General features: G+C 42.8%; 1 long non-coding RNA gene across 1 annotated transcript; it reads right to left on the bottom strand.

Moving 5' to 3' along the window:
- Positions 1-71,787: 71,787 nt before the first annotated feature.
- On the bottom strand, positions 71,788-130,945 carry LOC128053476 (uncharacterized). The gene is made up of 3 exons (XR_008199922.1): positions 130,845-130,945; positions 105,760-105,858; positions 71,788-72,580 (listed from the first exon to the last, which is right to left on the bottom strand). It is a non-coding gene; the product is annotated as an uncharacterized LOC128053476 (long non-coding RNA).
- Positions 130,946-144,179: the final 13,234 nt, after the last annotated feature.

Genomic DNA, 144,179 nt, shown 5'->3' with positions numbered 1-144,179 from the left:
GGCTTCCTCTTCCGTTCAGCCCTGTGCTCCCATTCAGCTCCTGGCATCTGTTCCTTACTTCAGTCTGGGAACACAAAGATTGTCCTTTGCTCTCTGAGAATCCTTTCACATTTTCCGAAGTCAGTTGAAAACATCCAACATGTATACCACAGACAGACAGAGAGAGCTCACTGAAAAGGTACAGATTTCTATAAAAAAATAATGAGCATATTTCTAATAGCTTAACCTTCCTGCTTTACCAAACGCTCATTATATTTGCCAACTGATCATAAATGTCATATCTAATTAAACCTAAGTAACAGCCTACAGGCTGTAGAGTAAGAATCATGGCTTTAGGGCTTTTTTTTTTAAATAAATATAAATCAATTTATTAAAATATCACTTTAAAATCATCTAAGTTGATTCTAGAATTGTATATACTCTTAATGAGTACCATGTTCTAAACGTCATGATTTCTACACTTTCTCAGAAATTCCTGAGTGGTTGTTAGTCAAAAAAGGCAGATACAAGCAGCACCTTCACCAGCGTCATTAAGTTAAGATGAACATTCTGGAGGAAATTTTTAGCAGTCTGTAAAAAAACTTTTATGGCCCCTTAGAATGCCTCCGGCGATATATGGTTGGAAATCCCCTCAGGTCTTTGGATGTTACTGCCTTCGTTTCCCCTCCTGGTGAACACAGGGCCTGGCTGTCCTGTCTCTCATTTTCCTGATGTAATCCAGGTGGGACACATTTGCCGAAATGTAATCAGCGCACAGGCTCTTCTGGCCATCGCTACCCATCAGTCACCTTCCCTGGTGGCTCAGACAGTAAAGTGTCTGCCTACAATGCGGGAGACCCAGGTTCGATCCCTGGGTCGGGAAGATACCCTGGAGAAGGAAATGACAACCCACTCCAGTACTCTTGCCTGGAAAATCCCATGGACTGAAGAGCCTGGTAGGCTACAGTCCATGGGGTAGCAAAGAGTTGGACACGACTGAGTGACTTCACTTCACCCATCAGTTAGATGAATAAGAGCATCTCATTGTCTGAGATGATGAGAAGCGGATGCAGCCTGTGGACAAGTCATCCTCTGGGCCGTACCAGTCATTGTCCCAAAATAAATGTGCAGACAGACAAACAGATGCATCCCTCTGCCCCAATTCTTTTCTGTCAGTTAGGACCTTGTCACAGATTCTCAGGAGGTAAAAATAGCAACATTCCTCAAAACTGAGTTATTTCTACTTTCTTGGAATATTCGAAGTACCACCAACAGACTTCAAATCCAATTCCATTTCTTCTCCATTACAGAAAATTCCTCTCTCTTCATAAACTTGTATCTGTGCAATGAATGGATGGACCAAAAAAAAATCATTTTTTATTTGGAAAATTCAGAATAGCTCGATTGACCAGAAGAACAAACCCGTGCACATGTCTGATTCAAAACAAAAGCACTTCTGAAGGGCAGTGAGGTGGGGAAGGTTCTCTCCAGCAAACAGTGCTGGGTTCCCGGGCTACCTGCATGAGAGACAAAATGGGTTTGAACACCATCCACAAAACCCAGTTTCTGATAGATTTCACATCTCATTGGGAGAGATTAAAAATAAAGCTTCTAGGGAAAATAGAGGGAGGTTTTGGTGATGTTGAACTAGGAAAAAAAATTAAACAGTATATAAGTAATAACAATAGAAGAAAAATTGATAAGTGGCTTCATGTTAAAATTAAGAAGCTCTATTCTTCAAAAGACACCATTATGAGAGTGAAAAGGCAAGGCACATTCACAGTACAAATGTCTGACAAAGGATTTACACCTAAAATACATAATGAGCTCCTGCAAGTCGACTGAAAAAGCAAAAAATACAGGCAGCCCAAGAGAAAAAAGTGAGTTAAAAAACAGAACAAATTCTTCATAAAAGAGGACCTCCAAATGGCCAATAAGCAACTGAAAAGGTAGGCAATTTTATCGGTGTCAACAAAAAAGTAATCAATAGTCACTCAAAGAAAGAAATAGAAATTTTTATACCAGCCAAACTGAAGATTGTAACCTGAGAGACAGTCTCTCAGAGATCTCTGAGGACTGTTGCCAAGAGGTAAGGTGGACACCAGCATATATGTGATTTTGGTGAAGAGAGGAAGTGCAATCACGCATGCATCTCAGTAGAAGGTTGCTGCTAGTCACAGGAACAGACATTTTAGTAAATGGTTTTGTCGCTTTTGTAGGTATGGGAAGATGTAAGAACCCAGGTTCATAAAATTCTTCTCCTGAGAATATCTAACTGTTATCTGAGATCTGGTTCTGCCAGGTCCCCCAGAGCCCAGGGGGCCTCATCCTGGCCTTTGTCCTGGCTTCCTTTCAGGGTGCAGTGAAGATTGGCAACTCAATTCTTCTAGAATAGGATGGTGGGCAGCATTCTTTAGTCTGCAACCCATTCCCTTTTGATTTTGATCTCAGCTGAGGTTTGGGGGGCCTTTCAGGACTCATTTGCCCCAAGGCACTATGAATGCCCATCTCCAGGTCAGCTGAGGGTTTTGCTGAGAGGCTCGGCTGACAGCAGCCCAGAGCCTGTGGACCACCTGCCTTACTCATCTGCTGTGCTCCAGGAAATATGGTCTGGCAGCCTCTTGCTGCTCCTTCCTTTATCTAGAGTTACACTGTTACAATCACTGATCTTATCAGGCTGTGTATTTGATCAATCATTTCAAGTCACCGTAATCATCACTCATTTTACCTGAGGCTCGGTCACCTATTAGGTAATGCAAGAACCAGTAATCTTGTGGAGGAGGCAGGAAACAAGCAATATAGCTGGTAACACTAATAAGGTCCTAAGTAAGTATTTAAGCTAAAAACATCCATTAGGTGGGACCCCGTGTCTGCCCAGGTTGTCCGGCCCACGTGCTCGGCACCAGTCCCTGTTTTTAAAGGAAGTGAGGTATTGGCATTTGCTGCTAAAGTGCACCGAAAATGTCTGTAGGTACAAGGCTATCAGTGGGTGATCGTGACCCCTTATAGGATTGAGAAAGGAGTGTTGCCTTCTATGGAGCCATATAGTTGATGTCAGAAAGATAAAAATTGATCCTTATGTTTGAGCAGGTATTTCTGCAATAGGGAGGTCTGGTTTTTTCTTTCATCATCAGTCATCATGGAAGTGCAAATTAAGGCCAAAATGCTATAGGCTGCATAACTAACAGAATGGCTAAAATAAACAGATGTAAGTACCCATGTTGGCAAAGACATGGAGTAACCGGAACTCTTGTATACTCCTCCTGTGAGGGTCAAGTGACACAACAGTGTTGGAAAAACCTAGCAGTTTTAGGTAAACTAAGTTTACAGCTACACTCTAACCCAGCAACTGCACTCCTAGGTCTTTATATCCAATGGAAATTCCTGCATACACCCTCAGCAAAAGTCACAAATTAGAATTTTCACAACAAGATTTCTCATGATAGATCAACACTGGCAGCTATCCAGATAGTCATCAGTCAGAGACTAGGCAGAGAAATTGTGCTACACACACTTATTGGAACATTATGCAGGACTGGAAATAAACAAGATTCAACTACATGCAACTCTATGAATAAAACATCACATTGCAGAAAGAAGCCAGACACTGAAGAGCATACACACGGTGCAGCCACCTGTATAAAGCAGGAAGTCAAGCCCCTCAGGCTGTGCTGATAGGGGTCGCAAGGCCGGGAGAGCCGTCGGAGCCTGGAAGGGAGGACAGGGAGGTTTCTGGAATGAAGCTCATGGTTTCCTTATCTGGATGGTAGTTACCCAGGTGTGTTTAATTTACAGACATCCACTGATGTGTATACTTTTCTTTATATTCATGTATGATGCTTTTTAAAAGTAGAAGGTACCCAATTACAGTAAGTGCTCAGCCGTGGCTGACTCTTTGCAACCCCATGGACTGTAGCCCACCAGGCTCCTCTGTCCGTGGGATTGCCCAGGCAAGAGTACTGGAGTGGGTTGCCATGCCCTCCTCCAGGGGATCTTCCCGACCCAGGGATCAAACCCACCTCTCCTGCGTCTCCTGCATTGCAGGCCGATTCCTTACCACTGAGCCACCGGGGAAGCCCCATTTACAGTAGAGTATTCAATGAAACGAAACAAGTCAGTCACAACATCAGTGATGAACTGCGTATTTCCAGAGCTTATAACATAGCTATAACCGCATTTCATTGCACTTTTAAATTTCACAATAGATGAAATTGAAGGGAAGGCCTTTCCAGGGGAATCTGCTATGACCCAGCTGGAGAGGTTGTCTTCTTAAGACGGGGGCAACAGGTCATCTTCCCCGAGCCTCACCTTCTCGGTGCACACATCTCTCTGCCCCAGCCTCCGTCTGATCCTGAAGACACTGTGTCCACCCCTGGGACTGACCTAAGTTCCAGAGCACTAACCACTCTTGGGACCCATCCTCTAGAGGACTGACCCAGCTCCCTCGTCCCTCACTTGGCTTAGGGCTGGATGCCCACAAGACTGCTGCCTTCCTCACCTCACCTCCCCACACCCCTGGCAGGTAGCCATCACCTCCCCAAGCTACTTCCTGTACACCAGTCCTTGTCTGAAGATCTGCTTTTGGCAGCAACTCAAATGAGTACAATTGTGACTGAAAACGAAGACTTCATCTATTTACACTCAAGGACTAACCAGATGTAAAAACAGTAGGAAGTGATGTTCAAGATGAAGAGGAAAATGGGTACGATGAGAAACTGAAATGTGAATTATAGTCCAAATAAACAGCAGCTGGGAGCAAAACAGACTTTGGAGAATCCAGCTGAGGTTATGAGAAGATTTGTAAAGCTCTCTCACAGTTGAGGAAGAAAGAGAAGCGAGATTCCACTTAAGGATAAGAAGTGTTCCCGAGGAATTCAGGGCAATTTGGAAAAAGCAATAATCACATAAATTACTAAAGAAAATGCTTCAGAGATGCGAAAAGGCAAGAGGAATGGAGAGAAGTTTTGATCTTTATCTGAATTGAGAAGAAAGCTGTGTGTCTTCCTTTTCTGACACATTTTATGGTTTATAAGTATGAAGAAAAAAAGTGTTACAAACACCCAGGAAAAAACAAACAAGCTTCTCTCCAAACAGAAAAGGAAAAGGCATTTTTTACAAGATGAAATGCAAGAAGAGATCTTCAGACTTGCCAGACAGAGGTTTCTCAGAAAAAGTTCACGATGTAGGAATGTTTTCAATTCTGCTGTTACCCAAGTGAAAGGCAACAGAAAGCTTTACCCCAGAAATGCATGGGGTTAGAAATATTCAACAAATATGCCCTTCCAAGATAATCTATTGAAGATAAATTCCAAGAACCAGGCCAAAAAAATATGTATTTTTTAAATTGAAAACACAGAAACAGAGATGCCATTGAATAAAGTGGTGCTTGACTTACTTGTTGAAGGTTCATTGTTTAACGAACAAGCTTTCATAAATGGCCATAGTGGAATTCCCCACAATAAACCAGAAGATGCTGCAGGAAAGTGGAAGGCTTCCTATGGTCCTGGCATCCAGATAGACGTTGAGTGTAAATTCTTTCTGGGGAAAGGAGGCCTTCGGTTGTCTCTCAAAGCCACCCCCACAAGGACAGAGAAAGGAAATCAGTACGGCATATTCGTCTGCTAGGTCCAGGAAATGGTTCCCTCTTGTTGCTTTTTCCTGTAGCTAGAGTTACACTATTACAATCATTGACCTTATAGGACTATATATTTGATCAATCATTTCAACTTGCCTAATCGGCATTCATTTTGCTGGAGGATCAGTCACACATTTGGTAACGCAAGAACCATTAAACTGTAAAGCATGCAGAATTCAAGTAATACAGCTAGCATCACTAATTTGGTCATAAGTAAGCAGTTGAGCTAAGAAGTTCCAACAGGTGGGGCCCAGCCTCTCCCTGAGTTGTCTGACCCCTCTGCTCTGCACCAATCTCCATCTTTAAAGGAAGCGATGCTTTGGCACTGGACATGAACTTCACCAAAGACGCCTGCAGTTTCAAGGGCAGTGGTGGGCGACCCCTTACAGGGTTGAGAAAGAAATGTTACCATCTAAGGAGTTATATGGCTAACACAGAAGGAGAAAAATTGACCTCTGTGGCTGAGCCAGTATTTCTGGCACTGGGGAGGTCTGGTCAATGCAAAATGCAGACATGCAGTGCAAACTCGAGGGGAGGGTGGAGGCCCAAATGGGCAGAGAAGAATTGTATGCCTTGTTTTGCCTTAACATGTGAGTTTTATTTCATCAGCTTTCAAGTGATAACTCACGCAAGGAAGATCAAAATGTTACTATTTCCCACAGGATCTGTGAGGATATCACCTTACGCAAGGAAGATAAAAATGTTACTATTTCCCACAGGATCTTTGAGGATATCACCTTGGTGATATTTTGTAAAACTTAGAAGGAGTTGGATGAACTCTCCTTTTTTAGAAGCAGTTTCCAAACAGCAAATCATCTACATTAAAATACACTACTAAAAAACAAATTATGGAAAATAAAGTGATAAAATACACATCAGAAAAGGACGTTCCTATTTAAATAGAGTCGCATGAATCAGTTCCAAACAAGCAAATCTTAGATATTCAAAAAGCTTCCACAAGTCCACTATCCATGCTAGAATTCTCACCAATTAAGCATATTGTACTTTTGTACAACTTTGGCTGTGAAATCATATCAAATACACATAAACTGTTGTTAAATTATATCATGACATCTAATGTTAAGTTTTATATCCTATAACTTCATTTTTCCTCAATACATTAAGTTTTGAGTTCATACCCTATGCCCTTGAAACAAGTTACTTTTAAATGATTCTTTTTTTAATGTTTTTTGATCCTTTAGAAATATGAATCAACATTGAATATGATAAATTCAATGAAATTATTCATTTATGATTTTTAAGAGATATTACGTTGAAAAAAATCAGTTTAAGTAGGTTTGAGTTTTTATTCATATTGTCTTAAAATTATTCTTAGAATGTGGGTGCAGAACAGAAATGTTTCATTTTCATTTTCATGAGTGCTCGTTCTCTGAAGAACTTACCAGCTAAGAACAGCCGTGTAAAATCCCTGAATCTGAGGGTGCCATAGGTAGTACTGCATTCCTCAAGAGCACCGAGTTAAGAGATTTCCAAATGAAAGATGCTTTGTGAAATGCCCGTCAATTAGGGTTATTAGTGTAAAGATAACTAACTCTTTTGAGCACCTCTATTGACATTTCACCTTTGGAGATGAAGAAAAATTCACTTACCTTATTTTGTTTTCAGTTTTACTTATGTTTAATGTTACTATGTCGATAGATGTCTTTACAGAATATTGTGTTAAGAGGAGCAACAAAATGTGTTGGAAAATTTGGAGAGACTGAGAGATAAAAATGAGAAAATTTGGAGCTCACGGAAATAGGGTCTAAAGTTAACCTTGAAATGCTTCCAAGAGAAAATAAATTCTAGCTTCCCCCCACCCCCGGCCTTAATTAACTCATTTCTGCAACAAGAAAGAATCAAGACTTGGTTGAAAGCCCTTACATGAAGGGCAGGTCTAATGAGAGAAGAGGCGCTGCTTTCTCCCAGGCTCTCCACACAGGATCTCAAGGTCAGCTTGCTCTTCCCCTTCACTTCACCACCTAATCACCCTAGACAGTCCTTGGAAAACACTAAAGGAACCACTTTGTCTTCAGGGCACCCCTACTTTCCCTTCCATGGCCTCTTGTTGTATTGTTTTGAGCCAGAGTAGACTGATACAAATCACTCTCTTAGAGGATTAAAACAAAGTGGGCCAGGGACTGTGCAAAACACCTCAGGCATCACCTCATTCACTCTCACGTCACTGCGAGGCAGCGTCATTGCTGTTGGCGATGATATTCCCGACCATCTCCCATCAAACCAAGTTTGCTTGCTCCGCTTGCATCTGTGGATTTACATGCAGTGCCTGGGAGAAACACTGGGGTTATTATTTTTTCATTTTAGTGTCACGTGCCCACCAGATGACCACTGTTGATCCTTGGTGGCACAAACCAGTGCCAGCTATTCCCAGATTTTCACTTGAGTCTGTGACTCTAAAGAAAATTCATTCTTTGTCTTTTAAATTGGACTCATGACTAATTCTCAATCATTACTGAGACTTAAAATAAAATTCAGAGACATTTTGCAAAGTATCTTTAAATTCCAATCTCAAATAAGAGCAGTTGGTTTTCAAACACTTTAATACGCTTTCTGCTCTTCTGTCAAAGAATAGCTTTGCCTTAAAATAAAATTGCTTTTCTTATCTGAGGCCTTCTGTGATGCTTGAACATAGTATGTCAGTGTGTGCCTCTACCTGGAATGAAGACTTTTACAGTTTGCCTTCAAATCATCCTCCTGTCAGAATTATAGCTTTACTTGTCATGGAATTCTTCCGATAAAAGCTATCCAATCAAGCTACTTCTGTCTGTCACAATTATTGATACAAACTAGATCCCCTGCTTCTGATCTTTATCTAAACGGCTCACTTCTTGGCTGTGTGATTTACCATCTTCACATGCCATAATACTGTTTACCTTACCCAGCTCGGGGAAGAATTAAATAAATAACCATGTAAAACTCTTAACCTGCATATACCAAGCCCTTAATAACCTCACTGCTCTCACTAGCATTATTAAAGCCATCACTATTGTGCGTGTAATATAATCCCATGCCAAGAGATAGAAGGATTCTCTTTATTGATCTCATGATGACACAAAATGAAATGAAATTTGGGCTAAGATAAGATTTGCAATTTCACTCTAACACCAGAATAGTGACGTACAAATTTTTACATTGCTTCTAAACTTCTACAAAATCTTTACTTTCCATTTTTTTTTGAGACAAGAAAATACAAATGATAAAGCTTAAATAGTCTAATGAACCCTCATTTTAACATTTAATGGATAGTCAATGAACGGAAAATAATTGTTTCAGTTTTAAGAAACTTGAAGATGTTCCTTTGGCCTTCAAGCGCACACTAGCTCTGCCTACCCTGTGTTTCACTGACTCCCATTTTGTCTTCTTTTCGTGTGTTCTCTCTCTCACCCAGATTTCCCTTCCTCTTCTTTAGCACCCAGAAGAAACAAAATACAGCAGGAGTGAGTGAGTGAGCGAAGTCGCTCAGTCGTGCCCAACTCTTTGCGACCCCATGGACCGTAGCTGACCAGATTCCTCCATCCATGGGATTTTCCAGGCAAGAATACTGGACCATTCCTTCTCCAGGAGATCTTCCCAACACAGGGATTGAACCCAGGTCTCCCACATTGTAAGCAGAGGCTTTACCGTCTGAGCCACCAGGGAAGCTCAAATATAGCATAGATAATGTCAAATTCTTTCCAGATCCAATTTGAAATTTTCCAGAAGTTATTTCTTTTAAATCATTGTAATTATTAACCAAAACATTTTCGTAGCATTCATCAGTCTGAAAAGATGTACAAAGACAGAGTTTAGGGGTTAAGTTTTAACCCTGTGCACCCATTGTAACTTATCACAAGCCAGGCTCTGGCTGTATCAAGCTGAACACTCTTCTGGCAGAACAAGGTCTCGTTGCAAATGTCGTGATGCAAGTCCGTGCCTTTGTCTCTTTTGCTTAAGTCTGAATAATTTCATTCAACTTGGGTTGATTTTATGCTTGTCTATACTCCTTAACAAAGTAAAAGTTAAGATTCTGCTTCTGTTAAAGACACGGTTTTTATAATCATGAGATGTAAGAGGCTTTGAGTCTTCATTCAGCTTATGAGACCTGTAGCATCTAGCAAACTCCTTTAAGCCAATAGGCTAAAACAGAAATCTTTGACTATAGAAGTGAGTTTTGTTTTGCTTTGTTTTTGTTTAAAGGATGCTAAAAATTCCTATCAAGAAGGAGAAGAGGGCAGAGTGGTTAGGAATACAGAATGCAGCGCCGAGCTGCCCAGATAACCAGTGCACGCATCTGTCCCTGCCTCAGTTTCTCTCTATGAAGTGGTGAACAGTATTCCTCCGTTCCTCACGGGCTTGCAGGAGAGCTAAATGAGTTGACATGTTGAAGGTACTGAGAATAGTGCCTGATACATAGTTAATACTATAATAAGTGTTAGCCATTGTTATTACTTAAAAGAACATATACTGTGCCACAAACCAATGTTGACATTAAAAGGATCTTACCTTTGAGTGTCTCAAGGTGAGTGGTGATGATGGTTTAAGCCCTAGGTCGTGTCCGACTCTGTGACCCCATTGACTGTAGCCCACCATGCTCCTCTGTCCATGGGATTCTCCAGGCAAGAATACTGCAGTCGGCTGCCATTTTCTCCTCCAGGAGATCTTCCCGACCTGGGGATGGGACCCTCAGTTCCTGCATTGCAGGCATATACTTTACCACTGAGTCACCAGCCCTATTAAAGTGAGGGGGCGTGCATAAAAGCGCCCCAGTCGGGAGGCAAGGAGCCGGATTCGGAGAGCTGCAGCTGTGCCTCGGCTCCTTCTTGTGTGTCTCATGGCCCGGACTCCAGTACTTGTACAGACCTTTCAGCAGAGGCAAGTTGATTTTCTGGAGAGACTATTGAGCCTCCCTCAGTCCATAGGGTCGCTACAAGTCAGATGCGACTGAGCGACTTCACTTTCATGCATTGGAGAAGGAAATGGCAACCCACTCCAGTGTTCTTGCCTGGGGAATCCCAGGGATGGGGGAGCCTGGTGGGGTCGCACAGAGTCGGACACGACTGAAGCGACTTAGCAGCAGCAGCAGCAGCAGGTACCTATAGGTGAAGGTGGGATTGACTTCCATCTGAACAGCATGCTTTTTTAAGAGAAAGCTAGAATCTGTAGACCTACTTCTGGAATTGGCAATAATATTGGATCTTCGGACACATGAAGGAGTAACAGACTCCTTCATTTCTTAATTCTTTCTTAATTTCTCACAATCATTTTTAATTTTTACTATAGAGCTCTTGCATACCTTTCATTAGATCTAATCATAATTTGATTTTCTGAATGGCAATTTAAATAGTATCATTTAAAAACTGTCAGTGTTGCTGGTACATATACAACAATGAACGTTGTATAGTGACATCCTATCCAGCAAATTTACTGAGTTCATTTTTTATTTTAAATTTATTCATTTTTAATTGGTTGGTGAATGCTTTACAATGTTGTGTTTGTTTTTGCCATATATCAACATGTGAATTCATTTTTTTAAAGTTCTAATAATTTAGAATTATATCCTTGTTCCATTTTTATGAGTTTCTCTTTTCTTACCTATTCCAATGTCTACAATCTCCAGTGCAATTCTATTAATAAATACAACTAGGCTTGAAAATGTCTTTCTGGGAGATTTTAAATCACATGTTCAACTTCATTAGTAGAAATGGAATTACTGAAATTAAATTTTTATTTGTTTCTTTTTTAGCCTTAGTAATTTGTATCTCCCAGGAATTTATTCAGTTAAAGTTTACTGACAACAGCTCAGTCGCTCAGTCGTGTCCGACTCTCTGCGACCCCATGGACTGCAGCACGCCAGGCTTCCCTGTCCATCATCAACTCCCAGAGTTTACTCAAACTCATGGCCATCGAGTCGGTGATGCCATCTGACATAAACTTTATTACTGACATAAACTTTGTTTATTGCATCCTCTTAGCATTTTTTAAAATCTGAAGCATTTATAGTGTTACACCATGTTTTATTCCTGACACGGGTAAATCATAAATTTATTAGTTTCCTTGCAAATAAAGGCTAGTACGTTGTTTTGATCTTTTGCTTTGTTTATTTTCTCTATTATGATAATATTTTCATTTTGTTAATTATTGTTCTTAAATTATTATTTTCTTCCCTCTATCTTATTTAGGCGTAATTTGCTGTTTTTTCCCTAATTTTTGAATATGGATACTTATATTCAGATTTCCTTCTTATACATGTTTTAAGGATATAAAAATTTCTTTAAGTCTCACTTATCTGCATCCTACTAATTATTACATGTCTTATTTTCTTTAGCATTCCTCTCAAAAGACTTACAAATTTTCATTATTTTGCCTGTCACTTACTTCACAATTTATTATCTGATTTCAGGATTTTGAATTTCCTTATTTTATACTATTGCCTTATAGCTTAATTCCAATGTGGCTGGAGAGCATATTCTGAATGAATTCAATACTTTGAAGTGTTCGACCATGCTTTATCACCCAATTATAGGTCAGTTTTGATAAATCTCTTTTCTCAGAAATTGTTGACATTTGAAGATTTAGCATCACATATATGTTAATCTGTAGTTTGTTTACTATTTTGATCAGAACTTCTACATCTATACTGATCCTTTGTCAGGCATATAACCTGCTTTGAAAATAATATGATTTCTATTATGATTGTGGCAGTGTCTCTCTTGACTCAGTTCTATCAATTTTCGCCCTATGTATTTTGCAGCTATGTTTGGGAGCATAAAAATTTAAAATGCATGTTTCCTTGATGGAGTGATCCCACCACAACCTGAATTCACGGTTCTTGCCTCAGATTTTCCTCTCTGATGGGTCTTGATGGCTAATGTTTATCTTCTGGAAAGCACAAAACTATTCCAGGTTTTAGAGACACTGTCCTAAAATTCATAGCCCTGACTTGGTGTGGCTTTGTTCCAGGGGGGCACAGGTTAAGTGTCAGGCTCTCTGATCCTTTAGGCATCAGTTCAGTTCAGTCACTCAGTCATGTCTGACTCTTTGTGACCCCATGGACTGCAGCACACTGGGCCTCCCTGCCCATCACCAACTCCCAGAGCTCACCCAAACTCATGGCCATTGAGTCAGTGATGCCATCCAACCATCTCATCCTCTGGCATCCCCTTCGCCTCCTGCCTTTAACCTTTCCCTTCAGTCATAGTGGGATCCTGAAACCTTGCATTTTGATTAATTAGTTTTCTTTCAAACATCATAAAATTGTCAGTCTCTGGATTTCTTTGTTTCCTATTTACCACCTTCTGCTCCAGCACTTTGGGTTCTCAGAAATATCCCTGACACTACAGTTGGCAAATACTTCAAGGAAACCTCTGCTGTAAAATGCTGGCTTACTTCCTGGTAGTAACCTGTTAAGGCCTGGTTGATGCAGAAGTTCTAAAATACCTTCGGGGGTGGATTTTATGTTTTAATTGATTGTTTTTACTTGTCAGTGAAAATTGTGATCTACTACAAGTCTCCCATCTGAGTCAGAAGTGAAAGTCTTAAGACCCAAAAGTTTTTGAAAATCTGGAACTTCTGTGATGAACAAATGTGTTAGCTGCTCAGTCATGTCTGACCCCTTGAGGCCCTTTGGACTGTAGCCCACACGGCTCCTCTGTTCATGAAATTCTGTAGTCTGGAATACTGCAATGAGTAGCAATGCCCTTCTGCAGACAATCTTCCCAACCCAGGAATCAAACCTGGGTCTCCCGCATAGCAGGCAGGCAGATTCTTTACCGTCTGAGCCAGGAAAACCCCTTTGGGCCACAAAAAGAGAACAGTATCATTTATACATGAGGATACCAGCAATCGCACATTCATTATAGTAAAAAAAAAAAATGTTGTGTGTTTAGCTACTCTTTTATCTTTTTTAAAGTTTCTGTTCAATGCTAGAATACAACTAAAGGCATAGAAGGTACAAGTGCTGTTATAGGACTTGTCTCTTGTAGTTAATCTTTTCTCCACATAAATAGTATATGCAGTTTTGCATTTATTAGATCAGTTGAATTTTAATTTTTTAACTCATTTTACAAAGTGTATTGCTTTCAGGAAATGAACACACATAACACTGAACAAAACTCCCCGAAGGTTATTAAATGAGCATCAAACCTCAAAGAAAAGTCGCAAGAATCAATGGATGTTGAATGAGAGAACCGAATTGGACCTAGGCTACGCATTATTTACGATAGAGCTAATTTCAAAAATGTATATTTGAAACAGCACATCACCTAGTCAGAACTAAAGGCTGAATGGGTGTAACATTGAAGAAGGATGTTTATGCACAGAGTTTGGCTTTTTCTCCAAGATGCTACCCAGACTCGAAGAAATGGCGTTCAAGAGGATGTCTCTTGATGAGAACGCCTGTAGAGATGGCTATTTGCAAACCCAGTCCACAGCAGTACATGACTCGTTTCCAATGTGCTGTAATTAGAAACAATATTAGTGTCGTGCACATTCCATTAATCACCGGAAATCTCTCTTGTCCCTGTTCAGGCGCTCTCTTGTGACCAGAGGCCTGCGCACCAGTGCAAGGGACTTTTAATTAAAGCTACAGATTGCAATAATTGTGCAATGAAATATTAGTGGAGTGAAACCCCATGAATTCCCTGAGCATGCCCACTTTAACAAATGTAAACACAGTGATTTCACCCTGGCCACGCTGCCAATCACGTGCATGCATGCTCACTCACGTCAGTCATGTTTGACTCCTTGGGACCTCATGGACTATGGCCCACCAGGCTCCTTTGTCATGGGATTCTCCAGGCAAGAATACTAGAATGGGTTGCCATTCCCTACTCCAGGGGATCTTCCCAATCCAGGGATCAAACCTGTGTCTTCTGCATTGACAGGCAGGTTCTTTACCAGTAGCATCACCTGGGAAGCCACAGATGGGAGCCATTTACTTGGGATGGAGTGATGGCAGGAGAATGTCCAGTCTCAGGAACTCCAGCAGCATCACAAAATACCTGCATTTGTTGCACAGTGACAACCAGTTATCTGCACAGGAGACGTGCACGTGGATGAAGAGAAACCTTGCAGTCCACTGGGAGGAAGGCAGGCAGAAGAGAAGGAAGGCCTCAGGTTCCTAGGAAAGTCTTAAGAATCAGTGTCCAACTGAAATGTGGGCACAAAGGGAATTTTGAATTTTGATTAGCTGTATTAAGAAAGTAAAATATGGTAAAGTTAACTTCAGTAATGGCTCAATAAAAGACAGAAATGGTCTGGACCTAACAGAAGCAGAAGATATTAAGAAGAGGTGGCAAGAATACACAGAACTGTACAAAAAAAATCTTCACGACCCAGATAATAACGATGGTGTGATCACTCACACTCACCTAGAGCCAGACATCCTGGAATGTGAAGTCAAGTGGGCCTTAGGAAGCATCACTACAAACAAAGCTAGTGGAGGTGATGGAATTCCAGTTGAGCTATTTCAAATCCTAAAAGAAGATGCTGTGAAAATGCTGTACTCAATATGCCAGCAAATTTGGAAAACTCAGCAGTGGCCACAGGACTGCAAAAGGTCAGTTTTCATTCCAATCCCAAAGAAAGGCAATGCCAAACAATGCTCAAACTACTGCACAACTGGACTCGTCTCACACATTAGTAAAGTAATGCTCAAAATTCTCCAAGCCAGGCTTCAGCAATACGTGAACCATGAACTTTCTGATGGTCAAGCTGGTTCTAGAAAAGGCAGAGGAACCAGAGATCAAATTGCCAACATCCATTGGATCATGGAAAAAGCAAGAGAGTTCCAGAAAAACATCTATTTCTGCTTTATTGACTATGCCAAAGCTTTTGACTGTGTGGAACACAATAAACACAATAAATTCTGAAAGAGATGGGAATACCAGACCCCCTGACCTGCCCTTTGAGAAATCTGTATGCAGGTCAGGAAGCAACAGTTAGACCTGGACATGGAACTACAGACTGGTTCCAAATAGGAAAAGGAGTACGTCAAGGCTGTAGATTGTCAGCCTGCTTATTTAACTTCTATGCAGAGTACATCATGAGAAACACGGGGCTGGAAGAAGCACAAGCTGGAATCAAGATTGCCAGGAGAAATATCAATAACCTCAGATATGCAGATGATACCACCCTTATGGCAGAAAGTGAAGAAGAACTAAAGAGCTTCTTCATGAAGGTGAAAGAGAAGAGTGAAAAAGTTGGCTTCAAGCTAGTTTTCTTCAGAAAACTAAGATCATGGCATCTGGCCCCATCACTTCATGGCAAATAAATGGGGAACCAGTGGGAACAGTGGTTGACTTTATTTTTCTGGGCTCCAAAATCACTGCAAATGGTGACTGCAGCCATGAAATTAAAAGACATTTGCTCCTTGGAAGGAAAGTTATGACCAAGCTAGACAGCATATTAAAAAGCAGAGACATTACTTTGGCAACAAAGGTCCATCTAGTCAAGGCAATGGTTTTTCCAGTAGTCATGTATGGATGTGAAAGTTTGACTGAGAAGAAAGCTGAGTGCCAAAGAATTGATGCTTTTGAACTGTGGTGTTGGAGAAGACTCTTGAGAGTTCCTTGGACTGCAAGGAGATCCAACTAGTCCATCCTAAAGGAGATCAGTCCTGGGTATTCATTGGAAGGACTGATGTTGAAGCTGAAACTCCAATACTTTGGCCACCTGATGTGAACAGTTGACTCACTGGAAAAGACTTTGATGCTGGGAGGGATTGCGGGCAGGAGGAAAAGGGGACGACAGAGGATGAGATGGTTGGATGGCATCACCAATTCGATGCACATGAGTTTGGGTGAACTCCGGGAGTTGGTGATGGACAGGGAGGCCTGGCGTGCTGCGGTTCATGGAATCGCAATGAGTCAAACACGACTGAGTGACTGAACTGAACTGAATGTATTATTTTTAACCAAATATGTCAAAATGTTTTTATCTCATCATGTAATCAATAAACCTTACTGACATATTTTATGTAATTGCTTTATACTAAATTTTTACAATCTGGGGTCATTTACACTGGCAGCAGCTCTCATTTTGGAAGAGCCACTTTTCAGGAGCTAAACAGCCACATTTGGTTAACATCTCCCATCTGTGTGTGTGTGTGTGTGTGTGTGTGTGCGCGCGCGCACGCGTGTGTGTGTGTGTGTGTGTGTGCTCATTCACTCAGTCTTGTCTGACTCTTTGCAACCCCATGGACTCTACCCTTCCAGGCCCCTGTGTCCATGGGATTCTCCAGGCAAGAATACTGGAATGGAGTGCTGTTGAGGTCCTTAATGGACTGGAACCTGGTGGTCTGGAGTCAACGATAAGACGGTAAAGGAGAGAAAGAGGCTGATATTCCTTGGTTTATTCAGAAAGCCAATAAAGCCCCTGACGCGGGGCTTGCTCTGTTCATGGAGGCCTCAGGCGCCCTCTCGATGGGGTGAAGACGCAGAGTGCCTTCTTGAGAGGGTCTTAGAAGCCCGGGCAGGAAAGTGAACTCAGAGGGCCTCTGCGCTCCAAAGAAATAGCCTGAGAGAGAGAGAAAGAAAGAGAAAGACACGGGGACCAGAGCTCTGATGGAGCAAAGGTGTTTTCATCAACATGGTGTGGGCATGTATACTGTCTTACAAGGTAGTTATTCTCAGCAAAGATAAAGATTAAAATTCCAGACTTACAAAACATAGGTGATCTATATTAAAGAGAGAGAGTTGTAAATGATCACTTTTACCGTATGGTTCACAAGAAGGAAGAGGGTACTTACCACTGTATATGAAAACTAATGAAGGAAATGCCTGGATTCTTCAGCCCCCGGGAGAGGCTTGCCTCTCCTCTTAATTCCTGAGTATTCAGGAGCAGAGAATTCCTGACAGATCCAAAACAGCATACAGGAAGCCTCCTGTTAAATGCTTCCTGATAGAGTGCCATTTCCTTTTCCAGGGGATCGTTCTAACACAGGAATCAAGCCTGCATTTCCTGTGTCTGCTGCAGTGGCAGATGGATTCTTAACTCCTGAACTACCCAGGAAGCCCTAATATCCCCCATACTGAAAAGCATATATATAAACCCACACAATTTCTTTTAAAAATTATAGATGTCGGGATTTCCGTGGTGGTCCACAGGCTAAGAATCTGAGCTCCCAATGCAGGGGGCCTGGGTTCGATCCCTGGTCAGGAAACTACATCCCGCATGCCACAGCTAAGACACAGCGCAGTCAAATAAATAAACAAATAAATAAAATATTTTCTAAAGATTATATATGTCAATAGATTGAAGTCTTTGGAAAAATAGCTAATAACTATATCCAGGAAACACAACTGAGAAATCATAAATTATCCAACTTTTTATAATTTCAACAAGCATGTTAATTTTCTGATTGCTAATACCTTTAACACATAAAGCATAGTAAATACTTAAGTATGCACAATAACTCTATCTACTGTTGATAACTAAGTGAAGTGAAGTGAAGTCACTCAGTCGTGTCTGACTCTTTGCGACCCTATGGATTATAGCCCACCAGGCTCCTCCATCCATGGGATTTTCCAGGCAAGAGTACTGGAGCAGGTTGCCATTTCCTTCTCCAGGAGATTTTCCGACCCAGGGATTGAACCCGGGTCTCCCACATTGTAGGCAGATGCTTTACCATCTGAGCCACCAGGAAGTTGATAACTAAACATGTAGTCAATTAAAGCTTGAAAATATGAGCATGGGGAATATACAGAAATTTCAAGATAGAGTTGGTCCTAGAAAGAAAGGGAAACATGTATTATGTGAGTAGAAGGTGTAAAACTTTTAAAAGATCTTTTTTCAAAAGAAACCATGTTGTATTTCACATTGGTTAATGTCACACATCTTTCATTAGAGTTCAGACAGCAAAGTTCACTTCTTTTCCCCATGGAAATGTTTCTCTTCTTAAGGCATAAAGTAAAACACCAGAGAATTCACATTTATAAATTGCCTTACGGGTGGCTCAGATAGTAAAGAATCCATCTGCAATGCAGGAGACCCAGGTTCGATCCCTGGGTCAGAAAGATCCCTTGGAAAAGGGATAGGTAACCCACTGCAGTGTTCTTGCCTGGAGAATCCCACGGACAGAGGAGCCTGGTGGCTACAGTCCACGGGGTCACACAGAGTCAGACACGACAGAGTGACTAACACTTTCACTTCCTTAAAATATGAGAGTCAGAAGTTTCCAAAGAAAGACTTCACACATTCCATTAGGTGAATATATGGATTCTCGACAGAAACTGGAGACTTCAGATATGCTGAAGGCAAGAGAAGAGCAAACGTGCCTACAGCTTGCCCTAGCAACTGCAGTTACAGCGTCATGACACCGCCCTTCACAGAGACCTCGCTGCACTGGGCTACCTTGTCGCTCATCAGTGCAAATCCAGGATCATGTTCTTCCTCAGGACCCAGACACACTCTTGATGGCCCTGGCAGAGTTTCATAGTCTGAACTAACTTAACTTGTCATATTTCCAAGCGTGTTGACGTTCCCCTCATGTACAATTCACTCTCTGGGCAAAGGGTACTCTAAGAAGGCAGAGGCGTTTCTCAACACTAGCGCCTATTATCGGTTTGTTGTCAAGTGATCAAAAAGCCACAGATAATAAAGATGAAGAGAGGATGGCAGCGTTCCTCAAGGAGTGAGAATCCAGCTTTTAACATCCATCGCCTTTGCTCTCAGTCACACATGCAGAATTGCGTATATGTAAGTTGCCTTTGCAAACCGTTCTCTTGGTAAGCATCTTTTTGTTTGTTTTCGTTTTGGGGCCAGTGCAGTTTGTAGGATCTTAGATCCTGGACTAGGGTTCGAACCCAGGTCCCTGGCAGTGAAAGCATGAAGCCCTAACCACTGGCCCACTAGGGAATTCCTGCTAAGCGTCTTTTCAATACTATCAGGAATACCTCAGTGGATACTAGCCATGTTTCCTTCATAAAAAATCAATGCTGAATACTCAGACTCTCTTTTCTCTCACCTCATCTTCGACAGGGGGCATCTTCCACACTTTGGGTCCTGAAAAACTCTATAGTTTTCAAAGTCAAGAAGTAGATGGGAAGAAGGTGTTGTCATTAACTTTAAGAACTGAAACCCTTAGGAATGTGGGCATTTATTTACTTATATTCAGAGACACTGAATATTTATTCTGCTAAATGATTCAATAATAGTGATCAAGGTTTTCATAAATCAAGTAAATAATTTCAGGCATTTTAGGTCTTTTAGCATCATAACCAACCTTTCCAAATAACAATTTATGAGCTAAAGTATCCCTGTGTTATCTCTCCTTATTACGACTGTCCATCAGGGGAGACAGGCTGAGTGTCAGAAAAGAAAGGGGAATGGCAGACAGGACAAAAGGCACATCGCTCAGATGGAGGGTGGAAGACTGGTGCTGGTGAATTTCGGGATATCGACATGATTGCCTCCTCTCATCTTTTACCTGGGGAATTTATATTCTGTTCTGTGGAACAAAGTGAAACCATCAGATCCCTGTGTGCAATTTCTGCTCAAGGAAAAGAAAAGTCTCCTATTTTATCACTTCTCTATCATCCGAGTCCCCTTCAGGTGGCATGAATAAAAATATCTACATTAAGCACACACCCTTGCAAACTCAACAAAGCTATGAGCCGTGTCAGGCAGGGTCACCCAAGAGGGATGGGACCTAGTGAAGAGTTCGGGCCAAACGTGGTCCACTGGAGGAGGGAAGGATGGTCCACTCCAGTATTCCTGCCGCGAGAACTTCATGAGAGTATGAAAAGGCAGAGAGATCGTATTTCAAGAGATAGCGGAAGACGGAGGAGCCTGGCGAGCTGCAGCCCGTGAGTTCACAAAGAATAGAGCATGATTTAAGTGACTGAACAACAATGAAACCACACAAGCAGGGGGGTCTTGACTCTCAGAAGAAGCCCTGCTTGCCCAAAGAGATACTGACTCCAAACTCATTCCAGAGATGAAGAGAGAGAACAAAAGAAGGAAGGAAGAAAACCGCATCACCTGGAAGCAGCAGTTATCTCGGGAAATCCTGCAAACCTGAGAAGGGTAAACAAAACTAAGCACGCCTGGAGCAGACCGAGCGGGGCCGGACGGAACTCCAAACTGACAGGAGCCGCCAGGGACCCCGAAGGAAGAGCGTTTGAAATTACTATTGGAAATGTTTAACTGTCAGTGAGATAGAGTTCATGGGGAGCCGTTTTCCAGGAATGAATCAACCAGGATACGGTTCCCTTCATGGGTCTCAGACATAAGTTCGGTTCAGCTGCTCAGTTGTGTCCGGCTCTTCGCGACCCCATGGACTGCAGCATGCCAGGCTTCCCTGATGGACGGTCACAATAAGGAGGGATAACACAAGGACACTTTAGTTCATAAACTGTTACTGGGAAAGATTGGTTATGATACTGAAAGACCTAAAATGCAGGAAATTATTCACGTGACTTATGAAAACTATTATTGAATCATTGTTATTTCAAAACCAGACAGCATCAGTATCTCCAAAACCAGACAGCACTGGGGATAGATGAGGATGCATCCTTTTCCCCCTCTCGGCTTGCCCCCATGAATCTCCAGGTAGAATCCATAAAACCACCTTAGGGTATTTTATAACCAATAGCGAAACGGCTGCACTCTCTCTTGTTGATTTTCATATCAGTTTCTTCCTCTTTGTTTTCTCAGCACTTCCCATGAGAATGGCAGATACAGGAGTGACCTCCCATCAGGTGTTATCCATTTTATGTTCAGCTAAATGAATAGGAGGGAGTGTTTGTCTCATTTCTTTTCGTGCATTCAAAATGCACTTTTCAATTAAGGAGATGGAATGCGGAGGAAGGTTTCTTTTCAATTGGAGGTCAGTTAATGTTCCTATTTCAGAAGATTGTACAGTATTTTAGAAGAGAGCAAAGCCAGTAGGATCAGTAATAAGATAGAAAACAATTAACTGGTGCTCTGACAAACCCATAGTCAGTAAGCTGCTTTTGTAGAAAGCTCGTGGAAATAATTGATTTAAGGAATTGCAACTGTCAACAATTAAAACTGTGTGATTCTTTTGTCTGGACTTCCAGCTGAGGAACAATTTACATCAACAAACTAATTATTTTTTCTTGAGTTTTTAACAAGTTTATCTATTAATTTATGGGTGTACTAAAAACCACCAAATGGAAACTTGTATGAAGCAAAAATATTGATCTCTGTTTTGAAGGCAGCAAGTGCACTCTGGGGATTGAGAATGAAAACAGTTCAAAGCAATTGTCAGGAGCCTCCCAGGGTCAAGGCTCAGAGTGCAGTTCAGGGCCATTCTGGCTGTGAGAGATTTTCTACTTCGGTGCTATTAGGATTCCTGCATCTCTTAACATCAGAGGGTTGTAGAGAAATCCATCCCCCTCCCTAAAGATCAGACCTCTTGAAAGAAGACAGAAGAGTTCTGTTTGGTATGTGTCTGTCTGACACAAAGCATTGTTTATGCCTGAAGCATGGGGTGTGTGTGTGTGTGTGTGTGTGTGTCTGTTAAAGACTTCGGGACAACAATTATTTATATATGCAATGAGTAAAACAAAATAATTGGGTATAATCTCTGCCCCCCTCCCCACGTTTCAGAAAGGCAGTGATGAACCAGTTGTTCACTGGTCACTGTCTGCCATGTCCAGCTCTCTGCGACCCCATAGACTGCAGCATGCCTGACTTCCCTTTCCTTCACTGTCTCTAGGAGTTTGCTCAAACTCATGTCTACTGAGTTGGTGATGCCATCCAACCATCTTATCCTCTGTCACTGCCTTCTCCTCCTGCCCCCTCAATCTTTCCTATGTCAAGGTCTTTTTCAGTGAGTTGACGCTTCGCATCAGGTGGTTGGAACTTCAGCTTCAGCATCAGTCCTTCCAATGACTATTCAGGATTGATTTCCTTTAGGATTGACTGGTTTGATATCCTTGCAGTCCAAGGGACTTCAAGAGTTTTGAAGTAAAGTGTCTTCTCCAGCACTGCAATTTGAAAGCATCAATTCTTCAGCGCTCAGCCTTCTTTATGGTTCAACTCTCACATCCAGACATGACTACTGGAAAAAATCACAGCTTTGACTATATGGACCTTTGTCAGCAAAGCGCTGTCACTGCTTTTTAATAGACAGTCTAGGTTTGTCATAGCTTTTCTTCCAAGGAGAAAGTGTCTTTTAATTTCATGGCTTCAGTCACTGTCCATAGTGATTTTGGAGCCCAAGAAAATAAAATCTGCCACTGTTTTTGCTTTTTCCCCCATCTATTTGCCATGAAGTGATGGGACCAGATGCCATGATCTTAATATTTTGAATGCTGAATTTTAAACCAGCTTTTTCACTCTCTTCTTTCACCGTTATCAAGAGGCTCTTTAGTTCCTCTTCACCTTCTGCCATTAGGGTAGTATCATCTGCATATCTGAGATTGTTGATATTTCTCCCAAGAGAATGGAGACACTCCACATGGGAGGATCTTGGGAGCCATCTGGTTCTAGGTGTACATAAGGGAACTTTGGTGACAGCACCATTTGCATGATATATACACACATTTACCCAGATTGTCTGTTTCTTTGGGGTGGCTTGGGAGTGAAGAGGTGCTTTACCAATGTTTCATGTGTCAGCCACTCAGAGAAATCTAAACTTGGCTATTTTAGAATTGACAGTGATCTTCAAAATCTAATCTCAATTTATGGATGCCCAAGGTCCCAAGAATCAAACCAACTAGAAGCAGACTGGGTCTTAACTCCAGGCGTCCTGCCCAACCTTCAGTCCAGTTCAGTTCAGTCGCTCAGTCATGTCCAACTCTTTGCAACCCCATGAATTGCAGCACTCCAGGCCTCCCTATCCGTCACCAACTCCCGGAGTTCACTCAACTCACGTCCATCAAGTCGGTGATGCCATCCAGCCATCTCATCCTCTGTCGTCCCCTTCTCCTCCTGCTCCCAATCCCTCCCAGCATCAGAGTCTTTTCCAATGAGTCAACTCTTCATATGAGGTGGCCAAAGTACTGGAGTTTCAGCTTTAGCATCATTCCCTCCAAAGAAATCCGAGGGCTGAACTCCTTCAGAATGGACTGGTTGGATCTCCTTGCAGTCCAAGGGACTCTCAAGAGTCTTCTCCAACACCACAGTTCAAAAGCATCAATTCTTCAGCGTCAGCCTTCTTCACAGTCCACCTCTTGCATCCATACGTGACCACAGGAAAAACCATAGCCTTGACTAGACGGACGTTAGTTGGCAAAGTAATGTCTCTGCTTTTGAGTATGCTATCTTGGTTGGTCATACCTTAGGGTCCTCTTAACATTGAGGTGGGCTTTACCTCCACCCTTTGTCTAGTATCTGTCCTCTCTTGAGGTGTTTTAGACCAAAGTTGCAGCCTTGCAGTAACTGGGCCCTATCCTAATGCCCACGAGCTTATTGGGCCCATGCCAAATGGTTCTGGACAGGACCCAGATCAGGGACTTATGGACCACATGTCTGCTAGCCAGGTGACAAAGAGAGAGAGTGTGGATGGAAGATGTGTTCACCTTTGTATGAGTCATAATCTTGTTTTGCAGGGAACAGTGTCTCTCTAGGAGGGGTTACGTAATTGGTAGACTCAGTACAAAGTGGAAATGAGGAAGTCGTAGTTCAAAGGCTGGGAAAAAATCTGTGAAAATTCCTAGAACACAAACTTTTGTCTTTTCCTCAGTGACCTCTCTGGAATAGCGGTGATGTTCATTTTGCTTGTTTTTAATGACATTAAAAGTAAAATTACTAACACAGACTTTACCATTTACCTTTATATCACACAAAGTCTGTTTTAGTTGCAAGCCAAAACTTATTTAATTAGAATTATCAAAATTGCACGTTCTATGCATTTCACAGCATGTACCAACATGTGGGATGTACTTTGCTGTTACAGAACAGAGGAAATGCTTCAGGAAATGAACTCAACTGTATTTAATTCACTTCTTGCTATATGCACTTTCTACCATACTCTCTGAATTCAGTGAGTGCAGAGGAAAGGGGAAAGAATCATGGATTCCCTTTCCTTTTTCTCTTATGTCACTATTTGCAGTGTAAGTGGTTGGTTAACACCGGAAACCAATGCTAGTAGGAAGGAATATGTCACATTTCCTTGGCTGCTCTTTTTCATAAACTGTCATTGCCGCCTTTTTCTTGTAACTCGTCAGATTGTATACTTTTTAATTTATTTTTCATTTTTAAACTTTTCCAGCCACAGTGAGCGGCATGTGGGCTTAGTTCCCTGACCAGGGATTGAACCCACACTCTCTGTGTTGGGAGCGCAGAGTCTTAACCACTGGACCCTCCAGGGAAATCCTCACCTTTGCCTTCCTTTCGTTTTCAAACCAAGTTCTAGCTCAACAGAAAAGCGTGGTTTCTAGGAGCCGTCCGCGCTTCTTACACATTCGCAGACTTCACAGGCTGACCTGGTACTTACTCGGGTTCTCTCTGAACCCCCACCCATAGTGAAGCCACAGAAATTCTTACACCAGGATACAAATGTCGTATGCGAACAGAGGAGTGCATCAGGAAGGACACGCATGTATTGCGTGCGCTTCCTCTGTTCGTACACAAAACACAGGTTCAAAGACAAAACTGTTAAGACTTTCAGACAGCAACAGTGACACTCTTCTGAACATCTATGGGGGGCAGGGGTGGTGGGGTCTGGGCTTCTGCACATGTCACATACCCTCGAGGCCAGGTCTGACCTCCCTACAGCGTGTGCAGGTGGGTGGTGTCTAAAGCTCCAAACAGAACTTGGAAATCCACGTGTCTTCAGTGGTGACACAAACCCAGTTATAGAAACCAAGTAAGTAGCTGTGTCTTGGGGAAACAACATGTGAAGACCAGGTATGAGATCATTCTGCCCAGCCATTGCATAAATAGGCTCTAATCTGTCCTATCATGTCAAAGTGTTGAAATATAATTACTCTTAGAGTCACCTCTTTGGGGAAGAAACCCTAAAGATCAAAGCCCACTAGCTTTGGCAGATTAGGGAACTCAAGGTAATCAAAAGCTTCGCCCAAGGTCTCAGATCCATTAGTGATGGATGAGAGAAGCCCTCCTTCAGTGACCTGGTCCACCCCTCACTTTCTACTTTAGGGAATCCCTGTGTTCCTGAAATGAGAACAAAGGTTCTCAAGGAGGTGATAAATGTATGACAACAAAATGATCTTTGGCCTTTGGTTCTGTGAAAATGAAAGTTGAACAGTAAACTATGTAAGCCATCCTGGAGAAGGAAATGGCAACCCACTCCAGTACTCTTGCCTGGGAAATCCCATTGACAGAGGAGCCTGGGAGGCTACAGTCCATGGGGTCGCAAAGACTCAGACATGACTTGGCGAGTTAAACAACAACAAATGTAAACCATCCAATTTAGAAATGAAGCAGTTCTCTTAAAATTAGCTGAAATCTGCTCCTTTAGTGTTTTGGTTTCATTATATTCTTTTAATATCTCATTTTCCTATGATAATGTTTTGTATTTGCATTATTTTAGATTTTAAAAGAAAGTGCACAAGGCAGACACAGTGAGATTTTTCTAGGAGAAAGTTTGTCAATAACTCTAGAAAGGAAGGGGTTTTTGGTCTGTTTGTTGCTAATATAATCCTTTGTGTTGGGTCAGGAGAGTCATCCTAATAATTAAGAATTGTAAGCTGGTAGAACTAAACAAATACTCAGCTTAAAAAGAAAAAGCCCATATGTATCTAAATATTTACTGTCAGTTTGAAATCCATAGGGTACTGATTAAAATCTAAACACGAACAAGAAGACAGTTCAGAATCTCAATGCTCAAGATTGCAAAAAATAATAAACTTATGTAAAAGAATGTTAGAAAAAAAAATCCTCTTCTGTTCTTTTACAATGGATCAAGTATTTTGAAACAAAGCAACTGTTAACTTGAATGGGAATAGCCCAGCAGAGTAAAATGGAGAACCGATCAGACTTAAGATGGAAGCTGCATAGAATAAATCTAAAAGTTGATCCTGTAACACACTGTAAGGACACAAGGAAGTTTTGAAATAAGAAATTTGAGTGATTTTATTTTTTTCAGATAGAGATATGGATTTTCCAGCTGTCTACTCCCACTCAACTCTACTGCAAAACATTTCCCTTCCACCTTTTCAAGAGGGTCAAGAAATCTTCCTGTCAAGGGAACATATGTTTCCTGAGATACTGGGTCCCTGAGAACAGTGAGGAGAAGTGGGAAGCTCTTGTTCTCAGGCAACAGACAGAAATGTCTTCTGATGACCCATGTGGTCTGTGTGAGCAGTGGCTGGTGGAACACTCATCTGTGCATGTCTGCTAAGTCACTTCAGTCATGTCCAGCTCTTTGCAATCCTATGGATGGACTGTAGCCCCCCTGATTCCTCTGTCCATGGGGATTCCCCAAACAAGAATACTGGAGTGGGTTGCTGTGCCCTCCTCCAGAAGATCTTCAAGACTCAGGGATCAAAGCCATCTCTTACATCTCCTTCATTGGCATGTGGGCTCTTTACCAGTAGCTCCACCTGCAAAGCCCAATGGAGGACTCATACTCAGAGCAAATGGAAGACAAGCCAAAGCAGTTCCTCCAGACATGTGGTACTATCTGTGTATTTGAATGGCAAGTCACAGTCTACAGGTGTTGGCTTAATTCCATTGGTGCTTTTTGTCACAAGAGTTCTTTGCATGCTAGACAGCATATTAAAAAGGAGAGACATTACTTTGCCAACAAAGGTCCTTCTAGTCACAACTATAATTTTCCCAGTAGTCATGTATGGATGTGAAAGTTGGACTGCAAAGAAAGCTGAGCACTGAAGAACTGATGCTTTTCAACTGTGGGGTTGGAGAAGACTCTTGAGAGTCCCTTGGACTGCAAGGAGATCCAACCAGTCCATACTAAAGGAAATCATTGGAAGGACTGATGCTGAAGCTGAAACTCCAACACTTTGGCCATCTGATGTGAAGAACTGACTCCTTGGAAAAGACCCTGATGCTGGGAAAGATTGAAGGCAGGAGGAGAGGGGGACAACAGAGGATGAGATGGTTGGATGGCATCACTGACTTGATGGACATGAGTTTGAGCAACTCCAGGAGTTAGTGATGGACAGGGAGGCCTGATGTGCTGCAGTCCATGGGGTTGCCAAGAGTCAGACACGACTGAGTGACTGAACTGAACTGATATCCACCTGTGCCCTGGGGAAGGTGCCACACAGCTTCCTCAAGGTGGTACCCTAACCCAATCACCTTCCCAAGCCAAAGAAGAGAGTGCAAGAGGATGCATGTACCAAGAAGTGAAATAAAATCAGGCGAGTGAGTGCAGAGTTTCCCTGTTGTGGTAAGAACTCATGCAGGGGCCAGCCCTGAAATATGAGTGTGTGGTTTCTGTGGCCCCACAGGAAAGTTAAATGCTCTTCTGTGTAACATTATGATTGCACACTATAAAGATGAATGGTAAAATTCATGTTAATGCTTTAAAATATTTTTTCACTTAGAATGTCATCAGATAGCATATAAAAAAGCATCAAACATTTCAAGACTGCAGAGTGAAGGAAAAAGCATTGCATTTTAGGACCTGCCCTGGTACATTTTCCTGAGTCTTAAATGGGAGTCTCCGCAAATAATCTGAGTGGCCCTGGTCGGAGCCACCGATCGGATGCTGAGGCAGAAGAGGAGTTAGCCTCTTCTGTGGTAGGTGGTGTAAAGAATGTACTGAAGCCTTGATACGGCTGCTAGGAATAATACAGCAGCTATAGGGCAGCGCCATGGGGAGTGGGACCCCGAGCGGGTCAGGGGAGGACCAGAGGATGGGCTCTCTGCAGCTATGCTCAGCGCCCCACCCTGCTGGAGAGGGGAGATGAGGGGATGGAAGAGAGTGTAGAAAAGGAGGTGGGATCACCGAGAATGCCGCAATCACGTGACTCAGTGTTACAACTTCAGCGTAGCCTGTAGAGGGGTAGGTGTGCACGGTGAAGGGGGCCATGTCCTACAAGGAAATAGAGGAGGCAAGCGTGTGGATTCTTCCTTAGACTGCAAACGAGAGTGAGAAGGGGCTTTTTCCTGTGACCTCAGTCTCTTCTGAGGTCCACGGGGTAGAACCAGAGTGTTGAGTGCAGACAGCTGCTGAAGGAAGGAGACTGATCGCCTATCGGGGACTCTAAAGGGTGATCCCCTCCCCAGATGCAAACAAATCCCTAGACCTGACTCACTGTAAGCCTTGCTCTAGAAGTCAGAGGTCCTTACAGAAATACATCCTGTACCTTTCTAATTCCATGCCATCCCCTTATGCTACTTGTCCCCAGAATTTCTTTGCCGACTCAAATTCTACGTTTGTTTGGCATAGCTCACCATTCACAGCTTCCACAAACCCTTTCCATGGCTACTTCTTCTCGTTCCACATTCTTTCAACCTTTCCAGAGACATCTCTATCTCTTTTATTTGAAATTCTCTCCACACGTAAGTGTATGAAATGAATTCTGAGGACAGAATTATATCGTCTTTGAAGTGAAAATGCCCTTTAGTCTGCAGTCAAACTGTGGCCTGGTATATAACTCAATTTGCAAGATCCAAGTCACATTCATTCAGTTGGTCATTCACTCACTAATTCATTTGTTTAGATTCTGCTGGAATAATCTGGGAAGCCATTTACCCATTTTCAAATAAACTTCATTGAATGATTACTATGACCTAATGTGTGGAATATAAAAAACAAGACAAAACTACTATCCTCAGGAAACTTGTAGCCTAGTGACAGTAACACACAAGTCAACCATCTCAGTGCAACAGGCGGAGACACACATTATAAAGTTTGCATTATTGCCAATGTTGATATCAGCTTTTGACGACAGAGAGACACACTTATCAGTGACTCCATTTTGATGTAAACTCATCCAAATGTTGGTGTCTCTCTATGGCAGACACCCAACACAACTTTGCATCAATCAATAAAACCAACTTCCTGTTACCTTTTAGACAAAATAAGTAACACAAAGATAATATAAAATTCAACCATACAATATGAGAAAGATATTATCATATAATAATATATTGGGCAACATAGTTCAAGATTATTTTTAATTTCTCAAGAGGGGATTAAAATTAAATTTAGCACTTGAGCACTTCGCGGTAATTAAATTTCCTCAAGGAGGTCATGGTCTCATTACTACTGTATGAGACAGCCCATTCAGTCATGGCAGCTTTAATTGTGAGAACATCCTTCTTCCCTAGAATGAATCGAAGTCAGTTCTCTGTAACTTTCCCCACTGATACCAGTCCTGCCCTCTGATACTCTCAGAATGATTCTAATCCATCTTCTATGTGGCGGTTCTTCGAGTATCTCAGGGAAGCTGTCATCTCCTCACCTGGTCTCCTCGAAGTCTAGTTACCACAATTGGTCCTGTGCATCAACACATTTAATTCATTGATCAAACAGAAACTTGGTCCTGAATATCCTTAACCCAACAATGTCCTATGAAATGCTGCTCTTCCCTCCACATCTGTGAAGGCAAATGAACAGTATCACTCTTAGGTTAGGCAACCTCATATTTCCATCAAGGTGAGGTCAGGAAACACTTTAATGCTCTTTTACTCACCCTGCTCTTTGACCTCTGGGCTCCACAGCCACGAGAATAAATGTCTGTTGTTTCTGAACGATGCAATCTGTAGTGTTTTGTTATATGGGCCTAAAGGGCTGAACTTAGAACTCAGATTTGAAGCTCCATCTTTGACATCAAAAGCACAAACTAAGCAGAACAGTCAGTCAGTTCATTAACTTGAATTTTTTTAACGTTTCCCCCATTATTTAGTCTGACTGCTTCAACTCATGTCAACTTTGCTTAAGTCATAACCTATCCTGGCCATTTTGAATTAGTCATAGTACGAGGCCAGGTCTGCACACACAAAAATTTGGGAATTTTTGACAAAAAAAAAAAAAACCTTAAAGAATCAATCAAAAATGCATTACCGTCCACTTGGATGAGGGCTTTGGGACGACGATTCCTTCAGCTCAAACAAAATAAACATATCCATGATCAGTGAGCAACTGGCAGTTTCCAGAAAAAGAAGTGGGATTTCTGAGAAAAGTTATTCTATGGGGATGTATAAACGAATGATGTTGACAAATGGACTTGGGGCTTTTCTACACTTGAGATTTTCTCATAATGGGAGAAATGAGACAGAGTTGCCTGAGGTGAAAAAGAACTGAGAAGAAGGCCAATTCTCAACAGAGAAATGGAAAACCAAGAGAAAAGGAGAAAGGGCTTTAAAAAGAGACTGAATAGGAGGGAAAGAAAGAGCCCCATGGTCGCTGCATGGAGCAGGCGTTTCAGGTTCTGAGCCCAGACTATCGGAGCAGATGTGGTTAAGACGCCCCTGGGGCTCACTTCCCCAAGAGTGTCTTCCTTTGATATAGTAAATTGCGAGTAAGGGGAGAAAGAGACCTCAACCAAGAATTGTTTGAGGCAGAAAACCAAGACTATCTGACCATTTAGTTTGTTTTCTGGCCTGGGGGAGAACAAAATAACATTCTCACAAGTAAAAACGTAGGCAAATATCTCTCCAGACACCAATGCAAACAAGAAAATAACGGAAGAGCCCCAAGCTTAGGAACTAGACTTCATGGAAAGACTAAAGAATGCATAAATCAAATGTGATATTTTTTCACCCATCTCGCCTTAATTTTAAGAGACTCTATAGCATAATAGCTTTGCTTTGCAAGAACCAAAGACATGAAATAGGCTATTAATGAGTGCCGTGGTACTTTACATGAGTATAAATCCTCCTTTCAACTTCCAACACAACACAAAATAGCTTGTTACTGACTCTTCTTTTTCTAGATTATATCCGTCCCTACGATGTTAGGGCTTCCCTAGTATCTCAGACAACAAAGAATCTGCCTGCAGTGCAGGAGACCCAGGTTTGATCCCTGGGTTGGGAAGATCCCCTGGAGAAGAGAATGGCACTCTACTGCGGTATTCTCTCCTGGCGAATTTCATGGACAGGGGAACCTGGCAGGCCTCAGTCCATGCAGTCACAAAGAGTTGAACACGACTGAGTGACTAATACTACAATGTTATTTTTTCAACAAATTGTTTAACAATTCATCTCTTACTGACACACAAACCACTGTAAGGAAATTCAACAGTAATAAGGGCTTTAAATCATCAGGTAAGAAGATATTGCAACTATTCGAAAACATGCACCCCAATATTCACTGTTAAATAGCAGTGCTACTTACAATATCCAAGACACGGAAGCAACCTGTGTCCATCAACAGAGGAATGGGTAAATAAGATGCGTCAATATATACAATGGAATATTATTCAACCATAAAAAGGACTGAAGCAATGCCAAGTGAAGCAAGAGGCGGACACAGAGATCATTATACTAAGTGAAACAAATCAGAGACAAATATCATGGCATCACCTATAGGCTTATATACGCAGAGTCTAAAAAGGTGATAACAACGAACCTATTCACAGAACGGAAACAGACTTACAGACTTTGTAAACAAGCTTGTGGCACCAAAGGGGAAGGGATAAACTAAGAGTTTGGGGTTAACAGATACACACTACTATATAGAAAATAGATAATCATCAAGGACCTACTGTATAGCATAGGGGCTTCTATTCAATATTCTATAATGACATATATGGAAAAAGAAGCTGAAAAAGATTGGATATATGTATATATAACTGAATCACTTTGCTGTAACCTGAAATTAACACAACATTGTGAATCAACTGTACTCCAACATTAAATAAACACTGCTGTGTAATACTGTATTTGTTATACCTGTATTTAACCTCAGTGTTACCAATACTACAGGTATATAAAACCCATTTATATCCCAAGAAATCATCTATTTGGTTGGCCAAAAAGGTGGTTTTTTTTTTTTTTCAGGAACATTTTAGAGTACATCTTGAATAAATATAGCAAATATGGCCCTAAGTACCTAAACATTCACTTGGTGATCTCTGCAAAGATTCTTGGTTATGTTTGTTTTATCCTGGCTCAACTTTTTCTGAGTAACTGGAAGAACCGCTTAACTGTGATCTCCTTTATTCCTGTCTTGACCCCAGAGTGAACGTCTTGGAGCAAATCTCCAACCAGGGCATATCTTCTCTTAAAGTTTTTCATTGTTGTTGTAGTTGCTAAGTCATGTTGGACTCTCTGTGACCCTGTGAACTGCAGCATGCCAGGCTTCCCTGTACTTCACTATATCCCTGAGTTTGCTCAGATTTGGTCCATTGAGTTGGTGATGCCATCCAACCATCTCATCCTCTGTTGCCTCCTTTTCCCCCTGCCCTCAATCCTTCCCAGCATTCAGGTCTTTTCCAATGAGTCGGCTCTACGGATCAGGTGGCCAAAATATTGGGGCTTCAGCTTCAGCATCGATTCATCCAGTGAATATTCAGGGTTAGTTTCCTTTAGGCTTGACTGATTTGTCAATCTCCTGGCTGTCTAAGGGACTCTCAAGAATCTTGTCTAGCGCCACAATTCAAAAGCATCAGCTCTTTGGCCCTCAGCCTTCTTTATGGTCCAACTCTCACTTCTGTACATGACTACTAGAAAAACCATAGCCTTGACTCTATGGACCTTTATTGGCAAAATGATGTCTTTGCTTCTTAATATGCTGCCTAGGTTTGTCATAGCTTTTCTTCCAAGGAGTTTAACTGTCTTTTAATTTCAAGGCTGTAGTCTGTCATTGACAGAGACTAAAATCCACACTTGTGTGATCAGGAATGTGTGAAGATCATTAGCTGAGAAGTGGCCCCAATAGCCTACACCAGTTATGGACCGACATCTTCATCCAACCCTTCAATCTCACTTTGGGCAACTTTCCACTGGCTGCCTCTTCTTGTTGGGTCTTTGAAAAGCCAGGCTGTGAATCCCATCAGGACCGTAGCCAGAATGGTCTATCTCAGGTCTCACCAGAATCCAATCCAAATGTCACCTCCTCCAAGAAGTCTTCCCTGATCGTCCTACCCAAAGCAGTTCCCTGCTCATGGCCAGCATCACTGGTGTAGGACCAGCCCAGGTGAGGACAACCTGGGGCTCAGAAGTGCTCAGAGCACTCAGTTTTGTGCTCTGTCTGATCATCTTCAAATCTGTCACAACTTTCGCACTAAGGTGCTGCGTTGCTTTTTCTTTTAGTATTGACTCTGCAAGCTTTGCTGCCAGCTCTTCCCTCACTCCAGACTGCATTGTCCCATTCGGGTTTTCTCCATGGCACTTCCATTATTCAAAGTGATCTCTTTTGTTAATCTATTTACTGACCTTTCCCCTCCGACGATGTGAGCTCCAGCAGAGCAGGAACCTCGCCAGCCTGGCTCACCACCGCGTCTCCGGCCCCTGGAACAGGGCCAGGCAGAGGGTGAGTCTCAGAAGCACATGGTGAATTAATGACCAAGGCAGAGCACTAAAAATACAGCCGGGAGTGCAAAACACACAGAGAGGCGTTGATGGTAGCTGGGCTTTCTGCCATGGCTTCAGACTCATTTCCCCAACACCAGCTATCCCACCGAGGTGAGATACTGATTAATAAAAGATGCTCGTGTCATCCACGAGTAAATTCATCCCGACAGGTCAAGAACCAAGATGAAACTTAACCGCTGAGTTCTGGCACGTCCTGCCAGGAGGCGCATCCCGGCGCTGCACTCTCTCTCCTCTCTTCCTCTTGGAATGCGGGGGTGCTTGGGATGCTTCCGCCTGCCATCTATGTTCCTCCGGGAACTGACCTCAGCCCTGCTCCAGCGGTGGACCTAGCTGGCCTGGCTACCGCTGGGTTCACAGGTGGAATGTTGAGACAAAGGAGCCTTCACTGGGGATGCCAAGAATGTTCTTCCCGAGGCTCCAGAAGCGCTTCTGCAGGAACTCACTTTTCCGCTAATGATGGGCCTCAGGAATACTCAATCTTTGCTCACCATCCGCCCACAAATAAAACCCTCCATGGAAGGAGGGCAAGCCCAGAGCTGTGAGCTGTTGGAGCTGGAGTCTTAGACTGAGCAAATCTGAATCTTGCCAGCTACACGTGGCTGATGACCTTCCTGTTGAAGCCAGTCTGGTCCGGTTCTACACGGCTGAGCGACTGAACTGAACTGAACTGAACTCTGATACTTGGAGGCAGCAGCATCCTTGCTGATTTGCAATGATCACTTTCTGCAGAAAGAGAACATCAGTGGGATAGACCTTCATTAGCACTTGCCACACTTGTTTCTTCTCCTATGTTCCACAATAGGCAGTGTTTTAAAATGAACTTGACTTTTCAGCATATTTCACTATATTCATGGCTGAAAACAGAGTTGTTGTTGTTGTTTAGCCCCTAAGTTGTGTCTCTTTGTGACCCCATGGACTGTAGCCCACCAGGCTCCTCTGTCATGGAATTTCCCAGGCAAGAATACTGGAGACGGTTGCCATTTCCTTCTCTAGGGAATCTTCCCCACCCAGAGATTGAACCCACATCTCCTGCTTGGGAGGCAAGATTCTTTACCACTAGGCCAAAAGGGAAACATTGAAAACAGAGATTTGAGCCTTACATCACAGAGTCTTTGTCACGACAGCGGGACTGACTGGCTGTAGTGAGAAGCAATCCGGGTTTAGGATCACAGTCCTGGGTCCATCCCGACCTCTCCTGGGACCAAGACAAAGGCCCTGTGCTCTCCGAGTCTCCACGCCTCCTGCTGTGTGATAGCGTCCTCTGATCATTGTAAGGACATTGACTTCAGAAGGTCGTTATGAGGATGTGGTCCACTAATGCACACAGGAGCAGGGCCAGCCCCACAAGCAGTGAGAGGTCCACACGGATCCACGTGGACTACCACTGTCACTTTTGCGTTAGCCAAGGAGGAGCAAGGGTGCACAGCTGGTCCCTGCTCGTGAGAAACACTAATGTCCTTGGGGAGATGGACTGAAGTTGTTTGCAAAAAGATAACAAGGTGCTAACTAGGATGAATTGCAAGTGTCAATGGTTTGAAGAAGAGGAAGTGTCCACCAGGGCTAAGGCAGAAGGACCTTCTGGTGAAGATGGGCAGAGGTGGGCATGCAGAGAACCGGACCCAAGACCGGGTCTGACACCTCCCAGGGAAGCAGAATAGGAGGGAGGGAGGAGGGGAGAGTCCAGCTGGTGGCCGCAGAGGGCGGGCTTGGCTTCAACTTAGTGAAAGAAACTAAGAAACCCCCAGCAGAGGCAGAAATGGGTGTTTCATGAAGGGCTCTGCCTTCCAGCTACATCCAGACGGCGGTTGTCAATATTCTCTGAAACAAAGCAATAATAAAAAACACACAGAAAGCTTTAAAGACAATTCTGCTTAATTTTAAGACAGATAAATAAATAAGGATGGGAGGACAGAATCCTGAAGAGACCATTAAAGAGATATTTTACCAAGTCCAGGTTTGAGAGGATGTATGTGGCATGATCGGGGGTGGGGGTGGGGTGGGGGTAATACAAGGATGATGGTGGTGATGAAAGCACCTCCGCCATCTCTGTCTCTCTACCCAGTTCATCTTCAAACTAAATAGATAACATTTTTCCCCCTAAGGATTAGTGGGAAAGGCGAAAACAGAGAAAATATTGGTTTTTAAAAAATAAATTTATTTCTTTTAATTGGAGGTTAATTACTTTACAATATTGTATTGGTTTTGCCATACATCAACATGTATCCACCACAGGTATACACGTGTTCCCCATCCTGAACCCCCCTCCCTCCTACCTCCCGGTAACATCCCTCTGGGTCATCCCAGCGCACCAGCCCCAAGCATCCAGTATCATGCATTGAACCTGGGCTGGCGACTCATTTCATATATGATACTATACATGTTTCAATGCCATTCTCCCAAATCATCCCACCCTCTTCCTCTCCCACAGAGTCCAAAAGACTGTTCTATACATCTGTGTCTCTTAAAATGTTAATACTATAGTTCTTTAAAAAGCAAGGAGGAAAAGGAAACAGCCCTTCCGACCACAAGAGGGTGCTGCTGGCTCCAGGAGCAGAGCAGACACCCGGCCAGGGACCAGCGGGAGGGCTGCCCGGAGGCCGGTCTGAAAGGGGTCGCCTGGGCAGTGCAGAGTGGGGACTGCCCCCGGCCTTTACCCGTGGCCTGTGGCATCCGTGTCGTCCTGAGACCACAGAAGGCATGGAACCCTTATCGCCCAAGGCCTCTCAGACTCATGCTGGGCACGTCAGGACCGGGACTTGTTTTAAAGGGACCAGTCACTGCGCAGGCAAAGCAGGAAGGTCCTGCCCCCGCGAAACTGGGCCATACGATGTTCTCCGCCTGTGAGCTCCACGCAGAGAAGGATTTAGTCCCCCACGGCTCCCAGTGACACCGTCCGGCCGAACTCCATTTCCCGACCCTGCAGACCAACTAAGAGAACGCCCGGGCACCCAAGATTAAAAATAGGATGTTGCCACCGGGTGCCTGGCCGGCTGGCAGAGACACAGGACCTTGGGATAACCTGGAGCCCTGCCAGTCGGCTGTCCTCGCGCTTGGCCACCCCCCGGGAAAGGGAGGGGGTGGAGGTTTACAAGGAGTCCTGCCAGGAAAGGGCTGGGAGCAGGGGAAGGGTGGAGAAATGGTTTTCCTGTGAGTCAAGGGACAACAGCTGTCACCACGGAGGCAGAGGAGGTCGGAACACTGGGTCCAACCCCTCAGAGGAGCCGTGGCAGCTGAGTCAAAACAAGCAGTCAGAAACTTGAGGCCCTTAAAAATACAGTAATTCATGCGACATCAAAGCAGTGATTAGCACAGCTTCCTGGCTGTCTCCCTCCGTTTATTTATAGCACATTACACATTTTAATGCTATTTTCATAAGGTGCTTCAGCTGCTGTGGTGCCATATTTGGGAGGCCAAGTGCCTGAGAAGTGCTACAGTTAACAGCACCCCAGGCCCAGCCACGCAGGAGCCCAGTGTCAACCCCAATGACAACAGCCTCCCAAGAGGAGGCATGGGAGAGAAAGTGTCCCAAGGCTCCCAGTGCCCTGTGAAGCTGGCTGGGCGACAGGATTGTAGGGGGCGCAGAGGAGAGGGGAGGGAAGAAGAGTGCAACCGCCAAGTTCGTCTGGATGAGTCCTGTGCGGAGGATGGTCAGCCCTCAAGCCTTTATGCAGAACCTGCTTTTATTAGGGCACAGAACCTTGCCCTTTGAGGGTGGAGTTGTTCACTAAACCCTGGAGTCCACCCCCCTCGCCCCTCCCCAAACTAGCTCTATTTTAAACACATTTGAGTTTTTATCAAGGTCAAGGATGAGAGGAGGAAGGAAAAGAGAAAAGTCACAGGAAACATTCTCATTCCTCCCAGGAACTTTCTTTGACCAAAGGTGGATCACTAGGAAACAGAACCATCCCATCTCGTATCAAATAGACAAGATGCACTCTTCCTGCAGATAAATTTAGTATCAGAGTCTCCAAGTCTGACTGCGCTTTACGATTAGTCCCCTTGAAAAATGCAAGTGGGTGTATTTGTGCCATGGGAAAAATATGTCATCTCTGCATCCAGAGATAAAACAGGTGGGGGAAAATAATAGGGGGTCAGGAGAACTAAAAAGCCTCTTGATGAAAGTGAAAGAGGAGAGTTAAAAAGTTGGCTTAAAGCTCAACATTCAGAAAACTAAGATCATGGCATTTGGTCCCATCACTTCATGGCAAATAGATGGGGAAACAGTGGAAACAGTGTCAGACTATTTTGGGGGGCTCCAAAATCACTGCAGATGATGACTGCAGCCATGAAATTAAAAGACGCTTACTCCTTGGAAGGAATGTTATGACCAACCTAGATAGCATATTCAAAAGCAGAGACATTACTTTGCCAACAAAGTCCATCTAGTCAAGGCTATGGTTTTTCCAGTAGTCATGTATGGATGTGAGAGGTGGACTGTGAAGAAAGCTGAGCACCAAAGAATTGATGCTTTTGAACTGTGGTGTTGGAGAAGACTCTTGAGAGTCCCTTGGACTGCAAAGAGATTCAACCAGTCCATTCTAAAGGATATCAGTCCTGGGTGTTCTTTGGAAGGAATGATGCTAAAGCTGAAACTCTGGTACTTTGGCCACCTCATGCGAAGAGTTGACTCATTGGAAAAGACTCTGATGCTGGGAGGGATTAGGGACAAGAGGAGAAGGGGACGACAGAGGATAAGATGGCTGGATGGCATCACCAACTCAATGGACGTGAGTTTGAGTGAACTCCAGGAGTTGGTGATGGACAGGGAAACCTGGCATGCTGTGATTCATGGGGTTGCAAAGAGTCAGACATGACTGAGTGACTGAACTGAACTGAGGAGATTAAAGGGAAAAGACACAGCCCACAATGGCCCTGTGATGAACACGTGCCCCTGAACCATCAGGACCCAGCCACGTGGGAGCCTACGATTTGAGAGGCTGTTTTCAGATAGATGGATGTTCAACACCATATCATCACAGCACCAAATTCAGGGTCACAGTTTCTATTGGAAGCATTGATTCCCTTGTCAATGCATTTAATGTGTATGAAATGTCAGATATCGGCAAGCTTCCAAAATCATCAGTGTCTGTTTTTTTCCACCCAACCATTGGCAGCTGGCTTCCTCGCTTTTAAGTCTGAGACCACTGTCCATTGGCCCTTGTCTGGGTTGGGACATCTTTAGGACCCTTGGATCCATCTGAGAGCTGGTCTCCCACAAAAGTTTCCGAGACCACCGCCAACATTCTCGGATGCACACCTGTCCTCTAGGAACTGAGCTTGAGCCCGAAATGCAGCTTACACAGGCCACTTAAGGGCCGTCCCAAGATAACTCCGGTCGGAATTTATCCAGCCCCCTACAAATAAAGCACATCCCATGACTCCACTGCGGAGGCATCCGCTGTTCCAGAGCCTCTTATTGCTAACAGTTGCATCAGCCGTAAACACGCACCACAAGCTGGTGCTTGGTAAGTAAGATCTCAGCAGATAGCAATGTCTTTCTCTATAGTTCTAAAACTATATCAGTTTGACTTTGGCACACTCTGGAAGCATTCCCTTCCCAAGACAAAAGCTCAGGGAAGCGTACATTTACCGTGCTCTCCTAATCCTCCTAACAGCAGCTAATGTTTATGGAGTGTCAGGATGGACTGTTCTCGGCAGGGCCCCCGTCTTAGCTCAGTTCATCCTCAGAGATGCTCTCAGGTGGGTACCTCACACAGATGCAGTCCCCGAAGGACAGTGGTCCAGTAACTCGTTGAGCCCAGGCAGCACAAGAGCAGGCATTGCCCACCTGTGTCCAGCGCCCCCCACAAGCCCCTTAACCCAGTGGAGGGCCCAGAGGTCATGTCTTCGTGACTGAGGGCATGTCCCCGCTTCTTTGATAAGAGCAACTGCGTTCAAGAGAAAAAGTGAAAATAACTCATTCTGCTGCTGCTGCTACTGCTAAGTTGCTTCAGTTGTGTCTGACCCTGTGCAGCCCACCAGGCTCCCTCATCTCTGGGATTCTCCAGGCAAGAACACTGGAGTGGGTTGCCATTTCCTTCTCCAAGGCATGAAATTGAAAAGTGAAAGTGAAGTTGCTCAATCGTGTCTGACTCTTTGCGACCCCATGGACTGCAGCCCACCAGTCCATGGGATTTTCCAGGCAAGAGTACTGGAGTGGGTTGCCATTGCCTTCTCCAAAGTCATTTCTAATTCTCAGTAAAAGTAAGGCAGATCCAGAGCTATGGTATTCCTTGTTCAGTCTGGGGATTATTATGGTTGCTTCTGTCATCTTGGCCTGTTTCACTGGTAGTGCTGTTTCTTACAGTCATTGGAGAGCTACGAGGGTGAAAATCTGTTCCCCGAAATTAACGTAAGAGTCAAAACAAGATGTCAAAGACCAGAGCCGGGGAGGGTGTGGGCGCCCGTTCCAGTCCCGGAGTTAAGGCATCTGTTCCTCACCTTCTGTGTCCAGACACCTCATCAAGCCAAGAAACACCGACAGCAGTCTGGAAAACAAGAGACCAGGGTGAGCTCCCTGTCGGGAGGTCTGACTTACAGATGGAGCCGTAGAAGGCATTTTCTCCCAGACAGCGGAGCTCGCGGGCAGCCCGTGGTGCATCTGGCTGATGGGATAAAGCATGCCAGTGTGTGGGGGGGGCACCCCCAGGACCCCTGGACTGTGGGGTTCTAGAGAAACCAGGATGATTTGAGGTCTTAAACACTCTGCCTGGTACTAGGAAGCACCATTCTGGATGGGGCTCCACCTGCCACCAGGGGGAGCCTGGGTTCTGGGTGTGCCCGCGTTCTTAAGGTCCCAGGACCTGGACAGAGTGAACTGCCCCACAGCTGTTGTCACACCCTCACACCTTCACACACGGCCGAGCCAACTCCGGATCATCTTTATGTGACCTGGAGACAGATGCCCCCGGGAAGGATCCAGGCTCCATCTTGAATAACCCGCCCCCTGGTGCAGGGTGGCCAGAGCGGCCCCCGGAGACTTGTTAGCAGAAGCAGGGACCTCAGAAGTCAGGTGGCTCAGCCCCTCTGGCCCCTGGCCTCAGCTTACTGCCTTCTCTAAGGGAGCACTTCCTTTATTATTATGTATTATAATGCATTATACCCACCTCTTTAGTCAAAGAAAAGCATAAAGTAAACTCAAGACCCAGATTGACAGTATTGACCCATCAGGCCCCTAATGAGTCATGCTTCTGCCTGCCGATGTGGCAGGAGCCCCCCTCCCCCGCCCCCACCAAGAGAAAGACAAAAATTTCCACTGTCCTTGACAGACAGCATCAATTTCCGGAGCCGGCATATTCTTCCCTGGCAGATTTAGGACACCAAAGAAAACAAGGGCCCCTGATAGTACCTCGGGGGCATGGGGGCAAGGGGGGACAAAACCCCTGCCCTCCCCAGTGTTTTCATAATGATACCTCGGCGCTTATGCTACCCTGACCGCACAGGTCTACTGGGTCTGTGTGTATGGACGCATCAGCCCAAGCACACAACAGAAAAACAAGCCGGTTGTCCTCCCTTCCCCGCGCTCTGCAGGAATTTGGCTGGAGATGAAGGTTTGATCTTTTAGTAATAACATTCTCAGTGTCCAGCTGCGTGCAGCCAAGGGAAATAAACACATCAGCTTCTGAACCTGGTCATGCCGTGGATTGACATGGCCGCTGACAAAGGATTAACCTCTTGTTGCCTCGGGGCCCTGCCCCACAAAAGATGACCTATATTTTCAACCCAAACAGCTTCTCTGCGTTAATAGTTAATGGCCGCAGAACGCAGGGCAACCACGCGGGTGTTTTGCCAAGGTCACCCTCTTTCACAGTCAGTGCTCTTTTGGTTCTAAGTGTGCTTCCAGCCTGCACAGTTGCATGGAAATTAAATACCCCTTGAAGGGGAAGTAAAAGAATGGTGTCTACACAGAGGAAATCCAGTGTCCCAGACCAGGCCTTCAGGGGCCTTGGAGAGTCTGAGGAGGCAAATACTCTGAGCCATGGTTCGAATGTACCGGTTCCACCTTCCTGCTAATGTACCGAGTTCTAGCCCAACAGTGCAATTACTATGTAGTTCTGTTTAGGGTCACCTTTGGTCCTGTGGCCTCAGTCTTTCACCTAAATCATTTCAGAAATAATTTAGGATTGAGTGTCTCCAGCACAGCCCTCAAGCTATTGTTGTTGTTGAGTTGCTAAGTCATGTCTGACCCTTTGCGACCCCATGGACTGTAACCTGCCAGACACCTCCATCCATGGGATTTCCCAGGCAAGAATACTGGAGTGGGTTGCTATTTCCTCCTTCAGGATATCTTCCTGACCGAGAGATCGAACCTGCATCTCCTGAATTGGCAGGCAGATTCTTTACCTTTGAGCCACCAGGGAAACCCCCCTCCAAATGATATGCTACCCTAGGAAATGACCCAGAGGCAAGTAGAGAGGAACAGTTTACCTCCGGAGTCACATCTTTCCCCTGACGTCTTGGGAGAGTTTGACTAAAACTGCCTAGGACAGCAGCTCTCTAATAGGATTGGAATGAAACAGATTCATCACCACTGGTCTGAGGGGAAATTATTATCTGAAAAAAAGAAATTTCTAGAATTCCTGTGTAGTCTGTATGTTCCAGAAATAACCCATATTGACTTTGCATCAGCCAGGTCTTTATATCTGGAACAAGACTTAGTGGATACATTCCGTAGGGACAGACCAGCGGTTGTAAAAAAAAAAAAAAAAAATTCCCCCTAATTTTACTGGCTTAACACTGGCCTATGTATCAGTTCTTCCCAGGTGGTGCTAGTGGCAAAGGACCCACCTGTCAATGCAGGATATGACACAGCTTCAATCCCTGGGCTGGGAAGATCCCCTGGAGGAGGGCATGGCAACCCACTCCAGTCTCCTTGCCTGGAGAATCCCATGGACAGAGGAGCCTGGCGGGTTACAGTCCGTTGGGTCACAGAGTTGGACAAGACTAAGCACTCACGCACGAATCAGTTCAGCAGGTGGGTTCTTGGTCTGTGAGCAGATTTCAAGTCTCCTTCCCCTAACATTGAATGCTTCACTAGGGCCTTGCAGTCTTTAGCCTCCAGACCGCACATGGAGAAAGAAAGGGGTGAAGAAGACTTACTGGCTCCCTAACTGTTGTGGCGTGGAAATGACAAACATCACTCCTGCTCACATTCCAACGGTCAGTCAAAACTTGTCACAAGGCCCCAAATATATACAAAGGAGGCCGAGAGCTGCAGTCCCCAGCTGGAAAGCTGTTTCTTAGTGAGAAGCCTTTACCGCAGACAGGAGGGGCTACATGTTGGTGGTTGCGTAGCAGTCTCTGCCACGTGGCCATCCAGTGCTGGGATTGACTCCACGCCAGGACAGTTGCATGGTATACAAGACAAGGCCATCAGTCAGCGTCCTGGGAATTCTGCCAGAGACCAAGAGCTCCCTACTTGGCAAGGAAATCTATTAAACTTTTTGGACGGCACTAATCAATGATAGAGCTTCCCTGGTGGCTCAGTGATAAAGAATCCACCTTCCAATTAAGGAGGATCCATCCCTGGGTTGGGTTGGGTAACTGGAGGTTCCATCCCTGGATTGGGTAACTGGGGAAGAAAATGGCAACCCACTCCAGTTTTCTTATCTGGAGAATCCCACAGAGAGAGGAACCTGGTGGGCTATAGTCCACTGGGTCGAAAAAGTGTCAGACACGACTTAGAAACTAATCAACAGTCACAACCAATGATAAGAAAGTGCTGATACTGAGTTATGATATTTCATCACAGTTTCCATCTGCTGATCTTAGTTCTCTGCTTCTAGAATCTCACAGAAGTTCTACTTCTTCCACTTGACCGACCATCAGAGAGAAGATCCACCCTGTCTCCCTAAAGTGATCCATTATCTAAGCATGCCCAGCTTGCTGGTTTTCACTCCATTTAGGACACTGGCCATCTTTCTTGGAATATTCACACAACTCGTCTTGGCCACCTTGAAATGTTTATAGCTCAGAACTGAAAACAGGGCATCAGGTGAGCAGAAGGAGACAGGATGGGCTCCATGAGAAGGACCCAGTGTGTTTCATTCTGGCAAAACTTTCCGGGGCTGCTGTTTCTCCTCTCTCATCGGCTGGGTGGTGGACTAGGAGAGACAGTGACTCTGGCTCCTGGATATGAGTCTCAGAGGGACCGAAGCCCTGCTGTTCACAGACTTCCCGCTCCTGCTCTTACACAATGAGAGAGTTTCACTGCGAAGGGCTCGTTTCAGATCAATGCGTTTTAAAGCTTAAAAAGAAAAATATGGCTGAACTAAAATGATAATAAAGAAAGCTCAAGATAACGCAGTCTTTTATGCAAGCTTTATATCACATGAGCCATGCTTTAGAACAATCCTGGAGGTGAGCATAAATTAGACACAGGATCTTTTAGTTTTAAAAAAAATTAATAAAGTTTAGATTAAATATTAAAGAGAAAAGATGTAGTTCATTCTTCCTGGATGAAGCCTCAGAAAAATGAGCTTTGTTACTCTTCCTCCCTTTAGGCTGGAATGGCAACAGAGTCTCTATAGAAATATTTTTTAAAATTTTTAGAAAGTTTCTTAAATTAATTTTTACAGTTAAAAAGTATATTATGGGAGAGACTATTTTACCCGGATTGGGCCGTTTTGTAAAAAATTGATCCAGAAAAGCAATTTGTCTCAATTATATTTTATTTTGCTCTATTTTGATAGGAAAAAGGAAGGGTGGAATTGCAAGCAACCTTTTAATATAGCTTAGAGACTTAATGGGGAAAGGGCACTAATATTGTAATTACCAGTTTTCTTTTATCAGCTACAGTTCTCTTTGTTGCTCCTGCTATTTAAAGTTACTGTTCACACACTGTGGCTAATTCCCTTTGTTAAATTTCACAGTGAATGCAGCTTCCTGAATATTTGTTATTGCGGTCCTATGGATGCAGGCTTCTCAGATAAAGGAGCAACTGGGTGCATCCATCTGTAGGCAAATTAAAAATGAGTTTAACCCCATGGCTTCCGTGACCTGGTCCCCTTAGGCAGAATGTGCCCTATGCTTTGGACTAACAAGATGTAAAATTGAACTAACACATGCTTTATTTTTAACAGTATTTGATAGAACATCAGGATACATCTTTGATATGTCCCTATAGTCACACAAAGGGGATCTGGGGAGGGAATCCAAAAGGCAGGGCTGGGAAAGAGGGCTATGGGGTCTGGAGAACAAGAGAAAACAGTAAGATATTTTTTTGAAAGAAAAAAGTCTATTTTTGTTATTCAAGGTATTGTTGTTGTTGTTCAGCCCCTAAGTCGTGTCTGCCTCCTTGCAATCCCAGGGACTGCAGCACACTAGGCTCCTCTGTCCTCTACTATCTCCCAGAGTTTACTAAAACTCGTGTCCATTGACTTGGTGATGTCATCCAACTATCTCATCTTCTGCCGCCCTCTTCTCCTTTTGCCCTCAGTCTTTCCCAGCGTCAGGGTCTTTTGCAACAAGTCAGTACTTTGCATCAGGTGGCCAAAGTAGTGGCATGCTACTGCTGCTACTAAGTCGCTTCAGTCGTGTCCGACTCTGTGCGACCCCATAGTCGGCAGCCCACCAGGCTCCCCCGTCCCTGGGATTCTCCAGGCAAGAAGCCTGGAGTGGGTTGCCATTTCCTTCTCCAATGCATGAAAGTGAAAAGTGAAAGTGAAGTCGCTCAGTCGCATCTGACTCTTAGCGACCCCATGGACTGCAGCCCACCAGGCTCCTCCGTCCATGGATTTTCCAGGCAAGAGTACTGGAGTGGGGTGCCATTGCCTTACCCCCTAACAAATGAAGAGCTTATCTGCAACCGGATTGGAAGGTTTGAATCATGGTTAAATGAACTCCTGGAGGAGACTCAGGAAGGGAGGAAAGAGAGGGGGCGGCCGAGGCAGGTTGGTCAGAGGGTTGCAGACCACTTGGGGATATGGGGAGTCTCTTGCTAGTCTCTGGCCAGGACCCTGGGCTTTTGTAATCATTATTCTCCACTTCTTTCCTTTCCACAGGATTGCCACTCGTGGGCATCTGTCCTTAGGGGAGGAATGCATATTTGGTTTTCTGCCATCTATTCCTCCTCTTGTAATTTTCAATGAGAGAGAGAGAATAAGAAAGTAATTGACATTTCTTTCTGTCTTGATCAATCTAATATTGGAAAGAGAGAAGACGGAAAGGGTCTATAACACACAAGAATAGACTTTGCTTTGTCACTGGGGGTGATACCATTTATTTATTCACTCAGTGAGTATTTGTTGAATGCCCACCACGCATCAGGCTCCATTCTAGGCTTGAGTAGGAGGAATGAACCAGTCAGAGAGGGTCTCAGCTTTCACAGAGCTATATTCTGGTGAAGGGAGATTGTAATAAACCTGAAAACAAATAAAAACGCTGCAGGGGAAGGAGACGAAGCCGGCAGAGGCAAGACGCTGGAGGCGCACGTTTAGCTGGCGCTGGTGTCTGGTCGGGGAAGGACAGTGATATCTTATCAGAGCCCAGAGGGATGTGAAGGATCAGTCCCATGGAGAGCTGAAGAATCAGGTTCCAGGCTGAGAGGAAAGCAAGTTCAAAGGCCCTGAAAGAGGAAGGACCACCCTCTCTTCTGTTGGAGAGGATCAAAGAAGCCATGGTGGGCTGAGGGTCCCCGGGGAGCCTACAGATGAGGATGGAAGAGTCCACAGAGCAGGTCGAGCACCTGACTCGGACTTTTATCCCGAGTGCAGAAGTAAACAATGGAGGGCCTTACTCACCTATACTTTGTTTGAAGCACATGGATGATCTTAAACATACTCAAAAGTGTAGAACAGAGAGTCATGGGTCTCAGACAGGCATCATCAGCTTCAACAGTGAACAACCCACCCTGTTCTTATTCCCACCCTCCACCCAATCTTCCCATCTCCACCAGGTTTTACTGAAACTTCTAGATATCCATGCATTTCTTTCATAAGTACGAGAGCCTGTATCATGCCTGAATACTGAAGAATAATTCCTAAAGAGTGTCAAATAAATATTATCAGCTAACGTGCCCCTCTGTAAAATTTTAAGTGTGTAAACTTTTGTTTTAGTCTTTTTTGAATCAGGATCCAAATAAAGTTCATATATTGAAACTGGCTGGCTTGAATATGTCAGTCAAATCTCTTTCAAGTTACAGCTTTACTTTCAGGAGAGGATTTAAAGCCAGGGAATATCATGACTTGTCACTTGTTAAAAGACTTCTCTGGCTCCACATGGAGTCCAGGGAGTAGAAGGGCAAGATGGAAGGAGAGGAAGTGGTCCCAGGAGAGATGATGGTTCTGAGGGTGACGGTGACATGCAAAGTGTTTGGATGAACATTGGGCTTGCCAATTTTCTGTCTCATTTTCCAGTTCAAGTTTGCTGCTGCTGCTGCTGTTGCTAAGTTGCTTCAGCTTGCCAGATGTGTTTTTCACATATGGTGGTCTAATTGCCAAGTCATGTCCAACTCTTTATGTGTAGCTCACCAGGCTCCTTTGCCCATGGGGTTTTCAGGCGAGAATACTCGAGTGGGTTGGCATTCCCTTTTCAAGGCAGTCTTCCTCACCCAGGAGACCCTGAACCTTGGTCTCCTGTATTGCGAGAATACTGGAGTGGGTTGGCATTCCCTTTTCCAGGCAGTCTTCCTCACCCAGGGATTGAGCCTTGGTCTCCTGCATTGCGGGAATACTGGAGTGGGTTGGCATTCCCTTTTCCAGGCAGTCTTCCTCACCCAGGGATCGAACCTTGGTCTCCTGCATTGCAGGTGGATTCTTTACCAACTGAGTCACCAGGGAAGCCCTCCCTCCCTTTTTTTAAATATAGCCAACTAAAATTTCAGATTATGAATGCATGCATGTATAAATGATGAAAAGTGAAAGTATTAGTCATTTAGTTGTGTCCAACTCTTTGTGACTCCGTGGACTATAGCCTGCCAGGCTCTTCTGTCCCTGGAATTTCCCAGGCAAGAATAGTGAAGTGGGTTGCCATATCTTTCTCCAAGGGATCTTCCCAACCCAGGGATCAAACCTGCATCTCCTGTGTCTCCTGCATTGCAGGCTGATGCTATACCTACTGAGCCGCTAGGGAAGCCCCATACTGCTTAACAATAAAAAATAATTACTACTGCAAATGATGAGGATTTTGCTGTGTGTCACCCACTGTGCTAAATTTTTAACATGAGTTCAATTCAGTTCACTTCAGTCTTTATGACCCCATGAACTGCAGCACACCAAGCCTCCCTGTCCATCACCAACTCCCAGAGTCTACCCAAACCCATGTCCACTGAGTCGGTGATGCCATCCAACCATCTCATCCTCTGTCATCCCCTTCTCCTCCTGCCGTCAATCTTTCCCAGCATCAGGGTCTTTTCAAATGAGTCAGCTCTTCACATCAGGTGGCCAAGTATTGGAGTTTCAGCTTCAGCATCATTCCTTCCAAAGAACACCAGGGCTGATCTCCTTTAGAATGGACTGGTTGGATCTCCTTGCAGTCCAAGGGACTCTCAAGAATCTTCTCCAACCCCACAGTTCAAAAGCATCAATTCTTTGGTGCTCAGCTTTCTTTATGGTCCAACTCTCACATCCATATGTGACCACAGGAAAAACCATAGCCTTGACTGCACAGACAAGTTATCTCACTTAATCCCATCAGCAACTGGTGAGATATGATCCCCATTTACTGTCGGGGACATTTGCCATTCAGTTCAGTTCAGTTCACTTCAGTCATGTCCGACTCTTTACAACCCCATTAACTGCAGCACGCCAAGCCTCCCTGTTCATCACCAACTCCCAGAGTCTACCCAAACCCATGTCCACTGAGTCGGTGATGCCATCCAACCATCTCATCCTCTGTCATCCCCTTCTCCTCCTGCCCCCAATCCCTCCCAGTTTCAGGGTCTTTTCCAATGAGTCAACTCTTCTCATGAGGTGGCCAAAGTACTGGAGTTTCAGCTTTAGCATCAGTCCTTCCAATGAACACCCAGGACTGATCTCCTTTAGGATTGATTGGTTGGATCTCCTTGCAGTCCAAGGGACTCTCAAGAATCTTCTCCAACACCACAGTTCAAAACATCAAATCTTCGGCTCTCAGCTTTCTTTATAGTTCGACTCTCACTCACATCCATACATGACCACTGGAAAAATCATAGCCTTGACTAGACGGACCTTTGTTGGCAGAGTAATGTCTCTGCTTTTTAATATGCTGTCTAGCTTGATCATAACTTTCCTTCCAAGGAGTAAGTGTCTTTTAATTTCATGGCTGCAATTACCATCTGCAGTGATTTTGGAGCCAAAAAAAAAATAAAGTCACCCACTGTTTCCCCATCTATTTCCCATGAAGTGATGGGACCAGGTGCCATGATCTTCGTTTTCTGAATGTTGATCTTTAAGCCAACTTTTTCACTCTCCTCTTTCACTTTCATCAAGAGGCTCTTAGTTCTTCTTCACTTTCTGCCGTAAGAGTGGTGTCGTCTGCATATCTGAGGTGATTGATATTTCTCCCAGCAATCTTGATTCCAGCTTGTGTTTCTTCCAGTCCAACGTTTCTCATGATGTACTCTGCATATAAGTTAAATAAGCAGGGTGACAAGATACAGCCTTGACGTACTCCTTTTCTTATTTGGAACCAGTCTGTTGTTCCATGCCCAGTTTACCATTTGCCATTAGCGAAGTTTTAATCACTTACCCAAAGTCGCCGAGCAGAATTACAGAAGCATGGGTCCCTTGTGGCTTTTATTTGTCCATTATTCTGTCTTCTGGAAAATTAGACCCGCTTTAGGCCTAGTAGTGCTAGCTTTCCGAGTGTATTTGAAACTTCCTAAATCTCCTCTGTGTGTGTGTGTGTGGTGTGGTTTGTGTGGTGTGTATGGTGTGTTTGTGTGGTATGTGTGGTTTGTGTGAGGGGTGTGTATGTGTGTGTGTGGTGTGTATGGTATGGTGTGTGTGTGTGGTATATGTATGGAAGGTATGTCTTGTGTGTCTTTGTGGGATATGTGTGCAGTTATGTTGTGTGTGTGTGTGGCGTGTATGTGTGCAGTGTATGGTTTGTGAGGGGTGTGTGAGTGCAGTGTGTGGTGTGTGTGTGGTATGTGGTGTGCATGTGTGCGGTGTGTGGTTTCTGTGGTGTGTGTGTGGTGTTTGAGGCTGTATGTGTGTCTGTGGTGTGTGTGGGGTTTGTGATATGTGTGGGGTGTGTGTGTGTGGTGTGTGCCGGAGACTTATTGCTTGATTGAGCTCAGTTTCTTCTGTTCAGTTTCCAACTCTACACAATAGCGTTTCCTCCTTCTAGGGGGAAGCAGAAGCTGGGAGAGACCGGAGGAAGTGCCTTCACGGAGCTTCCTGTTGAGGGAAGCAGGAAGTGCTGCAGAGTCACGAGGAAACCTGCCGGCAGAGATTTCTAGGGTTGGAAGGGCAGGGCCAGGGGGCCCAGCATGGAGCTTGGAGCACAGAGCTTAGAAGTTGATAGGAAAAGGATGCCTGAACTTCTGTGTTTCCCTTGCTACAATCGTATCAAAAGCAACTCTTGGCAAATACCGAATGGCTAAAGTTTAGAGAAAGCCCATGCTTGTTGGGCCATCTGCACCAACCCAGAGCAAAATGCCAGCTCACAGGTGATTCAAAGAGCAGTGAAGAAGCAGTCAAAAGTGGGTGAAAAATGCTCAGTCCTGTTCCTAGACTTCCACGGTGGCATTCATTGAGAGGCCTCTTTTTGAATGAAATCCTTGAATGCAAAGGACCAGTTAGAATTACTAAAGCTAAAGTTTGGTTGGAAAAAAAAGTAGAATGGAGCAGAATGATACAAATGTAATATGCAAAAAAAGTGGATTTCCTTGGTGGCTCATTGGTAAAGAATCTGCCTCCTAATTCAGGAGACGTCAATTTGATCTGATTGATTCCTGGGTCGGGAAGATCCCCTGGAGAAAGAAATGGCCATTCACTCCAGTGTTCTTGCCTGGAGAATCCCATGGACAGAGGAGCCTGGCGGGCCACAGTCCATGGGGTCACAAAGAGTCGGACACCACTGAGTGATTAAACAACAACAAAATTAAAAGGAAAGGAAAATTTAGGATAGGATATAGGATATATAGGATATGGAAGTGGAAGAGATCTATACAAGAAGTTAAAAGTCAACCTGCAGGAACTTGTTTTAGTTTGTGAACAAACAGCTTCCATTGTTTTTTGAGCAGCCTGAGGAGTTTCTGGCTAATGAACAAAAGATTGGAGAGTAATACCCCTTCTCAGGGTGCCCTTGTCCAGAACAGACCTGTGTGCTTTAATATTGACCAGTTTGGCACCCGTGACCCATGATCCTTGGGTTTCATCCCTCATTACAAGATCATCAGTGACACCTGAGTTCTTCAATGGATCCTTTCTGGACCTGGAAGCACTGGTTCCTCTGAAACATTTTCAGTGTTGGGCATGCCCGTATTCTTAGAATACGCTTGCATCATTCACCTGGTCTCCTGAACTCCCTGTTTCCCTGGTTTTCCTCTACTCCTGTGGCTATGTCTTCACCTACAGGCTTTTGTCTCCCCACCCACTTATGACATGGTTTGGGGCTGAGGGCCAGGATTGCATCTGAGCCGTATCTTTACTCACTTACAGAGATCCATGCACTCTTTTGGATTTGATTATTATTTATTTGCTCACAACTGCTATTTTCCTGTGTAGGGCTTCAGCTCTATATGTCTGAAAACCTTCTAGAATCCTCTGCCTTGAAGTCTCAGCAGCATTTCATACTTGTCAAGCTCAAAACAAAGTTCTTTACCTCCTCTGATCTGCCATAGTCCATCTCAGTGCGGCCTCTTTATCCTCCATTTATTCAAGTGGTGAGTCATCCTCAAATCCCCCCTCTTTTCCACATACTATAAATTATCGGGGGTTGTCCTCTTCTAAGTATCTCTAAAATCTGTCACCTTTTCAAGCCTTCTTGAGGAGGTACTGTTAAGTAATCTTATTTGCTGACTAGATGGACCTGGAACTAAGATCAGATCATAAACTCCAGCTCATTGCACCCTGGGGGTCCTGAGGCCACGGCCCAGTGATTCAGTTCCAGGCCCCACGTGGTTTTGCACCCTGAGAATGCCACTTTCAGAGCTGACAAAAGTGTGTTTCCTAATGTGCTAAAACTTCTCTGTGGTCTGACTACTTGAAGATTAAAAAATAGCACTATTTGTGGTCTGCATTCATGTGAATTTATGCCAATCAGAAATAATGTGCGGTTTCCTCTATTTCTATCTTCCCCCCTTCTCCATTCGGTAACCCACTTCTCCATTAACTCCTGCACACCAAATTTCCATTTTGTGACACCTCAGCTTTCTGGACCATCAGTTGGCTATTTTACTACTAACGCTCATTTTCATCTTAAACATGACAAGAAAATGAACATGCATTTGATATATATAGAAAGGCAGGTGAATAGGTAGATGGAAAGGGAAATATTCTCTCAGGAAGACAGAGTACAGCGAGCCTGTTTATGACCTACAGGAATATTATGAAGAATTCAGTTTCTGTGACTACATTCAAAGGCAGAAAGATAAACAACCAAGAGAAAAATCATTTAAGCTATTTAAAAAGTAGAACTGGAAAGATATGAAGTCTTGAAAACAGGTGGATAAAGGAAGTAAAAAGAAACATTGATAACAGGAGGCGAAGCCCAAGGATATCCAAGGCAAGGAGAAAATGGACAAAGCACTCAGACAAGAGCTAATATAATACTACCTTTTGGGCACAAACCAGTAAATTGTAGGGGTTTTATGCTTTAACATGTCCTCCCACAAGAAACACAAAACAAGATATATTCTTGGCAGTTTGTAAACTTCATTTTTTTCCATTCTACTCTAAAGGCCTTACCCTTTGCTATAGAGTAATGAGCATAATATGTTCACACTGGTGTGCATGTTCTCAAAGAGAGGAGGATTTGTGATCATTTTCATCAGTCTAACCATAACAGAAATACTAGGGAATTAAGAGATTCGTACTGCTGTCATTGCAGGGCACAAAATGTGTTCACATATGTTATTCTTTATGCACAACTGAGATTTCAAAATTAAAAATCATTTATGTAATTGCCCAATTTAGAATCAGAAACTCTGAAGAAAGAGTCAGCAAAGAGTTTTGTGATTGCTGACCTTGATTCCGATAATGCTTTGGCTGCCGCAACAGCCTTGTCCCCAACGCCCTGACCACATGCCGTGGACGCCCATGTGCCATTTCACATACTCACCACTTCAAGACTACACGCGGTAGAATCCAAAGGGTATTACGTGGGAACTGATGGGAGGGTGGGGAAATAAAAGGATTTTCTCTCCTCTGGTCTTTATTCATTGCCTTTCCATTTTTACGGGGGAGAAATGAGTCAGTGAATTCTTTTCATTTTTAAGGGACGTCAAAGTTTAATGCGTCTTTAGTTTCAAACAGTGGCAATCTTCTTTCAAATTCTTGGGGGAGTTTGAAAAGCTGCTGTGGTGCTAATACTTCCTCAGTTCAGTGGGTTTCCAAAGTTGATTTACTCCTTAAAGACGATACTTCTTGATCAGTTCACAGTCATCCTGAAAGGACTCATTCCTGCTGTACAGAGCTGCAGTCCCTCCCTAGGATGGAAGAAGGTTCAGCGAGAACCTCCCTACTTCGGAGGGGATCCTCTGAAGAGATGCTTTTCTGTGTATTCCAGTGACCTGCCAGGTACACGGAGACACGAACTCAGTAAATACTGAAGTTTCAGGAACAGATAATCTGCTCCAATGTTTTAGAAGATAGAGGATGACACAATTTACCCCTAGAATTCCAAGATCCTAAAGCATAAATCAACTAGTCAAGGCTTTCAATTCAAAAGTGAATCAGAACCGCTTAGTTATGGGATCTGTGTGCTTCTTAAGGCAGTAGGTAGAGAGACTGGCAGGGTGGCTCTTCTCCCAGGAAATAAACTAAACGCAACAGTCACAGGTCAGTATTTTTCCCTCAAAGAATGTCTAATCCTGCTGGCTTTCTCTGGTATCGAGACCATCACGCAGAACAAGAGGCCCAGCTTCCAGACAGGAATGTGTCCCATTCCTGTCTGTAGACAAAAAGGAAAAAATTGTCCAAGTTCATGCCCACACCCTTCGTGTGAGTGGAGAGGTGATTGTGCACCCCCACACACACATGCACACACACAACACAGAAATGCACACAGTCCTTGCTCCTTCTCTTCCCACAGACCAGGGTCCCCCGGGGCCACCATGTCAAAGGGGATTTTCCAGGAGAACCCTTTGCCGAGTGTGAATTTGGAGGAGACCACATTTACAACCCTGCTTCCATCAGTAAATCCTAAGAAGTAAACAAAGTGGGGCTCCGAGGACCTGATAATTTTGCACGTTAAAATATGAAAACAATATATCCACACACGCTCCCATTCTGTTATGAACCTGTGACTCTTCCTGTAGACTCAGAGTGACTTGCAGGCCCCTGTGCATTAGATGGTGACTGGTCTCAATGTCTGTGAACCCTTGCCACGCCTCCACCCCCTGGTCTGAAATGTAAACATAACAATGCCCTCCTTTTAATGCCTGTCCAGAAGATCAATCAATTGTAACACACAATCAACGTGTGCCCTAAAATGTCTCATGCACACTGTAGGGGTTTTTATTTCCATTAAATTCTCAGATAGTTTTAAACTACTGTTTCCTAAACAGGTAAATGAAGGTAGGTATGGACCTCTGCCCCTCCAGTAGCAGCAAGATACCCTAACAAACTGCCTCGTCTTCATCTTCTGGAAGCCCTAGAGAAGTTCTATGAAGTCATTTATTTATCTACCTATTATCAACCTAGACTTGTGGATTCTGCTTTCTTCCATGTTTATAATTTAATACCATCCCCAATTATCTTGGTGCTCCAACTGTACAGATTGATCAGAGAAAGTCCTACAAAATGGTTTCTGTGTCCTTCCAACAAGTTGTCCATCGCTTTTTGAATCTTTCTCTTCTGAGCTAATGATGTATTTCAGGCTCCTCTTGCAACTTCCTTGACCTAGCACTGGAATCAGACATTTCTCTGGGAAGCTATAGTTAGTTAGTTAGTTCAGACACTCAGTCGTGTCCGACTCTTTGCGACCCCATGAATCGCAGCACGCCAGGCCTGCTTGTCCTTCACCAACTCCTGGAGTTCACTCAAACTCACATCCATTGAGTCGGTGATGCCATCCAGCCATCTCATCCTCTGTCGTCCCCTTCTCCTCCTGCCCCAATCCCTCCCAGCATCAGAGTCGTTTCCAATGAGTCAACTCTTCACATGAGGTGGCCAAAGTATTGGAGTTTCAGCTTCAGCATCATTCCTTCCAAAGACCACCCAGGACTGCTCTCCTTTAGAATGGATTGGTTGGATTTCCTTGCAGTCCAAAGGACGTTCAACGGTCTTCTCCAACACCACAGTTCAAAAGCATCAATTCTTTGGTCCTCAGCTTTCTTCACAGTCCACCTCTCACATCCATACATGACCACTGGAAAAACCATAGCCTTGATTAGATGGACCTTTCTTGGCAGAGTAATGTCTCTGCTTTTGAATATGCTGTCTAGGTTGGTCATAGCTTTCCTCCAAGGAGTAAGCGTCTTTTAATTTCATGGCTCCAATCACCATCTGCAATGATTTTGGAGCCCACAAAAATTGAAGTCTGACACTGTTTCCACTGTTTTCCCATCTATTTCCCATGAAGTGATGGGACCAGATGCCATGATCTTTGTTTTCTGAATGTTGAGCTTTAAGCCAAACTTTTCACTCTCCTCTCTCACTTTCATCAAGAGGCTTTTTAGTTCCTCTTCACTTTCTGCCATAAGGATGGTGTCATCTGCATATCTGAGGTTATTGATATTTCTCCCGGCAATCTTGATTCCAGCTTCTGCTTCTTCCAGCCCAGCGTTTCTCATTATGTACTCTGCATATAAGTTAAATAAGCAGGGTGACAATATACAGCCTTGACGTATTCCTTTTCCTATTTGGAGCCAGTTTGTTGTTCTATGTCCAGTTCTAACTGTTCCTTCCTGACCTGCATATAGGTTTCTCAAGAGGCAGGTCAGGTGCTCTGGTATTCCCATCTCTTTCAGAATTTTCCACAGTTTATTGTGATTTACACAGTCAAAAGCTTTGGCATAGTCAATAAAGCAGAAATAGATGTTTTTCTGGAACTCTCTTGCTTTTTACATGATCCAGCAGATGTTGGCAATTTGATCTCGGGTTTCTCTGCCTTTTCTAAAACCAGCTTGAACATCTGGAAGTTCACGGTTCACGACTTGCTGAAGCATGGCTTGGAGAATTTTAAGCATTACTTTACTAGTGTGTGAGATGAGTCCAATTGTGTGGTAGTTTGAGCATTCTTTGTCATTGCCTTTCTTTGGGATTGGAATGAAAACTGACTTTTGCAGTCCTGTGGCCACTGCTGAGTTTTCCAAAATTGCTGGCATATTGAGTGCAGCACTTTCACAGCATCATCTTTCAGGATTTGAAATAGCTCAACTGGAATTCCATCACCTCCACTAGCTTTGTTCGTAGTGATGCTTCCTAAGGCCCACTTGACTTCACACTCCGAAGCCTTGGTTCCCTTCCAAGGAGGATGGAGCCAGACACCCAGCTCTGCATCAAGTGTGTGCATTGCTTCCGGGCTGCCAATGCTTCTATGCTCTTTCAGGAGACAGAGGTGTGGGGGAATATATAAAAAAACACACAATGTACAAACATACACTCATATGCCTATGTGACACATATGTATGCATTTCTATGGAGAAGGCAATGGCACCCCACTCCAGTACTCTTGCCTGGCAAATCCCATGGACGGAGGAGCCTGGTGGGCTGCAGTCCATGGGGTCGCTAGGGGTCGGACATGACTGAGCGACTTCACTTTCACTTTTCACCTTCATGCATTGGAGAAGGAAATGGCAACCCACTCCAGTGTTCTTGCCTGGAGAATCCCAGGGAATGGGGGAGCCTGGTGGGCTGCCATCTCTGGGGTCGCACAGAGTCGGGCACGACTGAAGCGACTTAGCAGCAGCAGTAGCATGCATTTCTATGACCTTATCTTAGAAATCTTAAGCTTATACCAATGTTTTAAGTTGCCATTGAATTCACTCCAATTGAATTTGAACTAATTCATATGTATCTGCAAGTATTATGTGTAACACATTGCAGGTACCTTTTGTGTATCATGTATATACAATACATACATGTGCTCATTAATGGATATAGTATCTTATTACATCGACATTAAATATTATTAGAAGTTATAACGGCAGCATGCAGTGTGTAATTATACATACACGCACTCTGCACTATGATATCTATATCTTCATCCTTTTACAATAAGAACCTGGTTTCCAGCATCTTTTCATTTCCTGATTTGCTCAGCCCTATGACAGATGGGACTTCCCAGGAGGCACTAGTGGTAAAGAACCCACCTGCCAACACAAGAGATGTAAGAGACCCAGGTTCGATCCCTGGGTTGAGGATGTTCCCCAGGAGGAGGGCATGGCAACCCGGTCCAGTAGTCTTGCCTGGAGAATCCCATAGAGAGAGGAGCCTAGCGGGCTACAGTCCATGGGGTCACAAAGGGTCGGAAATGACTGAAGCGATTTAGCAAACTCACATAATAGATGCGCTCAGCCACGCAACAACTAGAAGCAAGCAACTGAATGAAGAGTTGAGGATTTGTTGGCAGTTACTTCCCTGCCCCATCCCCACTCATGCTGCTAGACTGAGGATGCGCAGTCAACACGGCTCATAGGTTATTTGACAGTCTCTTCCTTTCCCCCGAATTGGTTTTGCTATTCATTTTAAATAATATTATATCCATTTGCTTCAGTTTGTTTGCAGTTCTATTCCCCCCTTTGCTTGTTTCAATTTTGTTTTTTTAATTTTTGAAATTTAGAATAATGAGTTATTTTCAAATCTCAAAACTATATAAAAAAGTAATTTCAGAGAGGTTCACTTTCTGTTGTATTACTAGAAATATATCCTTAGGGTAAATTTCTATAAGTGGGATTTCTGGGTTGAAGAATAAATGCATATGTAGCTGTGTATGATTTTGCCAAATCCGCCTCCATAAGAGTCATTTAAATTCCCACCAGTGATGAATGTGAGATAGCCTTAACAGCAGAGTAAATTGTCAAGCTCTTAAATAGTGTCCAAATAGTTGAGTGAGAAATGATATCTTCAATTCAGTTCAGTGGCTCAGTCGTGTCCAACTATTTGTGACCCCATGAATTGCAGCACACCAGGCCTCCCTATCCATCAGCAACTCCTGGAGTTCACTTAAACTCACATCCGTTGAGTCGGTGATGCCATCCAGCCATCTCATCCTCGGCCGTCCCCTTCTCCTCCTGCCCCCAATCCCTCCTAGCATCAGAGTCTTTTCCAATGAGTCAACTCTTCACATAAGGTGGCCAAAATATTGGAGTTTCAGCTTCAGCATCATTCCTTCCAAAGAACACCAGGGCTGATCTCCTTTAGAATGGACTGGTTGGATCTCCTTGCAGTCCAAGGGACTCTCAAGAGTCTTCTCCAACACCACAGTTCAAAAGCATCAATCTTCTGTGCTCAGCTTTCTTATAGTCCACTCTCATATCCATACATGATTACTGGAAAAACCATAGTCTTGACTAGACGGACCTTTGTTGGCAAAGTAATGGCTCTGCTTTCGAATATGCTGTCTAGGTTGGTCATAACTTTCCTTCCAAGGAGTAAGCATCTTTTAATTTCATGGCTCCAATCACCATCTGCAGTGATTTTGGAGCCAAAAAAATAAAGTCTGACACTGTTTCCCCATCTATTTGCCATGAAGGGATGGGACCAGATGCCATGATCTTCATTTTCTGAATGTTGAGATTTAAGCCAACTTTTTCACTCTCCTCTTTCACTTTCATCAAGAGGCTTTTTATTTCCTCTTCACTTTCTGCCATAAGGGTGATGTCATCTGCATATCTGAGGTGACTGATATTTCTCCTGGCAATCTTGATTCCAGCTTGTGCTTCTTCCAGCCCAGCGTTTCTCACTGACTTGATGGCCATGAGTTTGAGCAAGCTCTGGGAGTTGGTGATGGACAGGGAAGCCTAGTGTGCTGCAGTCCATGGAGTTGCAAAGAGACGGACATGACTGAGAGACTGAACTGCATAGAAGTTAAATAAGCAGGGTGACAATATACAGCCTTGACGGACTCCTTTTCCTATTTAGAACCAGTCTGTTTCCATGTCCAGTTCTAACTGTTGCTTCCTGACCTGCATACAGGTTTCTCAAGAGGCAGGTCAGTTGGTCTGGTATTCCCATCTCTTGAAGAATTTTCCACAGTTTAGGTATCTTAGTGTAGTTTTAATTTACATTTTTTCTTATTATGAGTAAATTAAATATCTTTTGCATTAAATAAATGTTATTTTAATATATTTTCTGTCAATTTTTCTACTCTTGAATGGCTTGTATCCACATTTCTGTAAAATTTTTTTGTCCTTTTCCTTCAATATATCCCTGGGTTGGGAAGATCCCCTGGAAGAGAGCATGGCAACTCACTCCAGTGTTATTCCAGGGAAGATTCCATGGACAGAAGAGCCTGCCAGGCTACAGTCCATGGGATCACAAAGAGTGGGACACAACTGAAATGCCTGAGCATGCAGGCTTTTTCTGTGCAGCTTCCTGGATGGATGATGTTGCCCTCGTGGTGTGAATCAGGACAACTTCTCCCAGCAAGAAGATAAGATTGTAGGAAACCTGAATATAAACTTTAGTAGAAGAAGAAATATAAGACCAACTTGCCTACCTCCTGAGAAATCTGTATGCAGGATTTCTCAATACTTTCTCAACACTCCAGTACTTGAGCCACCTGATGTGAAGAACTGACTCATTGGAAAAGCCCCTGATGCTGGGAAAGATTGAAGGCAGGAGGAGAAGGGGATGACAGAGGATGAGATGGTTGGATGGCATTACTGACTTGATGGCCATGAGTTTGAGCAAGCTCTGGGGGTTGGTGATGGACAGGGAAGCCTAGTGTGCTGCAGTCCATGGAGTTGCAAAGAGACGGACATGACTGAGAGACTGAACTTAACTGAACTGAATGGTGGAAATGGAGCGCAGGTAGCTATCCATTAGCAACTATTAGTTTGTATGCACTAAAAACGGGATAATATCCTATCCCAGGGTACTGATGGAAGCTAACCAAGGTGATAAGCTTGAGTGCATCTGAAACAGAGTCAGTTCCTCAAAACATCTGTCTTCACTGTAGCCAGTCACTAGAAAATGTCCTTCCAGGGTCCCAGATGAAGAATGACCTTGACCTTCTTTGCTAACCTTATTTAGGAGTGTGTCTTTAGAATCTAAGAGGCAAGAAGTTAATAACTGCTTCAACTTTTCACTTAGCTAGGAACCATTCTTCAAATAAATAAAGTGCAGTTATCCCCTTTTATCCACAGGGGATCTATCTGTTCAAAGTCCCTCAGTTACTGCCTGAAACCAAGGATGATTCCAAACCATGTACTATGCTTGCTTCTAGTATTTACAAACCCATGATAAGGTTTAATTTATAAATTAGTCACATTGAAAGAGTAGCCCCGTAGCTAACAATAAAATGGAATGATTATAACAACATTGTAATAAAAGTTATGTAAATATGGTCACTCTCTCTCAAAATATTGCCTTTTCCTTCTTAACTAAACACTTGTCTTGCACTATGGCTGTAAGGATGTTTTGCAGTTTGAAATGCAACAGCAAAGCCAACATGAATTTCTTTTTCCTTGTTCATGAGTTCACAGATAGAAGATTCACTTTTAGTGTGTGTGTGTGTGTGTGTGTGTGTGTGCACGTGCTAAGTCGCTTCAGTCAAGTCTGACTCTTTGTGACCCTGTGGACTGTAGCTCCTCAGGTTCCTCTGTCCACAGGTTTCTCCAGGCAAGAATACTGGGTGGGTTTCCACTTCCTTCCCCAGGATTTCTTGGCAACCCAGGGACTGACCTTGGGTCTCTTACATCTCCTGCATTGGCAGATGGGTTCTTTACCACTAGTGCCACCTGGGAAGCCCCAGGAGATGTTAGCAACCTCAGCATATGTTATTTCTATTTCCTTATTAAGTCAAAAACTTTCATCTTTTCACTGAAAGTAAGGACTTCCAGGCATTGGCAGATTCTAATTGCCAGCATCACTGCTCTGTGCTTTGGGACCATAATTAAGAAAAACTAGTGCTGGAAGAAGCACAAGTTGGAATCAGGATTGCCAGGAGAAATATCAATAACCTCAGACATGCAGATGACACCACCCTTATGGCAGAAAGTGAAGAGGAACTCAAAAGCCTCTTGATGAAAGTGAAAGTGGAGAGTGAAAAAGTTGGCTTAAAGCTCAACATTCAGAAAACGAAGATCATGGCATCTGGTCCCTTCACTTCATGGCAAATAGATGGGGAAACAGTGGAAACAGTGTCAGACTTTATTTTTTGGGGTTCCAAAATCACTGCAGATGGTGATTGCAGCCATGAAATTAAAGGACGCTTACTCCTTGGAAGGAAAGTTATGACCAACCTAGACAGCATATTCAAAAGCAGAGACATTACTTTGCCAACAAAGGTCCGTCTAGTCAAGCCTATGGTTTTTCCTGTGGTCATGTATGGATGTGAGAGGTGGACTGTGAAGAAAGCTGAGCACAGAAGATTGATGCTTTTGAAGTGTGGTGTTGGAGAAGACTCTTGAGAGTCCCTTGGACTGCGAGGAGATCCAACCAGTCCATTCTGAAGGAGATCAGTCCTGGGTGTTCATTGGAAGGACTTATGCTAAAGCTGAAACTCCAATACTTTGGCCACTTCATGCAAAGAGTTGACTCATTGGAAAAGACTCTGATGCTGGGAGGGATTGGGGGCAGGAGGAGAAGGGGACGGCCGAGGATGAGATGGCTGGATGGCATCACCGACTCAATGGACGTGAGTCTGAGGGAACTCCGGGAGTTGGTGATGGACAGGGAGGCCTGGTGTGCTGCAGTTCATGGGGTCGCAAAGAATTGGACACGACTGAGCAACTGAACTGAACTGAACTGAGGGTCACTTGTACACCAGCCCTGATACCCAACAGCTGATCTAATAACTGAGCTACTAACTGCTACTAACATGACTAACAGTCAGATACACTGGATAAAGGGATGATTCCCAAAAGTAGAGAGCAGGACAGCATGAGATTTCATCCATCACTCAGAATGGTGGCACAAAATTTAAAACTATCTGTTTCTGGAATTTTCCATTTCATGCTTTTGGACAGAGGTTAACAGCAGGAATCTGAAACCTTAGAAAGTGAAAGCACAGATGAGGGAGCACTGCTGGATTGGAATGCCTGAGAGATGAACTTGTTAAAAATAAACAGTCATTTACCAGCAAATACGGACATGAAGAGGAACCCGAGGGCCTCACGCAAATTCTGAGCACATCGCCCGACTCAGCTGTTGATGACTCTGCTGAAAAGGAGACAACAGAGGTGGCATTTATAACCTGAAAAATTCCCCGAAGTGATCTTCCTGGCTCAGAGATTTATGGATCAGGGTGAAATTTTTATCTTCTCTCCTCTAAGTCAGTTTAGAGACTCATCATATGCAGCAAAACCATCAACTTAATAAGGAAGCTACTTTCTTTCTTTCTCCCTCTTATTTTTATTCATATTTCCCCCACAGCACACCTCACTCTTCAGGACTGGCCTCCAGTGCCCAACAGCAGCCATGACTATGTCTTCATGAAAGAAGATGGATAAAATATTACCATAACCTCAGAGGCAGGAGCAAAGCCCTTATTAGAATTCAGACCTACAGCTGGAAGTTCCAGCATGGGGCGGGAGATAAAGTTCCCCATTGTTAGCACACAAGTGCCTCAGACTTCCTGGCAACGGCAGTGAATTACGCAGTCATTTATGCAGCCCTTCAGAAGCAGTCCACTGTTCCCAACAAAAAAGGCATTCAGGAAGAGAGAGATGGCTCCCCGGCCCCAGAGAGCTGGCTTTGGACAGTGAATGGACGCTGGGCCTCCCAAGTCAATGGCCTCTATGGGAAAGGCAGTGATGTCACCGCGAATGCATTTTCAGGGTTCTGCCCTGCTTTCCCCTGCTCTCTCCTCCTTGTAGGCCGATGCCCCGCTTTATTTTTCTCCGCTTTCTCTCTCTTGCTCTCTCCCTCTGGATTCTTCGAGGCCATTCTATTTTTTCAAAGTGTAGAGCTCAAACCCCAGCAAAGGCTCACGACAGCACGACTGCCGTGGCGACACCGGGGCTTCCACACTTCAGCTTTGGCATAAAAAGTAGAAAACGCTTGAAAGGGAGGCCAGAGAGAACGCAGGGAGGAAGCCAGTGTGTCCCCCGTGGGGGTGGTGTGGGCCAGGAAAGGGCGGCGCGAGGAGGAGGAACCTGTGAAGGGGCTTGTGGGAGACAAATTTGTAATCCTTCGCATCCAAAACTAAAAAAAAAAAAAGAAAATCTTTGCTGCTGATGGACATGTAGAAATGCAGGGGAAGAGTAACAGAGCTTCTGCAAGAAATAAGGTCATGCTTTTGAAAACTTGCGCAATGATATGGTGTAGAGGGTGCTTTCAAAACTTCATCTAGCTTTCTCCAAAAGAAAGACAGGAAAGAAAAAGTCTCACATGATGTGTGACCCAGTGGAGAGGGAGCCAAAGACAGGCTGATGCATTTGAGGATGCCCCAGGCTCTGGAGTCCCTGGGTGTCAAAGAACTGCAGACATAAACTCTAAGGTGCTGTCGCGTCAAGAGCAGTCGGTGGGGAATAGGAAGAGCCTTTCATTCCCCTGCTTTCTTCTCCCAGAGAATACTTACCTTGAACTCCCACAAGAGAATAAATACATCATTTCTCTGATATGCTTTATGGCCCTTCTATCAAAAAGCAGATATTAAGCAATCTGAAGAAAGCAGCTGCTAGAAAATCCAAACTCCTGCTCCCAAGAAAACCAGGCCAGCAAACTGGGCTGTTTTGCTGTGAAGGCACCATCCGGTCACCCAGGGCTCCTCTTCAGTGTTTGCCACCTGATCTGTGTGAGCCTGCATCCAAGTCCGGGGTCCTCCTTAGTCACTGCTTCTAATTCTCTCTTCTACTACTTCCCAAATATTTAATCATCTGTGGTTTAAGCACTATATTCTCCATTTGTAGAAGATACAATCTATTGGACCCAGAGCCCCCCTCCAAAAAGCTGCAAGACTAGTCAAGGAAGATAGAGCCCTCAAGAGGGCATGGATTGTTTGGGGGCATCTGCTAACAATGGGGCATGACTGCTCAGGGGCCTGCCCCAGGGCCTGGCCTAGACTCCCTGCCAACCACCTGGCAGTCCAAGTTCTTCCCACCAGCCCCCTCTTCCCTTGTGTCCCTGGAGAGCCTGGGGTCTTCACTACAATCTGAAGGTATCTCTGGGCTGCTCACCTTGTCCGTCCCTCTGTGTTCTTCACAGGAATTTCCCCATAATTCCTTGCATGCTATTGTTATTGGCTGAGTTCTTCCAAGTCATGTGCAGGCATTCAAACCCCAGGACTTCAAGTAATCAAGTTAAAGGTAATCAAGTGAAAATGAGGTTCTTAGGTTGGCTCTAACTCAGTATGACTGGTGTCCTTATAAAGATGAGGCCTTTGGAGACAGACATGCACAGTGGGAAGTTAATATAAAGAGGCACAGGGGAGAGGGGGCCAGAGACAGAGGATGGGAACAGATCCTCAGAGGAGCCAGCTCGGTAGAAGCCTTGATCTTGGACCTCTGGCCTCAGAGTGGTAAAAAATGATATGTTGCTGTCGTTGAAGCCAGCAGTCTGTGGTACTTTCTTACGGCAGCCCTAGTAGGCTACAGTGAACGCCTGGCTCTGTTCTGAAAACTGCTTCTTGGAAGACCTGAAGTCATGCATATGGTACCAAGAGTGTCTGGGAAAAACACCACACAGGCAGTAAGTGGAGGGTTAGAGCCTGACCGACCGCCATGTTGGCGTCAGGCCCCTGGCCTCCACAGCCCGAGGGGATTTCTGTTCTTTCAGGTCACCCAGTTTTGTGTTTTGCTACCCAGGAAACTAGCGCAGCCTCTGAGACTGCAGAAGGGCCAGCTCAGCGGCGGGGTGGCAGAGGAGAGGCCACAGTAGAGGGGCCGTGAGAACGAGGAGCCACCCCAAGGCCAAGGCATTTGGTCACACGAAGCCCCTTCTTCTAAGCGTCCCCTCAGGAAGAGCAGCTCACAGGGGCGGGGAGAGGCACTCCCCAGACACACACGAAGAGGAGGGTCTGTGCACTAGGGGGGGATCCCTCCACACACGTGTCAGTGGACGCCAGAACAGAGCTGACAGTTGCCTCCAGTCTTCGCACCTTCAGATCCACCCTCGTGACCATGTCCAGGTCACGTGTCCTGGGCCACACCCCAGACGACAGAGCACGGCCAGGCACCAGGACGAAGGCACTTCTGCCACCACAGGCTTCCTCTCCCCTTGGGCTTGACCTCTGCTCAGGACTCCCGGTGGCCGCTGAGCCTGGCGCAGACTGTGCCTGTGTCTGAAGCTCCTCCACCCACTTTGCTTCCTCCCTGCCCTCTGGCAGATGTCAGAATGGCATCACTGTCTGAAGCCTCCTCACCTCTCCCATCCCTTCCCCTCACCTTACAGACTCTCATGTTCATCTCCTGCAGAAGTGATGTTCTCTTGGCATTTGCTTCTCAGAAGACCTGAATTAACCCAGGAAAGAATTTCTAGAACACTGTCACTCATAAAAAGGATTTCATTGTAAATCAAATTCCTTTAAGCTTCAGAATAACTGATCTCACCTCTATTGATTTACTCACTCAGGAATACACAGAAATAGCTAACACTCCAGGGCTCAGAGCACTAAGAAGTGAACACAACCAGATTAACGAGCTGTGCCCACCTTCTGAGTTCTCTTGATTAGTTCTATCAACCAAGTTCCAAAATATAATTGGGCAGCTTCCAACTGGGGCTGCAACCAGAGATTCCTTGGGGACTGTGGTCACTCACTGCCTTCTAGGGTTCCTTATTACACTAGGGTATTGTGTACCAGCTCAAGAAAGTAAAAACAAGAGAGAGAGAGATGGCACTCAGTTTGCACTTTTTAAATAATCTAAAATTGTCAAGTGGCAGCAAGCACCATACCGCCTGCCACAGGTCAGCTTAATCAATGTAGAAAAGTCCACAGCCAACTTTCTATTTGATTGCTTCCTGGTGACATGTTGCTCTGTGTGATGAAAATTATAGGAAAGTGACATTTCTCTACCCTCCGGTCTTCTAATCTCACAGAGGGAAATTCATGGGTTCGTGGGTGCAGGCTCAGTCACTCAGTCACGGACTCTCTTCTACCCCAAGGACGTAGCCCACCAGGCTCCTCTGTGGGGTTCTCTCTAGGCAAGAATACTGGAGTGGGTTGCCATTCCCTTTTTCAGGGTATCTTCCCAATCCAGGGATCAAACCTGAGTCTCCCACATAGGGGGCAGATTCTTCACCATCTGAACCACCAGGGAAGCCCATGCTTAAGAAAGGTATGTGCTATCTCCTTAATGTCAGATTTGGAAACCATGAGGCTGAAAGCACCACTTGCAATCCCATGAAAACTCTTTTGGGGGGTTGGGGGGAACCAGACCGTGAACACTCTCTGGGGACTGGGGGAGCCAGAAAGCAGCACTAATGAATGCAGATGAAGAGAAGGGCTGATTGCCGTAATCACTAACATTGTAGGGAGGGACACATGCTGACTAAGAGCTTTCCCACTGAATACATGGGCATCATGGCTTCCAGGAAATGTGCGAGGCTCTCATGGAATTAAAGAATTATCCCCTAGTTGGGGCACATTTCACAGTAGATTCAAGTAGACCACAAAGTACTGGCCGAAGAACTAAAGTTAGAATTTCAAAGAGAAAGAGATTTGTTTGCCAAACAGAAGATTTTGATAAAAGCCCTGAAAAAAGTGTAGGAATTTGATAATAAAATAAGAAGGAAGAGCAATCCTGAATCCAGATGTAACTCTCACCGACTCTGGCAAGAAAAGAGAAAGCATGCTTTAAGACAGGAAGCCTGTTGGTTACCTGGGGGTTCACTGACGTTGACATGTCAAACTAGAAAAAGAACTGAAAACAGACAAGAAGTCCCACAAGTGTCAGACTTTATTTAAATAAAGTGTCTTTCTAAAGTAAACAGTGTGGTCATAAGAGAATGTGGCATTTTAGGATGGTTTCTTTTTAAAAATGAACACTTATTTGATTGCCTATATTTCTATTTATCTGCTTGTTTGTTTTTAATTTTGTGGTGGTTTGATCAAAAGATTCTAGGCCAGCTTACCCGACTTGCTGCACAGAAGCTGCCACTTCCAGGCTTGAGCTTCTCTCAGCCAACACTCAAGCAAACACCACCAGGAGTGGCAAAGGGTTTTGTTTTCTTTTCATTTTTATATATTTAGAAAAGGACACTGTAAATATATTACTCATTTCACTAAGTGTCCTTATTTTATATGACCTACACCTACCTATATTTTCCGCTTTTCCCCATCATAATTTTCATCTCTTTATAATCTTCATTCGTTCTGATTTTATTATTTTTATTTAATCATTTTCTCTGTATGTGCAAATATACAAGCACTTTCATATATTTCCTCTTTGAGGTCACCATTATGTATAAAATAAATAAGCTATAAGGACCCCTAGTACAGCAGAGACAATAAAGCCAATATTTTCTAACAACTGTAAATGAAATATAACCTTTAAAATTGTGAATCACTATGTTGTACATATGAAATTTATATAATACTGTACAACTATGCCTCAATAAAAAATTAAATAAATAAAATGAGATTTATATGAAAAGACAAAGGCAAATTTTGCAAAAGGAAAGTGGGAGGAATTAATCTACCCAATTTAAAAACTTACTAAACAGCTACAGCAATCAGCGTGAGAGGTAGACACAGAATAAAGAAATCAGACATAGAGCCACACCAATAGGCCCAACTGATTTTTTTACAAGAGTACAAAAACTAGAGAAGAGGGTTAGTTTTGTCAGTAACTGCTACCGGAACAACTGGATAACCATAGGCAAAAAATAATAAGAAACTTCAATGTGAGCCTCACATCTTACACAAACATGAACACGAAATGAATCATAAACTTAAGCGTAAAATGAAAAATTACAGAGCTATCCCAAAAGGGAAAAAATAGGACCCAAGGCTACATAAAAAGTGATTAGCTTTGACATGCAAAGCACATGTTGTCAAAGGAAAACACAGGTGATACGCCTGATCAAAATTAAAGCTTTTGTTCTACCAACAATCTTGTTAAGAGTACAAAAAGACAGGCAACTAGCTGGCTAAAAAAGGTTTTTCCAAACCACGTATCTGACAAAGGACCCCTCTCTAGAATATATAAAAAGCTTTCAAATTCAACAGTAAATAAACCCTCTAATTAGAACATGGACACAAAATGTGAATAGACTTTTCACAGAAGAAGGAATTTACATGACAAGTAAGCACATGAAAAGACGTTCAGTATCATTAGGCATCAGGGAAATGCAAATTAAAGCCAAATATGATATCACTACACACCTCCCAGAATGACTGAAATATAATGCCAATAATAATAATAAAATGTAATAAAAACACCAAAGATTCATAGCAGTTTTATTTCTAGCAACCCCAAACTGAAAACCACCCAGCTGTCCTTCAGTAGGTGAATGGTTAAACAGTCATCCATCCACACATGGAATCCTACTCAGCGTTCAAGAAGAATGCACTCTTCACGCCAGTGATGACTTCAATGAACCTTCGGAGAATTATGCTGAGCAAAAAAAAGGAAATCCCAACAGACTACATAGCACATGACCCCATCCACAGAACATTCTTGAAATGATAAAGTTATAGAGAAGGGGAGCAGGTTAGTGATTGCAGGGTTTAGGGACGTACTGGGTGGGGAGGAGGGCGAGGGGTGTGTAGCTCTTAGAGGTAGCAGGAGAAACTCTTACGGGGACGCAAGTTCTGTGTCTTGACTGATGGTGACACAGATCTGCTCATGTGATGAAACTGTGTAGAACTAAATGCACACACACACACACACACACACACACACACACAGAGTTCACGCATACACCCCGGTTGTCATGCCATACCACAATCATGCAAGATATTACCATCGGTGAAGGGTATACACCACCACTCTGTGCTTCTTCTTGCAACTTCCTGTGAATCTACAATTATCTCCAAAGTAAAAGGTTTAAAAACATAATTTCTAATTGGCTACAGCCCGGAACAAGATAAAGTGTTTGAAAAAAATAAAACGAAATATGACACAAACGAATATCCCTATGAACTAGAAACAGACTCGCAGGCAAAAATCCGTTTCCCTGGCCCTTCCTTCACTATTCGGATGCAGTAAGTCTGGAGCGAGGTCCAGTAACGCGTATTTCTGACAAGTACTCTGATTCCAGGCACGTCCTGGGAACGACTGCTCTAGGCTTTTCTAGTTCTTCACTTTGGACTTTCTGGCAGGACTGTCAAATTTGACCAGGATGCTGAGTCTGTGAGGTATGACCTAAGAATTCTTCACAGAGTCCTTTTTACCCATAAACAAGTATAGCAGCTTCATTGTAATGAAAAGCAACCCTCAGGCCCATTTCTTATCTAATACCCCATTTTGGGGAAAAGAATAAAGTGGTCTTTTTATTTAGCTGAAACATTTTCTCCATTAGAACCTTAAAAACAACACTGTTTTACAGACTTCTTGTTATGGTATTTTATGGTACTTGGTCAAAAGTTTCAATAAACTTTCTTAAGTTCTATTCCTGGCTGAAATTACCAGTCATCTCTTGAATATCTGTGTTCTAGAGTTGAGGAGAAAGGTTTGTCTTTTGAAACAGCCAATAGAATTTAAATTTTAGGAAGTGCTTTTGCACTTCCCTACCAAAATCCATAATGTAAAGGAATGGTTATACTGTTCAAGGCACTCACAGCTATATTTCATCAGAACTAGAAGCTTGCAGAACAGGTCCATTCTTGGGTAAAGTGCAAGGCTAACAGGGCAGGGATGTGTGTCCTCAGAGACTGGAAGGAGTTTTCTCCACAACGAGGCACAGCCTGGGGTCCTGACCCAGCTCAGGGGCTCCAGGCTCTGCACACAGGGCTATCCGTTAGACGGTCATCTCTCCTCTTCCATGACTGGAACCCTTTGAAGGCAGGGGCTGGTGGCATTTCTGGTCAGTATCCTAGTACTTAGCAGGGCAAGTACCATAGGGTAGATGTTCCACATTACTTTTAAATGAGTATAAGTGAAAGAGAATGAGAAAGTGTGTGGGAAAGACTTTTCAAGGATAAACCCACAGAGAGACTCTGGAAGGCCTCATGATCCCATCCTCAGTCACAGAAGGGAAGCACTTAGTGCAATGACCTCAAGGTCTGCACTGGAGCCAGAACGTGCCTGGAGATTGTCCCCGTCATCCTCAAAGATTGCATTCTCAAAAGATTTCTCACCTGTGGTTTTATTCTGTGTTTTATAGTAGCATAAAAGCAGTCAAAAGATACTAACAGTCAAAGATACATTCACATGCTCAAATATTGCTTATAATTTCGTCTCTCACATTTGATTGTAAAGCAAGATTAGACAAGCCATTAAATACGTGTGGTCTCAAGAACTGATTTGAAGTTGTATCAACACAAATTTTAAGAGAAAAACGACAACCGACTCGACAATGTAGATCCCCACCTGCATGGAACAAAGAGCCTAAATGTAGCTGAGAGTCGCTCTCCATCTGTGCATTTTAACAGAGTACACCTACATGTACAAAAGGCAGCAAGAAAGGGAAAGGAAAGCTTATTAATAAGTAAGAAGTAGCTCAGATCGTAAAGAGTCCACCTGCAATAAAAGAGATCCAGGTTCAATACCTGAGTCAGGAAGATCCCCTGGAGAAAGGAATAGTGACTCATTTCAGTATTCTTGCCTGGAGAACTCCATGGACAGTGGAGCCTGGCAGGCCACAGTCAATGGGGTTGCATAGAGTCAGGCACGACCAAGCAACTTTCCTTCTATTCACGTTTCTAGGCATGGATTCTCAGAATATCACAGAAGAAAACACTTTCCCTCAATACTGCTTCTAAATTGATAAATTCACCTAACTTTTCAGACTGAAAATTTGTTCTAGGAAAAGCTTAATTTTAGCACCTGACTCTCTACATTCTTTTACTCGATGAAAGTTTCTAAAGAGATATATTAAGACAATTTCTCATCTGTACACAAATACAATTTTAGATATTTTTCTTTTTAAACTTTTCCCTCTTGTTTCCATGGAGAAGGGAAAGGCTACCCGCTGCAGTATTCTGGCCTGGAGTACTCCATGGACTGTATAGTCCATGGGGTCACCAAGAGTCGGACACGACTGAGGGACTTTCACTCTCACTCACTCTCTTGCTTCCTACCCTGGTCTTTTGTTTAACCAACAAAGGAGAAGGAAATAAGACTTCTTCCAAAACCACTAGCCTTTCCACTACAACCACGAGCTTTTCCACTACAATGTCACTTTTTAAAACACCACCTCCCCAGTGGTGAGTGCTGAGGAGATGTGCAGTATTGCTTTGATTCTACTTCTTCTGCCAAATTAAGTTAATTCTTTAAAAATTAGGTATCCAGTGGTTCTTAACAGAGCACAATGATTAAAACAAGCCATTAGTCCGGTGATTTTTTCCCTGCTTCTAGAAAAGAATCAGAGTATTCTAAACAGAGAGCTAATCCTCATGGCCCTTCTGTGAAAAGCGCCTGCGGCCGGTGAAGGGTTACTGACCCAGAACAAATAAATTCATAAGCTTTAATAATCACATTTGGGTCACTTTATTTTAAAGCACGACATCAACAACTTTGTCCGCCCTAGTGCACTGGATCGCTGTGGCCAGATGCTGGGAGCTCCCTGGCACAGCAACCATCTGTGAATGTTCTCAGAAGTTTTTCATCTTAGGAAAGTCTCTTCTGTCTTTTTTTTTTTGAAACCGGTTGTCATCTGCTTCCCTCTCTGGTGCTTTAGGCCAACAAAGCCTCTCAGCATTCCTTTTGCAGATGACTGGGAGATTTCATGCGGATGAACAGCGAGGAAAGGAGCTTGAGCTGGGCAGGCATGCACCGCCGTGCAGTGTGACTCCTCAGGAAGAAGGCACAGTAGAGACCCAGACCCGGGTCCATCTGCGGGCAGTGGCGCGGCTGGAAGCGCAGCCGGAAACCGCAGGGCGCTGGCTCGGAGGTGCCAGGGCATGACGTCATTGAATCGGGTTTGCGTGATTACTGAAGGGCGCAGGTTATGCACGCTGGATGAAGTCCCCGGAATGCTGGGGAACGGAGAAAGCCAGGGGTCAGAGAAAGGAGCCCTTGGCAAGGGCGCGGGATGGAGGGATGAATAGGAGGGAGGAGGCGAGTCTGCACTGTCAGCCAGGGCTCTGGCCTTGTGTTCGTGCAGATAAAACCCGCTTCACACACGGCGTTCTCCTGGCTCTCCACTGGCCTGGGACCCGGGCATCCCCAACATGAGAAACTCCAGGTCCTCACAGTGTCCTGGGTGTTGGCAGGTACAGCTTCTGTGCTCCAAACCACAGGAGGAGAAATATTAAAATGGAGGAAGGGAGCAAAATACAGGCACACTGTAAAAAAAAAAAAAAAAAAAAAACCTGTGAATGTTAAAATATTTTTACAACCCTAGTAGTAGCATGTTTTAGGAAAAGGAAGTGAGGAAATGCTATTTCCACCGCCCACCCCCCACAGGCCTTTAGATAGAAATATTTTCTTCATTTCTCCAGAGGCTAATATTTATTTAACTGGGGTTTTGTAAATTGAAATTAGAAGGCCTAATAGTGAAGAAATGAATTATATATACACATATATAGTAATTTTTATTTATGAAAGGATACAGAAAGTGGATTAAATGAATTTTTGCAGAGAGTATTATTTTTACCCTAAACCCTGACGTGTACATTGATAAGATGGAACTCTGCCATCACCACAGCAGTTATCCACTTTAGGAAATTAACACTGATTTACCACTTTTATATAACCTACTCCAATTTTTGAAATACTGTCCTCCAAACTGTTCCATCCAGGAGAGGACCCAGCCATGAGTCAGTTTTTGTACTTAGGTGTTTTCAATCCATTTTCATCCAGATCATTTCTTCAGACATTTTTTATGACCTTGAATTTTTTTTATTTTATTCAATTTTTTTAAATTGGTAGAAAAATTGCTTTACGGTTTTGTGCTGGTTTGAAATTGAATTTTTTCATTACAGTGTCCCTCCTCCACTTTTAAGCAGAGCATTCTTCACGTTGTTGTGTGATGTTTCTGCAGGACCGGACCCAGGATGTTGGTTCTCAGCTAGAAAAGGACAGAGGAGCTGCTGTGTCCTTCTCAAGGCCTCGTCCCTGGGGGCACATGGCCTCCATCTGTCCCTCAGTGATGACAGCTGCAGACACTCAACCAGCGTGATATCCAGTGTCTCCACTGCATCGTTACCTTGTTTGGAAATGAAAAAGAGTGTTGCAAGGAGTTACTTGATGCTTCTCATCAAAACGTCCTCCTATATTTGTCATTCATTGGTGATTCTTGCATGATCCAAATTTCATTTTGATATTTGAAAAGATGTTAACTTTCCAAGTCTGCCGTAGTCTCCACATTTTCCTATTGGCACATGACATTCTGCTGCAGAGAAGAGCTAGCCCTTCTTCCTATTTAGTTTGTTTACTTACTTGCTTACCTATTTATTACTCATGTGCACTCGTGAGTTTGGTGCTCAAGGTCATATCAGGTCTAAAATAAATGAATAACATCTGTGTGTTTTAGATTTCATAAAATAAATTATATGCACACAAATATAAAAAGTGTGCTCACCTGTGTATGTGTGTGCATCAACCCAAGGATGGCAAAGGAACACTAAAGGGATATGGGTCATGTTGGCAGCATCACGAAGAAATTACAAAGAGCCTGTCGAGTCTCATGAGTGGCATTCTACCAATTTTAAAAAATATATGTTGCCATTAAGTAAAACACATTTAGATTATTATTAGACTAGACAACTTCTAGGCTGCTCAAAATATACGAAACTGGGGGGAATTAAATGGTTGCTAGACTGTCTCCCACAGCGACTCATGGAGGATGCTTCTGAGCAAGACATTAAAATCCCCATGGTTATTATTTAACATTTATTTGGCACCATAAAAAGCACACAGAGCAGTGTGATAAATAAAGCCATCCTAGCCCGTAACGCTGTGCCCCGAGGACTCAGAGCCGCGGAGGAATGGCCTAATTGGGCAGAGCCGTGTGTGCCGCGGGGAGAAGTTTCTTCACAGTGTATATTGCTTTCATGACATACTTAGGAGATTGCAGATGAGACGTGTTTTGTTGATTTAATCACTATCAACTCTTTTTTGACCCATGGACTGCAGCCCTCCAGGCTCCTCTGTTCATGGGATTCTACAGACAAGACTACTAGAGTGGGCTGCCATTTCCTACTCCAGGGGAGATCTTCCCAACCCAGGGATTGAATGTTATCCCACTAGATGTTGAACACACAACAACTCTGGATTTGTTTTCCCTATTTGCTTTTAAAGTCTCCCTATTTTAACGTTATTCTTATATATGAGATGTTCTATTGGAAATGTTTCAGGGGGGGACTCAGGGAGATTCAGAGAGGGGTCCTTGACACTCACCAAGCTAAAAGGACAGTTCATTAGATCAGGTTATGCCATAAATTACATTTGCTTCCTAAATATCCTTACTTTTTTTTAAAAAAAAAAGGATTAAAACCCCTCTCTTCATTGTGTCCTCCTCCACCAAGAAGACTATTTCTCTTACAAACTGGACCAAATTTCTACACCTTATTTTTCCAGCATTTCTGTTGTCCTTAGAATCTTCTATTTTCTTATCAAGTACTGGTATCAAGTGCTGCATAGATGTTTGAGAGTCTAGATAGATATAGATACTAATGCTGTTAGAAAAATGTTAGTGCTTAAAATTGCATGTCTATTAGATGTTTAAAAGGCATAATCTATATGCAACTATAGAACAAAATCCAAAGAGAAATAATACAAATAAAAGCTGTGTTGATCCCTTCCCATGCACAATTCTACGCCTTAAGTGCCATTATTATAGAACAACTTTTCTTGGATTCTCCAGCTTAAGACTCTAGAAATCATTTTTAAAAGAAGTCAGATGTGTATCAAAAAATCAAAATATAATAAGAGGGGATGTAGACAGTTCTTAGTCCTTCAGTCACGAAAATACACATTTCAATGCTAATTTCAGGACAATATTTGAAATTACATCACTCATTATGACTGTTTTACTAGTAAATGCCTGACATTCTGAAATTATTTCCTCAAAAGGCTTAAAAGGGCTTCCATCTCTAGTAGACTAGGGCCCTGGATGACTTCAATATTTTTGATAAAATGAAATACTGGAAGATAGATAATGATAATAGTAAGTCACGCTGTTGCATTGGCATAGAAGAAGGAATCCATAGAACTCTGAATGAAAATGAAAGCAGAAACCTGGGGAATAAGCAGGAACCAAAACTGGCTTTGCCTGGAATTTCATCAGAAACCTGGAGGCCTTGAACTTTGGCTTCCATATGGAGGAAGATGAAAACGTAGGCCTGACCGAGGTGAGGAGTCTCCGAGGATGCTTCTCCTCATAAACCTGAGATCCTCAAGGAATCAAACCACTGTCCAGAAGGGAGATTGTTTGACTGCAATTTTGGTACTGTCAGGCTGGAGGGAAAAGTATTTGTAATTTCACACAATGTATAGCCCCACGTCACAATATTTGTGTGGAAGGAAGGAAGGAAGAAAAGAAAGGAAGAATGAATTTAAGGTTGTTTCAGGCTGGCAGGCCACTGGCAGAAGTAGGTCCAAATCCTAGCTGAGTGAACCAGGTAGGAGACATTTACACACATAAATCCAGGGGAAAGAGCTGACATTTGCATAAGCATAAAACTCAGACAGAAAGAAAGACGCCACGTAGGAGAGCCAGCTGAAACTGTAGACAGCAAAAGAGAATCCAAAATGGGAATTATCAGAATATAAATGTTGTCTCATATGTTTAAAGAAATAAGAGCTTGAAAATATAAACAAGCAGCAAAAGTTTACTCAAAAGCATGAAAATTTTCAAAAGAATAACATCATAACTATCTTCTACAAGTGAAATTAAAATTAAAAGAATGCATTAGACAGAAAATTGAAGAAATTTTTAAAAAAGAAGAAGAAGAATTAGTGAACTGGCAGATAAAGAATGTAGCCACAGAGGAAAAATGATGAGGACTATGACAGGGAGAGTGAGCCACAGGAAAAAAAGTGAGAAGTTTTGATTTCATCTAACTAGAATTCCAGAAGAAGAAAATAAAGAAAGGTTAAGAATCACTATTTAAAATATAATGACAGCAGCAAAAAATGTTTCAGGGTTGTTGTGATGTATATCCAGGAAACCTACTGAGTTGCAGTCAACGTAGTGAAGTTCATAAAATCCATACTTATTTTTGTGAAACTATGGAGTGGCCGAGGAGGGAAGACAATGAACTAGGCCCCAGGCTGACGCATCATTTCTCAGTGGTAAGAACAGAAAGCGTTGTGTTTAGTCGCTAAGTCATGTCCAGTTCTTAGTGACCCCATGGACTGTAGCCCACTAGGCTCCTCTGTTCATGGGGTAGCCCAAGGAAAAAAGACTGGAGTGGGTTGTCATAAGTCAGAGTAATTGGCTTCTTCAAAGTGCTGATAGAAAATAGCTGTCAAACTAAATTCCTATGTCTTTCAAGAAGAAGGGAAAGAAAAAAATATATCCAGCTAGTCAAAATCGAACTTGTCACCAGCAGACTCACTAAAGGACATTCCCAAGGGTGCGTGTGCAGCAGAAGGAAGGTGGCTTCCATTGGAAAGTCTGGGATGTGTTGGTGAGGGGTAACATGGTGGGATGTGGGGACTTTCTGACCAGGATGTAAAGCCCCTTCATAGGATAGCTGCCTCCCTGAGATTGGTGGTCAGTATTAAACGACTTAAGATCTTGAGGAGGTGAACAGTCTAGGGGCACCTAGAATGCCCTACCTATGTATTAGTAGAAGGAAAAGAACCTAAGGAATCTTCAGGAGGCACCATAAATTCTGTCTAAGAGGCATCTCAAAAGTGCTGTTCTGATACCAAACCCGTGATGCTCCTTTCAGACCTGATCCCATCTTTGCCAGCTGGCAACTCTGTTCTTCCAGTGGTGAATAAACTCTACTCTGCCTCTTTATCTAACATTCTATCAGGAAATCTCATTGACTGTGGTCTCCAAAAATATCAAGAGCTGGCCTTCTTACTGCCATCTTTTCAGGGCTATGTTCACCTCTCGCCTGGAGTGTTGGGGTTGCTTCTGCAGTCAGCCTGCATCTTCTTTCCAGCCAAGCCAGCTGTTCCAAATATAGTAGCAATTATACATGTAGTCTTTTTAAAGCTTACAACAGGCCATGGTCCTTGTCTGTCTGACTTTCTAGCCACGCCCATTATACCCTTGAGAAGCCCGAGTCCCTAAATTACCCCAGACCCTGAATTGTCCAGCCTCTGTCACCTCCCTGACCTCTCCAAGGGGAAGGCCAAGGCCTTCCACACAAGCTGCCTTGCTTCTCTGATGTATCTGAACACTATGTTGGCTGGAAATTTCTTGCCCAGTTATTGCCCTGACTCCAGATATCTACCTGATGGATCACCTGACTGAAAACTGCAACACCTCCTCAGAACTTCCCCACCTTTTTTGTACTATTTCCCCCATGACACCCATCACTATTACAACAGCATATAGTTTAGCTATTTATTATGCTGAGTGGCTATTTTCTGTCTTCACTTTTGTTAAATACACTCCATACATTCAGGGTTTTGTTGGTTTTGTTTGCTGGCATATGCTAAGCTATGGCTGAATATTTGATGACTGAATGAAAAGCTACAACTGTTTTACCTAAGACTGAGACAAAAATAAGGGAATATATACCAAAATAAATAAATAAAGAAATTTAAGGTAAAAAGAATAAAAGAAACCAAATTGCTGTTTTTAGCAAATATGATCATCTACAGTAGTCTCAAGAAATCGATAGGGAAATTACTACAACTAGTGAGAGAGCACGACATAATTGCTCTACACAAAATCAACACACCAAGGTAGGATTGCATTTCTATTCTATAGCTGCAAAGTTATTTAAATCATTAAAAAGAAGATATTTTCAGTAGAAAAGAAAAACATATAGGACTTTCAGTTCAGTTCAGTTCAGTCACTCAGTCGTGTCCAATTCTTTGCGACCCCATGAATTGCAGCACACCAGGCCTCCCTGTCCATCACCAACTCCCGGAGTTCCCTCAGACTCACGTCCATTGAGTCAGTGATGCCATCCAGCCATCTCATCCTCTGTCGTCCCCTTTTCCTCCTGTCCCCAATCCCTCCCAGCATCAGAGTCTTTTCCAATGAGTCAACTCTTCGCATGAGGTGGCCAAAGTATTGGAGTTTCAGCTTTAGCATCAGTCCTTCCAATGAACACCCAGGGCTGATCTCCTTCAGAATGGACTGGTTGGATCTCCTTGCAGTCCAAGGCACTCTCAAGAGTCTTCTCCAACACCACACTTCAAAACCATCAATTCTTTGGTGCTTAGCTTTCTTCACAGTCCACCTCTCACATCCATACATGACCACTGGAAAAACCATGGCCTTGACTAGACGGACCTTTGTTGGCAAAGTAATGTCTCTGCTTTTGAATATGCTATCTAGGTTGGTCATAACTTTCCTTCCAAGGAATAAGCATCTTTTAATTTCATGGTTGCAATCACCATCTGCAGTGATTTTGGCAATAAATTAAAAAGTAACATTCAGTTTCAATACTGTCAAACCAAAGATGTATAAGAAATTTAAAACATTTGTTGGAGAGCTGGTTTGGTGGTGCTGAATTCTTTCAGCTTTTGCTTGTCTGTAAAGCTTTTGATTTCTCCTTCATACAGGATGCTTGGGTCTGGTGCACTGGGATGACCCAGAGAGATGATATGGGGAGGGAGGTGGGAGGGGGGTTCAGGATTGGGAACTCATGTACACTCATGGGGGATTCATGTCAATGTATGGCAAAACCAATACAGTATTGTAAAGTAAAATTAAAAAAAAAAGAAATTTAAAAACAAATACTAAAGAAAATGTAAGTTAAAGATGGGTGACTATAGTGTCCCAGACAGTGAAGACCACCTGCAATGCTAGGAGACCTGGGTTCGATCACTGCCTGAGTCATGAAGATCCTCTGGAGAAAGAAATGGCAACCCAATCCAGTATTCTTGCCTGCAGGATTCCACGGACAAAAGAGCTTGGGGGGCTACAGTCCCTGGAGTCACAAAGAGTCAGACACAACTGAATGACTAACTTTCATTTTCACTTTCAAATGAAAGATATGGCAATTTTAAAATGAAAACTCAATATTGGACATATAATTAATGCTGCACAAACTGATGTATCAGTTTACTTCAGTGACGCAGCCATGCCTGACTCTTTGTGACCTCCATGGACTGCAGCACACCCAGTTTCCCTGTCCATCACCAACTCTCAGAGCTTGCTCAAACTCATGTCCATCGAGTCAGTGATACCATCAAAACATCTTATGCTCTGTTGTCCCCTTGTCCTCCTGCCTTCAGTCATTCCCAGCATCAGGGTCTTTTCAAATGAGTCAGTCCTTTTCATCACATGGCCAAAATATTGGAGTTTCAGCTTCAGCATCAGTCCTTCCAATGAATATTCAGGACTGATTTCGTTTAGGATTGAGTGGCTTGATCTCCTTGCAGTCCAAGGGACTCTCAAGAGTCTCCTCCAAAACAACAGCTCAAAAGCATTAATTCTTCAGCGCTCAGCTTTCTTTATGGTCTAACTTTCAGATCCATACATGACCACTGGAAAAACCATAGCTTTGACTAGATGGACTTTGTTGGCAAAATAGTGTCTCTGCTTTTTAATAGCCTGTCTAGGTCAGTCATAGCTTGTCTTCCAAGGAGCAAGTGTCTTTTAATTTTATGGCTGTAGTCACCATCTGCAGTGATTTTGGAGCCCTCCCCCCCCGCCAAAAAAAAAAGAAAAGAAAAAAATCTCTCACTGTTTCCACTGTTTCTCCATCTATTTGCCATGAAGTGATGGGACTGGATGCCATGATCCTAGTTTTCTGAAAGTTGAGCTTTAAGCCAACTTTTTCAGTTTCCTCTTTCACTTTCATCAAGAAGCTCTTTAGTTCTTCTTCTCTTTCTGCCATAAGTTTGGTGTCCTCTACATATCTCAGGTTACTGATATTTCTCCCGGCAATCTCGATTCCAGCTTGTGCTTCATCCAGCCCAGCGTTTCGCATGATGTACTCTGCATATCAGTTAAATAAGCAGGGAGGAGACATACATCTTCGACATACTCCTTTCCCAATTTTGAACCAGTCCATTGTTCCATGTCCAGTTCTAACTGTTGCTTCCTGACCTGCACACAGATTTCTCAGAAGGCAGGTAAGCTTGTCTGTTATTCACATCTCTTTGAGAATTTTCCTGAATTTGTTGTGGCTCACACAATCAAAGGCTTTCGCATAGTCAATAAAGCAGAAGTAGATATTTTTCTGTAACTCTCTTGCTTTTTCTACAATCCAATGGATGTTGGCAATTTGATCTCTGGTTCCTTTGCCTTACCTAAATCCATCTTGAACTTTCAGAAGTTCATGGTTCACGTACTGTTGAAGCCTCACTTGGAGAATTTTGAGCATTACTTTGGTAACATGAGATGAGTGCAATTGTGCAATACTTTGAACATACTTTAGAACTGCCTTTCTTTGGGTTTGGAATGAAAACTTACCTTTTCCAGTCCTGTGGCCACTGCTGAGTTTTCCAAATTTGCTGGCATATTGAGTGCAGCACTTTCACAGCATCATCTTTCAGGATTTGAAATAGCTCAACTGGAATTCCATCACCTCCACTAGCTTTGTTCATAGTGATGCTTCCTAAGGCCCTTTTGACTTTGCATTCCAGGATGCCTGGCTCTAGGTGAGTGATCACACCATTGTGATTATCTGGGTTGTGAAGATTATTTTTTGCAGAGTTCCTCTGTGTACTCTTGCCACCTTTTCTCAATATCTTCTGTTTCTGTTAGGTCCATACCATTTTTGTTCTTTATTGTACCCATCTTTTCATGAAATGTTCCCTCGGTGTATCTAATTTTCTTGAAGAGATCTCTAGTCTTTCCCATTTTATTGTGTTCTTTTTTTTTTTTTTTTTTTTTTGCATTGATCACTGAGGAAGGCTTTCTTCTCTCTCCTTGCTATTCTTTGGAACTCTGCATTCAAATGGGTATATCTTTCCTTTTCTACTTTGCCTTTAGCTTTCCTTCTTTTCTCAGCTATTTGTAAGGCCTCCTCAGACAACCATTTTGCCTTTTTGCATTTCTATTTCTTGGAAATGGTCTTAATCCCTGTCTCCTGTCAATAGTTCTTCAGGCACTCTGCTTATCAGATCTAATCCCTTGAATCTATTTGTCACTTCCACTGTATAATCATAAGGGATTTGACTTAGGTAGTATCTGAATGGTCTAGCAGTTTTCCCTACTTTCTTCAATTTAAGTCTAAATTTGGCAATAAGGAGTTCATGATATGAGCCACAGTCAGCTCCCAGTCTTGTTTTTGCTGACTGTAAAAAGCTTCTCCAACTTTGGCTGCAAAGAATATAATTAATCTGATTTTGGTATTGACCGCCTGGCAATGTCGATGTGTAGTGGTCTCTTGTGTTGTTCAGCGAGAGTGTTTGCTATGACCAGTGTGTTGTCTTGGCAAAACTGTTAACCTTTGCCCTGCTTCATTTTGTGCTCCATGGCCAAATTTGCCTGTTACTCCAGGTATCTCTTGACTTCCTACTTTTTCATTCCAGTCCCCTATAATGGAAATGATATCTTTTGTGAGTGTTAGCTCTATAAGGTCTTGTAGGTCTTCATAGAACTGTTCAACTTCAGCTTCTTCAGCTTTACTGGTAGGGGCATAGACTAGAATTACTGTAATATCAAATGGTTCTTTGCCTTGGAAATGAATAGAGATCATTCTGTCATTTTTGAGTTGCATCCAAGTACTGCATTTTGGACTCTTTTGTTGACTGTGAAGGCACTCCATTTTCTCTAAGTGATTCTTGCCCACAGTAGTAGATATAATGGTCATCTGAGTTAAATTCACCTATTCCAGTCCATTTTAGTTCACTGATTCCTAAAATGTCAATGTTCACTCTTGCCATCTCCTGTTTGACCACTTCCAATTTACCCTGATTCATGGACCTAACATTCCAGGTTCCTATGCAATATTATTCTTTTTAGCAGTGGACTTCACTTCCATCACCAGTCACATTCACAGCTGGGTGTTGTTTTTGCTGTGGCTCCATCTCTTCACTCTTTCTGGGGTTGTTTCTCCACTCCTCTCCAGTAGCATACTGGGCACCTATCCACCTGGGGAGTTCATCTTACAGTGTCTTATCTTTTTGCCTTTCCATACGGTTCGTGGGGTTCTCAAGGCAAGAATACTGAAGTCATTTGCGATTCCCTTCTCTAGTGGACCACGTTTGCCAGAACTCTCCACCATGACCAATCTGTCTTGAGTGGCCCTACGTGGCATGGCTCATAGTTTCATTAAGTTAGAGAAGGCTGTGGTCCATGTGATCAGTTTGACTAGTTCTGTGATTGTGGTTTTCATTCTGTCTTCCCTCTGATGAATAAGGATAAGAGGCTTATGGGAGCTTCCTGATGGGAGAGACTGACTGTGGGGGAAACTGGTGTATAATTTCAGTGCAATTCAAGCAAATCTCCCAACAGAGTTGTCACAAACTTCATGAACTGTTTCTAAAATTTGGAAGGAAGACGAATGACCAAGGATCACCAAGGCACTTTTGAAGAATAAGGTGGAAGTAATTGCTCAACTAGATATTATAGTGCAATAGTAATTAGATTACACATGTTTAATAAAGAAACCATCATAAAGATGAATTGTTAAATAAGATTAATTAAAACAGATATAAACCCTAAAGCAGATTTAAACATTCAGAATGCCCAGAAACAAATCCACCACTGTGGCAAAGGTCCATCCTGGAGGGTGCAGGGCAGATGAGTGGGAAATGGATGACATCTACAGCAAACAGTTAATTCATCTTGAAAAACAAGGATGTTTGCCCTGAACATTTTTAGGAAAAATGTGAGAGAGTCTTACAGTCTTTAGGTAGCAAAATATTTCTTAAGCAAGACCCCTTCAAAAGGCAGAAAATACATCTGTGTCTCTTTTGCTGTCTTGCATAGAGGGTTATCATTATCATCTTTCTAAATTCCATATATATGTGTTAGTATACTGTATTGGTGTTTTTCTTTCTGGCTTACTTCACTCTGTATAATAGGCTCCAGTTTCATCCACCTCATTAGAACTGATTGAAATGTATTCTTTTTAATGGCTGAGTAATACTCCGTTCTGTATATGTACCACAGCTTTCTTATCCATTCATCTGCTGATGGACATCTAGGTTGTTTCCATGTCCTGGCTATTATAAACAGTGCTGCGATGAACATTGGGGTACACGTATCTCTTTCAATTATGGTTTCCTTGGTGTGTATGCCCAGCAGTGGGATTGCTGGGTCATAAGGCAGTTCTATTTGCAAAATAAAAATTAAAAAAATATAAAAATAAATCAGAAAAAAGGCAGAAAATATTGACAATTTTGACCACTGTAGAATGAAAAAGCTTTTATTCATTAAAAGATACTGTCAAGCAAAATGGCAAGCCACAAATTGAGAGAGGATATTTTGAGCACTTAAAATGAATAAAGAACTGACATTCATAGAATTAAAAAATATTTTCACTAATCAATAAGAAGAACACAAACAATCCAATGGAAAAATTAGCCCCCAAAAAAGGACATGAATAAGTATTTTCTGAAGTGGAATATGAGTGGCCTGCATTCTATGAGAGTCATTCAGAGTATGAATCAGGAAAATAGAAATGAAGTCCACAGTTTAAATCTCTTCCTCTTCCGACAAACTGTCAAAAATTAAAGTCTGATCAAATCAAGTTGGAGAAGATATAGAAGAATGAGAAAGCATATATGCATGAACGTAAATTGGTACACAGAATGGGATTATCTTGAAAAACTGAACTTGCTTATGACTAAATATTCCTCCAGTGAAAACATTGCCCATGTGACCATGAAGTTATATGAGAATGTGCTCTGAGTTCTTTTTAAGAAAAGGAGGTAAGTAATTGGAATGCCTATCAGTAGCAGAACTGACAGTTGCAAAATATCTCTTTAGTAGAATATTCCAAAGCAGTAAAAAATAAATTAACCAGAACCACATACATCACAGTGGAGAAATCTCCAGAACATAATGTGGAGAAAAATAAGTCACACGGGAGTTCACGTAGTGAGATCCCATTTACGGGTAGTTCAAAGCAGGTGCATTCAACAGAATTTATTATTTAGGAATGTATACATAGGTGGCAATAGAACAATAAAGAAAATAAAGGAATGATTACATGAAATTCAAGAAAATGGATACCTCTAGGCAGGATGCAAAGTCAGGGAGAGGCGTAAAATGATTAGGTAAAGTGTTAATCATCACCTTTTTTAAAAACTAGGTCCTTTCTTATCCATTCATCTGCTGATGGACATCGAGGCTGCTTCCATGTCCTGGCTATTATAAACAGTGCTGCGATGAACATCAGGGTACACATGTCTCTTTCAGTTCTGATTTCCTTGGTGTGTATGCCCAGCAGTGGGATTACTGGGTCATAAAGCAGTTCTATTTGCAATTTTTTAAGGAATCTCCACACTGTTCTCCATAGTGGCTGTACTAGTTTGCATTCCCACCAACAGTGTAGGAGGGTTCCCTTTTCTCCACACCCTCTCCAGCATTTATTACTTGCAGACTTTTGGATCGCAGGATACAGCATGCTTGGGGCTGGTGCACGGGGATGACCCAGAGAGATGTTATGGGGAGGAAGGTGGGAGGGGGGTTCGTGTTTGGGAACGCATGTACACCCGTGGTGGATTCATGTCACTGTATGGCAAAATGAATACAGTATTGTAAAGTAAAATAAAGTAAAAATAAAAATTCTTAAAAAATAAAAATAAATAAAAATTAAAATTAAAAAAACTAGGTCCTTAGTACAAGTTTGTTTTTCTTTTAACTCTATGTAATCTATTATGTCCTCTCTTTGTGTCTCATAACATACTTGCTTTAAAAAGTCAATGTGTCAAATTTATAATGCTGTCATGTGCTTTTAGGTTATAAAATTGGCACAGAATAAGCTTATCTTTTTCATGTGACTTGATGCTGTGCCTCTCCTTAGACATCCAAAATAACATACTAATCTCAACACACGTCCACAAATTAAATAGAAGTGAAAATGTCCACTCAGAGGTCTGCTTTTGGGTTTTAGTACTCTTTTTGGAGCATTTACTGAAACAAAGTTCTCTATGATATGAAAATAGGTCCGGGATTCTAATTGTGGAGGGCTTCCCTGGTGGCTCAGAGGTTAAAGCGTCTGCCCGCAGTGCAGAAGATCTGGGTTCGATCCCTGAGTAGGGAAGATCCCCTGGAGAAGGAAAATGGCAACCCACTCCAGTATTCTTGCCTAGAGAATCCCATGGACAGATGAGCCTGGTGGGCTACAGTCCACGGGGTCGCAAAGAGTTGGACACGACTGAGTGACTTCACTTTCACTTTCTAATTGTAAAGTTTCCCATTAGTATCAAACTAGACAACTAGAGATAAACATGTACCTGTGCAGTTTTCCAAGGTACATGTCAGTCTTCTAATTTCAAGAATTTTGTGTTACTGTGTGAATCTGGCCCATGTAAACTAGACAATGGTTAAAACTGTACTTTTGCAAATTCAAGACATATTATTCTCAAATGCCAACATGAAAAGGTCAAAAAGATAAAAGCATGAACAAAACGTGGGCAAGTATATATAAAATACATGAAATGAAGATACCTTCTAATACTTTTACTTTATGCAAGAATGCTGTTGCTAAAAGTTGTGTGTCCTTTCTAGAAATTAAAAGTTAAATTATAGGACGGTGTCATTTACAAGTTTACATTTTTTTTTAGCCAATTACCACAATTCTTCCTCATTAACTGACAAGATATATAAGTAATTTTAGCACTCAAGAATGGTCTGTGAAACACCACTGGAATTTTATAAGTCAATATAAAAATGACACTAATACTCATCTATTAAATATTTTACTTGCAAATCAATTTACTCATGTTCGCTTAGAGCAAGTGGCATAATGCAGCTGCAAATTGTATTACAAGTAGATTTTCTCTAAATAATCACTCTCAGTTCCATGCCTCCAACTAAATAATCCTGAGATGCTTGCATTCTATTATTTGGAAAATAATAATTATAACAATTATAGTATTTCTTGGGGGACAAATAATCTAGCAAATTAAATCCAGTGAAATATAAATATGTCACCATTATCTTTTAATATTTGTGAATGGAATCAGGGAATACAGAAGCTATTAGTCAATAAATAAATAAGTACGGACTTACTGTTAGCACTGAACAGTAACCATACAAATGTGTCCAGGGCTATTTAACAAGGTTCCTCGTAATTCCATAGCAAAGAATTAAAGAGAAGATTTGTGTTAAACCAGGATCTGACCCTGAATAAAGCAATCTTTATTTTCAGCTTCTACATAACAACATACTGTTGCTTAAATATGCTTGTGGATTTACTAAACTGTTATCCTTGCTCAGACGAAAATGAAAGCAGAGGGAAGTGGTGTGATTTTTAGAACCATGAAAAGAAACGAAAATGTCTCTCATCTCAAGGATCTATGCTTCAGGCGTCTCCTCTCCAAGTCTGTGTCAAGTTAAATTGAAAAGAAAGTAGCTTGTGTTAGTCACTCTGTCATGTCCGACTCTTTGTGACCCCGTGGACTGTAACCCACCAGGCTTCCATGTCCATAGGATTCTCCAGGCAAGAACACTGGAGTGGGTGAGTGAGCGAGTGAAGTCGCTCAGTCATGTCTGACTCTTTGCGACCCCGTGGACTACAGCCCACCAGGCTCCTTCGTCCATGGGATTCTCCAGGCAAGAACACTGGAGTGGGTTGCCATTTCCTTCTCCAGGGGATCTTCTGAACCCAGGGATCGAACCCATGTCTCCCGCATCGCAGGCAGACGCTTTAACCTCTGAGCCACCAGGGAGTGGGTAGTCTTTCCCTTCTCCAGGGGATCTTCCCAACTCAGGGATCAAACCCAGATCTCCCTCACTGCAGGCAGATTCTTTATTGTCTGTGCCACCAGGGAAGCCCCAAGTAGCTTATGTGGTCCCAAAGCAAATAGACTATCCCAAAGCTTTGCCCTGTAGCCAATCTGGATGATTCCTGGGTTATCTCATAAAACCGGGGTCGACATCACACAACTCAGTTGATGAACGTAATGGATGAAGTATGTTGAGTAGAAGCTGAAACCTTATCATTTCATTTCACACCACAAGTACTTCCCTGTGGTCACTTTTTTTTTAATTGTTTGCAAGGTATCTTTATATGTAAGCTTTATTAACTCTTGGAATGTCCTGTAAGAGGCAATATTTTCCATTAATTCATATATATTATCATAAGGCCAAACCTAAGATGTAAATCTTGTAGAAACTGAGGCATCAGTTAGCAAGAATAGTTTCCAGAATGGTTATTGCTGAAATGTTTTTTTGTTTGTTTGTTTGGTAGGAGAAGGGAAGAGACTGAGATGCCCTTAAATAAGTCATTTGGGTGTGAAACGATTCATACTGTGAATACGGTCTGCCATGGTCTAGCCTCATATCCCAAGCTCATTTCAGTGCCACTCAAGGAAGAGATGGAACACAACCACCACCCCACTATGGGGTCACCTCTGCTTCTGTCAGCTGAGAGATTCTAAAAATGGTAGAGATTTGTGAGTGTGTGTGACTTCTTAATTTACCTGGCTGTATTTCCTCATTGCTCTTGATAAAGTAAGCACACTGGCACACATTCTACTTTGTATTTCCCACCAAATAGGTCACCATCTGGCTTTTATTAATTGAACATTCAATTGTTGTTTCATTGTTTATACACCTGAAGTTGTAAGAAATAATACAGGGTAATAAGTAGCTGTGAAAAGAAGAGAAGCAAAAAGCAACAGAGAAAAGGAAAGATAAAAGCATCTGAATGCAGAGTTCCAAAGAATAGCAAGAAGAGATAAGAAAGCCTTCCTCAGCGATTAATGCAAAGAAATAGAGGAAAACAACAGAATGGGAAAGACTAGAGATCTCTTCAAGAAAATTAGAGATACCAAGGAACATTTCATGCAAAGATGGGCTCAATAAAGGACAGAAATGGTATGGACCTAACAGAAGCAGAAGATATTAAGAAGAGGTGGAAGGAATACGCAGAAGCACTGTACAAAAAAGATCTTCATGACCAAGATAATCACGATGGTGTGATCACTCACCTAGAGCCAGACATCCTGGAATGTGAAGTCAAGTGGGCCTTAGAAAGCATCACTATGAACAAAGCTAGTGGAGGTGATGGAAATCCAGTTGAGCCACTTCAAATCTTGAAGGATGGTGGTGTGAAAGTGCTGCACTCAATATTCCAGCAAATTTGGAAAACTCAGCAGTGGCCACAGGACTGGAAAAGGTCAGTTTTCATTCCAATCCCAAAGAAAGGCAATGACAAAGAATGCTCAAACTACTGCACAATTGCACTCATCTCACATGCTGGCAAATACTCAAAATTCTCCAAGCCAGGATTCAGCAATACAGGAACCGTGAACTTCCTGATGTTCAAGCTGGTTTTAGAAAAGGCAGAGGAACCAGAGATCAAATTGCCAACATCCACTGGATCATGGAAAAAGCAAGAGAGTTCCAGAAAAACATCTATTTCTGCTTTATTGACTATGCCAAAGCTTTTGACTGTGTGGATCACAATAAACTGTGGAAAATTCTGAAAGAGATGGGAATACCAGACCACCTGACCTGCCTCTTGAGAAACCTGTATGCAGGTCAGGAAGCAACAGTTAGAACTGGACATGGAACAACAGACTGGTTCCAAATAGGAAAAGGAGTCCATCAAGGCTGTATATTGTCACCCTGCTTATTTAACTTCTATGCAGAGCACATCATGAGAAACTCTGGGCTGGAAGAAGCACAAGCTGAAATCAAGATTGCCGGGAGAAATATCAATAACCTCAGATATGCAGATGACATCACCCTTATGGCAGAAAGTGAAGAGGAACTAAAAAGCCTCTTGATGAAAGTGAAAGAGGAGAGTGAAAAGGTTGGCTTAAAGCTCAACATTCAGAAAACGAAGATCATGGCATCTGGTCCTATCAGTTCATGGGAAATATATGGGAAAACAGTGTCAGAGTTTATTTTTTTTGGTTCCAAAATCACTGCAGATGGTGACTGCAGCCATGAAATTAAAAGACGCTTACTCCTTGGAAGGAAAGTTATGACCAACCTAGATAGCATATTGAAAAGCAAAGACATTACTTTGCCAATAAAGGTCCATCTAGTCAAGGCTATGGTTTTTCCAGTGGTCATGTATGGATGCAAGAGGTGGATTGTGAAGAAAGCTGAGCACCGAAGAACTGATGCTTTTGAAGTGTGGTGTTGGAGAAGACTCTTGAGAGTCCCTTGGACTGCAAGGAGATCCAACCAATCCATTCTAAAGGAGATCAGCCCTGGGTGTTCTTTGGAAGGAATGATGCTAAAGCTGAAACTCCAATACTTTGGCCACCTCATGCAAAGAGTTGACTCATTGGAAAAGACTGATGCTGGGAGGGAGTGGGGGCAGGAGGAGAAGGGGACGACAGAGTATGAGATGGCTGGATGGCATCACCGACTCAATGGACGTGAGTATGAGTGAACTCCGGGAGTTGGTGATGGACAGGGAGGCCTGGCGTGCTGTGATTCATGGGGTCGCAAAGAGTCAGACATGACTGAGCGACTGAACTGAACTGAACTGAACTGAACTGAATTCCATTTACTCTTTAGCTGGTTTCCCCCTATGATACTGTCTTGCAGATATGGAGGGACAGAGTTGATACAGAACATTTTCATCTTCACAAGGATCCCTCATGTGAATGCACTCCCCTTCCTGTCTCCTCTGTCCTTAGTTCCTGGCAATCACAAATGTACTTTCTGAATAGTATTGCATGTTTTTGATATAACAAATTTTGGTTATACATTGATGCTTTGACAAGCATCTCTATTGTTTCCAGTTTGAGGCTGTTCTGAATAAAACTATGTTGAGGATTGTAGATGAGCTGTTGTGTGAATGCATGCCTTTATTTCTCTGGGAAATAAAATATTCCCTAAATATTTCTCTCAGTTCTAACCTTGTTTCCTCTAAGCTAATGGAACCTCTTCCTTCCCTTTTACCAAGGTAGCTCTTCCTGTTCATTCTGGACTAAGGGTAAATTACTTCCTCTTGAACCGCATGCATACAAAGCTTCCTGAGCTATACCACAAAATTGCATAAACCCCTGATCATCAAGACAGGCTTAGGCTGCTCCCTGTATGCTCAGTGTCTACTCTCTAGCCCAGAAGTGCACCCTAATGTTCTGGATTATCTAGTTATTTGACATTTCGTCTCGAACATTCAGTTCATGATCAGTGGAGACTCATGCGGCTTACCTTCGTGTGCTAATCTCTACATTCACACTTCCTGACACATAAAAGGGTCTCAGCAAAGCATACTGAATTCAAAGAGAACTGAGCTCACCTGCACGTAGAAGCTGGATTAGACAGAATAATCTCAGATCCCAAGACATTAGACCTGGAACAATCCTGCCTCCTGGAGCTCTTAGGAGCTCTTCGGAGCTATTGTTATCCTTTCAATAGATATTACCTCTCATTTCTCTGTTACAATAGCTCTAGCTTGGTTTTAAAAATACTGCTCTTTGGTAGTATGAAGAAGGGTCTAGAATGTTCTCTTCTCTCCAGGTGGACTGTTTCCTCAGAAGAGGGAATACAGCCCACAGTGATTGAGCTCAGGTGGCCATGAGGGAAGGGGAATTCAAGTTCCAGCTCCATCTCAGGAAAATCTCAGAGAAGTGGCTGGATTGGGGTCAGCTTGGGTCACATAACAATTCCTGAACTAATTACTGGGATAAAAGCCCCCAGAGTGGTAAGGGCTGGACAGCTAGGATTGGAACAGACGCACTTGGACAGGACAGTTCCCACGAAGGAAGGGGAACCACTTCTCCCGTCAGGGGAAGTCAGAGAGGTCAGAGGAAGCTCAGAGGCCCACAGGTAACTACTTATTGCATTGACTTCACTTCATTGCATCCCCTCCTCAATTCTTAGCAACCTAGGACTCCTGTGTTGGTGGGATAAGGAGGATAACTTGAAAACAAACAGTACATAAAACTGCTTCTTTTGTATGTATGGGGCTCAGGAGGTTGAGGAAAATATTTTTGTTTCCCCTAAAAAAATGTAGTCTGATACAAGATTTTCCAATAAATTTTATTATGTTCCAGAAATAGAAATCTTAAAACTAGAATTTTGACTTGTTGATCTTATATATCAACTAACATAAGTGCTTAGAGTCTTAAGTCATTTCCTAGGTAATGGAGCTCAAACTGCACCTCATGTCGTCATCACTTCTAGCCTTTCTGTAGCATTGATCCCAGCTTCTGTGTGAAGACTTTGAGGGATGAGAAACTCATTGCTTTGCAAACAAACAGAAAATAAAAAGTTTACTATGACAACTATAATTATTAGGGATATACTGCTTATGATAAGTCTACTTTTTCTTTCTCACTCTTACCATCTATTCTTCTCTAGTTTACTCTCTGCCGTATTACAGAATAAATGTTCCATCGTCCACGTGACATTTGACTTTGTGCCCTCATCACCCTCTCTTTTTCAGATTAAATATCCCCATGTCTTATTGTTATGGAATCATATAACAAAACTTATGATCAAAACAGCAGCTTGGTAGTCTTGACATCACCATACGAATTTCAAAAATACATTGGTTAGCCTTTGTGATTTTCATTATTCGCGAGTCACTTTGAAAGTCATGCCATGCATTGACTTACAGCTTTTAGAGAATGATTTTATTTGAGTTGCAAAAGCAAACCCTTTGACCAATAAATGCCCCCCGCCCCAGTTCCAGGCCATCACATGTATAGAAGGATAAATGTGTATGTCACATTGTATTTGGGGATTTGAAGATTAGGATCTTCACACAGCCATCCCTGGGAACTGTTAAATGCCTCTTCTACATACAGCAAATGCGCTACAGTTTAATTTCATTTGAGTAAAAGGTTGGTCATTGTTCATGTCCCTAGTGTTTGCACTGGTTCACACATCACATCCACCTGGGAGAGTAATTACCCTTCCTTAGGCCAACAAAACTTGATAAATTGTAAAAGCCTTCCAGTGGAAGTCTTCCCGTCACCTAGTGGCAGTAATAAATCAACCAAGCAATGCCATCCAGAAGTCACTTCATTACAGAGTGTGCGCTGAGGCAATGACTTTCTGCATTAGCGTTGCTTACTTAGGAGGGAAGGGATATTACAGTCAAAGGAAAAACTTGACCTTAACGTACTGCTGCCTTCCTTGATGTCTAACTGGCATTTAAAAAATCATCATTGTAGACAATATGTTGGGATCTCTTCCGCTTCCGTATGGATCCTGATGGCAGCATGTTTTCCTAGGCCCTGTGAGTGTAAAGCTGCAGCGTCGCCTCTTGCTTGGGGTCTGGAGGAAGTCCTCCTTGCCTGTGGGCTCCTGCAGCCGTGTCCCTGTGCTGTGCCGCCCCGGGCTCCCTGACCTCCCTCCATACTTCTTGTGCTCCTGCAAAACTCTCAACTTTTTTTTTTTCCTGAGTGCCTTTCCACTGATTAAAAAAAAACAAAACTGAGAATTATTACAGCATCCTTAAAGACCCTGCATGATCTGCTCGATCTTTATCTGTGATGTGACTTTCTCAGTAGAGTCCCGTAGAGGTGAAAGGTCATCTCATGGCAGCATTCCAGAGAGCAAATAAGAGCCCTGCGAAGCCTCCGCCCTGCCGAGGGGACTTCACCAGGCGCTTTCTCCACTTGGCAGCTCTGCCTTTCCTTCGGGTTCTCCATTCCTGGGGGTGAGTAGCTAAGTGCACTCCGTATCAGAGAAGAGGGATTAAGTCCATCCTCCCCGAGGAGGAGGATCTAGGCCTATTGCTCGCAATTCTTCTGTGAGAAATATTTGTCTCTTTCCATTTATTTTTTGTACATAGTCATTTCTTTATAAAGTTTGGGCTCAAGGATATGCATTATTACTTGGATATTATCTAAGACAAAGTGTCTGTTGTTGTTGCTCAGTTTATACTAGCTGCTTTGGCTACTGGGAATTCTTTCAAGTTGTCTTTGCTCAGTTTAGTTAGATTGTCTGTCTTTTCTTTAAGCCTTTTCTCAGACATGTATATTGTAAATACATGCTTCCTGGCTATGGCTTTTTTTTACATTCAACGCAAGTTCTGAATTTTAATTAATCCCAATTTATACACCCACTTAAGGTCTTTATTTTTTTTAAGTCAGAAAACTAGAAATAGAAAGAAACTGCTGTGATCTACACCAAAGGATGTCTACAAATAAAATCATACAACTTTCAAACTTAACGGTTAAATATTGGAAACCTCCTGCTAGGTCAGGAATAAGAAAGGAATATCCACCATTACCACTTAACACTATGAGTGTAAAAACGGTCGTTGACAAGAAGTGTATATTTACAATATACATGTCTGAAAAATATGGAACACTGTACTGTATCCTGGCCAGTAGAAAAAAAAGAAGGAAAAGGCACCATTACAGTTGAAAAAGGAAAAAAAAAAAAGCCATTATTTACAGATGACATGTTTATGCATGCAGAAAGCTAAAAGAATCTACTAAAGAAATAACAAAAATAGCAAGTGTATACAACAATGTTTGTGAATAGAAGGTCAGTATATAAAAATCAACTTTATTTCTATATAGTAGTAAAAAACATATGGAAAATGAAATTTTTAAATACCACTTACAAGAGAATGAAAAATTAAATAACTAAAATTTAAAAAATTTCATGACATCAAAACATAACTAAAGAAAATGAAAGATTACCTAAATAAATTGAAAGGCACACCATGTTGATGGATTGGATACCTCAATATCATTAAGAAACTCAATTATCATTTATTTCAAAGATTCAATGAAATTCTAATAAAAATCCCAGAAGGTTTATTTTGCAGAAATTGTAAAGCAACTTAATTTTAAAATCTACATACAAACGAGAAAGATCTATGCCAAGCCAGCGTTCATAAAGAGTAAACCTGGAGAACATACAACCCTGACGTGAATATGGGGTGGTGGTGGGTGAGGGTAGACGCACAGACCACCGTAGTAGACGGAGAGCACACAAGGGTCCCGAGCACACAGTCACCAGGTCTACGATGAAAGTTCCATTGCAGCCCGTTTGGGAAAGAAAGATCTTTCCAATTAATTGTAGCCCATTAATTAGAAGTGGAAAAATGTCTTGATCTCCGCACCTAACACTATGCTGCTGCTAAGTCACTTCAGTCGTGTCCGACTCTGTGCCACCCCATAGACAGCAGCCCACCAGGCTCCCCCGTCCCTGGGATTCTCCAGGCAAGAACACTGGAGTGGGTTGCCATTTCCTTCTCCAATGCATGAAAGTGAAAAGTGAAAGTGAAGTCGCTCAGTCATGTCTGACTTGGCGACCCCATGGACTGCAGCCTACCACGCTCCTCCGTCCATGGAATTTTCCAGGCAAGAGTACTGGAGTGGGGTGCCATTGCCTTCTCTGACCTAACACTATAGACTCAACTAATTTGAGAAAAAAAGATAATCTAAATAAAAAGTTAAAACAAAAACTAAAAGAAAAGCAAACAATATCATCATGATTTGGGGGGCACATATTTTTTTATTAAACAGCACTCCCAAACCACTAATCATAACAATTATTTTTTTTCCTGAAAAAAATGTATTTCTGAATATCTTCTTGAATTTCCTCAATTGTGTATCATGCACACAATTTGTTTTGGTAATTCTTTATCTTTTTGCTTAGAACTCAGCCTTTTACTTAAAATTATAAAATGAGATCTGACTAAATATTACTTAATATTTCTTTCTCCTCTAATACACTATGATTCCAATATATTGAAGAAGATTGTTTCCCTCTAAGCATTTAATTTTTAAAATACAAGATTGTAAAATGATATTTAAGTAACAGGTTCAGTTATAAAAGCCTTCAAGATTTTGAATGACTAAAACCCCTTCTGTATAACAGCCACACTTTTCAACTGCCAGCAAATTTGCTAGTTACCAAGCAGAAGACCATTTTTGTTCTGTATTTCTGCTTCATGGGAGATATTCTCAATATCAAGAAGGTATTTCAGCTACTGAAATTCCCAACTGTATCCCAACAATGGAATAAAATATTCCTAACTAAGATAGGTTTAGTATAGAGACCAATTATAGAATACTATGGGCCTGTATTCATCACCATTTGAAGAGTTAACACACTTTACCCAAATGGTGTTTCCCTTTTGATCCTATATATAACTGACTTATTAATAGAATAATTGTAAAAACACTTTCAATATTTAGTGAAGTGACTATACAAAGAGAAATGCTAAAATTTGTATTATATGCATAATCATATACAAATTATATACAAAATTCTGAGTAATATACATCTATTCTCAGCTTTTTATATCTTTACAAAACTATATATATATATGTATGTATAAACAACAAAAAAAAACCGATGTAGAAGGGGTGGAAGCCAGAAATTTATTTAACTTTTCTCCTTGGCATTTCAGTGTAGGCAATGAAACAGGCACTTTACTCAATGATTCTGATGTGATATGATCTCCAGTGTTACATGGAAACTAACACCATACATATAAACACATAAACTAAAAAATTCTGAAGACTTAGTATCATATATATATATGTATGTATATATATAGGTTTTCAGTGAGGGTGTTCATGTGTGTTAAAGGAAGCAGACAGCTTAGTGGGCTTGAAAAATATATTGGTGGAGTATTCTTATTTTGGTCCATATAGCCAAAGCTATGGTTTTACTAGTACTCATGTACCGATGTAAGAGTTGGGATATCAATGCTGATTGATGAAGAACTGATGCTTTTGAACTGTGGTATTGGAGAAGACTCTTGAAGTCCCTTGGACCGCAAGGAAATCAAACCAGTCCATCCTAAAGGAGATCAGTCCTGAATATTCAATGGAAGGACTGATGCTAAAGCTGAAGCTCCAATATTTTGGGCAGCTGATGCAAAGAGCCAACTCATTAGAAAAGACCCTGATGCTGGAAAAGATTGAAGGCAGGCAGAGGAGGGGACAACAGAGGATGAGTTGGATGGCATCACTGACTTGATGGACATGAGTTTGAGCAAGCTCCAGGAGTTGGTGATGGACTCGGAGGCCTGGCCTGCTGCAGCCCATGGGTGACAAAGAGTCAGACATGACTGAGCAACTGAACAACAACAAAATTCTTATTTAGAAAAAAATGTAAATAGTATTCATTGGTTCAGTTCAGTTCAGTTCAGTCGCTCAGTCATGTCTGACTCTTTGTGACCCCATGAATCGCAGCACGCCAGGCCTCCCTGTCCATCACCAACTCCCGGAGTATGCCCAAACCCATGTCCATTGAGTCAGTGATGCCATCCAACCATCTCATCTTCTGTCGTCCCCTTCTCCTCCTGCCCTCAATCTTTCCCAGCATCAGAGTCTTTTCAAATGAGTGGATCCTTCACATCAGGTGCCAAAGTATTGGAGTTTCAGCTTCAACATCAGTCCCTCCAATGAACACTCAGGACTGATTTCCTTTAGGATGTACTGGTTGGATCTCCTTGCAGTCCAAGGGACTCTCAAGAGTCTTCTCCAACACCACACTTCAAAAGCATCAATTCTTCAGTGCTCAGATTTCTTCACAGTCCAAATCTCACATCCATATATGACCACTGGAAAAACCATAGCCTTGACTAGATGGACCTTTGTTGGCAAAGTAATGTCTTTGCTTTTCAATATGCTATCTAGGTTGGTCATAACTTTCCTTCCAAGGAGCAAGCGTCTTTTAATTTCATGGCTGCAATCACCATCTGAAGTGATTTTGGAGCCCAGAAAAATAAAGTCACCCACTGTTTCACTGTTTGTCCCTTTCTATTTGCCATGAAGTGATGGAACCAGATGCCATGATTTTCGTTTTCTGAATGTTGAGCTTTAAGCCAGCCTTTTCACTCTCCTCTTTCACTTTCAAGAGGCTCTTAGTTCTTCGTCATTTTCTGCCATAAGGGTGGTGTCATCTGCATATTGAGGTTATTGATATTTCTCCCGGCAATCTTGATTCCAGCTTGTGCTTCTTCCAGCCCAGTGTTTCTCATGACGTACTCTGCATAGAAGTTAAATAAGCAGGGTGACAATATACAGCCTTGATGGACTCCTTTTCCTATTTAGAACCAGTCTGTTGTTCCATGTCCAGTTCTAACTGTTGCTTCCTGACCTGCATACAGGTTTCTCAAGAGACAGGTCAGGTGGTCTGGTATTCCCATCTATTTCAAAATTCCCCACAGTTTATTGTGATCCACACAGTCAAAGGCTTTGGCATAGTCAATAAAGCAGAAATAGATGTTTTTCTGGAACTCTCTTGCTTTTTCCATGATCCAGCGGATGTTGGCAATTTGATCTCTGGTTCCTCTGCCTTTTCTAAAACCAGCTTGAACATGGAAGTTCACAGTTCACATATTGCTGAAGCCTGGCTTGGAGAATTTTGAGCATTTCTTTACTAGCATGTGAGATGAGTGCAATTGTGCAGTAGTTTGAGCATTCTTTGTTATTGCCTTTCTTTGGGACTGGAATGAAAACTGACCTTTTCCAGTCCTGTGGCCACTGCTGAGTTTTCCAAATTTGCTGGCATATTGAGTGCAGCACTTTCACAGCATCATCTTTTAGGATTTGAAATAGCTCCACTGGAATTCCATCACCTCCACTAGCTTTGTTCATAGTGATGCTTCCTAAGGCCCACCTCACTTCACATTCCAGGATGTGTGGCTCCAGTTGAGTGTGAGTGATCACACCTTCATGATTATCTGGGTCATGAAGATCTTTTTTGTACAGTTCTTCTGTGTATTCCTTCCACCTCTTCTTAATATCTTCTGCTTTTGTTAGGTCCATACCGTTTCTGCCCTTTATCGAGCCCATCTTTGCATGAAATGTTCCCTTGGTATCTCTAATTTTCTTGAAGAGATCTCTAGTCTTTCCTGTTTTATCGTTTTCTTCTATTTCTTTGCGTTGATCACTGAGGAAGGCTTTCTTGTCTCTCCTTGCTATTCTTCGGAATTCTGCATTCAAATGGGTATATCTTTCCTTTTCTCCTTTGCTTTTCGCTTCTCTTCTTCTCACAGCTATTTGTAAGGCTTCCTCGGACAGCCATTTTGCTTTTTTGCATTTCTTTTTCTTGGAGATGCTCTTTTTCCCTGTCTCCTATACAATGTCATGAACCTCTGTTCATAGTTCATCATGCACTCAGTTTGATTATAAAAGCAATACATGCTTCATGAAGATAATTTTTAAAATATAGAAGAGTGAATAGGCCCCCATCATTCTACCCTCCAGAGGTCATCACTACCATGCATTATATATCTTTCAAGTCTTTTTTCTTTAGGTGTGATTTTAAATTAAAAGATTAAAAGTTATTATGAAATTTAGAGTGTAAAAAATAGGTAAGTTAAGTCTCTGAGGGGGGTGAAAAAAAAAGAAAAATTAGAATTAGGGTCAATCTGTAAAATTCCATCCAGGGATAAACTGAATAGCACTATAAATCATTTTCATTTTCCATAAAACACCTCATTCATTCCATGTAGTTTGAAACTCATTTGCATTTAACATTGCAAAATGATGAAAACTGAATTATTCAAACTTATTTTTTTAAAGAATCACTTCAAGATGATGATATCAAAGCCTTTCAACAGGAAAAAAAAAAATCCCTCGTGTTGGTGAAATAGCACGTGTGCTCTTTGAGTTCTGACATCTTTGTGATCCAGTCATCACCCTTCCTCTCCTTTGAAGGGTTCTACCTGTGTGAGAGCCCAACTCGTGCTCTGGATCTCCAGCCATGAGGCCCTTGAACCCTCTGAGAGGCCACTCAGGGTCTTACTTTTCCAGGTATGAATACACATGCTCCCTCCGTGCGAGCTCCAGAGTTATTTCACTCTACACTCAGGTCCTGCCCACCATGTTTTTGGAAGCCAGTTGGACACATCAGAAGGCTGAGCCCAAGTTCACCATCTCCTATCCCTACTTTGCAAACAGTAACCTGAAAACAAGAAGCCCACAGTCCTCACTTGGCCAACGTCTCCATGTGTCCCAAAAGAAAGTAACAGTGTTAGTCGCTCGGTCATGTTCAACTCTTGGTGACCCCATGGACTTTAACCCTGAAGACTCTTCTGTCCATGGAATTCTCCAGGCAAGAATACTGGAGTGGGTAGCCATTCCCTTCTCCAAGAGATCTTCCTGATCCAGGGATCAAACCTGGGTCTCCTGAATTGCAGGTGGATTTTTACTGTCTGAGCCACCAGGGAAGCCCAGGAACCCCCCAAAACCAGTATTATATACAATGACTGAAGCACAACTCTCCAGGCTCAGTTTTTCCAGTTCTCATAGCCCCAGACTCCATACATCAATGTAAGAATGCAGTTTTGAATCAGTGAGTCAGAAGACCTTTTGTCCTATTTCAGTGATAATTTCACACATGATAATCTCATACAGTTGCTTTTTCACTGAAAAAGGTGACAAAACAGAACTCTGTTTGGACTGAGAGCTGTATCCTCTGAGCTCATTTGTCATTTTTTTTTTTTTTTTTTGGCATTTTTACCTTAAATGACAATAGCCCCACCATTGCCCATAATGCAATCAAATAGGTAACCATCAGCAAATGGACTGCAGCAAATGTTCTGTCCAATGGGATCCACCTCTCCACTTTATTCAGTGTTTTAAAAGAGTTTTGTGAGGACAGCATCTGGCAGAAATGCCTAATCAGAGTGTTTGGAGTATCAACCATTTTAACGCATGTCCACCCCACTGTCATTCCCACTGGCCAACACGTCTGCTCTCTTGGGAGCGCACCTGGGAGGGTTGTCCATCCACTCATCTCCTTCTGGAGGAGAATTCCCTATTTCAAGTGCCGGACCCATCTGGCACTGTTGGCGCCTTCATGATTTTGAAAGTGCTGGGAAATAGAGCATAAAAACCAGGCAGGCTCCATTAAAATGGAAAGCCCTTGGGCTCATCCCTCAGCTGGCCTCTAATAGCTGATGCTCAAAAAAAAAGTTTCCTTTACAAAATATTAACAATACAACGATGACAGTTGGCATGAGACGGGGAATATAGTGGGGATGTCTGCAGATTGCAAACAGGACCCTCGTCAGAACTTCTGAACTCTATCAAGACATGTGACCAGAATGTGAAGGCCCTAATGTTGGCTCGAGGCCTGGATCCCTGTCACAGGAATACCAGGAGCGAATAACTTGATTGGGAAATTTTGTAGGACACACTTAATTTCCCCCAGGATAAAGGATGGCTGATGATGGCACCATGCCAGGCTCCTAGGGCCCTCAGAGACTTTGTAGGGTGAGAAGCATTTGATGACGCCACTACTCCGGGCTCTATGGATTGCAACTATGACTTTCTCAATATATTTTTTCCTTTCCTCCCTCTCAGTGACATGAGAAGAATGTCTGAAAGGTCGTGTTTTTAGACGTGCACCATGTCTACGCAAGGGTATGGTTTTTCCAGTGGTTATGTATGGATGTGAAAGTTTGGCTGAGAAGAAAGCTGAGTGCCAAAGAATTGATGCTTTTGAACTGTGGTGTTGGAGAAGACTCTTGAGAATACCTTGGACTGCAAGGAGATCCAACCAGTCCATCCTAAAGGAGATCAGTCCTGGGTGTTCATTGGAAGGACTGATGCTAAAGCTGAAACTCCAATATTTTGGCCACCTCATGCGAAGAGTTGACTCATTGGAAAAGACTCTGATGCTGGGAGGGATTGGGGGCAGGAGGAGAAGGGGATGACAGAGGATGAGATGGCTGGATGGCATCACCGACTCAATGGACATGAGTATGAGTGAACTCCGGGAGTTGGTGATGGACAGGGAGGCCTGGTGTGCTGCAATTCATGGGGTCGCAAAGAGTCCGACACAACTGAGCGACTGAACTGAACTGAACTGAACTGATGTGGATGTAAGGAAACATAGTAGCCAACATCAGAGAAACAGGTCCCTCTCCTTAGGAGCACCTGGTAATAATAACTAAACACAGGAAGATGAAAATGAGGGGAAAAAAAGAGCTCATGAGTTAATAGGACACATGCTTGTTTTAATTCTAGTCCATCACAAAAATGATTTTCAGTGATGTGCATTAAAATGTTAACAAATTGTAGCAAGTTTTTGTTAAATAAATATGCTGAATATGCCATTGTTCAGTTGCTCAGTCGTGTCTGACTCTTTGTAACCCCATGGACTGCAGCATCCCAGGCTTCTCTGTCCTTCACTGTCTAATTCACTCAAACTCATGTCCATCGAGTCAATGATGCCATCCAACCATTTCATCCTCTGTCGTCCCCTTCTCCTATTGCCTTCGGTCTTTTCCAGCATAAGGATCTTTTCCAAAGAGCTGGGTCTTTGCACAAGGTGGCCAAAGTATTGGAGCTTCAGCTTCAGCATCAGTCCTTCCAATGAATATTCAGGGTTGATTTCTTTTAGGATTGACTGGTTTGATTTCCTTGTTGTCCAAAGGACTCTCAAGAGTCTTCTCCAGCACCACAATTCAAAAGATTATTTCTTCCCTGTTCAGCCTTCTTTATGGCCCAACTCTCACATCTGTACATTACTGGAAAAACTATAGCTTTGAAAAAATGAAGCTGATGAACACATGTGCTAAGCTCCTTTGCAGTAATTAGCAGAGGGTAAATGATCTGATTCTGAGTGCCTGATCATAGAAAAAAACATAGAAATGATCTTTTGAAATAAGCACAACTTTTTTCTCATACTAGGATAGTAAGGAAATTTACATGTTAGTCCCTCATACAGAAGACTTACTGAATTTATTGAACTATGTCCTCAAAAATGTGTCTATGAAACATGCAAAAATAGTTTGTCAGTACTTCTTCTGAGACCCATCAATTCATGTCAATGGCATGACACCAAAGCACCATTTGATAAGAACTAATCAACTATGAGCTAACACAGTGTATTTAGATGTTGATATGCTTGTTTCTTTGAAAGGACTGATGCTGAAGCTGAAATATTTTGGCCATCTGATGCGAAGAGCCGACTCATTGGAAAAGACCCTGATACTGGGCAAGACTGAAGGCAAAATGGGAAGCAGAGGATGAAATGGTTAGATAGCATCACTGATAGCATCACTGACTCAATGGACATGAAGTTGAACAAACTCTGAGAGACAGGGAAGGACAGGGAAGCCTGGCATGCTGCAGTCCATGGAGTTCCAAAGAGCTGAACACAGCTTAGTGAATGAACAACAAAAACAATTCTTTTTTCACCCAAGGAAAAAAAAAATTTAGACTATCCAGAAGATTAAAGAAGCCACTCAGTTAAAACAAGGGCCATGTAATGTCTGTTTCACCTAACGAGAGAAATGTTAGTAAATGTCTTCACCTAACTAGTGCCTTTTATGACAAAGTCCTCTAAGCAGAGAGACACACAAATGCACAAACACACACAGAGGGTGACACTATAGGCTTAGGAGAGCAGTCTTCAAATAAGAAACCAATTTCACGTGTATTGGCTATCTAATACATAGGCTAACTTCTAAGATTCAAGCTTACAAAGCAGAATAAGAAAAAATTAAAAATAAATAAAAATAAAGATGGATCATTAGAAGACTAGAGAATTATTTAAACTCTATCGTTTGATTTTTTAAGTAAAATCAAAATAATCATCTGTGAATGCTTTTGAGAACAGACCTTTATAAAAGTATATTTGGAGCTAAATATTTGTATCTCACATTATGTACTGCGGAGACGAACTGCTACAATTGACCCATTCTTAATCAACTTCCATTTAACTGACTTGCCAGAAACCCATGGTCTCAATTTCACTGTAAAAACAATCTGGTTGATGTCTGTGATATATCTGAGTGTTCATGGCCCTGCTATCTTCTCTCCAGTTGAACTGTTTACTCTAAACAGTTCATTGTGTATGCTCCCAATCTTGATTACAATAGCTGAACTTGTAATTGAAATCACTTGAATAACTATTACAAAAAGCAATACTATATGAGCCCCCCAAAGAAAGATTTCTATGAAATTGAACTGAATACTCTGTAGTACTCTAAAAAGTACTACAACGTTAAATTGTTAAAAATAGTTGTTCTCAAATACAATATGGAAAAGGCAACTACGAAATAACAGGAGAGAAAAAAATTATCCAAGGTTTCTGTGTTCAGATTAAATCACTAATGTCTTGAACTTCTGAGTCTTTAAGGAAACCAGATGTGGAAATTATTTACAATACAGTGTGATTATAGCTTATGTTTTAAAAAAAAGTGACACCAATCAATGGCCTCTAGGCCATATATGCAAATGAAAATAACCTTCGTATTTTGAGCTGTTCTTCAACGTTCTTTTATAAGTTCCCACTGATGGTCCCTCCACAGTCGGTTCATATCTCTACCATTCTACCTGCATTTTAGCAACAAGTTTCTCAAAAAGTTGAGATCACTACGTATTTCTAGGTAACTCTGCCCGCAGACAGAGCGGGCTTTCTGGGTGTCCGGAGCAGTTGTGCAGCATCGTGTGCTGCCAAGGGCCTCACGATTGGTTTGACGCGCTGTTGCCTTGTCTGGAAATAACCTTACTTTTGAACTTGAGTTTTTCAAGTGAAATCAGACGGTACCACGGAACTGCGACTGTGGGCCTGCGCATGCGCAGGATGGAGCCCTCAGACCACCCCCGGGCGCCTGCACAGGCCACTGGCCAAGCGCAGTGGTACCTGTCCTGAAGCAGCCTGGGATGCGGTGGACCCTCGAGGAGGTGGCCAGGTTGGGACTTTTGATCAGCTTGGTGGCTGAAATGGCAGCCACAGCTGTGGGAGGCAGAGATGCTGCACTTGGGGACAGCCTGGGAGGAGGGCTGGGGGAACAAGTGCCCATCTCTCTGGAGCTGATTCCTGTGGCGGCTGCACAACCATCAGCTTTCCAGCCTGAGCACCTGGACAGGAACTACTAGCTGAATTTGTCAGTAAATTATTACAAAATACAGCTGTGCATGTGGTCATCAGTTCAGTTCAGTCTCTCAGTTGTGTCCAGTTCTTTGCAACCCCATGGACGGCAGCACGCCAGGCTTCCCTGTCCATCGCCAACTTCTGGAGTTTACTCAAACTCATGTCCGTTGAGTCGGTGATGCCATCCAACCATCTCATCCTCTGTCATCCCCTTCTCCTGCTGCCTTTAATCCTTCCCAGCATCAGGATCTTTTCAAATGAGTCAGTTCTTTGCATCAGGTGACCAAAGTACTGGAGTTTCAGCTTCAGCATCAGTTCTTCCAATGAATATTCAGGACTGATTTCCTTGAGGATGGACTTGTTGGATCTCCTTGCAGTCCAAGGGACTCTCAAGAGTCTTCTCCAACACCACAGTTCAAAAGCATCAATTCTTCGGTGCTCAGCTCTCTTTATAGTCCAACTCTCACATCCATACATGACTGCATGGTCATCACCATAATGCTTATCAGGAGGTTATCAGAATTTTTTAAAAGAGTTTAATGCCTCTGGTCTTGAAATCTAGTGCATTACAAAGCAAGTATCCACAAGCTTAGGAATGGGAATTACATTTTAAGAGCAAACACTATATGGAAGAGAAGCCTGTGAAGCTTCACACAAACCACTCATCAATAAGGGAGACAAATCTTTCTTCCTTGCAATTGAAGCTATAGTAATAAAGTTCATAAACATGAATTTTGTATTATATACAAATAATGAAGTCACTTCCAGTTTCCTCTACAACGCCCACAAACTTCAGAAAATGTCAGAGCAAACATTAAAATGGCATTTTATAAATTTACACTTGAATTCAAATTTGCACAAAACTGATTTGTATGAAGAGTTAAACCTTTTCAGAAAACTTGTTCAGTGAGAATCATCAATTTAAATATACAAAAATTTATATTTGGGAGTGATTTATCAGAAATATACTCCAATGTTGTTACAACTAAAGTTACATCAGCAAAAGGACCCCTCTCAAATTAAAAAAAAAATCAAAAATTTTTTTGTGATCTGGCATTTACCATGAGAAATTAATGTCATTTTTAATTGCAGGTATACTTTACAGATATTTCAAGCTTGGCTCCAGAGCATCACAATAAAGTGAATATCTCAATAAAGTGATAATAAACACAGTTTATTTTGGTTTCCCAATACATATAAAGAACTTCCCTGGTGGCTCAGACAGTAAAGGATCTGCCTGCAACGCAGGAGACTCAGATTTGATCCCTGGGTTGGGAAGATCCCCTGGAGAACGGCATGGCAACCCACTCCTGTATTCTTGGCTGGAGAATCCCATGGACAGAGGAGCCTGGTGGGCTACAGTCTGTGGGGTCGCAAAGAGTCAGACACAACTGAGAGACTAACGCTAACCCTCATGTGCATATAAAAGTTATGTTTATACTAAATTCTATTAAGTGTATAATATTGTTATATCTTTAAAAAGTATATACCTTAATTAAAAATACTTTATTGCCAAAGAATACTAACCATCATCTCAGTCTTCTGGCAGGTGTATCTCTCTGCTGGTGGAAGGTCCTACCTCGATGTTGGTGGCTCCTGACTGATCAGGGTGGCGGTCGCTGAAGACTGGGATAAACATGGCAATTTGTTACAATAAGACAACAATGACGTGTATGGCATCAACTGACTTTGCTTTCACTTGAACACTTTAAGGCCACTGTAGGGTTATTAATTGACCTATTTTCAATTTTCTTGTGTTTCAGGCACCAGGGAGGCCCAAGAAGATGGAGAGACATGAGGGAATGGCTGGTCAGTGGAAGAGTCAGAACATACATATTTATCAATTAAATTCACCATCTTTTATGGCCTTGATTCATGATGCCACAGAATAATTCCAATAGTAATTCTGAAGATCACTGATCAATCACAGCGACAAACATAATAGTGAAAAAGCTTCAAATATTGTCAGAATTAGCAAAATGTGACATGGAGACATGAAGTGAACAAATGCTCTTGGAAAAATGGTGCTGATATATATGCCCAACCCAGGGTTGCCACAAACTTTCAATTTATACAAAACGCAGAATCTGTAAGGGGCAATAAAATGAGGCACACATGCATAGACATTGAAAGTGAAGTTTCAGTGATCTAATAAATGACTTTCCAGTAGAGTCAGCTAGAAAAATCATATCATCAATTAATGCCACATTAATAAAGTGGTATTTACTATATTACACAAAATAACACCAAAAGTATTATTTTTAAATGTGTATGTCCATGCTGTGACTCATGTATCAGTTACCCCTATTATAAGTACTAAAATATTTTAAAGAGTAAAATTTATTACTTTAACTACATTTTCCCCTGCTTTTTGAGCAAGAGGTTTTCATGGCTCTATTTTTTATTGAGCCTCATAGTTTTTGTACCTGGACCTTTATTGGTATAAAATTTGCTTTTTCAATTTCTTAATACTACTTGAGCTCTTCTGGCTATGCTTTCTCTCCAAAAAAAACATAAAGTCACTTATTAGCAATGTTTTACCAGGTTTATTAGAAAGGATTTTGCTGCGTTAAGTATCTCTTTTTGTAAAGGAGGAATTTTTATTTTAAATAATGGACTTTTTTTCAACAGTTTGTCATTTCTTAAAGACCATGGATGGTCCTATGGAGGTTTTCCACCTCCAGTGGTCACTAACAGTAACTTCCTGGAAAGCTTCCATTGTTTCTGGTGAAGAGAGGAGCTAGGCATTATTGATATAAAGACCCTCGGGGAGAATGCTTTTTTGAAAGGCTGTGTATCCTGAAAGAGTTCTTCAGATTCCTATGGGAAAAAGAAAATTAGTAAAAGTGCCTTATTAAGTCCACAAGAATTTTCCCAAGTACTGAGCCTCTTGTCTACATCTTAACCTGACGAGTGCTGCTTTGTTAAAGCCAAAAAGAAAAGCATTAATCCGATAGAGGAGCTAAAAATACTAAACCCTGTCAGCTTCACCCAGGGCCTCCCCCCCCCCCAAAAAATAGTGAATAGTGATTGATAAGACGAACAACTAATTTCAAATGGGAAAAAATGGGAAACACAGAGTCAGCACACGCTTTCTTGGCTGCAAGAAATAGCGGTCTCTCTCCAGACTGCCTCTGGCTGCCCAGCCGCCCAGCCAGGCCCAGCTGCAACTTGTTCCTGTATCTCCAGGGATGGGAATGGAGCAGTCTCCCAAGTGGCCATCTGTCTGGACGTGCTTCCCATGTGATGGACAGTCAGGTGCATCCCTGGACCCATTCGTGCTCACGGGTCAAAAGGTTTTCTTTCTCTAGCTTAATCATTAAATAAATAAGTATATAAATAAATTCCCAGACCTTTCACTTCTATCAAAGTCATTACATGAAAATAACTGCTGCTTAAAAAACACAATCCCTGGATAGAGCATGCTTGGGGCTGGTGCACGGGGATGACCCAGAGGGATGTTGTGGGGAGGGAGGTGGGAAGGGGGTTCATGTTTGGGATCGCATGTACACCCGTGGTGGATTCATGTCAATGTATGGCAAAACCAATACAGTATTGTAAAGTAAAATAAAGTAAAAATAAAAATTAAAAAAATAAATAATTAAATTAAATTAAAAAAAAAACAAAAAACACAACCCCTGGTTTACCGGGAGGACCTATTCCTATAGAAGGCCAACTCCATTTTTGATCTGGATTTTTGCTCCTAAGGAAATAAAACGTTTACACGAGTCTCTTGGAATGGTTTTCACCTACAGACTCATTTTTGAGACTTAGAGACAACGGCTGTCAGATGAACCCACTAATTTCACACATTTAGCAAATGTGCATTCTCACTAGATCTGCTCAAGAATCTTCTCCATCACATAGGAAGCAACTTCCAAATTCCGTTTTAACTATTTTTTGTTGTTATTAAATATTGTTTACAGTTTAGGGTTTTATAAAGAGAATCCTGTTCACTGGCACATTAATCTTAACGTCATCTTTTGGCACAAAAATTCATTATCTGAGTTACTGTCCTTTGTGAGTTTGTATCTTAAAGCATTTTTAGAAGCAAAGCCCAGGGCAACTTCTTACCCCTCTGCCTAACCTCAGTCCTGTCAGGACACATTTTTGCAAATAATACAAATAAACAGAAATCTCCCATAGAAATGGTTTCAGGCTTTTAGCAGGAAAGAAAAAGACTAATATTACTATAATAAAATAACCTCATAATATCATTAAATGAGTATTTGTAACTCCGTGTTAAGGTAAGCAAACTGAACTTACATGAAATAATGTTTCAAATGACAAGGTGAAAGGATCAGAGTGCTTGTGTGTCCCTACACCACAGCATCTACGCTAACTTTCTGGATAAACATAAGCACATTATATGATAAGACAGCATGATTAGCAGGGGTTAGTCAATCTTCACATGAAAATGTATGCATTCTATCATGTATACTATCATGTAAGAATTGAATCGCCAGTCTATGTCTGACGCAGGATACAGCATGCTTGGGGCTGGTGCATGGGGATGACCCACAGAGATGTTATGGGGAGGGAGGTGGAAGAGGGGTTCATGTTTGGGAACACATGAAAGAATTAAAGATTTTAAAATTAAAAAAATAAAAAACTAAAAAAAAATGTATACAATAGATTACTTTAAGTAGAAGATCTTTCAATTTATATTATGTTTGGAAAATACTCTGATGCTAGAGAAGATTGGAGGCAGGAGGAGAAGGGGATGACAGAGGGTGAGATGGTTGGATGGCATCACCGACTCAATGGACATGAGTTTGAGCAAGGTCTGAAAGTTAGCAAAGTACAGGGAAGTCTGGCATGCTGCTGTCCATGGGGTCACAAAGAATCGGACACGACTGAATTGAGTTGAACTGAACTGAAAGGAGTTAATTAACAAAAAAGATTGGGAATATGGGTTCTAAGCTCTTCTTTGGGCCTTTTTTATTCTATATGCTATTTTCTATACTTGGAAGAAAGTGAAATATTTGATAGAAGCACATGAGATGACTTGAGAAATGTATAATTAGGGGAAACAATGGCTAGTTGAAACTTCCAGCATTTCTCAAACTTTAGAATTACCAGTAAAGCTTTTCTAGAATGCATATTTCTTATTCCCATTTCTGAAATGAGTCTGCACTCTTAAAAAATCCCTGGAAGATAATCCTAATGGAGGGGGCCCATGGGACACACTTTGAGAAATACCAAACTAGAAATTAAGTTAGGGAGGTTGAACAGAACAGAAATGATAATGAAAATATGGCAGCAAAGGAGCTCCCAACTTTCAGAACCCAAATAGAAACCTAGTCTCAAAACCCCATTAGAGGCCGCAGGTAATAAAAACCACATTATTGCAATCTTCCTTTGAATAACAAATAAGCTATGAAAGACAAATAAGCCTGCTTTTAAGGTTTTGAATGTCTGTTCATAACTGGAATGGCATAATCCTCATAGAACTCATACATTACCATAAATGTCAGATTATTCGTGTTGATGAGTTTCTCCCCATTAAAATTCTTTCTTATTCTAAGACAGGACAAAATAATTCCAGCTACAGCTGTTGCTTGTCTTTCACCAGCTAAACCATATACTTTACTGAAAACTACTAGATGGTAGGGCTTCCCTGAGAGCTCAGGTGGCAAAGAATCCTCCTGCAATGCAGGAGAACCTGGTTCTATTCCATGGGTCGGGAAGATCCTCTGGAAAAGGGATAGGCTACCCACTCCAGTATTCTTGGGCTTCCCCTGTGGCTCAGCTGGTTAAGAATCCTCCTGCAATGCAGGAGACCTGGGTTCAATCCCTGGGTTGGGAAGATCCCCTGGAGAAGGGAAAGGCTACCCACTCCAGTATTCTGGCCTGGAGAGTTCCACGAACTGAGAGTCCATGAGATCTCAAAGAGTCGGACATGATTGAGCAACTTTCGCTTTCACTAGATGGTAAGTACATTCTCTTGTTCAACTTTCCCAATAAGCCATTAAGTTTGTGACTATCATTCTTCCCAACTTGTGGATGAAGAAGATTGCAATCAAGTTCAATGGATACCATATCTATGCTTTTACATACACAACCTCAAAAGAGATCCCAACTATTTTTGTCCATTATTTTATTGCAGGTTAACTAAGTCTCAAAATACTCAATACAAATAATATCTCAAAGACAAAGGGCCGGCCAGAAAGGAAAGGGACTTGAGTGTACCTGGTCCTGGCAGGTCAGCACTCAGAGGAAGGTACAGAGGACAGGGCACCAAGGAGCAGCTCTCTGCAAATACGGAGTAAACTCCACACTGATCAGTCGCTCGGTCATGACCGACTCTGTGATCCCATGGGCTGCAGCTCACCAGGCTCGTCTGTCCATGGAATTCTCCAGGCAAGGGTACTGTAGTGGGCTGCCATCTCCTGCTCTAGGGGATCTTCCACACCAAGAGATCGAACCCTCGACAACTGTGTCTCCTGCACTGCGGGGAGAGTCTGTACCACTGGAACCACCTGCAAAGGCAATCTTTACACAAATGACTGAGAAACTGTCTGGGGCTGGTGCCCATGTCAGAGAGCAGAACCTGGAGGCAGACCTGCTCTGATCAGCCAGCAAACACATCAGCTAGTAGGACCACCAGGGTCACACTGAAGCGTCTCAGACATCTCCCCCTTTTGGGGGGCGAGCACAGCCTGGACATTGCTTGTGTAGAACCCCGCTGCCCAGCCATGTCTGCCCACATGTGAGCACCAGCAGGACGCCGCCCACCCACCCCCCACTGGGTCACCCTTCCCATGTTTTCTTCACTGCTTCCTCAACTTGAAGTTGAAAGAGATTGCTGCAGATCTGTAGGTCCACCCCTGTCCACCCTTTCTCACACCCACAACTTTGACAGAACCTCCTTCACTTCATCAGGCCCCTGAAGAGATCTGAGCAGCATGATGCACCTGGCACATGGGGACAGAAGGAGGTGGGACCCTGTTACCCCTTCGGTTCTCCCCAGAACCACTCAGCATAACCCTTTCTTAGTTCCTCTAGGAAGCAGGCTAATGTGTTTCATTTAAAAAATAAGCTTTTCTCCACAGGGTCAAGTAAGCCTGACTCTGTGTCCATAGATGGGGGATGAGTGATCCCCCTTGCATCTGAGGGGATCACACTTAACCCCTGTGCCAGCCCTGAACCACACCATGGAATCCAGCTCCCACCTCTTTAAAAGTCTCACAGTATTTCCTGGACACAAAAGATAAACCCTTTTTATGGAGTGGAGTTCTTTACTGCCCCCGTTTTCCTATTACTTCCTCATTATCTAGGGATTGCAGAGTCTTCAGATTGGCATTACCAAATTCAGCACAGGATTTCATCTGATTTTCATCTTAAACTCCTCAAACAGCTTTATCTGTACAGAGAGGTTGTATGAAAATGATATGAAAGATGTCAAGGCATTTGCTGATCAAAGAGGTAATTTGCTAAAAGTAGACTTCCATAAAATCTTTCTTTCTATCCATTTGTGGTTTCAGAAAACCCCTTGGTTTTTCTTTCAGAGCAAAAGCTACCAATACTCATCAGAAGCCAGCTCATCTCGAGGGTGTGATCATTCTGAACCATAATGACAATAGTTTCCTTCCTGCAAATTGTGCTTCTGCTTACCCTGGAGTCATGCCCCATGGAGGGGGGCCTCAAGGTAGACCAGAAGGCTCTGCAGTATTCTGCCAGACACATGGTGAACTTGACCTAATTCTTGGAAGAACACATATATTGTGTTCAACTGTCTCACTCATAGCTGCATGAGGAAAGCACATTTTAGTGTTGAAAGTTCACCTTAACTAATAACTGACAGCATTTTTATTAAAGTTAGGGTGTATCTATATATATATATACACACACACACACATATAGTTATATATACACAGATAAATCTTCTGTCTGGGGCCTAGCACACAGTAAGTACTCAGATAATATGCATTTCCCTTCTTTTTTTCTTATAACTGCATCAATTCCACTTGACATATATAATTGATATGTTCGTGCTGTAGAGGAATACAGTTTCCTGCTTTGTGGCTTCAATCATTAAATTTTGAGGAAAGAGAGAATATATACAAGCCTACTAGCTATTATTATTACTACTACCATCATCATCATCATTTTCCTGTTAATTATGTCTCCTGAAACATTTCTCAATGGAAACTGGATATTTTCCCCCAGAACTTCCTTTCCTTTTTTTTATAAGGCCCCGGGTAGAGTTTTTTAATCAATACTGAAAATGAAACCTCAGCTTTCTGCAGGCTTTGATATTTTAGGACTCTTTGACAAATTCACCACCTTCCTACTGATTGTTCTCTTCCCCAGCATTATTCAAAAATGCCAATTAGTTTCCTCTGAAATCCAGCTGGTCTGATAGAAACTTGTGAATGTCCTTGTTTCCCTGGTGATGCCTATGGATTTCTTTGCGTCACACAAGAAGATTAAATGAGGCCTCCAGAGAACTCATGCTACCCCTAGCTTTTGGTCAACCAAGAAGATGTTCTCCTGGGGACCCATTAAAAGACCAGACTGTTAAGAGTCCAGAGCTTAGCTGCTTGATAAGGAATGGTAGCTGCTTACTCGCACAACAGTGCTCGCCCTATAATCTGAATTCTGTCCTACACAGAATGGCATTTGTCCTGCAGCCTCATACTATCACTCCCTTACGAATCCCAGAAGGGACTATGCTTGCCTTCAGCATCTCTTTGGACCAATTTAAAAACTGAGATCATGACCCTTCCTTTTGTCTCTCCAAGTAATGATTTTCAAAGCCACTTACTTCATTTTGCATTTGACATGAAAGGAAAAACAAGTGCTATTTAAAATACTGGTTGGACAGGTAATAAAATCTGTGACTCATTAAATCCATACCTGATTTCCCGAGGCTTTCCCAAGTGTGAGCAGCTACATGCAGTGAAGCAACTTGACTCTTTAACTACCCTTGATTGTTGTCTAATAGTGCAAAGCACTCCTCAGTTTCCCTGATTACATTATGCAGAAAGATTGCATCAAACGCGTCCTGTATTTTTGGATAGTTGTAACCTCTAAAATGGTGGCACCTTGGATCATGTGACAAGAACTTGCATCTTGTACATTACCCACAAAACCATTTACAACTTCAAAGTCCCCATCACAGGCCGGTGGGAACTGGAGATCCCTTCCCTGGCCACTGTGGTTTTGGAAACCCATCTCTGCTTCCCCCATCCCCTTACTTGTCCTTATTCTCTTCTGACAATTTCCATGACTTATACCACTTGTCATCACAGCCCAGCTTCCCACCACAGTGAACACTTTTTCTTGTCTTTGCTAGTGTTTTACTGCAGACAGGAATAGGCATGCTATAATTTCAGAAACTAGACAATACATAAAGTTTGGAATGCCCAGACTTTAAGGATAATTCTTACTTATTCCTTCACATCCTTCAAGTGGATCTCTGAAGGAACCAGTTTATTTCTCAGTACAGAGTCAATTTTCCTGGCTCACCCAAATTACCCAGTTCACCCTTCCCTAGTTTGAATTTGCATTTCTTCCATAGCCCAAGAAGTCTATGCTCACGTTTGAAACTGGAAACTGGTCTCTTCTCCTCGGTCCTCCTTCGTCACACCATTTTAGAAAACTCATATCACATAGCATCTAGCAGGAGTTCAGTAAACATTTGCTGAATGTTCTAGGACCTATAAGTTACATCATATAGCAGGCACAAACAAAATAATGGTTGAGTTGGTCATAGCCCTTGAGTAAATTAAAGTCCCCTTTCATGCAAGACACAAACATCCAGAGACTAATATAGCAAATGGCAATCGATTCTAAATAATACCAGATGTGAAAGATGGGAAAGATCAAAGGGAGCTGACGACCTCTAGAAATATTTTATGAAAAGGAATAGATTTAAACCAAATTTGATCATATTTTGATGGGTGCAGAGGAGATAAAAATTCAAGGGAAAAACAATTCAAAAACCATAGAGAAGCAGAAAGCAGTTTGAAAACTAGTGATTTAACTTACTAGATGTCTAGCTTTGGAAGCAAGCTCCCTTATTCTCATTTTTCTCATCTCTTAAATAAAAACAATAGTGCTTACTTATGTTGTGGGTAGTTGTGAGTAGTTAATAAGGTAATTTATGTAAGATTTAACACAATGGCTGGTAATTATAATAAATAGTAACTATCACTGTTGTCACTGCTGTTGCTTTTATTAACAGTGATAAGTCTTTAGACAAAGAACACAACCAGCCTGATGGATTAAATGTTTCAAACAGACCACAGAGGCAAAAGAAACCAGTGAAGTAACATGGATGTGAAAGTACTTGCATGTGACTGAGAAAGCAGAAAATTGACTGCGTAAGCATGAGTTTATTATATGCTCTCCAAAAAGAAAGAACACTGTTTCTACCTGGCTTGTTTTTTAGAGTGAACTTTATGACATTGAATATAGGGAAAGAATCTTACATTATCTGAATATCTGCGAAGTGATCGGTGCTTTGACTCACACGATCACATTTATTTTCTTGTAGCTAGAATAAGTGCTAGGGATTAAAATCTATGCATGTATGATCCCAAACCCAGTGTCTTTCTAAAATGCAATGCTGCCTCCTTACCTGAAGGTCATGTATCAGATTAAAACTTGCAGAGGGATCAGGAAAATTGCATGGGACACAGACACACCCACTTGTTCTGCGGTACCCATGGTTACTTTTGTGCTTCAACACCAGAATTGAACAGTTGCAAGAGTCATAGGTTGGCAAAGCCAAAAGGTATACTAGCGGACCCTCTGCAGCAAAAAAAAGTGTGCCTATCCCTGAACTAAAGTGTGATCATACCCTTCAAAACCATCTTGCCTTGTCTACACCTTCTGTTACTTAATCCAAGGGCATTTTCTAACCTGGTTCATCCTATTTCACTGTAAAAATTCTTGAAAGAGCCACACTGATCTCAACATAAAGTCCAACCTTTCTTGAGTAATGCTTAGAGGTTGTCATAATGTCTCTACTGACTTCTTTCGCCTTCTTCCATGTTACCTCCTCCCCGTGACCTTCCCACCTGCAGATTCAGTCCTGCCTTAGCTCCTGGCTACTCATGATGCTCTCATCCCACTTCGGCCTGTTACCATTCTCTCTCTCCTTCAAAGTCCCCACAAACGTCAATTCCTCCTACCAAACTCTCCTGCCCTACATCGTCTCCAGTCAGTTGCAATTCAAACATATTTGTTTTAAAACTTATTTTCACATGTCTCATTTCCCATTAGACTGTAAGCTCCTTGAGGGCAGATCATTTTTACCACTCATACTATTAAGAACATTCAGTTCAGTTCAGTTGCTCAGTCATGTCCGACTCTTTGTGACCGCATGAATCGCAGCATGCCAGGCCTCCCTGTCCATCACCATCTCCCGAAGTTCACTCAGACTCACGTCCAATGAGTCTGTGATGCCATCCAGCCATCTCATCCTCTGTCGTCCCCTTCTCCTCCTGCCCCCAATCCCTCCCAGCATCAGAGTCTTTTCCAATGAGTCAACTCTTCGCATGAGGTGGCCAAAGTACTGGAGCTTCAGCTTTAGCATCATTCCTTCCAAAGAAATCCCAGGGCTGATCTCCTTCAGAATGGACTGGTTGGATCTCCTTGCAGTCCATGGACTCTCAAGAGTCTTCTCCAACACCACAGTTCAAAAGCATCAATTCTTCGGTGCTCAGCCTTCTTCACAGTCCAATTCTCACATCCATGCATGACCACTGGAAAAACCACAGCCTTGACTAGATGGACCTTTGTTGGCAAAGTAATGTCTCTGCTTTTGAATATACTATCTGGGTTGGTCATAACTTTTCTTCCAAGGAGTAAACATCTTTTAATTTCATGGCTGCAGTCACCATCTGCAGTGATTTTGGAGCCCAAAAGGTACATTATACATTTTATGTATATTGATGGTATTGATTTCAAATCATAAGTAATATAAAGTCATATTTACGTCAACATAAATATAAAATATGGTCTTCCCTGGTGGTTCAGATGCTAAAGAATCCACCTGCAATGCTGGAGACCTGGATTCAGTCTCTGGGTTGGGACGATCCCCTGGAAGAGGACATGGCAACCCACACCAGTATTCTTGCCTGGAGTGCAGTGAAGGCCTGTCCTTACTGCCCTCTGTACAGCCCCCTGTACTGGCCTCTGCCCTCAAGGAGCTTACTATCTAACACAGGAAATGAGATGTGTAAAAATGCAGTGAAGGTCCAGAATCCCCATGGACAGAGGAGCCTGGAGGGCTACAGTCCATGGGGTTTCAAAGAGCTGGACACAATCAAGAGACTAAACAGTCTTCCCTGGTGGCTCAGATGTTAAAGCATCTGCCTGCAATGCAGAAGACCTGGACTTGATCCCTGGGTTGGGAAGATCCCCTGCAGAAGGAATGGCAACCCACTCCGGTATTCTTGCCTGGAGAATCCTATGGACAGAGGATGCTGATGGGCTACAGTCCACGGGGTCACAAAGAGTCGGACACGACTGAGCAACTTCACTTCACTTCACTTCAAGAGACTAAACACAAATATAAAATACAAAGATTTTCACATTCCTAAACTATATTCACTATTTCCTCTACACCCAAGGAGTCTAAGGAAAATTTTAATATAGCCTCTTGGCATGTATTAGCTTGCCTAGAATTGTCCCCATTGTCTTAATAAGGAAATATATATCTTTAAAATCACTAACTGAACTGGACCAGGTATCCTGTTTTTCTTTCCAAATAAGAGTAGAGGTGACAAGCATGAGGCCATAGGTCATGGGGAAGATTTCCTCTGCAAAGCTGTGATAACGGTCCATCCTCGATAGTAACCCATTCTTGACCAACATCTGAAGCTAACCATCCTTTATTAAAAATATTGGTACAAATAAGAACTATACTGACAAGCATATTTATCATCTAACACCCTCATTTTTACAACATTTTATTTAACACCTTGCTAACTGTATTCTATTTAAGAGTTTATTTTCTTGGATCTGAAATTTCTAAAATTATACTCTATTATTATGATTTTACTGTTTATAACTCTGAAAACCAAATGTATTATATTCAGTCAGATTTTCCCACACTGACCAAAGGCTTTATATAAAATGTTTATACATTAGAAAACATTGTAAAAAATATGCTTATTTTTTAGTAAAAATCTATACATCCAATGGACTTCCCAGGTGGCACAGTGGTAAAAAATCTACCTGCCAATGCAGGGGACTCAGTAGACATGGGTTCAATCCCCGGGTCAGGAAGATCCCCTGGAGAAGAAAATGGCACCCCACTGCAGTATTCATGCTGGGGAAATCCCATGGACAGAGGGGCCTGGCAGACTGCAGTCTGTGGGGTCACAAAGAGTCAGACATGACTGAGGACAGTACAATACAGTGTATATTCAGGTACCCAGAAAAGTAGAATTTTTTAATTATTTAGCAAGAAAATCTACTTGTCTCCCAGTTCTGCTGGCAAGGAAATGGAAATGCATTCTTTAAACACACACACACGCACACTCCACTAGGGTTAGGAAACTGCGGGGAAAGGGTATAAGAAGACTTTTGGAGACTTGGAAAAAGGAGTCCCTACACCAATGATAGCTGCTTTTATGTGCAAGTTTGACTAAGCCAAGGGTTGCCCAAGTATCTAGCTAAACATTATCTCTGTGGTGCTTGTGAGAATGTTTCTGGCTGAAGCATCTGAATTGGTAGACTGAGCAAAGCAGATGGACCTCCCCAGTGTGGATGGGATTCATCCTATCTGTGGAGAGCCTGAAGAGGACAGAAAAGACGGAGGTGCTTAAATTCGAGCTGTCTGACTGCTGAGCTGGTCCACGGAGCTCACATCCTTGGTGCTCCTGGTGCCTAGGTCTTCTGACGCAAAACAGAATTTGTGCCATCGGCAATCTGTCTTTCAGATCTTCAAACTGCAGCCTTGGCTTTCCTGGGTCTTCAGCTTGAAGATGGAAAGTCCAGGGACTTCTCAGCCTCCATAATCATGTGAACCAGTATCTTCTAATAAATGTCTTTGAAAGATATATGGACATCCCATTGATTCTCTTTCTCTGGAGAATCCTGACCTATAATTCCCAGAGTTGCTAGAAGCCCAGTGAACCTCCTGTGAGACCCTGACTGCTCTTCTGAGGCTGGACCTTATCGAAGGGTCTCTGTTGATGTAATATCAGAGACTCCAAGACACAAAGGGAACTTGGGACTCTTGATAAGGTCTTGACTCAGGGACCAGACTCACCCTGCAAGAGGGCTATAACCAATCACTCACCACGAGGTTGAGGCTGAACCCCTCCTGGATGAGGACTCCCATAATTGTGGGCCTGTCGTGGGGGAAATTGGTGTAAATGCAGTAATGCTCAGCAATACTGGGGAGTCCAGACCAGCTCCCCAGAGTTGGGGCACAGAGTGAACCTTCTGTACAATATCCAGCTCACCGTGCTCTCCCCCTATCAGATCTCCACGCAGAGATCAGAGCAGTTCAGTCACTCAGTTGCATCTGACTCTTTGTGACCCCATGGACTGCAGCACGCCAGGCCTCCCTGTCCATCACCAACTCCCAGAGCTTACTCAAACTCATATCCATTGAGGTGGTCATGCCATCCAACCATCTCATCCTCTGCCGTCCCCTTCTTGTCTTGCCTTCAATCTTTCCCAGCATCAGAGTCTTTTCAAATGAGTCCCTTTTTCCCATCAGGAGGCCAGAGTGTTGGAGCTTCAGCTTCAGCATCAGTCCTTCCAATGAATATTCAGGACTGATCTCCTTTAAAATGGACTGGTTGTATCTGCTTGATGTCCAAGGGACTCTCAAAGGTCTTCTCCAACACCACAGATCAAAAGCATCAATTGTTTGGTGCTCAGCTTTCTTCATGGTCCAACTCTCACATCCATACATGACTAATGGGACAACCATAGTTTTGACTAGACAGACCTTTGTTGGTAATGTCTCTGCTTTTTAATAAGCTGTCTAGCTTTGTCATTGTTTGTCTTCCAAGGAGCAAGTGTCTTTTCATTTCATGGCTGCAGTCACCATCTGCAGTGATTTTGGAGCACAAGAAAATAAAGTCTGTCACTGTTTCCATTGGTTCCCCATCTATTTGCCATGAAGTGATGGGATCAGATGCCATGATCTTAGTTTTTTGAATATTGAGTTCTAAGCCAACTTTTTCACTCTCCTCTTTCACTTTCATCAAGAGGCTCTTTAGTTCTTCTTCACTGTCTGCCATAAGGGTGGTGTCATCCACATATCTGAGTTATTGATATTTCTCCTGGCAATCTTGATTCCAGCTTGTGCTTCATCCACGCTTTCTCATGATGTACTTTGCATATAAGGTAAATAAGCAGGGAGACAATATACAGCCTTGACATACTCCTTTCTCAAGAGAAGCTCCATGCAGAGAAGCTCCCGCCTGACCTGGGATGACTGGTGAGCTTGGTCACTGTGGGCCGCGCCACACTGGATAGTCAGCGGCCAGACTGGCTAGGTCCTTTCTAGGACGACCGTGGCCAAATTACAAATGAAGGTTGATCTGCTCCCTGGCGGCTTGAGCTAGCCTTCGGGTTTCCCTGTTGTATTAAGCACTCAGTTCTGACACTGGGCTGACCGACTACCCCGAGGAAGAGACAAGAGAAAGGAGGAAATGGAGAATGTCAAAGAGAAGACAGTCAACCTTGCAGCAGGTGAGATTGGCTCCAGGAATCATTCATTTGAATATTTAGATGTTGAACATACACATAAAAGCCCAAAGGGAGGCGTATTTTCCCTAAACTTAGTATTTTACCTACAGTAAAAGCAATGTAATTGTTGTTGCCACAAAGCCAACAATTTTAGTGATACTAGCCGTGAGCTGTTATTTTGGAATCACCAAGAATTTCTCTCTATTTAATGGAGCATGACATTCATCCTCCAGGCTGATTACTGATCATGGAATGTATACCACTGAATGTGTTACATGAGTAATCATTATTCCCACGTTAATTAGTACTTCACAGTTTACAAACTTTCAAATCATGTATAACTTCACTTATCCCATCATATGTATGGGTAAGCTGAGGCTCATTCTCCAGGAGTGGGAGAGCCAGGGCTAAACCCACCTCGGTGTTTGGCTATGCTTGAGTATCCTTGGGTGATCCGAGAAATGAAAATCATGGTAACACATACATGCCATACCATAGTGCATTTTTGACTACCAACTAAAACTAGGTTTAAAAAGAGACAAAAGAAAGACCTGGAAATGTGGGCAGGTATAAAAGAGCCCTGGAAACCAAGAGATAGGAAAAGATGACTGAACCAAAATGTTAGACAGTAGCAACCACGAACTTCACACAAGCAGAGACTTCTGATATGAACCTGCTTGACAAAAGAGCAGACTTTTTCCAGCCTGTACGGAATATTTTCTTCCACTTTTGACAGCTAGACAACCGAGTTCTTAAATACATAAATAAAGCAAAAATTAGTAAGCTTCAGACTTTCATTTAGCACTAAAGGGGCTTCTTTCAACAGATATCTCCTCTTTCATCTGTCAGCATTAAGAAAAGAGAAAGACTACCCATTCAAAAGCAGCTGCCATCCAATTAACATATGATTCCAAGTAATAAATCATATCACAGATTTTACTGACACCCCGTAGGACATTATCTTTCCAGTGACACCTGGCATGACCTTTAACTCCAAATGGTTTAAAAGAGGCTCAAGTACAAAAATTCAGAAGCTGCGACAATTCCAGAGGATGACACATCCTGGCAAATCACGGGAGTGCCAAACAGAATATGGAAAGGGCATGCTTGCTTGAAATACAATTACTGTTGATTAAGCATCATCCAAGATCTCATGTGTACACAATCTATTTTTAACATGCATATTTAAAATCCAATTGAACTGGGTTTCCTTTATCAAGAGCTCATTATTCCTATCCTTTTTTCTCCCCAGAAAGAAAAAATCAAATGTTCTATAATGCATTTCGTGTAGAACACTGTTTTAACACCACAGAAAATTCCGTTAAATGTCAGAAGAATTTAAAGCTTCGTTGTTGAAAATCACAGACTCAGGATGTTACGAGTATTTAGATCTTTGGAAACTTTAATAACCAATGAGTGTGAAAATCTTTTGCAAGTCCCTGTTTGGCTGCAGAATATGATATGATCCCAGTTTATTAAAAGAAACCAGCAATTATGCATGTGAAACAAGGGAAAGATGTGGGATGCTTTTACTTGGGTGCCATATAAGCATGTATTCCCATGCATTTTCATACATTTCAAGAATATCAGCATGTATTTTCATTCATTCATTCACTATACTTAACAGCAATGTCTGTAGGGTTGTTAAAATAATTTGCAATATTGCATTATCCTCTGAGCACTTAAAATATTGAAAAAACACAGAGGCAGAATTTTTAATCTAGATGGGAGACTTCAACTTGGGTTAAACATGCATACACATACATGTACTTGCACACATATGCTCACATAAATAAACATGTGTGTACACACATGTACACACCGAGAAACATACATCATGCAGAGTTATCTAACACTGAGAATAGAAATTTTGGAAGACATTTTTCCTTCTGGTTAAACACTAGATTATTTTAGAAAGCATTCACATCCTTAACAAGTATTCACATTTTCTTTCAAGAATGTTCTAAGCCTCATGAAATACTGCCTTTCCTAGTCCTATAATAGTTACAATGCTGAACATATGAAGCCTGAGTGCAGACAGTGAAATATTTAACAAAGAGGTATTGCTCAGGCTGAATAATTAATCTCACAATTAATAAAAGCAAAAAGGTAGGAAAGAATATGATATGAGAAAAAGACATTTTCCATACAGAAAATGCAAATGAAGCTTAACAAAGATGGTAACATGACCAAAATCTGATGTCCATGCTATTTAATGTAAGTGCATTACAAATTTAAATATATATATATATAAATGTGTGTGAGTACATCTGTGTATATATACATGGAGGGAGGGGAGGAAGAGTTCTATTTGCCAGGTTCTCAACTAGACATTAAGCACAGAGAAATAAACATGAATATTCCTGCTCTTACAGAGCTCCTATGATCCATTGCCCACATAAATAAAGTGCTAAATAAGCACAAAGAATAATCTTGATGGAAACCTTAGCCAACAATTATCACTGTTCTATGTGCGTGCTTAGTTGCTTCAGTCATGTACGACTTTTTGTGACCCTATGCACTGTAGCCCACCAGGCTCCTCTGTCCATTGGATTCTCCAGGCAAGAATACTGGAGTGAGTTGCCATGCCCTCCTTCAGGGAATCTTCCTGACCCAGAGATCAAACCCAAGTCTCTTGTGTCTCCTGCAATGGCAGGTGGGTGCCTTACTACTAGCGACACTTGGGAAGCCTCCAATTATTCTATAGATCAGATATTTATTATATGTTATACATATATAAGAGTTTTCCCTGGTGGCTCAGATGGTAAAGCATCTGCCTGCAATGCAGGAGACCTGGGTTTGATCCCTGGGTTGGGAAGATCTCCTGGAGAAGGAGACGGCAACCCACTCCAGTACTCTTGCCTGGAAAATCCCAGGGACGGAGGAGCCTGGTAGGCTACAGTCCATGGGGTCGCAAAGAGTCGGACATGACTGAGCGACTTATAAACTCAACAATAAAATTTATCTGGGAAAGCTTTATAAAATAGTAACCGTTACCTCCAATTTTGAAGGAGTAAGATACAAGATTTGGTAGATGCGATTGGAGTAGGCAAATGAAGAAAAATCTATCACTTGATATATTAGAGAGGCAAGAGATTTTGAGCTGTGTGCAAAAGGTAAACGCTTAAAATTATTGAGTCAAATACATATAAAAAGTTTAGTTAAAAGAAATAAAAACTCGATTCATAAAAGGATCTCTTGCTTCAGTTTAGTTCAGTTGCTCAGTTGTGTCCAACCCTTTGCGACCCCAGTGGACCACAGCACGCCAAGCCTTCCTGTTCATCACCAACTCCTGGAGTTTACCCAGACTCATGTCCATTGAGACAGTGATGCCATCCAACCATCTCATCCTCTGTTGTTCCCATCTCCTCATGCCTTCAGTCATTCCCAGCATGAGGGTCTTTTCAAATGAGTCAACTCTTTGCATCAGGTAGCCAAAGTACTGGAGTTTCGGCCTCAGCATCAGTTCTTCCAGTGAACACCCAAGACTGATCTTCTTTAGGATGGACTGATTGGATCTCCTTGCAGTCCAAGGGACTCTCAAGAGTCTTCTCCAACACGACAGTTCAAAAGCATCAGTTCTTTGGCACTCAACTTTCTTTATAGTTCAACTCTCACATCCATACATGACCACTGGACAAACCATAGCCTTGACTAGATGGACCTTTGTTGGCAAAGTCATGTCTCTGCTTTTGAATATGCTGTCTAAATCTCTGTTCTTACTTCCTCAATAATTACTGATATATTTGACAGCAAAATATAGAGAAAGAACATAAAGTTTTAGAATTAATTTAGTAAATATGACCTGGGAGAAGACTTTCTCTCCCTTCCTGGTGTGAAAAATAGGCAAACAATTCTAAATCAAGAGACACCTTTGAGAAGCAAGTGAGATAAAACTTATAAAGGGCCTAACATAAGGCTTGATACCTACAATACACGAAACAAATGTTAGCTCATTCACTTCTCTAAATATTAGCTCCCTGGTCACTTTGGTACAGGCAATTCTTGGCCTAATTTCACAAACACAGCATAAAGCCCTGGAACATAATGGTATTTGAAGACATGACTTTTATGTTTAAGATCCACACTGCTCTAATAAAAGAAAATTCTCCAAGTCATGACTTGATAAATCTGCTTTGCAACAGGCCCTGCAGAAATTAAATAAAGCAAATTGCACATGGTTTAATCACAGTCGAATGTATGTTCCTCGAGACCTCTGCATTAATGATTGTGCAGTATTTAAACACACTCTGTGTGTGGCTGGTATAACAGAGTTTCACGTCTGAAGTTAGCGGTCAGGCAGAAACTGAGCCCCTCATATGCTTTTTAAAACAATTCTACTCCTTAGAGTACAGTGCCAGCTCCTCCCTCCTGTTGACCCTTACAGTTTGACCTGTAATTTGCCCTTGACAATAGTACACATAACCCCTAATAAAGAGCTATAATGTAGCTGAATAATCCTCAGTGAAGTGTAAGGGACTGGGGCAGGGAAGGGGAGTTTCTCTGGCCACTCTGATCTCTAAGGGAGACTCACAGGGCTTTCTCGCTCCTTCCATGGAGCCTGACAGGCTCCCTCCGCTCTGAAGCACTGGGCAGCCTGCCCCCACCCCACCCCACAGTCCATGCTCCCACAGGCGAGACAGGGGAGTGCAGTTTCTAAGCCAAGGTCATCTCCAGGAGCAGGCTGGGGTCCACAGGCTAAGACATGAAAGGTCTAGAGATGCACAATGGGTTTCCGCCCTCACCCCCTCCCCTGAAGGGGCACCATGCTTCTTCTGCAGGATTTTCATGAGACACTTGCTGTCAAAATTCATGTTCTTATGCATAGGTACTTGATCTCTGCAAAAACAGAGCAGCCTGCCTCAGTAAACAGCACATTACCAGCACAGCAATGAGTAAGAAACTCGAAATTCAGAAGCAAGATCTTCAAACTAGGAGCAGACAATTTAAGGGCAGGAACTACAAGATAATGAGAGAATTCTGACCTGCCTTGGCTTTATCAGCACTCATAGACATTGACTTTCTCAGGTGATAAGAGTACCCCAACACATGGCCCTAAAACTGAAGTACAAGCCTGTTGCATCAAGGCATGTTCAGTCCAATTCCACACGTGTTTATTAAGCAAAACATTATCAAATCTCTATCCTATGACTTTTTTCTATTCAGTTTGCTCATGACTAATATATTCCCTGATATAATACTCCTTTTTGCTCACGCTGCTACACTTTGCTTAATTTGCCCTCCTTCCCACTTCATAGGTATTTGCTTCACTAACTACATGCAGCTAACCTGCAGGACTTCCCTGGTGGCTCAGAAGGTAAAGAATCTGCCTACAATGTGGGAGATCTGGGTTCGACCCCTGCATCAGGAAGATCCCCTGGAGAAGGGAATGGCAACCCACTCTGGTATTCTTGCCTGGAAAATTCCATGGACAGAGAAGCTCCATTTCCAAAATCCCTGGACACTTGTGCCTATTTTCCTTTCTCAAAAACGGACTCAGTAGAAGACTGCGTAAGACTCATTTCTCTCACTCACTTCTCATCCATTTATTCATCCATCGCTCATCATCCATCCATTCATTCAACCAGTATGGATTATTATGATAGGGTAGGCTCTTAACTAGGAACTGGGGCCAGACGGAACCAATCAAGATAGGCTCTGACCCCTACGAAGTTGACGGTCTATGGTTCCGTTACATCAATAGAGAGATTTCTGGGGCGCCCAGGACATTCTGGCAGGCTCACGGGACACTGAAGCAGACCTCAAGAGCACACTCACTAGGATTTCAAATAGGAATTCCACCACAGCCCCGAGAACTCGAGGACGTTATCTTACCCTCTGATCCTTGCTTACCTCATGGGTAATTATAGAACCTTCATAAGGGCGACAGGAGGAGAAATGAGGCAACAATTCAAGCGAAGCGCCCACCGCCAAGCATGTAAGCGCTCAAGAAATGTGGGCTCCTATTATTTTGTCTCATTTTTTTTTCAGCTGAAGATTGAATTTTTTTTTTTTTTTTTTAGACCCAGTACTGGGATGACAAACTGCCAGCCTCCCGCCAGCTGCCACTGCTCATAGCAAACATACATGCCATACTTCTTCTATGCTATAGTGCTGATTAAAAATAGATTTTCATTCCCCACAGGACAAAGCTAAATGTGTGCACCTGTGCTTTCCTGTCTCACTAGGTAAACCCCTTCAGCTCCCTGACGATATGCCCTGGACATGAGTCTTTGTCCCTACCCCTGGATCAGCCGGGTCTGCAACCACCAGAGGCACTCAGGGCCATTCCCCCCAGAGCAGGGCGCCTCACTCGTTAGACAAGAACTACGAACTCACTTTTGCCACAACTGTCGTAACCCTAGTTTATTAGTTCTAAGAAATCAATTGCAATTTTTAAAAAACCTCCAAGAATTATGAGAGAGGCTGTCTGGTATCCAAAGTTTTCCCAATACAAACTCTTTGGGGTCAGGGAGGAGGGGGCAGGGGGGAGCTATGACATTGTTGGCTCAGGCAGGGGACATTCCAGCCCTGCCCCATGCTCGGACACTAGGTTCTTTATTCTAAAATTAGAATGCCCTTGGCATTTCTGGGCATTTAATGTCCTGCCCTATATCTCTCTCCTGTGAATTCTGCTTGCATTTATTTTAACTTACAGAGACAATTTAAAAAGCTTAACCTGTAATAGTTATGTCAGACTCAGTCTAATGATTAGCAGTGTGAGGGAATAGTTTAATGATATTGCTATGGTTCATTAGAAGTCAACTATTTCAAACTCTCAAACTAGATTCGAAATGTCCTGAGAAGGAATCAGGTCTTTTTCAACTTTCGACCCTCCAGAAACATGTGTGTCACCTGGGAATACACAAGAATGAATGAATGGACAGAGGAGCACACAGCAGATCCATCTTCCCTGGTAGGAGCCTGTGGCCTCGGCTATGTGGCACTTCGGCTCTCACTGCTCTCCAGGCCCAAACAGAGCCAGGGGCTGATTCCCAAGGACACTGTGAACAGCTGGCCGCAGGCGCTGTGAGCTGCAGAACTGAGAGCTGATGGGGAATCAAGAGGCTGGACTCGGGTCAGCTCCTGTCACAGTTCAGTTCACTTCAGTTCAGTCGCTCAGTCGTGTCCGACTCTTTGCGACCCCATGAATCACAGCACGCCAGGCCTCCCTGTCCATCACCATCTCCTGGAGTTCACTCAGACTCACGTCCGTTGAGTCAGTGATGCCATCAAGCCATCTCATCCTCTGTCGTCCCCTTCTCCTCCTGCCCCCAATCCCTCCCAACATCAGAGTCTTTTCCAATGAGTCAACTCTTCGCATGAGGTGGCCAAAGTACTGGAGCTTCAGCTTTAGCATCATTCCTTCCAAAGAAATCCCAGGGTTGATCTCCTTCAGAATGGACTGGTTGGATCTCCTTGCAGTCCAAGGGACTCTCAAGAGTCTTCTCCAACACCACAGTTCAAACGCATCAACTCTTCAGCACTCAGCCTTCTTCACAGTCCAACTTTCACATCCATACATGACCACAGGAAAAACCATAGCCTTGACTAGACGGACCTTAGTCGGCAAAGTAATGTCTCTGCTTTTGAATATACTATCTGGGTTGGTCATAACTTTTCTTCCAAGGAGTAAACGTCTTTTAATTTCATGGCTGCAGTCACCATCTGCAGTGATTTTGGAGGCCAAAAAAATAAACTTTGACACAGTTTCCACTGTTTCCCCATCTATTTCCCATGAAGTGATGGGACCAGATGCCATGATCTTCATTTTCTGAATGTTGAGCTTTAAGCCAACTTTTTCACTCTCCTCTTTCACTTTCTTCAAGAGGCTTTTTAGCTCCTCTTCACTTTTGGCTCCTGTCACAGCTAATCCTTAATCCAGGGTTCAAAATCAGGAAAGGAGTATGGCAAGGCTATATACTGTCACCTGCTTATTTAACTACTATGCGGAGTACAGCATGCAAACTACCAGACTGGACGAATCACTAGCTAGAGTCAAGATTGCTGGGAGAACTATCAACAACCTCAGATGTGCAGATGATACCATTCTAATGGCAGAAAGCAAAGAGGAACTAAAGAGTCTCTTGATGAGGGTGAAAGAGAAGAGTGAAAAAGCTGGCTTGAAACTCAACATTCAAGAATCTAAGATCATGGCATCCAGTCCCATCACTTCATGGCAAATAGAAGGGTGAAAACTGGAAGCAGTGACAGATTTTATTTTCTTGGGCTCCCAAATCACTGTGGACAGTAACTGCAGCCACGAAATTAAAAGACGCTTGCTCTTTGAAAGGAAAGCTATGACAAACCTAGAGAGCTTATTAAAAAACAGAGACACCATCTTGCTGACAAAGGTCCATATAGTCAAAGCTATGGTTTTTCCAGTAGTCACATATGGATGTGAGAGTTGGACCATAAAGACGGCTGAGCTCCAAAGAATATCGATGCTTTTGAACTGTGGTGCTGGAGAAGACTCTTGAGAGTCCCTTGTACTGCAAGGAGATCCAACCAGTCCATCCTAAAGGATATCAACCCTTAATATTCATTGATAGGATTGATGCTGAAGCTGAAACTCCAGTCCTTTGGCCACCTGATAAAGAAAGGAAGAGAAGTCGCTCAGTTGTGTCTCTTTGCAACCCCATGGACGGTCGCCTATCAAGCTCCCCTGTCCATGGGATTTTCCAGGAAAGAATACTGGAGTGGGTTGCCGTTTTCTTCTCCAGGGTATCTTCCTGACCTAAGGATCGAACCCAGGTCTCCTGCATTTCAGGCAGATGCTTTACCATCTGAGCCACCAGGGAAGCCCCCTGATACAAAGAACTAACTCATTGGAAAAGATGCTGTGAGAGATTGAAGGCAGAAGGAGAAGGAGGTAGCGAAGGATGAGATGGTTAGCAAGCATCACCAACTCAATGGACATGAATCTGAGACAGCTCCAAGAGATGGCAGAAGATAGAGGAGCCTGGCGTGTTGCAGCCCACGGGGTCTCAAAGAGTCGGACATGACTCAGTAGTTGAACAACAGCAGCCAATAATGGAGTAAGAGAGAGGCTGGACCTGTTCAGACCCAGGAGGACACACTCACAGGCTCCCCTTCTTCCCCCCACCCCGCCTTCTCCCAGTGAGTCCCTCCGCGCTTCCCAGTGCCCCTCCTCTTTGTCCTTCGCTACCTCCCTTCCTTTCCCGTCCCCTTGAGTGTGAATGCTTCCTTCACAGACTCATAAGAAACCATAAATATGGGTATTTGCCAAAATTCCATCCTCCTCTTTCTTCTTTTCCTTGTCCATTCTCTCAGAAATCCTTTCTAATAGCACATATTTACTTCCACATTAATGGCATCATTAACAGTTCTGTGCCAGACTGCTCTGCTTTATTCTAACTGTAGAACTATAGGAAAGGTATTTAAAATCACTGCTTCAGCTGTTCAAACTTTAAAATAGGGAGACTAATAGTACCTTTTTACAAGAGGCCATTGTATGCATTGAAGGAATTTATACAGGTACAATGCTTAAGAAAAATGCCAGTAGAAATATCAGCCATTTCTTGAAGTACTGGCATTGTAATTTCTGAATGCAGATGACTCTCAGATCCTCACCCGCACTGAGAACCCTCATCATCAACTCAAGGTCCAAATGTCTAAGTTTGTACCCATTACATTTGCATGTCTCAACCCTGCTATGTTGTGTATATTCCCCAGCTCGGTCCTCATTCACTCAACCACCAAGCCCGAGCCCAAAGAGGATGACCCTCCTCCTTGCTTTCTCCAACCACAATGCAAAAAGGAGAGAAAATGAAGGTAGGAAGGGGATCTGGGAGATGCAGGCAGAGAAGGATCCCAGTGATAAGTCAATCACTCCACGGCCTGGAGGAGGCACCCTGACGTCACCTACTTCAGTGTTCCCCAGCAAACCAGCATGCTACAGAAAACACTGCTTCTTCACGTCCCACGGAGACTGGCAGCTTACCCCCAGCCCAAGAGCGAGCAGCGTGGTCCTTGCAGAGGCTGGCGTAGCAGAGGCAGAAACAAGGCTCGCAGAAGCCAGCTCGAATCTGTGCCACCTTTCTGTTGCCCAAACCCCTCCTCAGCCGAGCTTCCTCTGCCGCTGCATCCAGGCTGGTGTCTCCTCCTCTCTCTGCTCTTGTGTGTGTATGTGCGTGTCTGTATGTGTGTGCACATGTGTGTGCATGCATGTGTGTGCCTGTGTGTGCTTGCATGTGTTTTATGACCACCACTCAGCAGCAAAGCTCTCTTGGTCTCCTGGTTCTTGTTACTTTCACAGACCTTGGGGGGCTCGTATTCTGCCTCAAGCCCTGATCACAATGAGTCTTTCTAACATCCTGATCTCCTTTCAGGAATATTGGTGAACACAGGGTTCTCCACCTGCGAGAATAGCTTATCTCCCTCTAATACCTTTGGATAGCTCCCTTCCTGGGAGATGAGTGGAACATTGCAATATTATGAATCACATTGTAATGAGACCAGGGGAGGTGTTTTCTCCTATAGCAGCCCCCACCTCACAATGGTTCCACATTAATACTGAGATCTTCCCAGGCTTGGAGCTCTCCCATATGTTGGTAGCTCCATGTGGAATATCTCACTTCCTTCTAATCACCTTGTTAAACCCTATTCATTCTACCATCTTATTTCCATTTCCTGTTAGCATCTCTCCAGAACTCCTCTTGAGAAATCTTTACTCATCTCTGGACCACCATGTTCAGTTGCCCAAGTTGTTCACTGCACAACTCCAGTGGGTGCCATTCCCATAACCGTTCACATTGGAATCGATCTGAATCAGGCCCTCTGGGGTTATGCAGGGTACAACCGATATGACTCAGTACTCTTTGGTACCAAACCAATATATTCTTTGGTTCTTTTAGAGAAGCACGCTCCTCTTTTTCTGTAATTTCTTCTTTCCTCCTGCTTGTCTTCCCCCAGTAGCTTACCCCAGCCCAAGAGCGAGCAGCGTGGTCCTTGCAGAGGCTGGTGTAGCAGAGGCAGAAACAAGGCTCACAGAAGCCAGCTCGAATCTGATGGCATCACCAACTCAATGGACAGGAGTTTGTGTAAACTCTGGGAGTTGATGATGGACAGGGAGGCCTGGAGTGCTACAGTTCATGGGGTCACAGAGACTGACACAACTGAGCAACTGAACTGAACTAAGCTGAATCAGCAGGGAGCGTGTTTTCTTTCAGTCTGTCTGGCACCACACAACTCCAGGCACAAGTGGCTCTCTGTAAATAGATAAGTGAATTCATTGATGGGTTCGCAGTAAATGAATCATAAACTCCCCACTTACTCCTCAACCACACTGGTCACTTAATGAACACTTTTGAGCAATTGTGCCATTGATAGGAGAGAGAGGGAGAGAGAGGCTGCTCAAATTGAAAGCCACAAAAAGAAGAATGTGCAATTAAAAACTGAGTAGACCCTGATGAAGAAAGTCTCCTAACCACCAAGCCTGATTCTGATCAGATGTGCGATCCTCCACCCGCCTGTACGAACAACAGGATGAGAAAAGCCAAGTAAAGCAGGCAGATAAACAAACTGTCCAGAAGGAGATGTCTTGTGCTTTGCGGGGAGACGTAGGTATTCTGCCACTTTACCCTGGAAAGGCCAATGGCGTCTCTCTGCGGAGGCCTTCTGACAAGAATGCCCTGCCTTCTATTTGCAAAGATAAAGCTTTGGACCAAGGCTCAGCCTGTGGGCAGATCTGAGCTCTCAGATGAGCGCGCCCTGCCATGATGGAGTTGAGCCATTTCCTCTGCGCTGGAGGCTGCAACTAGGAATTAGCAAATGACTGACCCAGCTGGGCTGGAAGAAGCACAAGCTGGAATCAAGATTGCCAGGAGAAATATCAATAACCTCAGATATGCAAATGACACCACCCTTATGGCAGAAAGTGAAGAGGAACTAAAAAGCCTCTTGATGAAAGTGAAAGTGGAGAGTGAAAAAGTTGGCTTAAAGCTCAACATTCAGAAAACGAAGATCATGGCATCTGGTCCCATCACTTCATGGCAAATAGATGGGGAAACAGTTGAAACTGTGTCAGACTTTATTTTTGGGGGCTCCAAAAGCACTGCAGATGATGACTGCAGCCATGAAAATTAAAAGACACTTACTCTTTGGAAGGAAAGTTATGACCAACCTAGATAGCATATTGAAAAGCAGAGACATTACTTTGCCAACAAAGGTCCATCTAGTCAAGGCTATGGTTTTTCCAGTAGTCATGTATGGATGTGAGAATTGGACTGTGAAGAAAACTGAGCACCCAAGAACTGATGCTTTTGAACTGTGGTGTTGGAGAAGACTCTTGAGAGTCCCTTGGACTGCAAGGAGATCCAACCAATCCATTCTAAAGGAGATCAGCCCTGGGTGTTCTTTGGAAGGAATGATGCTAAAGCTGAAACTCCAATACTTTGGACACCTTATGCGAAGAGCTGGAAAAGACTCTGAGGGAGGGATTGGGGGCAGGAGAAGGGGACGACCCAGGATGAGATGGCTGGATGGCATCACTGACTCGATGGCTGTGAGTTTCAGTGAATTCAGGGAGTTGGTGATGGACAGGGAGGCCTGATGTGCTGTAATTCATGGGCTCACAAAGAGCTGGATACGACTCAGCGACTGAACTGTACTGAACTGACCCAGCTGGGAAAAGTGTTTAGTAAAAAAAAAAATACCTTGAATATTCTTAGTCTATTTTTAGTAGACTTCTGGTTGACAAAACACAGATCCACCGAGCCTCCTCTCCAAGGTTCCAGATTAGAATTCCTCACGCACTGCTGCAGAGCACGCAGAGTTGGTCACAGAGCACGCAGAGATGGTCACAGAGCACGCAGAGATGGTCACAGAGCATGCAGAGATGGTCCAGGTCTGGGTCGCCAAGAAATAAAGACTGCCTCACTCTGGGGTCCTCTGGCCTTGTTCCCTATCTATTGTTTCAGTTCAGACTATTTCTGGAAACAAGATAATGGTCTCCTGGCTACCGAATTCTCCCCAGGCGCTGCTGGGAAGCTGTGGAGCGGGGGTATGCTAGGAGCAGCTGTAGACAGGAATCTCTCCCCTGGGTCTCTCCAGCTCCCAGGAGCATAGATCTGCTCTCCAACATCCACCCCAGAGAGTTCTTTTCCATTTTAGGGGAGGATGGAAGGACCACTTTAGCATATTTACAGCAGTCAAAAACCAGGAGGTGAAGGAAAAGAGAAGAACAAACAGGATCTTGAAACATCTATTTGTAGAAAGTCTGGCTAAGGAGCCAAAAGCCAGAGTTTTAAGATCACTCATGTAAATGCCTCCCAGGGTGTCTTCCCTGATTAAGGATGTGTGAGGGTTATTGAGTTTTGAATTAGATGCACTTTAATAAAACAGTAGAATGTTCTTATCTGATTGCACCTGTATTGATTGTGTTAAAGAGGTCTCTCCTTGGATCAGGGTCAATGACTTGACATAAACTTACTAGGGACTCAGGCTGGTATTAGTTTTCAGATTCTTGTAAGCTATCCAATTTGTTAGATTTCAGTAATCTAAGGAACGTGACAACATGCCTCCTGTTGAATACATTTTTTTTTTTTTTGCCTGTGTTTTATCTTGCTTAAATCTCTCTGACTGCATACTCAATTGAGGTATTAAAAAATAACTTGCATTAAGTAACATAATGTATTTCAATTGCTTTTTTTTTTAATTTTAAGAAGTCTTTCTTACAAATAAAAGATGCATAGTTAATATTACATAGGAAAACTGGTTACATATCTAATTTAAATGGACTGAATTTTTCACAATTAAATATGTGTTCAATTGATATACATTCAACAGTGTACTTCAAATTACTAGTTGTATTGTTTCTGATGACTTCCAGGAAATCAATATACATGAGTAAATTCATGGACAACCTCCTACCTATTAGTAAGTTAAACCTCAATTCTGCAAGAAAAGACATTCATTGAATTGAAATTTGTAAAGTTTTCAATGGCAATGTGCATAATGTTGTAAACGTTATTACATATCATGGGGATATTAGTAAAGACATCTTCGATGTTTTTCCTAGATGGTACAGAAGCTGTTTTAACAAGGTTTTAGATTTTGCAAATAAACCAAAACAAACACCTCAAAGTTAGAAATCATTAATTCTGTCATTCAACAATCTTTTGTTTTAGATCTTACTCTGCTTTGGTACTGTTCTAGGAACTGGAGATATGATGGTAAACAAGACATATGAGGTCCCTACCTTTATGGAGCCAAGGAGCTCCTGACCAGACAATATAAGTGAACAAATAGAAACATATGAATTCAGATGAAATGGAGAAAATGATGCAGGGCGGGGCCTTGGAAAGGTTGGGAGAGGGTGGAATTACCGGATGGTAGGAACAGAGCATGGTTCTCTTAGAGAAGGTGAAGAATTAGCAGCAATGTGACTACAGAGGAGAGGAGAGTCTGAAAGCACGTGGGAGGAGTGTTCTAGGTAGAAAATCAGCAAGTTCAGAGACCAGATGTGGCTCTGAGATTGGTGTCTTAGAAGCTGTATGACTGTAAGGGAGTGAGCAAGGAGAATGGTGCAAAAGAGGAAGCAGAGGCTTTCTTGGGAGCCGTGACTTGAAGCCGCAGGACAGATCTGGTAAGGAGCTTTCATTTTTTCTTTTATTTTCAATGTGATGGGAAGCTAGCTAATAATTCAAATAGGAGTAACGTTCTGATTTGTTAACTAAAATATCACACTATCTGCTGTTAGGAGAATCGATTGATGAGGAGTATAAATAGAAGCAGTGATGAAAATGCAAAGATGCCTTGAACATTGCTGACGCCCACCCAGATCTCTTCTTCTTTCTCACACAGGGCAAGAATCCAGCCTTCTCTGGACAGTCACCTGACTTCCTAGGAAGCTAAACTTCAGTTCAGTTCAGTTCATTTCAGTCGCTCTGTCGTGTCCAACTCTTTGTGACCCTATGAATCGCAGCAGGCCAGGCCTCCCTGTCCATCACCAACTCCCGGAGTTCACTCAGACTCACGTCCATCAGATGGGTGATGCCATCCAGCCATCTCATCCTCTGTCGTCCCCTTCTCCTCCTGCCCCCAATCCCTCCCAGAATCAGAGTCTTTTCCAATGAGTCAACTCTTTGCATGAGGTGGCCAAAGTGCTGGAGCTTCAGCTTTAGCATCATTCCTTCCAAAGAACACCCAGGGCTGATCTCCTTTAGAATGGATTGGTTGGATCTCCTTGCAGTCCAAGGGACTCTCAAGAGTCTTCTCCAACACCACACTTCAAAAGCATTAGTTCTTGGGTGCTCAGTTTTCTTCACAGTCCAATTCTCACATCCATACATGACTATTGGAAAAACCATAGCCTTGACTAGATGGACCTTTGTTGGCAAAGTAATGTCTCTGCTTTTCAATATGCTATCTAGGTTGGTCATAACTTTCCTTCCAAGGAGTAAGCATCTTTTAATTTCATGGCTGCAGTCACCATCTGCAGTGATTTTGGAGCCCCCCAAAAATAAACTTTGACACTGTTCCCACTGCTTCCCCATCTGTTTGCCATGAAGTGATGGGACCGGATGCCATGATCTTCATTTTCTGAATGTTGAGCTTTAAGCCAACTTTTTCACTCTCCACTTTCACTTTCATCAGGAGGCTTTTTAGTTCCTCTTCACTTTCTGCCATAAGGGTGGTGTCATCTGCATATCTGAGGTTATTGATATTTCTCCTGGCAATCTTGATTCCAGCTTGTGCTTCTTCCAGCCCAGTGTTTCTCATGATGTACTCTGCATATAAGATAAATAAGCAGGGTGACAATATACAGCATTGACGTACTCCTTTTCCTAATTTGGAACCAGTCTGTTCCATGTCCAGTTCTAACTGTTGCTTCCTGACCTGCATATAGGTTTCTCAAGAGGCAGGTCAGGTGCTCTGGTATTCCCATCTCTTTCAGAATTTTCCACACTTTATTGTGATCCACACAGTCAAAGGCTTTGGCATAGTCAATAAAGCAGCAGTAGATGTTTTTCTGGAACTCTCTTGCTTTTTTGATGATCCAGCGGATGTTGGCAATTGGATCTCTAGTTCCTCTGCCTCTTCTAAAACCAGCTTGAACATCTGGAAGTTCACGGTTCATGTACTGCTGAAGCCTGGCTTGGAGAATTTTGAGCATTACTTTACTAGTGTGTGAGATGAGTGCAATTGTGCGGTAGTTTGAGCATTCTTTGGCATTGCCTTTCTCTGGGATTGGAATGAAAACTGACCTTTTCCAGTCCTGTGGCCACTGCTGAGTTTTCCAAATGTGCTGGCATATTGAGTGCAGTCCTTTCACAGCATCATCTTTCAGGATTTGAAATAGCTCAACTGGAATTCCATCACCTCCACTAGCTTTGTTCGTAGTGATGCTTTCTAAGGCCCACTTGGCTTCACATTCCAGGATGTCTGGTTTTAGGTGAGTGATCACACCATCGTTATTATCTGGGTCGTGAAGATCTTTTTTGTACAGTTTGTCTATGTATTCCTGCCACCTCTTCTTACTATCTTCTGCCTCTGTTAGGTCCAGACCATTTCTGTCCTTTATTGAGCCCATCTTTGCATGAAATGTTCCCTTGGTATCTCTAATTTTCTTGAAGAGATCTCTAGTCTTTCCCATTCTGTTGTTTTCATCTATTTCTTTGCATTGATCACTGAGGAAGGCTTTCTTATCTCTCCTTGCTATTCTCTGGAACTCTGCATTCAGATGCTTATATCCTTCCTTTTCTCCTTTGCTTTTTGCTTCTCTTCTTTTCTCAGCTGTTTGTAAGGCCTCCCCAGACAGCCATTTTGCCTTTTTACATTTCTTTTCCATGGGGATGGTCTTGATCCCTGTCTCCTGTACAATGTCATGAACCTCCGTCCATAGTTCATCAGGCACTCTATCAGATCTAGTCCCTTAAATCTATTTCTCACTTCCACTGTATAATCATAAGGGATTTGATTTAGGTCATACCTGTATGGTCTAGCAGTTTTCCCTACTTTCTTCAATTTAAGTCTGAATTTGGCAATAAGGAGGTCATGATCTGAGCCACAGTCAGCTCCTGGTCTTGTTTTTCTTGACTGTATAGAGCTTCTCCATCTTTGGCTGCAAAGAATATAATCAATCTGGTTTTGATGTTGACCATCTGGTGATGTCCATGTGTAGAGTCTTCTCTTGTGTTGTTGGAAGGGGTGTTTGCTATGACCAGTGCATTATCTTGGCAAAACCCTATTAGTCTTTGCCCTGCTTCATTCTGTATTCCAAGGCCAAATTTTCCTGTTACCCCAGGTGTTTCTTGACTTCCTACTTTTGCATTCCAATCCCCTATAATGAAAAGGACATCTTTTTTGGGTGTTAGTTCTAAAGGTCTTGTAGGTCTTCATAGAACCATTCAACTTCAGCTTCTTCAGTGTTACTGGTTGGGGCATAGACTTGGATTACTGTGATATTGAACGGTTTGCCTTGGAAATGAACGGAGATCATTCTGTCATTTTTGAGATTGCATCCAAGTACTGCATTTCGGACTCTTTTGTTGACCATGATGGCTACTCCATTTCTTCTCAGGGATTCCTGCCCACAGTAGTAGATATAATGGTCATCTGAGTTAAATTCACCCATTCCAGTCTATTTTAGTTCTCTGATTCCTAGAATGTCGACGTTCACACTTGCCATCTCCTGTTTGACCACTTCCAATTTGCCTTGATTCATGGACCTGACATTCCAGCTTCCTATGCAATATTGCTCTTTACAGCATCGGACCTTGCTTCTATCATCAGTCACATCCACCACTGGGTATTGTTTTTGCTTTTGTATTGTTTTGTTTTGCTTACTATAATTTGTAAGTATAGTAAGTTATTCTTGCTTGCTATCATTCCAGAAGGAGTTGCCAGTGGGGTGTAATGAGAAATCAGAGAGGGAGTCAAACATGGGGCCTGAGTCCATTGGCTCCTTTTTTCTCCTGACTGTGTGGCGAGGGCAATGGATGTGAGAGCTGGCCAGAGATGCAGGCGTCTTGGGCCATGGGGCGATGCTATGCTGGCAGAAGAAGGTAGAAAGGTGTATACCTCTCAAATACCATGTGAAATGATATAGGCATATTTTGTTTCATGGGAGCTTTGTTTTATTTTGTCTCAAACATGTTGCACTGTTTTACAAATTGAAGGTTTATGGAAACCCTGCATGGGGCAAGATGATCGGTGATATTTTTTCAACAGTATTTGCTCATTTCACGTCTCTGTGTCACATTTCGATAATTCTCACAGTATATCAAAATTTTCTATTATTACTTTTTTTGTTATGGTGATCTACAATCAGTGATCTTTGATGTTACCATTATAATTGTTTTGGCATTTTTTAGCAATAAAGTCCTTTTTAACTGAGGTATATACATTGTTTTTAAACATACTACTATTACAGTTTAATAGGTTACCATGTAGTCTCAATATAACTTTAATATGCACTGGGCAACACAACAAAAATGTGTGACTTTTTTGCACTAATTTTATTGTGGAGTCTGGAGCAGAACCCACACTATCTCTGGTGAATTCCTCTAAACATTTTTGTTTAAGCCACTGATGTTTTGTGATTTTTAGCTCAGGCAAATATAATTCCAGTTAATTCAGTAGACAACAATGGCTTAAGGAGACACACAATTGCTTGGATTAAGTACATAGGGTAGAAGGTGGGAATTGTTGGATATCGAAGCGTATTCTGAAAGTAGAATCATGAGTGTTTACTGATCTGAATTTTCTGGATGAATGTGGGCGATGAGAGGAAGAGAAGAACCAAGGATGGCTCCCAGGGGTTTTGCCCGAGTAACCAGTTGGATTGGAAACATGGATAGCAAAACCAGCTCCTGGTGCACGATTATAAGGGGGTGGATTTGTAACAAAAACATGAGCAACTTCCCTATGAAGTACTTCTGTTTTTGCAATGAAAAGAAATAAGATCTTCTCCTGAGAGGAAATAATGGATAGGATGTTGAATGCTTGAGGAGAGAGGAAAAGATGTGAAAGGGAGGTCTAATAGAGGAGGTGAGTGAGCTGGGAGATGTGTAAATGTTGCTACCCAGCACTGAAAATTCAGTCTTTGTGATAAGAAGTTTCAAGTAAGACCATCTTTTACCACCAGCATTATCATTGGATAATCTTTCTCAGATCACATTCAGCTGGTCAGGTATGGACACACGGAGTTGGATTTAACCATAACAATAGTCTTATTTGGAGAATGCAACAGGGGATGGAGGGGTTAAAGCCCTGAGGATGTGTGAAGGGAGTTGCCAGAGTAACAGACCAGGAAATCTACTCTGGGTGAGCAGGGAGGGATGGACGTGAGCAAAGGGGTAGAACAAATGAAGCGGAGGTCTCAGGGCAGAGGAAGTCATATCCGTGTAGAAGTACCAGAGTAAGTGAGCTGGAAAAAATGAGACACTGGGCCAGAGAATGTTTTAATTAAAGATTCTGTAGGGAGTGTGGAGCTGGTAGTAATAAGTACAAGTAAACGGTCATGGGGATGGAAGGCAGAAGTGGAGGAAGAAAGTCTTCACTGGAGGTGAGGGAACTGAGGGACAGCAGGGCAGATGTTTGATGACCCTTTACCAGGGTGTGCAAGTCCCTGGGGACAACGATCAGTGTATCACTGGGGAGAGACAGAGTCATGTGGGTGCAAGCTCTGGACAGCCCAGAACAGTGCTGGGGGACTTTCGGGGTAATGGGGGCATTTGTAATAATCTGCGTGTGCTTTAAGGATGCTGGTGGGTCATCTGTTTGGTCTCACTTGTTCATTTTACAGAAGATAAATGGACAGTGGTCTGGGAAACAAGGAGGACACCACCCCATCTCTGGGCTCTGCAGAACTCATCACATGGATGAGAGCCATCTCTTGAGAGGACTTCCCATGGAAACCATGTCTTCAGGAGGTGATTGGGTCTGTGTGAGAGCCAGAATGAGATGCATTGATAACCAGACTCCACAGAAAACAAAGTTGGACAGAAATATGGTGTAAACAGAAAGCAAAGCAAACTGAGAACTCTCATGCTGACCAACCTCTGGAACACTCTTCAGACTCGAACATGTGCAAAACATCTTCAGTGTGGGAGGTGGGCTTGGGGAGTGTGAGGAGTGAGTGCTCCCTGTCCTAACCTTGTGACTAAATCCAGCTGTCTGTTGAAGCCCTAAGGAGCATTCAGTCATCATAATCTCTTAGAGGCCATACTTGAAAGTCAAGTTTGGACAGGCTGGGTCAGATTGTCTCTGTTTCTTTCTCCCTGTGCCTTCCCTGGGCTAAAGGAAAAGTCAGAGGATTGTCACATGGGTGCACTCTAGTGGTTTAGCAATGCCTAAGAGCAAAAGGTCTGTCTAGTCAAAGCCGTGGTTTTTCCACTAGTCATGTATGGATGTGAGAGTTGGACCATAAAGAAGGCTAAGCACCAAAGAACTGATGTTTTTGAACTGTGGTGTTGGAGAAGACTCTTGAGAGTCCCTTGGACTGCAAGGAGATCCAACCAGTCCATCCTAAAGGAAATCAGTCCTGAATATTCATTGGAAGGACTGATGATGAAGCTAAAGCTCCAGTAATCTGGCCACCTGATGGGAAGAACTGACTCACTGGAAAAGATCCTGATGCTGGGAAAGATTGAAGGCAGGAGGAGAAGGGGATGACAGAGGATGAGATGGTTGGATGGCATCACCGACTTGATGGATATGAGTTCAGGAGTTGGTGATGGACAGGGAAGCCTGGCATGCTGCAGTCCCTGGGGTCACAAAGAGTCAGACATGACCGAGTGACTGAAGTGAACTGAATGCCTAGACACCCTGAGGGTTCATCCTTTAGATCTAATTCCTGAAGTGTGAAAGGGGAGCTCAGATGCTCTTTCCAAATCTAAGAATTGATTGTTGTTAATTTGCTAAGTCATTTCCGACTCTTTGTGACACCATGGACTGCATGGCAGGCTTCTCTGTCCTTGGGATTTCCCAGGCAAGATTACTGGAGCAGGTTGCCATGTCCTTATCCAGAGGATCTTCTGGACCCAAGGAAGGAACCTGCATCTCCTGCTTGGCAGATGAATCTTTTATCCCTGAGCTACCAGGGAAGCCCCAAGAACTGGTAACATCAAGCCATTCTTGATGTTTAAGACATACCAGTGAGTTTTCAGAAAGAGAGATTCTAAGAACTAAAAGTGCTGATACCACTCCTTCCTGGGCTGTGTGTATACACACATATACACATACACCTGTCATTCAAACCTCATCATGTCGCCTCTTGCAAGGACCCTTGGTTCCACACTTTTCCTTCTTGAATACTTACAAGACTATGTAATTTGCCTCTGTTTGTAACTTCTTACTAGACTTGAAAACAGAAGCTTTTCTGTTTTGGGTTTTTATCATTGTGTTTGCAGGGCTTCCCTGGTGGCTCAGCTGGTAAAGAATCCACCTGCAATGTGGGAGACCTGGGTTCGACCCCTGGGTTAGGAAGATCTCCTGGAGAAGGGGAAGGCTACCAACTCCAGTATTCTGGCCTGGAGAATTCCATGGACTGTATAGTCCATGGGGTCACAAGGAGTCGAACACAACTGAGTGACTTTCACTTTCATTTTTCCAGAACTCAATAAGTGGTAGGTGCTTGAGAATTGTTTATTGGATTAAAAAAAAAAAATAAACAAATGCCCTGAGATCCCTTACAAAGTAAGAGGCACCGTTTTGTTTTCACTTGAGACACATCATACAGGTCTCATTTCCCCTTATCCTAAATCGGTCCAGCAAATCTGAGTTCTCTTTTGCTGTTTAAGCCAAGCCGCCTGGTGGAGGTGGTGAAATCGGCCGCAGCGGGGTCCATGGTTGTGATGGCATCTTCTGTACGAGGCTGACCCTTTCCAAGTTAGGGGTGGTCGTGGGAGTATCCGTCAGTCCAGTGAATGAACCCTGATGTAATACAAGGCCCTCAAAGACATTTGCTCATCCATTAAAGTAATTTACCTGTTCAACTCTGCCTGCCTCGAAGAATAAAAGGCTGAAATATAAGTATATTTTAATGAATCTGTTCGAGCTTCCCTGGTGCTCAGCTAGTAAAGAATCTGCCTGTAATGTGGGAGACCCAGGTTCAATCCCTGGGTTGGAAAGATCCCCTGGAGAAGGGAATGGCACCCCACTCCAGTATTCTTGCTTAGAGAATCCCATGGACAGAGAAGCCTGGCGGGCTACAGTCGGTGGGGTTGCAGAGTTGGACATGCCAGACCAACTAACACTTTCACAGTTTCAATAAATTCACTTACATGTTTCAAGTGTGTTAGGCTCTTCCAAAACCAAAGAGAACCTAAGTGTATCAATGAAGCAAAACAGCGCAGAAATAGCATCAATGATCAAAGCCTCATTCATGCTGTAATTTCTTCCCACAAAGACATTTCTCTCTGGTCACAGTCACCTTATAATGTACGCATGCAAAGAAGTGCTTCTGTGTGCTGAAGGCAAAGACCGCACGTATAAAATCCAATGGTGTTAAGGCAGGAGGAGACTTGACCTGGTCTCCAGAGGTAACAACTCAGCCTACTGTCAAAGGGGACTTTTGGCCCAGTGCTGTTGCTGTGGTTCAGTCTCTAAGTCACGTCATACTCTTTGCAGCCCCGTGGACTGCAACACAGCAGGCTTCCCTGCCCTTCACCATCTCCTGGAGTTTCTTCACAGTCACGTCCACTGTGTTGGTGATGCTGTCTAACCATCTCATCCTCTGCCACTCGCTTCTCCTTTTGCCTTCAATCTTCCCCAATTTCAGGGTCTTTTCCAATAAGTTTCCCCTTTGCATCAGGCGGCCAAACTACTGGAGCTTCAGCACCAGTTCTTCCAATGAATATTGAGGGTTGATTCCCTTTCAGATTGACTGGTTTGATCTCCTTGCAATCCAAGGGACTCTTAAGAGTCTTCTCGAGGACCACAGTTTGAAAGCATCAATTCTTTGGCTCCCAGCCTTCTTTATGGTCCAACTTTCAGATCTGTACATGACTGCTGGAAAAACCATAGCTTTGACTATATATACCTTTGTCCCAATACTAATCTCCCTCAAAAGAGAAGTTGAGGCTATAATTTAAGCGATTCACAAAGGACTGAGAAGAGTAATTGCATGTGAACAAGACAAAAGAAGGAGTTTCATTCCATACTTTCATTGCCATCATACGGAGACAACAGAGAGCCTGAAAGTTCCCGAGAGTAGGCTCCTGTCACGCTCCAAAGCCACAGGCAGGCTGCAAAAAAATCCCACAGTCAAGAACCTGCTGATGAAACTTAGACACACTGCCTGGTATGATTCTTGTGCCAACTAAACATTTGGGAGCTAACGTGGAAGGAGTGTGCCGAACAGCCAAGATTCAGTGTTGGCTTAGTAGCTACAGATGGGGGTCATAGGAGCATTATAGACCACCTCCATGCTTGGTCCTGCCTCAGCGAGGGACCCAAGGCCCGCCAAGCCTGCCAGGAGAAGGGCAGGAAGCTGTTTCCAAGATCTAACAATCATGTGAGCATGCAGAAGTGTTTTCAGGGAAATGGGGAAAGAAGGAAGATGGACTCATTTGCCAGGGAATGACACAGTGCTTTGGTCCTTAATAGTAGCTGTTTGCTATGAATAGTTACTACGGACCATCATCTAAGGAAACACAAGATCCTTCCTGCACCTAAATTTTAGATTCTGAGGCCAGACACAAAAGCCATTTTCAGGAACCACTACTGATGCTTGCCAAAGCTTTGTTCTTGGTTCATGGTGAAATGGGAAAAATAATGCTAGTGTAGAGAGCTTTGGGTCAAGCTAAACAGAGTCATAAGGTCCAGTTTTACTTTTTCTAATTAATTTTCTCCCCTTTATTGGTGCTAAAGTGTCTTTTCTTTTATAGATTATAATGATATATACGGGGCTTCCCAGGCACTGTTAGTGGTAAAGAATCCACCTGCCAGTGCAGGAGATGCAGAAGACATGGGTTCAATCTCTGAGTTGAGAAGATGCCCTGCAGCATGATACGCAACCCACTGCAATATTCCTGTCTGGAAAATTCCATGGGCGGAGGAGCCTGGTGGGCTGCAGTCCACGTGGTTGCAACAAGTTGAACACAACTGAGCGCCATGAGCACCAATGAACTGTATGAGATGAGAGTTGAGTGCACTGGGATCAGGTCCTTGTTGGCACAGTAGGAGATGGGTAAGCCTACCAGACCTCCACTCTCTTTGGAGATTTTCACTGCTCCAGAAGGAACAGAAGCAGCTGCCCCAGAGGGCAGCCTTGACTCTTCCATGAAAACCTTGGCATTCTTGCAGCATCC

This window comes from Budorcas taxicolor, chromosome 9 (genome assembly GCF_023091745.1).
Source record: "Budorcas taxicolor isolate Tak-1 chromosome 9, Takin1.1, whole genome shotgun sequence".
NCBI lineage: Eukaryota > Metazoa > Chordata > Mammalia > Artiodactyla > Bovidae > Budorcas > Budorcas taxicolor.
The sequence above is the reverse complement of the archived record's forward strand: the minus strand, read 5'-3'. Positions and strand labels throughout refer to the sequence as shown.